The 112,561-nt window shown below is 37.9% G+C and overlaps 2 protein-coding genes and 1 non-coding gene across 4 annotated transcripts; 2 read left to right on the top strand and 1 right to left on the bottom strand.

The window, feature by feature from the left end:
• The first annotated feature begins 13,676 nt into the window (after window positions 1-13,676).
• Tbc1d31 (TBC1 domain family member 31) lies at window positions 13,677-103,033 on the top strand. Of its 2 annotated transcripts, XM_047521935.1 has the most exons (22): window positions 13,678-13,848; window positions 31,105-31,251; window positions 35,875-35,990; window positions 40,151-40,329; window positions 47,772-47,923; window positions 50,397-50,556; window positions 52,131-52,331; window positions 55,888-56,064; window positions 59,434-59,513; window positions 59,611-59,757; window positions 67,829-67,962; window positions 72,490-72,623; window positions 73,985-74,164; window positions 75,816-76,048; window positions 76,325-76,477; window positions 77,446-77,581; window positions 81,473-81,565; window positions 87,917-88,057; window positions 89,242-89,436; window positions 92,135-92,273; window positions 99,771-99,854; window positions 102,344-103,031. In XM_047521935.1, exons 1-22 carry the CDS (start codon window positions 13,772-13,774, stop codon window positions 102,475-102,477), a joined length of 3,192 nt encoding a protein of 1,063 aa, XP_047377891.1. In that variant the 5' UTR covers window positions 13,678-13,771; the 3' UTR covers window positions 102,478-103,031. The 2 variants fall into 2 exon arrangements, with proteins under 2 accessions (XP_047377899.1, XP_047377891.1); XM_047521943.1 differs by lacking the exon at window positions 55,888-56,064 and having other exon boundaries at window positions 13,677-13,848; window positions 102,344-103,033.
• A 3,741-nt stretch (window positions 103,034-106,774) lies between these two features.
• On the bottom strand, window positions 106,775-106,847 carry Trnam-cau (transfer RNA methionine (anticodon CAU)). The gene has a single exon. It is a non-coding gene; the product is annotated as a tRNA-Met (tRNA).
• A 4-nt stretch (window positions 106,848-106,851) lies between these two features.
• On the top strand, window positions 106,852-109,113 carry LOC124978710 (uncharacterized). The gene is made up of 3 exons (XM_047542628.1): window positions 106,852-107,035; window positions 107,181-107,509; window positions 108,913-109,113. The coding sequence occupies exons 1-3, from the start codon at window positions 106,852-106,854 to the stop codon at window positions 109,048-109,050; spliced, it is 651 nt and encodes a 216-aa protein (XP_047398584.1). The 3' UTR covers window positions 109,051-109,113.
• Window positions 109,114-112,561: the final 3,448 nt, after the last annotated feature.

The following is a 112,561-nucleotide window of genomic DNA, read 5'->3' as shown; positions in this document are numbered from 1 at the left end:
TTTCAAGAGATCACAGAGTCAGGTGGGGTAGTGCACACCAGTCATTCCAGAGACTCAGAAGGCTTAGGCAGGAGGATCCCAATTTCCAGGCCAGCCTCATCAAATTAGCAAGACTCTCAGCAAATTAGGGAGACACTGTCACAAAAATAAAAAGAACTGGGGATGTCACTCAGTGGCAAGGCACCCCTGAATTCAATCCCCAGTAACAAAAAAGGGGAGGTGTGGGATTTTAGTGGTAAAGAGCCCATGGGTTTTATTCCCAGTATCACCAATATATCACAGAAAAAGGCTAATATCCCCCAAGTATATAAAGAACATGTGAAAAACAAGTGGGGAAAAGGACAAAAGTCCAATAAAAATGAACAAAATACTGAATAGATAATTCACAAAATAAGATGTTGTTACCCTAACACAAATTAAAATATGTTATACTTTTCTTATAATTAGAGAAATGAGAATTAACATTATACTGGATATTATTTCTCACCTTTCCATTTGGCAAAAGATAACATAACCTCTTTATGGGGAATTTATAACAACAGAACCGAGATATACATTTATACTTTACCCTGAAGATAAACCTGTTAAAAGAATAAAACATTGTGCAAAAAAAAAATAGATACAATATTGTCTAATACTGCATTATTTATTTATTTTTATGGGTTCTTTTTAGATATACAGTAGAGTGTATTTTGACATACATACTCATTCTAATTAGTATAACTTATTCTAATTAGAATGCCACTCTTACATGATATGGAGTTTCACTGGTTTTGTATTCATATATGAACATAGGAAAGTTATGTCCGATTAATTCTACTGTTGTTCCTATTCCCATTCCCTCACCCTTCCCTTAATTCACCTTTGTCTAATCCAATGAACTTCTATTCTTCCCTCCCCCACCCCTGCCCTGTATTGTGTGTTAGCATTCACATATCAGAGAGAACATTTCTGCTTTTGATTTTTAGGGATTGATTCTTTTCACTGAGCACAATTGTCTCCAGTTTCATCCTTTTATAAGCAAATGCTGTAGTTTTATTCTTCTTATGGCTGAATAACATTCCATTGTTACATTTTCTTTATTCATTCATTTGTTGAAGGGCACCTAGGTTGAATCCATACCTTAGCTGCGTGAATTGAGCTGCTATAAACATTGATGTGGCTCCATCACTGTAGTGATTTTAAGTGATTTAAAATCACTGTAGTGATTTTAAAATGCTGATTTTAAGTCCTCTGGGTATAAACCGAGGAGTGGGATAGCTGGGTCAAATGGTGGTTCCATTCCAAGTTTTCTGAGGAATCTCCATACTGCTTTCCAGAGTACTTGCACCAATTTGCAGTTCCACAGTAATGTCTAAGTGAATCTTTTTCCCCACATCCGTGCCAACATTTATTATTACTTGTATTCTTGATAATTACCATTGTGACTGGAGGGAGATGGAATCTCAATGTAGTTTTAATTTGCATTACCCTAATTGCTAGAGATGTTGAACATTTTTTTCATATATTTGTTGATTGATCATATTTCTTCAGTGAAGTGTCTGTTCAGTTCCTTAGCCCATTTATTGATTGGGTTATTTGGTTTTTTTGGTGTTACATTTTTTGAGTTCTTTGTATATCCTGGAGATTAATGCTACTGTTGCATTATTTGTAATTGCAACATATTAGAAAAAACCTAAGTGACCACACCTAGGAGACTGGTTAAATAAACAACAGCAGCTTTCCATACTAGAATAACATGCAGCCATAAACAAAGAATAAGGGACTTCACATACAGAATCCTTGTTTTTTGTTACCTAACAACATCATTCACTTGTTCTCTTATTCGCTTACTGTCTCTCTAAATAGAAAGCAAGCTCATACATGTACAATTTTATTTCATTCACCATTCTAGCCCAGCAACCATGACAATTCTTGTCCACAAGTAGGCTTGCAGTGAGAATTTATTGAACTACTGAAAGAGAATTCCTTTCGTAAAAAGAGAGTAAATGTAATCTTGTATCATGAAGAGTAGAACAGTTTACCCGGAGAAGAGACACACAAGGAACACCTGAAAGCCAGAAGGCTTAAGAGGATGTAGTTTGAGATGTTTTAGTGGAAGTTGGCTGGGCCACCTCTTTGAGCCACGACTGCTGTTGCTGTAGACGCGATGTGCATATGTTTGACTGGCAAGGCATTTGAGCTAGAGATGCTGCACCTGTCATGTTCATCTGAAGCCAATCCAAGCAGTCATCGAGGGAGCCCTGAGATGATTTGATATCTTGTACATTGTCAAAAGCAATAGGGGGAAAATGTGTTGGGAAGAGAGAGAGCACACACTAAAGAGCCAGCATGGTGCACGTGTGTGGATGCATGCAGGGTCCTCATGACAAGCACTGTGACACTTTGGGTCAGCTTGTTCTTGGCTTGTAAGGAGTTGTTCTGTGCATCCTGGGTCACCACATGATTACCAGCACTCTGGTACTGTCTGCAAATATTGTCAAATGTCTTTTATGGGACAAAATCACCCCTGGTTGAGAACCACTGAGTTATGTGTCATCTATGACCACCCATTGCCTGAGCAGCCTCTAATCTCTCTCAGGATTCATGCACTTAGGAAGTTCCTTATCGCGTTCCCTCTGCCCGCAGAGAGAGACACGACAAACGTCTGAAGCTTTGGAAGTTTATTGTGCACAGTCTTCCTTTCTTTCCCTCTTTTCTATCCCCTTCTCTCTTTTCTTTCTCTCGCTCTCTTTCCCTCTGCTTAACTCTCGCCTGCTCCGGTCACTCCGCTTCTCCCGCTCGGCTCACGCCCGCTTCGGCCGCTCCACTTCTCCCGCTCGGCTCTCGCCCTCGCTCGCACTCTTCTTCCTCGCTTCTACTCCTACTCTCAGCTTCTTCTCCTACTCCCCCACCCATCAAGCTTATATACACTTCAACCAATCAGGGGAGAGCACACGAGGTAGACGCGCGGACAGCTGCAGGCATAGAATAGGTACACGAGGGGGGCATGCTCTAATCACATCGTTAACTAGCCAATCATTGGAATTCGCTGGTTGTTTACTGTATAGCTGGCCGCTTTTGGCTCAGCGTCAGGCGCCATCTTGACCGTGCCCAAGGCTGGGGGTCCCAGAAACCCCGACAGTTCCTTCCTTCACCAATGATGGCCTTGACCACATGACTTCTTCAGTCAACATGGCTTTAGCAGGCCTAGCAATGTGAGCATAGGTTTGATAAGCACACACACATTCAGGTATGTCCTATGAAAGCATCTTTTCTTAAAAGCCAGTATCATACAAAGAAGCTCAGGTTAGACTAGTGAATGATGAGAGGCACTGATGGATGAAGAGCCATTTCAGATATCCTCGCTCCAGCTGAGCTTCAGTTAAACACAACCATGGTGACCTTGGCAGTACCATGTGGAGCAGAACTGTTCAGCTGAGCCCAGTCAGCTCACAGAAGTGTGATGTTATGGGCCAGGCTACATGGGCAATGACCAACAGACTCCATTTTACCCTGAGACTCCATGACATGTAGGAAATGCTTCTCCCATGGGAACACCTCACCTCTGTACCCATCAACAGTTGCTTAGCAGAGCATGTTTAGCAAAACAAAATGGCCATTCTTATACAATGTAATTGTTCTCTTTTTAGTTCTCATTTTTCTTGGACAATGTACCCTGTCAGAGAATGACTGTCTGGATATTAGTAACCATTCTTTAACTTGCACTCAACTAGGGTCACTTTGACCCACTTCCCCTTCTGCTTATGTTTTTAGATCTCATGATGTTTGTTTATAGTTTTGAATCATAGCAACAGCCACTTATGATTAATGTACTGACATACTTTACTTATGGTATCAATGGTATACTCTAACCCCTGGAGGGGGGCGAAGGGTATAGATAAATCCGCACCGCCAGCTGGTGAATAAAGATGGGTCCGCTTCTGCTTTAAGATCAACTTGGTGATTTATTGCAATCTCGCCATAACAGTGACAAACAGGAAATCATTGTTTAAGCCAAAAGTTTTGAGGTGGATTACTATGCAGAGGTAGACCACAGAACATTATCAAAATATCAAATGTTTAAGTTGGTGAAAGCAAGTGAGAGGTATAGTGTAGGAGTCAGTTCATGCCAGCTCACAGGAGCTGATTGCTAAATTTTTTTTTTTTTTTTTTTGGTGGTTCTGGGGATTGAACCCAGGGTCTTGTGCATGCAAGGCAAGCACTCTACCAACTGAGCTATATCCCCAGCCCCCAATTGCTAAATTTTCAGGAATTTTCCAAGTCAATTATTAAACACAGTTGTTATTTTAAAATAAATTATATAAACTTACATTAAAAATAAATTACACTTTTAAAAGGTAATAAATGCTTCTTAATTATCATACTGCATTTTATTTTTATCTGTACTCTTGAGATTGTGTCTTGTATCTGTGCAGTTATATGATGAAATTTGGCTGAGAAGGGGCCCATTGGATGCTGATTTCTTGCTGATCATCCTTACATGGTTCTGTGGCCTCTCTCCACACTCTGTCCAGGACGGGCACTCAAGGAAAGATGCTAGGCTGCCCTAGAACACTTTACTGGACAATAAACGCTCACTTCAATCAGTTTCTCTTCCTCCTTTACAGCAAGTAGAGGCCTTTTATTCATGGTTTACTGGCATCATGTCATGCTTGATTGATAGCCTGTCCTCTGAGCCCCCAAATGTTATTAGAAGGCTATGAATCAGGGCCGATTATCAAGGTTGAGAGAGATATTCCAGTGTTCTCTGACTCCATAGCCCTCTGCTCAGGAAGGTCCTTAGGGTAGGCTAGCACCTGCAGAGTATAATACTGCATGTTTAACTTAACCAATAGAACCTTCCCACGCTGGCTATACCAGTGCTTGCAATAACACAATTAGAAATTAATTTATCTGGCACAAAGTTTGCAAATATTTTTTTAAAAGCCAATTGCCAACAACTAGAGTGTCTCTAGACTGACCAGTTTCCTCAGGACAAATTTAGATGTACAGAGTCTGCTAACTCCAGACCCTTTTCCTCTCTGGCCACATGGAAGGGTCAGGTAAATTGAAAAGATTGGAAATTGTAGGTGCAGCCCATTCTGCCATAGAATAGAGAGCTTCCTATGTGGGAATAAGAAACCTCCTTCCTTTGGTCTAGAGAAGGCCTTTTAGAAACACTAGTCTATGTCAGCAGTTTTCTCATTGAACATTGGGCATGAACTTGCTGCCAGTCAAGATCAACATCACATTTTCCTTCGACTCTGATATTGTACTATTTCAGCAGTAGGTGCCAAATTCTTTTGATTATACATGAAACACTGCCCTTGGTTGCTTTCATGTATGTTTTATGAGAACACCTGGACATGAATATTTATTTAAGCAGCTTGGAACACATCCCTTTGATTTTTTTTTTTTCCAGTTCTGACTCATATTCAAGATGGGAGGGGAGATGCCCTATGTCATAGTTCACCCACAGTGGCTTCTGCCTCTTTCCTCCCTCTCACAAGCCAACTAGCTGAGTCATCTAGGAAAGGGAAAACATTGCCTGGGCTTGCATCAGCTGGGAGCATGACACATATTTCTGCAGGACTTCTGCAGCGTCAGCTTTCCTTCACACCATGTTGATGAACCTTTGTCATCCAGCTATTGCCTTTCTGGATTCCAGCAGTAACTGGCTGGGTCAGCTCTTCATTACTTTTTGTCTCCATTAGAACAACAGTTCCTCCCCCGCCCCACCTCCTTTCTATCTCAAGTCTGGAACTAATATTAAATCCTGCTGCAGTTCAAGGGATATATCCAGAAGCAAGGAGTTTCCCTAGAGTCTTTCAGGGTAGGACCCAAAGTCCTGAGAATGGCAGTCTGAGTCATTTTATGTTCTGATGTTTGCCTATCTCTTACTCTTATTCTCTTGCCATTCCCCCCTACAGTAATAATAGTCATTGTTATTGCCATTATTCTTGTTGTCATTGAGGGTTTCTAAGTGCTAAGTGCTTTGTGTGCACTTTGTATAATACCTGTGCCTCCTGCACTTGTAAGGTGGGGAGTAACTCTAGCTTCTAGTTTCCACGTTGCTGCACAACCCCCTGCCTTTCTGCAGATGCTGTTTCCTTCCCTCACTTCTCCTCTGCCTCGCCAACCCCTTTTTCATTCTTCCAGCCTTACTGCGTGCATTGTCATCTCCTGAAGCCTCCTCTCACTCTTTTTTGCCCTCCAATTCCTACTTTAAAAATGTCCTTCCTTGCTCAGCTAACCAGGGTACAGGAAAGGACATCAGGTGAGCTTCTGGAATAAGTAGAACAAGGGACATAAATGCAGCCAGGATGACTACTTACCACGGCTTTTTTCTGCTTTTCCCTGAGCAACAGAAAGCCTCTCTTAAACTGACCCTCACTACAACACTGAAGTTATTATGGGAGCTCCTGGGCCTTGCTAGTAGGGAGGGACTGACACTTGTTTTCTTTGGTCTCACACTTAAAAATCCCAGGGAGGGTTCTGATTGGCTTAGCTGAGTCATGCTCCACCCTGGACCAATCATATGACCAGTGAGGAGTAGGCTAAGCCTCCAGTTCCAGCAAGTATGTGGGAGAAGGCAGTATATTTCTGGGGGATGGGCTGGAGGGTTTGTGCAGGGAGTAGACTGTCATTTATAACCCTCCCACACTCTTTCATGGTCCAACTTGCTTTGTGCTTTGTTATTATTTAAAAATTGAAATCCTTTGTTTACCAAGAAGATTCCTTTTAATATGCAAATAAATTCTTTTTTTTTTCTAGCAGAGGATGAAATAAAATCTTGTTATAAAGGTTCCCAGAGAGTTTTAACCCAGGCTAGTGATAAATTCTTTTCTTTTCTGGTTTGGGCAATGGGTCTTTTGGAAGAATTACAGAACCACACCAACCTGGCCCACAAAAAGGCAGAGAAGCATAGGGAAAGGCAGCCAGCTAGATCTACATTTGAATCTTGGCTTTATAACTGTGTGACCTTGGGCAAGTTAAATCACCCTCCAAGACTCACTTTCTTAATTAGTAAAATGAGGACAATATTATTGTATTATGCAGGATAGGATGTGTAGAGTGCAGAAAAGGTGGGGGGCAATCCCTTTCCTGCTCAAAGCATTGCCAACACCAACAACAAACAATGGGTTAGTCAGAGGCAAGAATAAAAAACATATTAACATGCATATGTATACAGGAGCCATACAAAATACAAAACTCAAAATACAAAACTCCCTTATGTCTTCATAAGGGAGAAATGGGGAGGTGGACATCAACAAGTTCTGGAAAAGAGAGAAGGAACTCCACAACAAAAAATGGTGTCTTGTTTTGCAAGTGAAGTCTCTCAGGTAAACCATGGGAACTGCCCTCCAAAGAACAGATGAAAAGCCTGTTTGAATACAGAAACAATTTTGCAGTGCTGGGGATTTTCATATACCAGGCTAGTGTTTTACATGGTGAAAACTTTTAGTCCCCTCTCTTCCCAGGTGGTTAAAGCTCTCCTGGTTATAGTAGTTAATGAGATTCCTAGGATGGGACTTTAAGAAAATTGTATTTCTTTTGTAATACATTTTCTCAGGTAAGGGCACTTCAGAGAAAACCCCTCCTGTACTTAGAGGAGAAACAAGGGAACATTAGAGAGACCCAGATCCTGAGACTGTTTTTCAACTTCACATGTCAAGTTACACTTAGGGTTATCACTTCCTGAGCCCTGATGTCTACTTTGTCTTGTGGGAATAAGAAACCTCCAAAACTAAGCCTTCCTTTTGTGCAGACAGTTTTCTTCACCTCATCCTTCCAGGTCCACCTTGAATGTCACCCCTCTTGTTCACAGCTGTCTTTTCCCCAGAGAATTTATTACTCCCTTCTCTGAAATATATCCATACCTTAATTATAGCACTGATCACATGACATTACGTTTACACATCTATTTCTCCATATACCTCTTATTTCATCATAAGTTGTGAGTTTTCCAAAGACATAGAACTCATCTTATTTCTTCTCTGTAGTCCTAGTTCCTTGTATAGTATCTGATAAGTAACTGGCTTTCAAAATAATAGATAAATGACCAGCTGATGATTGAATCAAAGATGAATGATAAGAGCAAGACATGGCCTACCTGTGAACGGAAGGTCTAATCCAGTTTCTTTTCCAACTCTGATGGGAAGAAATTTGAAGACATGTCATTTATAAGCCTTAAGTCTTTCAAAAGTAGTTCCAAAACCAGTATTCTAGAGAGTCACTGGGTTCAGTGTCCCCAAATTGTGGTATCAAAAATTGGTTGTATTGGAGGAACACAAGAGTAGAGGTATGAAGAATAAGTGTCAGGGTTTGTTTTTGTTTTTTACAGAAGTCAAAATGACGTGACATGTCGTATGTGTGTTGTAAGAAATCACAGAGGAAATAGGGAAATAACTAAGGAGAGGAGCCTGCCTCCTGAAGTACAGAAATCTCATACAGAATTTCTGAACTTGACATTGATCATATCAAGGGTGATTGTAATGAAGTACATCTGAGTTTTTACATGTGTCAGTAGGAAATGATGTGTGTAAACTTGTGTCTGGTTGTGGTCCCCTGAATGAATACCTGAAAATACAAAATGGTATTTTGTTTATAAGTGCACATAAGAATTTCAAGGAGGGCTGGGGATATAGTTCAGTGGTAGAGTGCTTGCCTTGAAGCACAAGGCCCTGGGTTCAAATCCCCAGCAATGCAAAAAAAAAAACCTTTTTTTTTTCAAGGAATGCACAGATAAACTTGGATACAAAAGGGGATTAAGGAGGAACTTTCCCATTCCTGCTATTTGGGACTCAGGAAGATTTGATGACCTAAGATCATGCAACTATGTAGTGGCTGAGCCAGGATCAGAAACTCAATCTCCTTATTTCTTTCCTCTTTCTCACTGCTTTGCTTGGTATTCTTTTAATTTTAAAAACATAGCCTGAAGTAGTTTAAGTTTAAATCATAGCTCAAGTATTCAAAAAACACGCTTTTAGTGTTTACCGTGTGTCTGGCACTGTGTCAGATGCTTGGAGGCATAAGATAAGCGAAGGCCTCCACTCGACAAATATATTTTGTCCTCTCTTTGTGTCAGGCTCTATGCTACATTCAGGGAGTTCTTTGCTTTTATGGAATCAACAATCGAACGTGAGCAGGTTACATTAATCAATGAACCACACAACTAGTATATGTGACAGGAATAGAAGAGAAGGATTAAATTCCATGAGTCTGTCATCTTTCCAACATTTTAAAGTGGAAAGATACTAGTTTGTGAGTTAACTTCTAGATTCTTTTGTCTGCAACTGCTATTAACGGGTGCGAGGGGACTTAAAGAAAGACAAAGTTGAAACAAATAACAAAGAAGTGAGAGAAAGGAATCCTAGTGCTCCATGGGCTTCAAGGAAGGTTTTAGAAAAGAATAAAAGAGGACAGAAGTCCAGAGGTTAGTGGAGGTACATTTTGGATACTGGGAAATGAGGATGATATAAGAGTTGTCTAATCTGTTCACCAAATATTTCAGATTCTTCCTACTTCCAAACACCTAGTGGTTATTGTTGATTGCAAGATAGTCCCCAGTCACTCCTGCCCAGATCCATGCCCACTGTGGAACTTTTTAACCCTTTCCTGCAATGAGCAGAATATAGTACTCTGCCTCTGGACTCAGTCATGTAGCTTGATTGGCCACTAGAAAGAAGGACTGGTGATAGTGTGCCAGCTCCGAGCCTCTAGGTATTGTGTGTGGTCTGCTCGTCCACACCATTGTCACTGCCATGAAAACACACCATGGCTAGCCTGCATGAGGATGAGAGACTCCGGGGATAGAGCCAAGTTGCCCCAGTTTCCCTCAAAGAAGACAGCTTATAAAGCTGACAGTCAGCGGCCCCCCTAGACATGTAAGTGAGCCCAGCCAAGATCAGCAGGGACACCTGGCTGATCCCAGATGCATGAATAATAAATGTTTATCACTGAATGCCACAGAGGTTTGGTGGGTTTTTTTTTTTTTCATTTTTTTAAGCAGCATTATCATAACTGCACATAACCGATGTAGTGGGATTGCACTTCCTTGCCCTTTGTGTTTAGATGGGGCCATAGTTCTGGTAGTGAGCACAAAAATGATAATGACATTTCTGGGCTGGAGCATTCGATTGCTTTGTGTGAATCTCTCTAAAACCCTTTTATCCCCCTGGCATATAAACAAAAACTCTGAAATAATGGCGACTCCATTAGCCGTGGTCCCTGAGAGACTAAGAAGAGCTCAACACCCAGACAGAAGGGGTTGTTTTAAACTCTTGAGATCTTGGAGTTCTTAGTTATTGTGGCATAACAGTTCAGCCTCCCTAAATGAGGTGGGAAAGGGCTTTCTAAGAAGTTTGCTAAAGGTTATTAATTACTTCCTCTTTGAAGTTTTCAGAGAGATTGCAGTAAATTCTTTAATTGTATTTTAATAGTTTTTGTTAGCGCGTTATTTAATTTGCTTACTAACATACTGACTGGCCTTTGCTTTGGGGGAAGCATAGAACTGGTTGCCAAGGAATTGTGAAAGAGAATAGCTGTCTTTCTTTACTTTCCAAATATCTTGGAACTTTCCCAAACAGAAAGGATGCTTAGATGCTTGGCAATCAAAATGTTCACTAAGCTCCAACAAACGGGAAATACTTCTCTCTCTGAACTATGTATTATCACAGCAAAAAAAAAAGGCATCCTTTCACAGTGAAAGTATGGTTGGTGAGATAGCAAGGAAAAAGGGATTTGCAAAGAAACAACTAAGAATCCCTTCTGTGTACAACTTTCCAACTCTCTATGGAGAATTTGAAATACATCCAAATAAGAAAACAGTGGACGGAATCTTTGTGATCTTAGTCTAGGTAATGATTTCTTAAGTACACCAAAAGCACAATACATAAAAGAAAAGAATAATACTAATGAAGATCCATTGATAAATCTTTTATTTTCCTTTCTTGAACAATCACTGCTAAGAGAATAAAAAAACAAGATTGGAAGAAATACTTATAAAGCATATGTATGATGAAGGGTTTGTTATCTAGGATGTGTGTGTGTGTGTCAAAAGTAAATAATAAGAAAACAAATGTCCTAATTAAAAATTAGCCAAAAGATGGAACAGATATATAAAGGATATATCAAAAGGATATATCAAAAGACAAATAATCACATGAAAAGATGATGAACATCATTTGTCACTTCAGAAATGGAAATTAAAATCAGGGCAGGTACCACTATACTCCTAGAGTGGTCAAATGATAAAGGTTCATCACAGTTATGGAAAACCTGGAACTTTCCTATTCTATAGTTGGGAATATAAAATGGCACAACTACTCTGAAAACATTTGACAGTTTCTTAAAATGTTAAATCTAGGCCTCTGCATGACCCAACTATCCCACTTCTAGAAATTTACCCAAGAGAAATGAAAGCATACATTCATACGAAGATTTAAATAGGAATGTTCATAGCAGCTTTATGTGGAATAGCCCCAAATGGAAACAACTCCAAGGCTCATCAGTAGATGAATGGATAAATAAGTTATGGTATATCAATAATATGAAATATTACTTAGCAATGAAAAGCATGAACTATTGGTATCCCAACAATACAAAAGAATCTCAAAATAATAATCTCAAATTTATTGTGAATGAATGAAGCCAGAAGAAAGAAACACAGAGAGGAAGGGAGGAAGGAGGAAGAGAGAGAGAGAGAGAGAGAGAAGAGATAGTTTATAAACTTATATGTATTTCTAGAAAATATTAACTACTCTAAGGGATGTATAACAGATCAGCAGTTGTTTATGGGGAAGGTGGGGTGGGAATTGAAACAGATTACAAAGATATGTAACCATCTAGGGATGCTTGTCTTGGTTTAGAAAAGGACTGAAGAACAGGACACAGAGATAGCAAACAAGAAGTAGGTTTATCGCAAAAGTGACAGAGATGTAGAGAGAAACTTCTCCAGAGAGAAGGGACCACAGAGCTGGGAGTCTGGTGGGGGAATTTTGGCTTGTTCTTTTTATGGTCTCTGGTCTTTCATCTTTCCTTATCTCCTCCCCATTGTTGATTGGTGCCCCCTCCTTCCATGTATCTATTTCAGTTTTTATAATGGATTCCCTGCTTAGGAGCATGAGTAGGAAGTGTCTGTCTGATGGGGTCCCCTGCTTGTGTCTATGAGCCCTTGGGGTCCAGCAGGAAGTTGATCTCATCAGAAGGCCCTCCCCATGCTCCTTTGTTCTGGCCCTGCCCCTGCCCTCCTCACCTGCCATCTTACCCAGACTGTCTAAGTCCTTCTCTATTTCCCTCAGATATATGAGGAAAATTTCAGGGGTGATGGATATCTTAATTATCTTGCTTTGGTGATGGTTTCAGGGGGAACTTATGTTAAAACTTATAAAATTGCACATTTCAAATATGTGAAATTTATCAAATGTCAGTTATATCTCAGTAAAGGTGAGGATGAGCCATAGTCTGTGTTCTCAGGGAGCAAGCAGTGAGAAGTGCACTAGCCCTGTCCCTTAAAGGCTTCCCTGTGCCATGTTGAAAAACTCTTTTAGTGTTGCTTTCATCGAGACTTTCCTTTTCGTTTCACAGAAGATAAAAGCAGAGGGAGATTTGAGACAGAAGAGAAGATGCATATCCTGGAAGAGAAAGCTATGTGACCATGGAAGAAGAAAATGGAGTGATGTGGTCACAAGCCAACTAAGCCAGTTGCCATGGAAAGCTAAAATAGGCATGGGAGGGAATCTTGCCTAGAGTCTCCGGGAGAGGTTGCTGACCCTTGGATTTTGGGTTTAAGGTCTCCAGAATTCTTTTCTTTCTTTTTTTTTTGGTGCTCAGGATCGAGCCCAGGGCCTTGTGCTTACAAGGCAAGCACTCTACCAACTGAGCTATCTCCCCAGCCCCTCTCCAGAATTCTAAGAGAATAAATTTCTATTCTAAATTTACACCAGTAAGTGTGTGGTAATTCATTAGGACAGCCTCAGAAAAACTTGTACATGACCTAATAACAGCACTGAAAGTGGGGATAAATAGTACTACCTAAATAGTAAGTCTGGTATGGGAATTATTTAAATGAGTCAATATATTGGTAAAATATATAAAAGAATGCCCCACACCTAGTAAGCACTACAAAAGGGCTAAGTACATTTTTACAAAAAGAACTCTGATGTTAACACAACCTGCTGTTGATGACACTGTTTTGCTGTCCTGCCATAGGTGGAGTGGACATCACAAAACAGAAGCCTCTTGTCAGATTACGGGATTGAAAACGTGAGGATGGTGAAAAGGTGATGAATAGACTATTCGTCTATAAGATTCTTTGGAGCCTAAAAGTTCTAGAAAGAAACCCTTCAATCCTCAATGCGTTTATCTCTATACAATCCCTAAATGCAGTTTATAACGGAAAGGAGGCACCTTGCCTCTGTTGGCAGCCTAAAACCCATTCAAGGGTCCAAAAGTACAGAATTCCCACGCTCCTTCTGCAGAAAACTACCATTCCCAGAAGGCATCGGGGTCCGGGGGGGCGGATCTCTGAAGGGGGCGGAGTCTAAGAGGAGGTCGTTGGGCGATTCCATTGTCTGGAGGGGCAGCCTGGGCGGAGTTTGGAAGGAATTCGCCTTCAGATTAGTTGTAAATAGAAAGGGGCGTCCCGCGCGCGGTTGGAACCGTCCACGGGGGACCCGGAACGCCGCGGCGGGCGCTCGAACTTCCCGGGCTGGCAGCGCGGAGCCTGCCGGGAAGGCGCCGGGACAGTTACCCCGCCGACCTGCGGCCGCCGAAAGTGGGCTTGGACATGGAGAGCACCGACTTGGGCAATAAGGAGAGCGGGAAGATATGGCACCGCAAGCCATCCCCAGGCACTCGGGACGGGTAAAGGCCGCGACCGGAGGGCGCGGGCTTGCGGAGGCGGCTGGATGCTGTCGGGGGAGGGTCCGCGTCTGAAGTGGCGTTCGAGGGGCCGCCTTGGGAAGGGATGCGAGTGCCGTGCAGGGCTTCGGGTTCTGGCTCCGACCCTGCCCAGAATCCTGGGTCGGGGGACCTCGGGAGGAGTGGACGGCAGAGACACCCTTTCCCTCTGGGGTGGGACAGGTCCCGGCCACCGTGCTGCTGGAGCAGGAGGTTCTCAGATTTACCTGAGAGAATCTGCGCTCTGGTGAGTGCCAGCGCTCTGCCTGCTGTAATCATCCGTGTCCTGATGGCACTTCTGGCACGTACTACGTGCTCAGTAAGTATTTAAGTGTCGAGCTGGAAAAGAACTCTAGGAGGGACGAGGGAAGGAGCGCAGTACACGTTAGTACAGACTGAAGTTTATCCACCCTCACCATTGCATGCTTTAGACACGCATGCATTCATTAGCTTTTTGTTGAGCACCTAGTATGTGCCAAGCACCCTTCTAAGCGCTGTAGGAGAAGAGTAGAACAGAACACACTAACAGTTCTCTGGAGTTTACACACAGTCGTGTACATGAGGGGCAGAGGATTGCTTCTGTAATGCTGAAGGCCTTGTAGGACAGCCAGCGATGCTTTTCATTCTTTTCCCAGTTTTCTGCGATGTTTGAGGCCCTGGCTCTCTTGTATGACTTCAGTGGAAGTGAGACTGTTTGAGTTCCCATTACCGCATGTCAGAGTGATCTTAGTGCCTCGCGGGCTTTGCTGCAACGAATGGGGTCATGTTTCAGTGCTTCTTATTGTAGTGATTTTTCTGTTGATTTTGGTTGCTCTCAGCAAATCAACAAACGGACCACTTTGTAGGCCCACGGCGCAGTCCTGAAGCAGCTGCGTGTTTGGTTTCCAGTTGCTGTCCATCTTTTTAAATCAATTCTGCTGTCCTCTCAAGGAAAAACCCCTCCACTCCATTGGATAAAAATTTTTTGCCTAAAGTGAAGGGGTTTTTCCTTTCCAAATTTGAAGTTTGTTTAAATACTACCCCTGCCTCTGGTAGTCTATAAATGTTCTAAGAGTTGTAGCCAACCCACCTGTACTTTTTCTTGCTGTTACCAAGTAGAGTTGCATGCAAGATATTGACACGTCTTTGTTTATTTCTTCCATCAAAACATGGCTTGCTTTCCTTTTTTTCTTTGTTCATAAAACCCATTGTTTATGGGGGTCAGAGAGGAAAATAGCACTGACTAAGGAGTTGGGGACATTTAGTTGAAGGAAGTGTTGACTTACCCCTTCTGTGACCTTAGACTAGTTATCACTGTAAGCCCTAATGAGCAGACGTACTAGACACTGTTGTCTTATAAATTTGATGCTCAGTAAATACTTGATGTTCTTATGTTCATGAACTGGGGAACTGTCAGGCAACCTAAGAGCAAATGAAAAACTGCTCAAAAATAAATACTTATGTGTGATTTTTTTTTTCTTTCTTTCTAGGAGTAGAAATTGAACTTAGGGGCATTTAACCATTGAGCTATGTCCCCAGCCCTTTTATTTTTTATTTTGAAACAGTCTTGCTAAGTTGCCCAGACTGGCCTGGAACTTGAGATCCTACTGCCTCAGCCTCCTGAGTAGCTTTTGTGTGTGATTTATATGAAAAATCAGGAACAGACTGCTGTGTTAGTTGTGAATTACATTTAGATGGTAGGATTAATGGTTTTTTTTTCCATATTTTGAACAATGATCATTTAATTTTGTCATCAGAACATATAATGCTATAGAAAAAAGACTGGAGGGAAAAGCTGTCTGCCCTCTCTGAGTTTTGATGGCCAGGAAACATTTCAGTACATTAGTTTTGTGTTTTTAACCCCTTGCGAACACAAAAATAAGCAGTGTAAAAATTCTGCTGTTGAATCTTCAAGGAAGTCTAAAGAAAAGGATGGAAAGGGCTTCCTCCATTGAATTTCAATATGCCTAGTATAAGAAAAAGGTCCAAAAGGGGCCTCTGGGTACATTTGACAGTGGGGAACTCACTTAAAGTTGATGACATTGTGAAAATAATAACAGAGACAGGTCAGGATCAAAAATATCCTGTGCTCCAACCCCTTGAATGCAACTTAGGAGAAAAAAAGATGAAGGCACAGTTTTTGTATATGCTGGATTGTCCAACTCTCTCCTGGGATGAAATTGTTGTGTAAATTAAATGACAGATAATGTTCATAAGAACTGTTTCAGAATATGAATTTAAGAAAGGATTCAAAACTAGAAAAGATAAAAGTTATAGGTATGGAAATATATTTTAGTTCAGAAAATTAGAAGATACAAGAAATGTTTCTGGATGAGAAAGTATCTTGTCTGGTAAAGTAATATTCTTGGGCTAACGTCCAAGATGAAAGAGGACAAAATTAAGGATATAAATTTGTGAATGTTTAAGTAAGTTGCAGAAGGTTTGCAGAAGGTAAATCTTAAAAAGTTTATGTTTGTGATTAAAGTGGCTGTAATTAGCATGGTCACTTAAAGTTATTTGAATTTTAATGTATTGCGATGAAGCAAAGTCTGAAACACTGATCTGCTCTTACCTTTTGAGATAATTTTCATATATTTGCTAGGTTTCATTACTTGGGGAAACTAAGTCTTAAAGGAATTAGGATTTGCACCTCTTTTAAACTCCTAAATGATTACTTTGTAACTGGTTAAACAAACACCTGTTATTTAGGTTGTAGCAATATAGTCCATACCCAAAATATATGTGATGAGATATATGTATGCACCTGAGAACCGTATCTGTCCAAACCTTATCTAAGTGTTATGTGAAAGTTTATAAAATGAAGGTTTATGTAAGTTTACAAGCAAGATAACCAATATATGGTCTCTTTTATATATTGCCTCTGACATAGAAGGGTCACACTCTCATTTGAAGACCTGTCTTACATCTCTTTGCTTTGACTAAGTCAATTTCTGATCATTAACATTGTTTCCTAAATGAGTACAAGATTTAAGGTTATCCTTTCTTTTTCTTTTTTTTTTTTTTTTTTTTTAATTAACCCATGCAGACCTGTGAGTACACTCTGGATTCTAAATTGTACTTTGTTGTTGGATTTTTTTTCCAATTTATTTATTTATTTTTTTCATTATATTTTTTGACAGTGATGAAAACATTTAAAAAAATTTTCATACATGTATTTGGGGGTAATGTCTGTCTCAATCTACTGTGTTTCCTATCCCCACTCACCCCATCCCTCCCCTCACTCCCCTCTGTACAATCCAAAGTTCCTTCATTCTTTCCTACCCACCCCTGACTATGGATCAGTATCCGCTTATCAGAGAAAACATTTGGCCTTTGGTTTTTTGGGATTGGCTTATTTCACTTACTATGATATTCTCCAGTTCCATTCATTTACCTGCAAATGTCATAATTTCATTCTTCTTTAAGGCTGAGTAATATTCCATTGCACATATATACCACAGTTTCTTTATCCATTTGTCAATTGAAGGGCATCTAGGTTGGTTCCACAATCTAGCTATTGTGAATTGAGCTGCTATGAACATTGATGTGACTGCATAACTGTAGTATGCTGATTTTAAGTCCTTTGGGTATAAACTGAGGAGTGGGATAGCTGGGTCAAATGGTGGTTCCATTCCAAGTTTTCTGAGGAATCTCCATACTGCTTTCCAAAGTGGTTGCACTAATCTGCAGTTCCACCAACAATGTAAGAGTGTACCTTTTTCCCCACATCCTCACTAACACTTATTATTGCTTGTATTTTTGATAATTGCCATTCTGATTGGAGTGAGGTGAAATCTTAAATCAATCTTGATTTGCATTTTTCTAATTGAAGAGATGATGAACATTTTTTCATATGTTTGTTGATTGTATATCTTCTGTGAAGTATCTATTCAATTCCTTAGCCAATTTATTGATTGGGTTTTTTTTTTTTGGTTTTTTTTTTTTTTCAAGTTCTTTATATATCTTGGAGATAAGTGCTCTGAGGTGCATGTGGTAAAGATTTTTTTCTCATTCTGTAGGCTCTCTCTTCAAATTATTGTTTCCTTTGCTGAGGAGAAGCGTTTTAGTTTGAATTCATCCCATTTTAATTTTTATTCTTAATTTTACTTCTTGTGCTTTAGAAGTTTTGTTGAGGAAGTTAGCCCTAAGCCAACATGATGAAGATTTTGACTTACTTTTTCTTCTATTAGGCACAGAGTCTATGTTTTAGTGCCTAAGTCTTTGATCCACTTTGAGTTGATTTTTGTGCAGGCTGAGAGGGGTTTAATTTCATTTTGTTACATATGAATTTCCATTTTCCCAACACCATTTGTTGAATAGGCTATCTTTTCTTCAGTTTCTATTTTGGCATCTTTGTCTAGTATGAGATAACTGTATTTGTCTCTATGTCTTCTATTCTGTACCATTGGTTTACATGTCTGCTTTGGTGCCAGTACTATGCTGATTTTGTTACTATGGCTCTGTAGTATAGTTTAAGGTCTGGTAGTGTGATATCTTCTGCTTCACTCTTGCAAAGGATGGCTTTGGCTATTCTGGGTCTCTTATTTTTCCAAATGAATTTCATGATTGACTTTTCTATTTGTATAAAGAATGTCATTGGAATTTTAATAGGAATTGCATTGAATCTGTATAATACTTTTGGTAGTATGGTCATTTTGACAATATTAATTCTACCTATCCAAGAGCATGGGAGATTTTTTCCATCTTCTAAGGTCTTCCTCAGTTTCTTTCTTTAGTGTTCTGTAGTTTTCATTGTAGAGGTATTTCACCTCTTTTGTTAGATTGATTCCCAAGTATTTTATTTTTGTTGAAGCTGTTGTGAATGGGGTAGTTTTCCTAATTTCTTTCACAGTAGATTTGTTGCTTATGTAGAGAAATGCATTTGATTTATGGGTAATTTATATCCTGCTACTTTGCTGAAATTCGTTTATGAGTTCTAGAAGTTTTCTGGTGGAATTTTTTGGATCTTCTAAATATAGAATCATGTCATTAACAAACAGTGATAGTTTGAATTCTTCTTTTATTATTCATATCCCTCTAATTTAGTTTGTTTGTCTGATTGCTCTGGCTAGGGTTTCAAGATGATGTTGAATAGAAGTGGTGAAAGAGGGCATCCCTGTCTTCTTCAAGTTTTTAAGGGGAATGCTTTCAGTTTTTCTCCATTTAGAATGATGTTGGCCATGGGCTTAGCATAGATAGTTTTTACAATGTTAAGTTATGTTTCTACTCTCCCTAGTTTTTCTAGTGTTTTGAACATGAAGAGGTGCTCTATTTTGTCAAATGCTTTCTCTGCATCTATTGAGGTAATCATATGATTCTTGTCTTTAAGTCTGTTGATGTGATGTGTTAATGTTTATTGATTTCCTTATGTTGAACCAATGTTGCATTCCAGGGATGAACCCCACTTGATTGAGGTGTGCTGTCTTTTTAACATATTTTTGTATGTGATTTGCCAGAATTTTATTGAGAATTTTTGTGCCTGTGTTCATGAGGGATATTGGTGTGAAGTTTTTTTTCCTTGATGTGACTTTGTCTGGTTTTGGTATCAGGGTGACACTAGCTTCATAGAATGAGTTTGGAAGGATTCCCTCCATTTCTGTCTCATAGAATAATGTGAGGAGTATTGATGTTAATTCTTCTTTGAAGGTCTTGTAGAACTCAACTGAGAATCCATCTGGTCCTGAACTTTTCTTGGCTAGTAGGCTTCTATTTCATTCCTTGAAATTGATTTGTTTGAATTGTATATGTCCTCCTTTGTAGTTTGAATAGATCATATTTCTCTAGAAATTTGTCCATGTCTTCAAGTTCTTCTATTTTATTTGAGTATAAATTTTCAAAATAGTTTCTATTTATCTTCTGTATTTCAGTAGTATCTGTCATATTTCCTTTTTCATCAAAAATTTTATTAATTTGAGTTTTTTCTCTTTCAGTGTAGCTAAGGTTTTATCAATTTTATTTATTTTTTCAAAGAACCAACTTTTTTGTTTTGTCAATTTTTTGAATTGTTTCTTTTTTTTTATTTTATAATTTATTTACTTTTGCAATACTGGGATTGAACCCAGGGGCACTCTACCACTAAACTACACCCCAAGCCCATTTTATTTTTTTTTATTAAAATATTTTTTTATTTTTTACAGACATATTTTGATTCATTGTACACAAATGGGGTACAACTTTTCATTTCTATGGTTGTACACATTGTAGATTCACACCATTCATGTTATCATACGTATGTATAGGGTAATACTGTCTGTTTCATTCTACTGTTTTTCCATTCCCACCCCCTCCCACCCCTTTTTCCTCTACACCATCCAAAGTTCCTTCATTCTTCTCTTCCCCCCACCACCCACAATGGTTATATATTGTCATGCACTTATCATAGAAAACATTTGGCCTTTGGTTTTTTGGGCTGGCCTATTTCACTTAGCATGATATTTTTCAGCTTCATCCATTTACCAGCAAATGCCATAATTTTACTCTTCTTTATGGCCGAGTAATGTTCCATTGTGTATATATACCACAGTTTCTTTATCCATTTGTCAATTGAAGGGCATCTAGGTTGGTTCCACAATCTAGCTATTGTGAATTGAGCTGCTATGAACATTGATGTAGCTGCATCACTGTAGTATGCTAATTTTAAGACCTTTGGGTATAAACTGAAGAGTGGGATAACTGGTTCAAATGGTGGGTCCATTCCAGGCTTTCTGAGGAATCTCCATACTGCTTTCCAGAGTGACTGTACCAATTTGCAACTCCACCAGGAATGTATAAGTGTGCTTTTTTCCCCACATCCACACCAACACTTATTATTGCTTGTGTTCTTGATAATAACCATTCTAATTGGAGTTAGATGAAATCTTAGATTGGTTTTAACTTGCATTTCTCTAATTAATAGGGATGATGAGCACTTTTTCATATATTTGTTGATCACTTGATATCTTTTGCTGTGAAATATCTGCCCATTTCCTTAGCCCATTTATTGATTGGGTTCTTTGTATTTTGGGTGTAAAGTTTAAGTTCTTTATAAACTTTGGAAATGACTGCTCTATCTGAAGTGTGTGTGGAAAAGATTTTTCTCCCACTCTGTAGGCTCTCTTTTCACATTATTGATTGTTTCCTGTGCTGAGAAAAATCTTTTCAGTTTGAATCTATCCCATTTATTGATTCTTGCTTTTATTTCTTGTGCTTTGGGGGTCTCATTAAGGAAGTCTGGTCCTAAGCCAACATGATGGAGATTTGATCCTACTTTTTTTTCTGTTTGGTGAAGGGTCTCAGGTCTAATTCGTAGACCCTTGATCCATTTTGAGTTGAGTTTTGTACAGGGTGAAAGGGGTTTAGTTTCATTTTACTGCATATGGATTTCCAGTTTTGCCAGCACCATTTGTTGAAGAGGCTATCTTTACTCCATTGTAATTGAGTTTTTGGCACCCTTGTCTAGTATGAGGTTACTGTACTTATGTGGGTATGTCTCCGTGTCTTCTGTCCTGTACCATTGATCTACCTGTCTATTTTGGTGCCAGTACCATGCTGTTTTTGTTACTGTTGCCCTGTAGTAGAGTTTAAGGTCTGGTATTGTGATACCTCCTGCATCACTCTTCCTGCCCAGGATTGCTTTGACTATTCTGGGTCTTTTGTTTTTCCAGATGAATTTCATGATTGCTTTTTCTGTTTCTATGAGCAATGTCTTAGGGATTTTAATTGGAATTTCATTAAATCTGTATAGCGCTTTGGAAGTATGGCCGTTTTGAAAATATTGATTCTGCCTATCCAAGAACATGGGAGATCTTTCCATCTTCTAAGGTCTTCCTTAATTTCTTTCTTCAATGTTTTGTAGTTTTCATTGTAGAGATATTTTACCTCTTTGGTTAGATTGATTCCCAAGTATTTTATTTTATTTTATTTTATTTTATTTTATTTTTTTTGAGGCTATTGCAAATGGAGTTGTTTTCCTCATTTCCCTTTCAGATATTTCATCACTTATGTATAAAAATGCTTTAGATTTATGCGTGTTGGTTTTATAACCTGCTATTTTGCTGAATTCATTTATGAGGTCTAGTTTTCTGGAGGAGTTTTTTGGATCCTCTAAATAGAGAATCATGTCATCAGCAAATAGTGACAGCTCAAGTTCCTCTTTTCCTATTCCTATCCCTTTAATTTCTTTAGTCTGTCTAATTGCTCTGGCTAGTATTTCAAGTATGATGTTGAACAGAAGTGGTGAAAGAGGGCGTCCCTGTCTTGTTCCCATTTTTAAAAGGAATGCTTTCAGTTTTTCTCCATTAAGAATGATGTTGGCCATGGGCTTAGCATAAATAACCTTTATAATGTTCAGGTATGTTCCTACTATCCCTATTTTTTCTAGTGTTTTGAGCACGAAGGGGTGTTGTATTTTGTTGAACGCTTTTTTCTTTGTCAATTGAAATAACCATATGATTCTTATCCTTAAGTCTATTGACATGATGGATTATGTTTACTGATTAATGGATGTTGAACCGACGTTGCATTCCAGGGATGAACCCCACTTGATCGTGGTGCACAATTTTCTTAATATGTTTTTGGATACGGTTTGCCAGTATTTTGTTAAAGATCTTTGCATCTATATTCATCGAGGATATTGGTCTAAACTTTTCTTTCCTTGATGTGTTTTTGCCTGGTTTGGGTATGAGGGTGATATTAGCTTCATAGAATGAGTTTGGTAGGGTTCCCTGCTTTTCTATTTCCTGGAATACTTGGAGAAGTATTGGAATGAGTTCTTTGAAGGTCTTGTAGAACTCTGCTGAGAATACATCTGGTCCTGGGCTTTTCTTGGATGGTAGATTTTTAATGGCTTCTTCTATTTCATTGCTTGATATTGATCTGTTCAAATTGTGTATGTCCTCCTGGTTCAGCTTGGGAGGAGCATATGTCTCTAGAAATTTGTCAATGTCTTTGGTATTTTCTATTTTGTTGAATAAAGATTTCCAAAGTAGCTTCTCATTATGTTATGTATTCCGGTGGTGTCTGTAGTGATATTTCCATTTTCATCATGAATTTTAGTAATTTAAGTTTTCTCTCTCCTCTTTGTTATGTGGCTAAGGGTTTATCAATTTTGTTTACTTTTTCAAAGAACTAACTTTTTGTCAATTTTTTGAATTGTTTCTTTTGTTTCAATTTCATTGATTTCAGCTCTGATTTTAATTATTTCCTATCTTCTACTACTTTTGCTGTTATTCTGTTCTACTTTTTCGAGGACTTTGAACCTTAATGTTAGTTCATTTAGTTGTTGACTTTTTATTCTTTTCTTGAATGCACTCCATGCAATGAATTTTCCTCTTAGTAGAGCTTTAATAGTGTCCCAGAAATTTTGAAATGTTGTATTGTTGTTCTCATTGACCCTAAGAGTTTTTCTTATCTCCTCCCTGATGTTTTCTGTTATCCATGCTTCATTCAATAGCATATTATTTAGTCTCCAGGTGTTGGAATAATTTCTGTTTTTTATTTTGTCATTGATTTCTAATTTCATTCCATTATGATCTGATAGAACATAAGGCAGTATCTATTTTTTTTGCATTTCCTAAGGGCTGCTTTGTGGCATAACATATGGTCTATTTTCGAGAAGGTTCCTTGTTTTGCTGAGAAGAAAGTGTATTTGCTTGTTGATGGATAGAATATTCTATATATGTCTGTTAAGCCTAGGTTATTGATTGTGTTATTGAGTTCTGTGGTTTCTTTGTTTAGTTTTTGTTTGGAAGATCTATCTAGTGGTGACAGCGGTATGTTAAAGTCACCCAGAATTATTGTGTTGTGGTCTATTTGATTCCTGGAATTGAGAAGGATTTGTTTGATGTACATGGATGCACTATTGTTTGGGCATAAATATTTACGATTGTTATGTCTTCCTGATTTATGGTTCCCTTAGGCAGTATGAAATGTCCTTCTTTATTCCTTCTGACTAACTTTGGCTTGAAGTCCACTTTATCTGAAATAAGGATGGAAACCCCCGCTTTTTTACTGAGTCCATGTGTGTGGTAGGTTTTTTCCCATCTTTCACCTTTAGTCTGTGGATGTCTTTTTCTATGAGATGAGTCTCTTGTAGGCAGCTTTTTAATCCATTCTGCCTGTCTATGTCTTTTGATTGATGAGTTTAGGCCATTAACGTTCAGAGATATGATTTGTATTCCCAGTCATTTGGGCTTATTTTTGGTTTTTAACTTGACTTGGTTTCTCCTTTGAATGGTTTTTCCTTTAAGGAGTTCCTCCCTTTACTGACCTACTGTTGTTTTTCATTTCCTCCTCATGGAATATTTTGTTGAGAATATTCTGTAGCACAGGCTATTTGTAAATTCTTTTAACTTTTGTTTGTCATGGAAGGATTTTATTTCATCTTCATATCTGAAATTTAGTTTTGCTGGGTATAGGTTTCTTGATTGGCAACCGTGTTCTTTCAGAGCTTGAAATATGTTGTTCCAGGTTCTTCTAGCTTTTAGAGTCTGGGCTGAGAAATCTACTGATATCCGTATTGGTTTCCCGCTATATGTAATCCAATGCTTTTCTCTCACAGCCTTCAGAATCCTATCTTTATTTTGTATGTTAGGCATTTTCATTATAATGTGCCTTGGTGTGGATCTGTTGTGATTTTGTGCATTCAGTGTTCTGTAGGCCTCTTGTATTTGATTTTCCATTTCATTCTTCAGGTTTGGGAAAATTTCTGCTATTATTTCATTGAATGGGTTGTTCATTCTTTTGGTTTGTATCTCTGTGCCTTCCTCAATCACAATAATTCTTAAATTTGGTCTTTTCATGGTGTTCCTTAATTCTTGGAGGTTCTGTTCATGATTTCTTACCATCTTCTCTGTTTGAGCAACTTTATTTTCAAGATTAAATATTTTGTCTTTGTTGTCTGAGGTTCTGTCTTCCAAGTGGTCTAGTCTGTTGGTGATGCTTTCCATTGAGTTTTTTATTTGGTTTATTGTTTCCTTCATTTCAAGGATTTCCGTGTTTTGGATTTTTTTTTTTAGAATCTCTATCTCTGTTGAAATGATCTTTTGCTTCCTGCAGTTGCTCTTTCAACTGCTTATTGGTATGATCATTCATTGCCTGCATTTGCTCTCTTATCTCATCCTTTGCTTCACAGATCATTTTAATTGTGTATATTCTGAACTCCTTTTCTGACATTTCTTCTACCATATTGTCACTGGATTCTATTAATATAGAATCTAGGTTTGTTTGGATCATTTTCTTCCATTGTTTTTTCATGTTGTTCATGTATCTTCCCCTCTAGAAGTGCAGATCTGGGGTATTGCAGTGTCCCCCCTATTGGCTTATAGTGACCCTATAGGTTTCTAAAACCTTTCTTTAAGGGGGAGATCAAACATCATTGCCCTATGTAATCGTATGATTACACAAATGGTATGCCTTGACTCTATGTACAAATAGAGAAACAACATGTATCCCATTTGTATACAATTAAAAAAAATAAATAAATAAAAAAAAGGGGGGGAGATCAATATTAGCAGTGCCCAGTTCAGACAGTATGCAACCCTAGACCAAATAGCCCCATGAGGACATTAACAATATTGTCATAATAAACAGAATGAGATCAATTATTATCTTCAGTATAACAAATAGATTTGCAATAAGGCCTGCAGTTCCTAATGGAGGACAAAGAGGATGTGGTGGGGTGTAGGATGTAGCTGTTAATGGGATAAGAAAAGAATATATAGAAGTCCTAGATAATAGAAAGCGTGAGAGTGTAATCAAAAGAAGTTGGTTGTTAGCATGTGAAAAGGGAGAAAGAGACTCTGAGGGAACAGGTAAACAAAAGGAAAAGAGCGAGAAAAGCAAAGAAATTAAAACTTAAAATTTTTCAATAAGGAGAAAAAAGAAAATCTACACTATAACAGTCATATAGTAATCAAACATCCCAGTCTTCAGTAGCCTGATGTATGAGAGATACCTTATAATGAGCTTCCCAGTCTCCAGCAGGTGTCTCAGAATGGGATTTGCCCCACCTAAAGATTATCCAAGATGACTGCTTTGGCTTCCAAATGTGTTGGCAAATGGGGAGCTGCAGCTAGGGGTGTGGGCGTGGTCAGTTGGAGGTCCTGGAGGTGGGGTGTGTTTGGTGTGGTTGCGGGATCCTGGAGGTGGGGTGCAATCAGTTGGTCTGGGGGTCCTGGTGTTAGGGTGCAGTCAGTTGGTCTGGGTTCCTGGTGGCGGGGATCAGTCAGTCAGTCGATGTGAGGGCCCCGAAGGCAGGGAGTGATTGGTCGCGCTGAGGGATCCTGGAGACTGGGCTCAGTCATTCATTCTTTAGATTTGGGAAGTTTTCTGATATTATGTTATTAAAAAGATTGTGCATTCCTTTGGTTTGTATCTCCATGCCTTCTTCAATTTCGACAACTCTTAAATTTGATCTTTTCGTGCTATCCCATATTTCTTGGAAGTTCTGTTCATGGTTTCTTACCTTCTTCTCTGTGCAGTCAACTTTATTTTCAAGAGTATATATTTTGTCTTCATTGTCTGAGGTTCTGTCTTCCAAGTGGTCTAGTCTGTTGGTGATACTTTCCACTGAATTTTTAATTTGATTTATTATTTTCATTTCCAGGATTTCTGCTTGATTCCTTTTTATAATCTCTGCCTCTTTATTCAAGTCATCTTTCACTTCCTGTATTTTCTCTCCATAGCATCCTTTATTTCAAAGATTAATTTAAAAAAATATTTTTAATTATACCATAACACCTTTATTTTATTTATTTATTTTTATGTGGTGCTGAAAATTGAACCCAGTGCCTCACATATGCTAGGCAAGTGCTCTGCCACTGAGGTATAGCTCCAGCCCTCAAGAATCAATCTAACTATGTATTTTCTAAACTCCATCTCTGACATTTCTTCTACTGTGTTGTCTATGGATTCTATTGTTGGAACATCTTGGTTTGTTTGAGGCACTTTGTTCCCTTGGTTTTTCATGTTGTTTGTATGTCTTCTTATCTAGCAGTAAGGAGCTGAGGCAGTACAGATTCTACCTTGTAATCTTTTAGGGTCCCTAAAGACTTCCAGTACCTCACCTTTAAGGGGAAGACCAGTATTAACAGCACCTAATGCAAAGAGTATACCACCTTAAACCAAATGACTCCTATTAAGGCATTTACAGTTTTGTCACAATAGACAGAAATAAAGTGTGCAATTATTGTCTACAATATGAACAGTAAGTTTGCTAAAAGGGTTTACGATTTCAAATGATGGACAATGAGGGAACAGAAGTAGCATAAGATGTGATGTTTATGAGGGAGAGGGAGAGAAGATAAGATGTAAAAGTTTATATTAAGAGCAAGGAAGGAATTAATAGAGGTTGGCTGTTAGTATGAGAGAAGTGAGAAAGAGAATCTAGGGAGACAGGTAAGAGAAAAAAATACATGCAGATTTTTTTTAAAAAGTAAAAATATGGGAATATACAGCAAAACTGTCACATACTATTCAGACATCCCATTCCTCTATAAACTGAAACATGATAAATAGTTGGATTCAAAGACAGTAGAGGTCTGAGACAGAGGGCAAAAAAAGGAAAAAAAAAAAAAAAGGAGGTAAGTCTCAATGGAAAATTGAATGATTGCTTCTGTTGACTTTCAGAAATTTTCTCAGCTTCCCTTCTCCACTGATAGGTGGGGTTGTCTAATGTTTGATGTTAGTTCCAGTCCAGTGGGTGCCAGACTGGATCAGTGTGTGAGCCAATAGCAAGATGCTTCACACCCTCTTACAGTCTTCCCACCCGTTGTTGCTGGCCCCTTCCATCCCTGCACACCTGAGGACTCAGAGCTAGAGAGAGCCCAGTTTTCTGCAGTTTCTTCAACCTGTGCTCTTCCCCGGGGAACTGCCCTCTAATCTCTGGCTTTCCATAGACTTGCCAGACCCAGACTGTCCCATGCAAACTCAGCTGCAATCTGATGAACCTGAGCCTCAGCTTTCCCAGACCATGCCTTGCTGCAGTCCCAAATCTCAATGCCCTTTCAATTTGCAGAGACCACCAGGCATGCATTCACACAAAGGAGCTATCCTGCAAATAGGCAGCCAGATGGCAGCCACTACCACATCAAGACCTCAGGTGCAACTAGACCTGCAGGTACCCCAATGTATCTCCAGGCCCAGGCCTGAGTCCCCAGACTGAGGTGGCCATGCCCGAAGATGGCATGGCCACGGTAGCAAACCTTGCAGGTCCTGACCGTTGTCCCAAAATGGCAGCAGTCACATATAACCAAACCTGCAGGTACTGTCACAATGGACTTCCAGGCAATAGCAGGCAGCAGGCAATCCACTGGCAGTCTACAGGCAGTCTCAGGTCAGTTGGTGGACCTCAGGTGGTGGGTAATGAGTAGGTGAAAGACAGGCTATGGGCAGGCAAGAGGCAGGCAAACGGGCAAATGGCGGATGATAGGCAGCAGTCAGTGAGTGATCCTTACTCAAAAAGCAAGTGATATGCTGGCAGACAAGGGTGATCACGGTGGCAGGGGATTGGTGGGCAGCAACGACTGCCTCACAGAGAAACAGAATTTCCTCGTTTTGAATTCTGAGTTATGGAGTGACAAGAAATGCAACTTCCCTTTAGTTTGCCTAAATTGTACTTTAGATGTTAAACTTAGTTAAATGTAAAGCTTGGCACTTTGCAAAGTTGGTGTTCTCCAAACTAAAATTATCTGCAGCAAAAGTCTCAGATTTGTATAGAAATAACAAAGTTGTTTGGTATTTCTTCATGTCATTTGATGTTTTATAGCTGGATAAAGTAATCTGTTGTCAATAAGTTTTATGTACAACTTTATGTTGCTCTTCACACTGAAACAGGAATTTAAATATTTTTTAGAAAGTAATAAGGAGAGCCTGATCTGTTTAAAGGTGACATTGTAAAACATGGAAGCATTCTTTCACTTTTTCCACAAAACAAAAGTTAAACTCTCTTTTAGCCTGTCTTTGATTCATGTTTCAGGTGTAATGTTGTATTGTGTTATTTGTGAAGCGCCCCTCCTTACCTGAGATAAGGCTCTGCCTCCCACCTTACTCCATTTTAGAATGGCTCCAAAATAGGCTAGTCTTCAGCTCATTTAAAGTTGTGTTCAAAAGATTGTTGTTTTTTTTTTTTCTGTAAAGATTACCGTGATTTCAAATGGGATATAATCCATAACTAAGTAAAGGTTCAAGATTATGAAAGTCATTTTTTTTGGTTCATAGCTAGTCCAAAAAAAAAAAAAAATTCTGTTGTCTCTAATGTGTCTTAAGAGCTGTTTATTTAAATAAACATGAAGAAAATGTTTAATCCACATAATTCAATTTAGTGTGCTTTAATGAGGTTTTAATGGAGATAGATATTTCTAATTAAAATTCAAAAATTCAGGACTGGGATTGTGTCTCAGTGGTAGAGCACTTGCCTAGCATGTGTGAAGCACTGGGTTTGATTCTCAGCACCACATATAAATAAATGAATAAAATAAAGGTCTAGCAACATCTAAAAATTTTTTCTTTTAAAATTCAAAAATTCATAATAATCAATTAAGATAAAATTACATGATTAAAAATTATTGTCGCAATAAAGAATGACATTGTTCTGTTCTTCAAGACCAGAATTTGCACACATATATTGTCTTGAGTTATTTAATGATAGAAGTTTTATAAATGGTTTTCTTTTAGCAGGTATATTACATAGGATACTCATCTCAAAAAATAGTAACTCTAGACAAATATGGCTGTACATTCTTAATAAAGTTTGTCCATGAAAGTAGCATGTGATCACTAACCAATATGTATAAAATGTAGAAAAGTAAAAAGAAGGGGGAAATCACTTATGTTCCTATAACCTGCAGATGACTTCTATTAGTTGGAAGTTGGTGTGTTCATCCTTTTTCCCTATGTAAAGGGTTTTCTTTTTCTTTTATTCCATTTTTTTCTTTTAATTGTGCATGTGTGTTTACATGTATGTACATATCAGCTGTTTAAAATCTAAGGTTAGAATGTTTTCCATATAACATTTTAAGCATTTTGTATATTTCTATAGGATACTATTAAAAATAAACTTAATCTTTGGGTTAGAAGTGTGATTAATGTGGGTTTTAAAAGAATGACTGAAGGGCTGGGGTTGTGGCTTAGTGATAGAGCACTCACCTATCATGTCTGAGCCACTGGGTTTGATTCTCAGCACCACATATAAATAAAAATAAATGTCCATCAACAACTAAAATAATATTTTAAGAAAATGAAAGATTGACTTAAGGCTTCATTCATTTAGCAGTCATTCTCCCCAAACCCCCACTCAGTGCCACTGAGCTATGCCCCCAGTTGCCTTAGCAGACATATTGGGTGCCTGTTGTGTACTCAGGGCCGGGTGCTGGGACAGAGTAATGAACATACAGTGATTCCTATCCTTATAGAACACACCTGTTAAGGTATTATGGTAGATCTTTGGAAGTGAAAATAGAACTCATGTACACATAATTCACTTTGGACCATTTGCTATTACAAAGCCAAAAATATTATATCCTGTTGTCATATAATCATAAGTTATAAATACTGTTTATATGTATTGTTTTAATGCCTGTCTTAACTGCTAAACTGAGTTCCATGTAACAAGGGTCATATCTAGCAAAAAATTCTTAATTCCTGGCTTATTCAATGTCTATATAGTAAGTTTTAAAGTGTTTGATGAATAAATAAATAGTAGCTACTTTGATAATGAATAATTTTCTGGACTGTTTTCAGAAATCCTTGTAAGAAGCCAGGTGGCGCACACGTATAATCCCAGCAATTTGGGAGGCTGAAGCAGAAGGATTACAAGTTCAAAGTCAACCTAAGCGTCTCAGCAAGACCCTAAGTAACTCAGTGAGATCCCATCTCAAAATAAAAAGGGCTAGGGACGTAACTTAGTGGTTAAGCAACTCTGGGGTCAATCCCTGGTACCAAAAAAAAAAAAAAAAAAAAATCTTGTAAAATGGTTCTAGGGGAGAGAAAGAACAGCAACAGGAGACAGAAGAATAGGTTGGCAAAAAACCTTCAAAATTAGTAAAATACACTATAAAAACTGTTTTCATATATCAGATAGTACTTGATGTAGAATTTATTTATTTAAGTTTTTAGTTGTCGATGGACCTTTATTTATTTACTTACATATGGTGCTGAGAATTGAACCCAGGGCCTCACACATGCTAGGCAAGTGCTCTACCACTGAACCATAGCCCCAGCCCCTTGATGTAGAATTTAATATTTTGTTTAATTTTGTTTTGACAGAATTATAGTCAACATCATTCATAACACTTCTGATTATCATCCAAAAGTTTTAAGATTTTTGAATGTGGCTTTTGACGGCTCAGGTGATTGCTTGATTGCTGGGGACCATCAAGGAAATATCTATGTTTTTGACTTGCATGGAAACAGGTAATCAAATTCTTTTGACATTTACCTTATTTAACAAGTTATTCACTCACTATTTTAGTAACTTCCATTCATTATTGGTTCAGAAAGCTTTATTCTACTACATTTTAGGTACCTTACTTGTAAGTATTGAGAAGAGAAAGTAGGAAAGGATAGATACCATTCATTTTTTTTAGAAAATTACAGCTTTGGTTTTAATAGTATCTCTAGTAACTTTTTCTTTCTTAAATTTAAAATTTCATTATTGCCAATTTGTTTTTCAGTTAATTTCTGGTACTTTGGTAGGCAATTTAGAAAGAACATGACTTCCTTTGTACATTATTATTATTATGAACTAGATCTGAGAATTTTAAAGCATTAAAAATCTGCACTCTTTTTCTTCTTCATTTTATCTTCTCTTGTAGAACAGTTTAGTCCCGAAGCAGGTATAATTGATCAAGGTGGGTTTCCATGCTGGGGTAGGTGGTGGAGAGCTACAGTCAGAATCAGAGGCAGTCTGTGTGTGGGGTGACAGTGATAGCAAGTTAGTTGAATATGTAGGAATTTGATCAGTATGTAAATATATTGGGGACATGACAGCCAGCTTTCTCTCTATTGGAAGAGGGACTTATAAATATGGAAAGGGAGAAAACTAGGATGAACCTTGTGGTATGAGATTGGAGTTGGATACATCAGTGTGAACTCCTGGTTTGAATATATAAATATAGAGAGATAGATATAGCTATGTATTTGTATGTATGTGATAGAAATAAGTAGAGATGTGTGTGAGCATGAGAGAATTTTATGTACACATATTCCCGAACTTTGTCCAATCTGAGGTCCTGTGAACAACAACACACTGATAGCAATGTACGTAACTTGTGCCTATTTCTTGTTTTTTTATTTTATTTTATTTTATTTTTTTCTGGTACCAGGGATTGAACCCAGAGGCACTTTACCACTGAACCACATCCACAGCCCTTTTTATTTTTTATTTTGAGACAGGGTCTCACTGTGTTGCTTAGGGCCTCCCTGAGTTGCCTAGACTGGCCTCAAACTTGTGATCCTCCTGCCTCAGCCTCCCAAATCACTGGGATTACACTGCACCTGACCTATTTCTTGTTTTCTAAACACCATTCTTTATTAAAAGGAATCAGAGCCTTGAAGAAATGTACAGTTTCAGAACAGGGGCAGGGCAGGGATATAGTACAGGATGAGCCTATAACATTCATTGCCAGAAAGAAGAAATATTTCAAAGAATGATGGGAATGTGTCAGAAGGACATAGATGCCAGCTTGAAGGAGCTCCCTCTGGAAAGGATAGATAACATTCAAATTGGACATAATTTGATCATCAAAATAATAGTAAAAAAAGATAAAATGAATAAATTATGTTAATAATTGATTATAATTCATAATAAAGATAAAAATCCACAAATTCCTGATGTAGTCAACAGTTTAATGAAGAATTAGATATTACATAGTCATAAAGTACCTCCCCCCCAATTATTATTAATTACGAAGAAAAAATAGTAATTTTACAATAAGGAGGTATAGCAGATACTACCTTAATCAAACAATTGAAGTTGCCAGACACAGTGGCCCATAGCTGAAATATCAACAACTCAGGAGGCTGAAGGAGGAGGATCACAAGTTCAAGGCCAGCCTCAGCAACTTAGTGAGACCCTGTCTCAAAATAAAAATGGCAAGGGATGTAGCTCAGTGTTAGATTACCCTTGGGTTTAATCCCTGAAGGAAAACAACAAATGATGAAACTTAAGATAACCAATAGGGACATGAGTCAAAATTTGTGTGCCACCTGATAAGATGTAGTAAAAAGAACACATCATTTCTTTGATAGTCCTGTCAAAAGATAAACTGATCTAATTGATGAAATCATCATACTAAATTACAGACATTCAACAGCAAAACTGTCCTGTAACCTTCACAAGTGTCATAGTCATGCACTTGTGAAGAATCCCCAGATGGACTGAATAGACATGACAGTCATTAATCTGGACTGATGATTTTACTATAAAGAACATTGTGGGACAACTGGCAAAATTTGGGTGGGGTCTGAGGATCAGATGGTGGAAATATGTAAGTGTAATATTTTGATGGTTGTATTGTGGTTATGTAGAATTTTCTTTTTCGTAGGAAACATGATCTTGGCAACTTATTCTCAAATAGTTCAGGAAAAAAAGAGGTCATATATGATTTTTTTTTCCTGTGGTTTATTAGGTAGAAATCTGTTAATCATATTTTTGTTCTTTAAAAAAATGTAATAATTCCAATTTTCCCACCCTTGATTCTTGCCTAACCTGCACTGCCAATTCCCAGTCTAAAGTCAATACAGTTATCTCTTCTTTGCTCCTGCTGCTGAATAAAACAAAACTAGTTGTTGAATGATAATAATAAATTTCAACTTCAGTGATTCTCAGCACTTCATTTGCTTATTTATTTTTCCCATTCTCCACTGAGTATTGCCAAATTTTGACCAATTTCTTTGCCTCCTTCTGTTGGACACCACCTTTCCTCCTAATTATGAGAATGTAGGTGCCTTCAAGCTTACCTTACTTCTCCCCCATTGCAGCCTCAAAAACGTCTGTAAATTCATCTGTGCATATCTCTTTGTTGCCTCGTTCAAAATTTCTTCCAGTGCTAATCCCTATCTTACACAGACTCTCCTGGAACTTTGACCCAAGAGTGTTCCTCTCTTATTTTGTCCATTGTCCCTTTTTGCTTTCTGTTGTATAAGAAAAAAAATAATTTTCCTTTACCCTCCTAAGTGTGTAACTGGGTCTCCTATAGCAAAAGACAAATAAGCAAGGGGAAAATGAACAAGTTATTAATGTGTTTCAGTGTATCACTTGGGAGTACTCAGAAATGAGTGGCTTTAAAGCTAGTTTATATGACATCTTGTAACAATGAAGAATAAATATTTAGAGATGTGACAATACAAAAGAAAAGACCTTGATTCTCTAAGGGCAGTGAATTGTGGGAAGGCAGATATGTGGGAACCTAATGACCAAGTCGTTTGTTATGTAGATTCCTCAGATACCATTTTCAGGATGATGAGTTTTTAACTCTCTCTGGTAATTAGCCTTGGTCTTACTGGTTTCTTCCTCCCTAGCAAGGGGAGGACTGGCACCCTAATAAATTTATGCAAATTTATGTAGACTTTTAGTCAATAGAGGGAGGGCAGAGAAATTTTCTTGTATCTGCTACTTAACTTTTCATCTCAAACTAATTCTTATGCCAAAGCAGCACATTTTGGAGTGGCATATCTGCCACTCTCCACTGTGAACACTGAAGCAAACTGAGCAGTTAAGTGATAGAGCCAAGACTTGAAATCAGACATTATTATGAAACCCATGGGGTCCGCTCAGAGTCTTCCTAATTGCCCAATCCAAGGGTCTCTTTTCATGTCTCATTCTACCAAAGGACTAAATACTCATGTCTTACCCTCTCCCTGAAATTTTTTTTCCTTTGACTTCAGGATGCAGCTCTGCTGATTTTTCTGCCTATCTGATCATTTTATCCCTTGTTTTGTCGTCTCTTCCCCCAGTGTCTACCCCTGTACTATACTACCCAGGCATCTGTCCGTGGCTTCCTTCCTTCCATATTCCATGTGCTGTCTTTGGTAATCTGGTCACCACCAAGCCTCAGACTTCAATTGCCATGTAAACACTGTTGACTCAGATCTATTAGAAATCTATTAAGCTCATCAATAACTACTAGCTAGCTATATGTGGCTCTCGAGCCTTTGAAAGAGGTCTGATCCAAATTGAGATATGGGACAGATGTAAAACTAAAATACTGAATTTTGAAGACTTAGAATGAATGTAAAATTTGATTAATTACTGAAATGTTAGTATTTAGACACAAACTGAATTAATAACATGTTAAGATCAATTTTACCTGATTATTACTTTTTTAATGTGACTCCTTAAAAATTTTTAATTACCCATGTGGCCCACATATTTGGACCACATGACTCTAAATATTTTACAAGAGCCTTAAACTCAACCTGTTAAAATGCGACAGTATTTCCTACCCTCAAGCTTTTGCCTAAGCTCTAAAATTTAGGTTTTTTTGTAAACTAAACTAGCTATGTGCCAAGTGCTGTACTAAGCATACAACGTGTACTTTTTATTTAATTATCACAACATCCCTATGAAAGATTCCTATTCTTACCTTCATTTTACACCTGAGAATTTCCTCCCCTTTGCCCATATTTAATGCATACCAAGTCTTTGTGCTTACCTTCTGAACTCTCTGCTTGTCCTTTCCATTATGTACCCAGGTCTCTGGTTGAGTTCTTTCTCAAAGCTTTCTTAATGAACTCCTTTTCTTCCTTACCCCTCTCTCCATCCATTTGCCATTGCTGCCAGGAACATCTTCCTAAAAGACATGCTTGATCCTGATCCTGCTTTGCTAAAAACTTAATGGTGGCTTCCCATTTTGTGTAAGTAAAATTCAGACTCTTTAATACAACACTAACACCTTTCATAATCTACTTTTTTAAGTCTGCCAAAATGGCTCATTTTTCTGGGCCACGTTTTCCTCATATCTAAAGACTTCTCCAGCATAAAACTTGTGGATTATTTGTAGAATTTCTGATTCTAACTCAGTGATCTCTTCATAGGTTTAATCTTATTCAGCGAACAGCACAAGCTTGCACGGCTCTGGCCTTTAATCTTCATAGGAAGTCTGAATTCCTTGTGGCATTAGCTGATTATTCTGTTAAATGCTTTGATACAGGTAAGAAGTCCTCCTCTTTGAGCTTTGAATCAGAGCCAAACATAGACTGAAGAACTGCAAGGCATTAACCCATACAAATGCAGACACAGTGGCAAGCCATGGGGTGGGGGTTGGGGACAGTCCCAGGACCATCTTGACTTCAGAGCAGCTGCTTCCTGGCTGCTTCCCAGCTCAGGTTCCCCAACTACCCTCAGGTTCAGTGATTTATTGGAACAACTCACAGAACTTAGAAAAGCACTGTATTTGTGATTATAGTCTTAACAGAGCCAAAGGATACAAATTAGAGCCAGCCAAAGGAAGAGGTACATAGGGTTTAATCTGGGAAGTTTCTAAAAGGGGAGCTTCCTTTGTCCTCAGGGATAGTTCCCTCCCAGCACTGAAGTGTAGCAATCAGCACCAATATTGCTGACCCAGGAAGTTCACCAAGCTGGGTGTCAGTTTTTATCACTATAAAGGCATGACTGAAATATTGCCCATGTGGTAGAATAAATTTCTAGTCCTCCTGCCCTCACAAGAGGTTAGACTGATAGACCTTCTAATGATGTGATTGGTCTTTCTGCATGGCCAGGCCCCACTGAGTTATCTCCTTAACATAAACCATTTCTACATGGTCTGAGGGACCACCATGTGGGAGATTATTTCCTAGGAGCCTAGACAAAAACCAGACCTCTCTTTGGAAGACAAACTCCAGACTCTATAGGTATATGGTTAAAAAAATAATAATAATTATATACACACACACACACACACACATACACACATGTATAAATATGTTATATATAATAATTTATACCACATTATATATTATACATATATTCCCATATAAAATATATATATTACATATACTTATTCATATTATATATAAATAAATACCTGTATATGTATATGTATGTATATAATATGAAAAAAGCATGCCCACTGTAGAAACTTTGGAACATTACAGAAAAGTGTGAGGAAAAAATAAAAATTATAATTTTATTGCTCATATGTATATGTAATATGTATATGTATATATAACATATATACATATTGGGGGGGTTACTGGAGATTGAATTCAAAAGTGCTTTACCACTAATCTACATCTCCTGCCTTTTAATTTTTTTTTTTTTAAATTTTAAGACAGAGTCTCACTAAGTTGCGTAGGACCTCTCTTAAGTTGCTGAGACTGGCCTTGAACTTGCAAATCCTCTTGCCTTAGCATCCCGAGCTGCTGGGATTTTGTGTCACTGTGCCCATCTATACCACATTATTATTTTTTTTTAATTGAGAGTGTAAAGTACTGTAGAATAAACCTCTTACTCTTAAAAAAATGTTTTTTTTTTCTTATTGAAGCAGTTGATGGTGTTATAATAGGAAGCTATATAAATTTAAAAAATATTATAGAGGGAAAAGAAGGGTGGGAGGGGTGGGGGGGAAGGAAAAAATAACAGAATGAATCAAACATCATTACCCTATGTAAATGTATGATTACGCAAATGGTATGCTGTTACTCCATGTACAGACAGAAAATGTATCCCATTTGTTTACAATAAAAGTAAATTTTTTAAAAAATTAAAGAGTTAACATACCATATGTGCACTCTTCCTTTTCTTCTTTTGATCTACATAAAGCACATTCTCTTAGACAGCAATTCCCAAACCCAGCTGGTATCAGAATCACCTGCGAGCTTTTTAAAAATGTAAATTCCCAAGCTCCATCCCAGATACACCAAACTGGGTAGAATGGGACACTTGAGACCAAAGAATAGGTGCGTGCAATAAAATAATTACTTAGCCGATCATGACATGTTAGGTTCTTAGACTGGCATTTGGGAATCCCTGCACTCAGAAGTTCTCAGAACATTAAGTAAAGACATATCAGTCATTTTGGAATGCTATTTTACAATAGACTTTCAAAAAGCAAGCATAGTAAGTGAAATAAACCAAACCCAAAAAACCAAAGGCTGAATGTTTTCTCTGATAAGTGGATGCTGATACCTAACGGGGGCCAGGGGCAGGGAGAGGGTATGGGGAAAAAAAAATAATGACAATGTACAAGTATTCCTGTTCTTTGATTTTATACATATTTCCTGATTTTAATCATCATAATCCACTGAGATGGATGTTGCTGTTATTCATTATCACCATTTTGCAGATGAGGAAACTGAAGCAGAGAGTAACTTAACCAAGGTCCTACAGTCTTTAAGCCGCGAAGCCAGAATTACAACTCAAGAGTCTCTGTTCTCTATCACTGTTCTACACTCTTCACAAAGAATAAAAACCAGTCATCCTTTAATAATGCCCAGGGATACAGTGTTTTTATGATGAGGTTCTTTCTAGTCTTTTCTGTGTATATTCTCTTTATATATAAACAAATATATAACTAACCTTATCTTTGTTATTTTGTGTAATCATATTTATATATCCTTAAAAATTCAAATAGTCTATTTTAGACTGGTAAGTAACATTCCCTGTATGATGTTTATAGTACCATAATTACTCATTCTATTACCTGTTGTTGGACTTCTAAACTGTTTTCTGTTTTTGTATTACAAATGTAACTATGACAAAAATTCTAAAAAAATTGATACTTTATACTCACCTGATTGCTTTCCTTAGATTCCACTATTTTCTTATCCTAGTTCCAAGATTTATACTCTTTTGTCTCATTGAATTGTCCCCCTTCCATGAAGCCCACCTCCTGAACTCCCTGAACTACCTCCTTTATTCTTTCCCTTCTCTGCCAAACCCTCTTCTTCACAGCATTCATTGATGAATTCTGACTCTTGCATCTCCCATATACTACAGAGACTTCTGTCTCCCAAGTCGTCAATTACTCCTGATTGTTTAGATCTTCTACCTGTCATCCTGCTTCTCAGTAGCATTTAACAGTGGGATTACTTTTAAGAGTCTAGTTTTCACACTGTGGACTCTATTGATTCTCCTCCTGTCTTTCTGACTGCTTCTTAATAACCTCTCCTGGATTCTTTTAGTGGGTCCTAGACTTTTTGGATTTTTGGTCAAATTCAAAAAGTAGAAGAACCTACTTAATGTATCAATTTTTAATTTTGTTAACATTTGACAAAACATAATTTCATTTAATAAAACAAGGGACATTAAAAATAATACTTTAACATTAGCTTTATAAAAAAAACTTACAGTATTATCCTTTTTCTCATTTTACTAAAGTTCAGTGAAAATTAGTCATCAATATCAGACTTCACACTGGTGTTTGGAAGCCTTGACTGTTTCCCTAAGAAATTTGTTCCTGTATCTTCAGTTTCAATCCATTTTGAATGTTTCCAGGTTGATATCTTGTTTTCTGACTATTCTTGTTTCCATCTTTATGGAGGAAGGATTCTGGTCATAAAAATAAAGTGTTCCCACTGTAGAAAACTTGAAAACATTACAGAAAAGTGTGGCGATAAAATAAAAATTGCTATGATTTTACTATTCAGTGATAATTATCATGGATAGTTTTTGGTGTTTTCCCTACCAGGCTGTTTCTCTGCTTACACAAATACACACACATCAAAGTCAATTTTTAAAATCAAGTTTATCTCTTTCCCACACTTCTAAATCTCTTCCTCCTCATGTGTTTCTTACATGATTTAATAGTATCACTAGCCATTTATATAACTAGAACCACTGGATTCTTAATTCCTCCTTTAGCTCAATACATTGATTTGATCACTAAGTCCTTTGGTATTTCTCCTTCATAGCTTTTGAATTTCTTTTTTCCATTATCTCTTTCTTACTTTATCTCATCTCCTGCCTGGATTATCATAGCAAAATATAAAAGAGTCTTATTCAGTCTCTTCCCCTCTTCCAATATATACACAATATGCTCAAAGTATATTTTGTAAAACATGGACCAGATGTGCTACTCTTCTACATAAAACTATTACCCACAAGAGAATTCCCAAACTCAGTGTCACATTTGAAGCTATTCTCAACCCCTTTGTAGGCCTCATCCTTTGATACCTCCGTGATACACGTTACTAACGTGTTCCATGGTACACTTTGTCAGCTAGCCACTGGCTTCCATTTTTGTAGATGTTGGTAGAGGTACATTATGTAATGTAGTTATCAGTTAAATCGGTTCCTGTATAGTGTTTATGTATAGTATTTTATATAGATGAACAGTATTTCATTTGTGTGTCCATTTTATTTTTACCGTAGTCACCAAGGAGCTTGTTAGCTGGATGAGAGGTCACGAATCATCAATATTTTCAATCTCTGTGCATGCATCAGGGAGATATGCCATCACCACTTCTTCTGATACAGCACAACTGTGGGACTTGGATACCTTTCAGAGAAAAAGAAAACTGAATATTCGCCAGTCTGTGGGTATACAGAAGGTGAGTGAGTGATGGGACAACTTGGCATGTTGTGCTTCTCAGACTGTTTCCTTTTTTAAAATTTTATTATAATCACAGCTGTGAAAACCTGACTCTCACAGTATGATAGTTTTAGTTTCTAGCCCCACCCCCATAATTTTGTCATGAGCAATTTCAAACATATAGCAAATTTGTACTGTATCATGGATTTATCCATCTTTTCGTCCCTGTGTTCCTTAATTCTTGGTGTGTTTTAAATTGCAGACATGAGTGTCCTTAAGCCTACATTTAATTGACTATGGTTCAGTATTTACTGATGTAAAGTTTATATTGAAATACATAGGTCTTAAGTATTCATTTGTTAAGTTCTGCAAGTGCATGTACCTGTATAACCTGTGCAAACCTATCATTACCATCATCCCAGAAATTTCCATTTTACCCTTCCTGGGTAAGCACTACTATGATGTTTTTCCACTGTAAGTGGTTTTGCCTTTTCTAAAATTTCATACAAATTGGATTACTCAGTAACAGATTATGTCAGGCTTTTTTCATTCAGCTTAATGTTTTTGAGATTGCATCTATATCTTATGTATCAATAACGTTTTCCTTTTTATTACTGATTAGTATTTCATTGTGTAAATATACCACCTTTTAAAAAAATTATCAATTTCTTCACTGGGCATGGTGACATGCCTGTAATCCCAGTGACTGGGGACATTGGGGCAGAAGGACCACAAGTTCAAGTCCAGACTCAGCACTTAACAAGACCCTGTCTCAAAATAAAAACTATATATATGTGCTGGTGGTGTGGCTTAGTGGTAGAGCACTTGCCTATAAGTAAATAATGAATAAAATAAAGGTCCATTGACAACTAAAAAAATATTTTAAAAAAAACTATATATATGAAAAAATAAATAAAAAGTGCTTAGGATATAACTCAGTGATAGTGTACCCTTGTGTTCAGCCCCAAGTACTACACACACAGACACACACACACTTAAATCCTTTTGCTTTTAAGGTTTAATTTTTTTTCTTTTTGATTAGCTAAGTACTGTTTTCAGGAGTATCTAGGTCTCCCATGTGACCTTTGCTTGAGGTTATAGCGTATTTGCAGTGTTGCTTTTAATTTCTTTGTTATTAGCAGGAACAGCTAGTAATGCATGTCAAACCAAAAATTTGTTTTGTAGTCCCCCTGGAAATCCCAAAGTTCTTTGATGTGCCTTTAATAATTAAAAAGAGATAAAGTCGTATCTAGCTTATTCAATAGGGTTTTGGACTAAATGTCTTAGTAGGTCTTTTCTTCTTTAATTGCTTTAGCACTTAAATTGAATTTTAAATTCCAAAGAAAAGAGCTTTGGGAATTGGAACCCACAATGGAAATAAAGTTATAAAACAACAACACAAAACCATCTGTTCCTTTTACCATGAAATTAAAAATTACACACACTGAATAGTTGCTAATGCCAATAGTTTTGCTTGGTCATTTAGACATTTTAGTTTAAAAGATATGATTCCAAATGTTAGTGGTATAAGAATAAAATTAAATGTAGAAAACATATATATAATGTATGTATGGTATATGCATGTAAGTGTACTATTTTAAGAATAGAACACCATAGTCTATAAGTTACCAGCAAACTCTTTCTTAAAGGACTAGATTGTAAATTTTTTTGTCTTTGCAGGCCAAGAGTGAAATTATGTAACTCCTTAAAAATGTAAAGCTTTCTTAGCTCCTGGGCTATAAAAAAATTGGAGGTGGGCTAGACAGCCCATTGGCTTACACTATTGAAAATAGGAAATAAATGTATCCTAATCTTTTTTTTTTTTTTTTTTTTTTTTTTTTTTTTGGTACTGGGGATCGAACTCAGGGCCTTGTGCTTGTGAGGCAAGCACTCTACCAGCTGAGCTATCTCCCCAGCCCCATGTATCCTAATCTTAAAGTAAAATTTAAGTCTTTTAAAATTTTTATTAATCCTATATTATTATTCTAGGTTCTAATTTCTAAATTTTAAATAGAACTTTTAAATATTTATTTTGCTGATGCATGAGATCCTTGAAGCAACTTTCTTTCTTATGAAGTTCATTTTATGATGTCACTTTTAGTCTAAAAATGTCGCACTTTTTTTTCTCTATGACATTAACTTTTTGGAGAGATAGGCCAGTTCTTATGGAAAATGCCCCACATTCTGTATTTGTCTTATTGTTTCATCGTTATTGTTTAACTTGTTTTTCTCTCCTCTGCATTTCTCAGTTAAATCTAAAGACTTGGATACAAGTCAAAATTAGTAAATTACGATTTTTTTGTTGAAGCTTAAAAGTAGGATACTCAGTTCTTCAACAAATTTCCAACAAATTATTTACCCATGCAAAGCACTTAGCGTAGCACTGGTTGCCCAGAAGTCTTTAACTGAGTGGCAAAATATGTTTTGACCTTGGTTAATATGGCAGCAAAAACTTTAACTGAATTGACATGAGGTTGAAATAAGATATTTGAGTGTAAGCTGTTTGCATAGGTCATACAATGCTGTGGAATATGTATCATATTGCAGTACTTTTCCTAAGTTGAAAATAATTCTGAATACATCTGGCCCCAAAGATTTCAGACAGAGAACTATAGATCTTTGTTTCAAAGTGTTTTTATTTATTTATTTGCTACTGGGGATTGAATCTAGGGTCACTTTACCACTGAGCTTCATCCCCAGTCCTTTTTTTTTTTTTAAATTTTGAAATAGGGTCTCACTAAATTAATAAGGGTCTCACTAAGTTGCCTAGGCTGACCTTAAACTTGAGATCCTCCTGCCTCAGTCTACCAAATCACTGGGATTATAGGTGTGAGCCATTGTGTCTGACTTTCAAAGTAATTTTAAAAGGACTCTAACTCCTTTCCACTGATTTTTTTTTTTTTTTTTTTTTTGGATATAGTAGTAGCAGGAAGACTAATAGCAGTAGATGCTACTTTCTTACCTACAATGTAACTGGCACTTTATCTAGTTTTTAATCCTAAAAGGTAGATATTGCTTTTATAAGAGGATAAATTGAAGTTCAGAAACATTAAGTAACTTTTCTTGTGTTGCATTGATTGCAAAGGAGTTGCAGTTTGAATCCAAACCTGTCTTACTGCAAAGCATTCCTTATTGCTTCTCAGGTAAATCAGTTACACCTCTTCAAATTAGCCAATTGTGATTCTTTTTTTTGTTGTTGTTTGTTTTTTGTTTTAATTGTGATTCTTTTGTTGAAGCTTAAAAGTAGGATATTCAGTTTTTCAGTTAGGGATTCGGGATAAATCCTGGGTTTGTGATTCGTGTGGTTCAATATGTAGTTGAAACAGTTTTTAATTTTATATATTTATTTATTTATTTATTAGGTACTAGAGATTGAACCCAAGGGCACATACCCACTGAACCATATCCCCAGCCCTTTTTAAAATTTTTTTATTTTGAGATAGAGTCTCACTAGGTTGCTTGGAGCCTCACTTAGTTGCTGAGGCTGATTTTGAACTTGCAGTCTCCTGCCTCAGCCTCCCAAGCTGCTGGGATTACAGGCATGTGCCACTGCACTCAGCCAGGAAGAGCTTTATTTTGGATATCAAGACATGTTTAATAGTGTTATCAAGCTTAATTCTGTCTCCTTACAATGAAAACTTAGCTAAATCTCTGCAAAATTATGCATTTGACCTTAACTTGCTAATGTAACTAACCTAAAGTCTTCAAACTTTGAGAAGAGCTTATATACCTCTCAAAACTGAATTGAAAAGTTCCAATTTGGATATAGTTTGAGTTTGTCCCTCAAAGGTGGAAGTGTTGGAGAGCCTTAATGTAGTTCTTGGGGAACTCTCCTAAAGGAGAAAGGGAGAGATAGATTTCGAAAAGAGTAAGCCTGGCCCCTGAATTCCTCTGGCTTCCTACCTTGCCTTGTGATTTCTCCCTCTCTCTTACATTCCCATGATGATACTATGTATATTGTAGCCAGAAAGCACTTATCAGAGCTGAGCTCTTAGACCTCCACAACTGTGAACTAAATAAACCTCTTTTCTTTATAGATTACCTAATCTCAGGTATTTTATTATGATAATAGAAAAAAAGACTAACAAAGAAAGTTTAGGATTTTCACATTCTACAAGGAAAACTGCAACCTCGGGGATCATACAAATGCTTGCAAGAGCAGACACCTGAAGAAGACTACACCATCAACCTCTAATTCCTTCCCCTCGCTTTTTTTACCCCAGTACTGGGAGTTGAACCCAAGGCCTTGAATTGAAAGGAAAGCACTATATCCCAACCCTTTTTGTTGTTGTTGTTGTTTTGTTTTTCACATAAGAGATTTTATTAAGCAGACCGGCAGAGTGTCTGCCTTCAGGGTGAGAGAGAGAGAGAGAGAGAGAAGGAGGAGGAGGAGGAGGAGAAAGAGCCCCAACCCTTTTTATTTCGCTTTTTGAGACAGGGTCTCACAAAATTGCCCAGACCCACCTCCAACTTGGAAGTCTCCTGCCTCAGCCTCCCAAGTAGCTGGGATTGCAGGCATGAGTCACCATGCCTGGCTCCCATTATTTCGGAGTATAATATTGTATAGTAAGTTGAATGGTGGCCTCTCAAATATGCCCAAATCCTAAGTCTTGGAGGTTGTGAACGTGACCTTATTCAAATGAACAATGTTTGTAGATAACTAAATTAGTAATCTCCAGAGGAGATGGTCCTGGATTTAGGGTGGGCCCTAAATACCATCACAGTGTCCTTTCAGAGAGAGACAGAGAGAGATTTAACAGAGGCACAGAGAAGAAAACTTGTGAGGGCAGAGACAGAGATTGGATTTCTATGGCCGAACCAGGGAATGCCTGTCACCACCCAAAGCTGGAAGAGGCAGGGAATTCTCCCTGGAAGTCTTGAGAGGGAGCATGGCCTATTTACACTGTGATTTTGAACTTCTGACCTCCAGAACTGTGAGAGAATAAATCCTTATTGCTTTGAACCATCAAAAAAAAAAAAAAAAAAAAAAAAAAAAAAAAAACTGCAACCTCATCCTTGAATTCAACACCCCCCAATATATATTGCTAATGTTTTTGATGTTTTTCCTAAGTTTTTTATGGCATCAAGAGATGACACTATCTAAATAATAGTGACATATGATTCATTAGGAACAATTTTGTAATCATTAAAATCTGGCAATTAAAATCACAAATCTAGTAATGAATAATCATGCAGGCAATAATCTATCACAGCTCTTCCCCTAAAATAGCAATTGATGCTCATTAACTTTTAAGCTTTTACTTTTCCCAGTTGGAATAAACTTTATTGCTTTTCTAGAAAAATGACTGCTAATTATAAGAATTTTCTTAAGTCATTTTTCGACATCAATTTTGAAAGTGTCTTAATGCATTCATTATAGATTATAATGTATTGATTGTAAATATCTTCTATAAGACCTTCACATTATAAATCTTCCTAACATAATGACTCTCTTAGCAGGTTTATCAGCAGTTGTCTTTGGCAAGTATGCCAAACACAAAAGTGAAGAGGTGGATCAGGTTCTTGTGTGATCTACCAGCATTTTATATAGTTCAGGTTTTAGCATTTTTTATCATGTCTGATTGACATTAATCCAGACTAGATGGTTTTAATTAACCAGTATGTTTCATAGTGTGTTGTATATGTGTATATATTGTGCAGATGTATTCATAAAACTGAGTTTGAAGCCATTGAAGCTCTGGTGAGAAAATGTTTGTCAATTTCAATTAAATTTTTGTACTATCCAAAGGAAGTTTTTATTGGTGCTTATATAAAATGAAAATTAAGAGTAAAATGACATTTTCAACTCTCCTGTCAATGAATTTCACTCTCAGTGCTTTAAATGAATTGAATCTCTAATAAAATATGATCATGTGTGCCTTTTCAACTTTTTACTCTTAGAGATAATGCTTATATTTATCTTAAAATGATTTGACAATTATTCCCAAAGGACACTCTCTCTCTCTCTCTCTCTCTCTCTATCTCTATCTCTATCTCTATCTCTCTATCTCTCTATCTCTCTATCTCTCTCTCTCTCCCTGGCAGAGGTAGGGGTACCAGAGATTGAAATCAGGGGTACTCAACCATTGAGCCACAGCCTCAGCCCTATTTTGTATTTTATTTAGAGACAGCGCCTCACTGTTGCTAAGGGTAGCTGTGAACTCGTGATCCTCCTGCATCAGCCACCCTCGCTGCTGGGATTACAAGTGTGCGCCTCTGCATCTGGCTTCTGTAGCCCTTTTTATTTTTTATTTTGAAACGGGATCTCGCTAAGTTGTTTAGGGTCTCGCTAAATTGCTGAGATTGGCCTTGAACTTGGGATCCTTCTGCCTTAGGCTTCTGAGTCACTGAGATTACAGTTGTGTACCACTGCACTGGGCTGCCTAAAGGACTAACTCTAGGAAGTAAATTAACTACTTGAGAGATGTATTTTAAGACTGCTGAGGCAGGTTGTGTAATGTCTTTAGCTAGTGTCCACTCCCTACAGCAGTGTGTGACAGTGCCCTCTCCCTGCACTTCCACCAGCAGTTAGTATTTTTAACATTTATCAGCATTTAGTATTTAATATATCATTTTTATTAATATGCAGTTAACTATTGCTGAATGACAAGGACATGTTCTGAGAAATGTGTTGTTCAGTGATTTCATTATTGTGTATTGTGTGAACATCGTAGGGTATATTTAACATAAACCCAGATGGCATAGATCACTCACCCTAGGTGACCTCTTGATGTGTTCAGGAGATGGGGTAAGCATGTCATGTGTGAGGCTGCCACCAGGGCAACAGGACATACTTTTTTTTTTTTTTTTAATGAGTAGGAGGAGTGTAAAGTAATGATAAAAAATATATAGTACAATAAAAACATAATGCAGGAACGTAGTCATTTATTATTATCAGGTAACCTGACAGAGCATTTGGTGTGTTTACACCAGCATCACTACAAACACTTGAGTAAGGAGTTGTGCTGCAACTATAACCACTGTCATGTCACTAGGTGATAGTAATTTTTCAGCTCTATTGTAATCTAGGAGACCATAGTTGTTGACTGAAAAGAAAAATAATAAAACATTATGTGGCAGATGACTATAAAGTGTCAGGGTGTATGTGTAGTTTGCTTATGTATATATGTGTATATCTGGTTTTTGAACAGATTTGATGCTCAGAATATTATCTCATTTTAATTTGAGTCTTTTAATAAAAGATTAAAATTTTTTAAATTTTTCTTAGAATTTTGTGAATTGCCTAGTCATTATAATCACATAATTTATTTGAAAGGGTTTACCATTTCTTTTTAGTTTATTATAGTTCATGAACTATCAGTGTTATCCTACCATGTACTATAAATATATTTTCTCTTTAAGAAAAGGTAATTTTTAAAAAAGAAAAATTGACTGCTTATATAATTTTAAGAGGACTATCTGAACCTTATATAAAAGATAACCTTTTCTATTGCTCTTTAGGTTTTCTTTCTTCCTTTAAGTAATACCATCCTCAGCTGTTTTAAAGATAATTCCATCTTTGCCTGGGAATGTGATACTCTGTTTTGCAAATATCAATTGCCAGCTCCACCTGAAAGCTCAAGTATTTTGTACAAAGTGTTTGCTGTGACCAGGTAATGTGCATTTTACGACACTGGGAATTTTTAATAAATTTAATTTCAGCTAAAAATTACAAATTTTCATTCGTTACCTTCTTGAGGAACAGTTTTCTTAAAATTTAAATGTGGCCTGCAGACTTTTTTTGTACAGTACTTTGCAAAATTTCAAATATGCACAAAAATAAAAAAGTGTGTGAACCCTTAAGTACTCTAAAAAGCAACAATAATTATCAACTAATGGCTTACTCCTGTTTTTTATCTGTACCTATTTCTCCTACCGTATTATTTTGGACAAAGATTAAGAATATCATTTCATCCATAAATATTTCAATGCATATCTCTAAAAGGGCTGTTGAGAATACAACCATAGAGTCATTATCACACATTTTAAAAATTAAAAATTTCTTACTATTGCTATATAGTCATTGTTAAAATTTCCCTGATTTGTCTAATAACTACTTTTTCATGACTGAATTATTTGAATCAGGAGTGGAATAGGTTCACACATTGTATTTGGTTGATATATATTTGTTAACTGATCATCTCTCTTGCAGTTACATTATGTTTTTTGGATTTTGCTTTTCGTGTTTATGTTGTATTGCTAATATGTTCCTATCATGTATATATTTCCTGTACACTGATTATACTTGTATGTCCTAAAAACTGGAGACTTGATCTGAGCAAGAAGCTAGAAGATATTACAAGTGGTTTGTGTGTACTTTCAACAGAAGCAATCTAGAACGTGTTCTCTTCTGATTTTAATGGCTATTGATAATCATTACCTATATCCAGTATTGCACAGGTGTTTAGCATAATGGTGCTATTCCAACTTTCCTTCTTATTAACTAGTTCTAATCCTGTCATTTCTTCACTTATTAATTAGAACCCTTGTTTAGAAACAAGCTTCCACTCGTCAGTTCTAATTACTTTGATATACAGTTTGTAAAGGAAAAACAGGATAAATGCTTGATTTCCTCCTCTTTCTTTTCATACAGTTTTCTCTGTGATGAATTGATTTATTGGCATTTTTCAAAGGTGGTCACTGAAGCTTTTTATCTTTAATCTTTGTAAACTCATAGATTTAACATAGTTGGCAAATTTTAACATGATGCAGTTTTAAGGGTTTGTTTGTTTATTTGTTTTTGTGTTTGGAGATTGAACCCAGGGGCACTTTACCATTAGGCTACATCCTGTCCTTATTTTTTATTTTGAGACAGGTCTCTTGCTAAGTTGCTGAGGCTGGCCTTAAACTTGTGATCCTCCTGCCTTAGCCTCCAGAATCTCTGGGATTACAGGCACATGCTGCTATGCCCAGCTTGCCATTAATAGCCTCAGTGGTTCTTTGGTTCTTTCATTTTTGACCAATGGGATCCTTTTCAAGTTTGTTCTTGAATCCCTTTGATAACACCCTGGTTGTCCATAATAAGCTTTTATGCTTTCTGATAGGTCTAGATGTTCCATGTCTATCTTGTATATTTCCTGTCCCAAGCCTGAAATCAGCTATTTCTCTAAAGAATGTGAGTCCAGTTTTTTGGAAGATGGATGTTTTGAGCCCCTGATCTTGTTGTGATTTGGTTGATCAATATTTCTAGGCCTTTCCAATGGAAGAGCTGGGAAATTGGTGTCAATTCCTCTTTTCTCTCACTCTTCTTCTAGGTCATCAGTAAATCCCATCAACTCTACCAAACTTCATATTGAATTGGTCAAACTTCTTGTCTGTTGTCATGATCTTAACCTAGTCCAAGCAACTTCAGTCTCTTCTCAGATACTATAGTAGCCTCCTTAGTTGGTCTACTTAGTTTCATTTCCATTTTCTAACATCAGTCTCTGCATAAGCAGAGTTATCTTAAATCACTGTCAGGTCCTGCTGTCACTTTCCTATTTAGCTCTTTTCAAAAAGCCTTATTTCCTTCTCTGTGCCTGGTTGCTAGAGTGATAGCTGCCTTATAGTAGGCACTTGATAAGTCCTTCTGGAATAAATAAGCAACAGCCTTACAAGCCAATACAACTTATTCTTTGTGTACCTTATAAAAATAGCTTTGTTTGAGTAGGAAAAGTTTGGCCTTTTGTGTTCGTATATAGCAATGCACTATCAATTCTGTATAACTGTATGTAAAATATAAAAGTTGTATAGTTATATAGTGATGAGATTATGCTATAAAATGTAAATATTACTCAGAAAACCCCTGATCAAGTTATCACACAAGTGTTTGTTAATGATGCCTTAACATAAAATGTGGAGGAAAAAAAATGTATGCACACATACACACCTGTGAATGTGAACTGTCCTGGCCACATGTGATTATTTGAATTAATAAAAATAAAATTTAGCACTGGTCACAATTTAAGTACTCAGTAATCATGTAACTAATGGTCACCATATTGGACAACATAGATAGAGAACATTTCTGTCATCACAGAAAGTTCTGTGATCACCTGCTATCAACAGGTCAGCTGGTCTTACCTTTTTATCTTTTTGCTAATATAGAGATGGTCGAATCCTGGCTGCTGGAGGCAAATCAAATCACCTTCATTTGTGGTGCTTGGAAGCTACACAGCTCTTCAGAATTATTCAGATGCCTACCAAAGTTCGAGCCATTCGACATCTGGAATTTCTTCCTGATAGTTTTGATGCTGGTTCTAATCAGGTTAGTAACAGAATTGTAGGATGTTGTACATTTGAGAAAGATCACATCAATTTCTAAACTATTTTAGCTCTTACTTATTTAACTTATACTCTGACAGCTTATGACTCTGAAATTGTAAGTGTATTATTTTTGTGAAAAATCTAGAATTGAAAAAATTCCAAATTCTTATGTTCATTTTGTTCCTGACAAATAATTGCCTTAACTTTCTTATTTTAAATTGACCATCATAGATTTCACACTTCAACAAATTACATTCATCATGTATTGTGCATATATGTTTATATACATAATGTGTGCATATATGTATCATACCTATTGTACTACATTTTTTGAATAGGTAATGTATTCACATGTTTATAAATATAAAACTTATAAAAATGCAGGTAGTCGTAAGTGCCCCAGCCCTTTCTCCCATGCATCTGGTTATTCTCTCCCTCCCCTATAAGCACTGTTTTTATATGTAGCATCACATTTTCCTCTCTTTTTTACATAACCTTTTATACTTCACTTAATTTGGAGATTATTCTCTATTAGTATAGAACTTCTTTTTTATAACTGAATAGTGTTTCATAGTTTTTTTTTTTTTAAATCAGTTCTATTATTGGACACTTAATTTATTTTTAATCCTTTCCTGTTATAAATAATATAGCACCGAACAAACTTGAGCAGAAGCCATTCAACATATCTTATTGTTAGGATAAAATTCCAGAATTGAAGTAGTGGTGTAAAGGTTATGTGCATCTATAATTTGGATAGGATCTTACCAAAAGGTTTGCATCAACTGCAGATGAGGGAGTTTGTTCTGTACCAGCTGACCAACAGAAAAATACATTTTTGAGACTGTCACCTCCAAACTGCCTTTTGTATAACAAACAACATCTGCATTTGAGGAATCAGTTGGTGTTACCATTTACAGCTATTCACTCTGAGAAAAAGCCTATGCCTAAGGCCCAGACAGTAGAAAGCATTTGCTTGAACTTTTTTATTATGTGCTTTTAATGCTTCAAATTAAAATTAACTTTTTTCTCTTAAAAGACTAGCTTCCCTCTTACTCATCTACTACCCTTGAAACTTACAGTCTTTCTCTGCTCCCCAAATATTAGTTACAATTGCTGAAGAAAGGCAGACAGTGGGGAACCTCACCAGGAGATTTGGGTTTATGTGTGGGCAGAGGGGAATGGCAGGTAAACCCTGTATCTTCTTTGCTCCTGACAGCCAGTGGAGGTAAAGGTTTGGAACTGTTCAGTCATGTATTCCCTCTATATGTTGTCAGTGGACATGACCTACCTATGGGGAGGGAAGATTCTTGTGTCCCCTTCCATAGTCTCCCAGGATGTATTCCTCACTGATTCTGACTAGAGCCAGATGTGGGTTTGAACAGGGCAGATCAACATGAGCCATAATTAATACTTTTAAAATGTATTATGGCTCACTAAGAATAGATCTTCACTTGTCCCCCTGCCAAAAATTATATTCATATATAAATATAGATGTAGTAGAGTATATGTATATGTAATTTGACTTTTGGACCTTGAGAATGTTTTTAATAACTTCTTGTTTCGTTCTCCCCTTAGGTTCTTGGAGTGCTAAGTCAAGATGGTATTATGAGGTTTATTAATATACAGACTTGTAAACTTCTCTTTGAAATTGGGAGCCTGGATGAAGGAATTAGCACATCAGTAATTAGCCCACATGGACGATACATTGCATCTGTTATGGAGAATGGAAGTCTGAACATATATTCAGTTCAGGCTTTAACACAAGACATAAATAAGGTGTGATATCAAGTAAACATCATCAATTTTTAGAAACATTTCAATATTATATCATCAAGAATAAAATACCCATGCTCCTCTTTTCTGACTTGGAACTTACCAACTATTTTTTTGAATGTATTTTGTTGCTCTTACTCCCAAAGCCACATTTCCAATTGTGATTTCTCACCTATGTTCCTTGCTTAAATAGCTGTCTTTCTAACTGATGCCTCTGTTTGGTGTCCCTGTCTCATTCAAGATGTCATTCATGATCTCCTTCCCAGAAGAGGTGTTTAGTCTTAGTTTCTTTATTTCTGTCTCACTTTTTCTTCCCGTGTTGTGGCTAGAAAACTTGAAGCTCTGTGACTGTTTCTTTATTTCCTAAATCTTGTTAATACTAAGTCATATAATTTCTTAAATTTGAAATATCTTTGTGCTGCTTCTCTGTCGCCATAATAGCTGTCTTTGTTTAATCCTCATTAACTACCCATGAATAGCAGTAATTTAAACAAATACCCTAAACTCAGAGCTCTCAGTGTTACCCCTGTCCATCAGTCTATCTTCAGTACTAAATTTTTCTAAAGTACTTTCATCATTGTTTCTTAAATAGTAATACTTTAGTGGCTTCCTTCTTTTGCATTCAGTCCAGACTCTTCTACTTGGCTTTCAATGTCCTCTCTAATCCTGTCTACCTAACTTATTTCCCCATACTTACAACTTTCTTATTGTCAGTATTCAGTAATTAACCCACATGAACGATACATGCACCTATTATGGAAAATGAAGACTGAACGTATATTCATATATATTCATGGTCCCTTATTGGAACTGTTTTTATTTCTACATCTGTTACCTGCATCATTCATTGCATCTAAAATGCACTCCCAGCCTTTATCTGTGGTTCTCTAAAAGCCCTCCAGCAAGTAAGGTTGTCTGTATGCAGACCTCCTAGTCATCCTAGAGAAGTTCATGCCCCAGCCTAGTCACACAGCTAGTCACTAGTGGAGCAGGTGTCTGGTTCGTAATACAGTGATCTTTTTTGCATTTATCTTTTTTTAAAATTATTCAAGTAATAAGTATCATATTGAAGGAAAAAAATCAAAAGCTACAGATAAAAAAATAGATGCATAAAAATTACTTAGTATCTCACCATTCTCAGATGATTTTAATGTTTGCATTCCAGTCTTTGGTATTTTTTGTATAAATATATGCAGTCACTCCTTATTATTTGTGGATTATATATTTGAGAATTTGCCTATTTGGTAAAATTTATTGGTAATGCCAAAATCATTTCTTGCAGTGCTTTTATTGTCATTTGTGGACACGTAGTGAAATTTTTGAGTTGCTTGGTCAGTGCTAAAGTGGAAAAAGGCAGCACTTTGCTTTCTTGTTTCGGCTCTTGTACTCTAATCTTGTCTCTTTTTCATGATCATTTTAATGTCATGTTTTCTGCATTTGGGGGCTTTTTGTTGTGATTTCGCCATTTAAAATGAAGCCCAGACATAGTGATGTGGTGTTGTCTGTGGTATTTCTGAGCACAAGAAGACTGTGTTTCACCTTAAGTGAAAATACGTATGTTAGAAAAACTCACGTAAGCATGAACTACATTGCTTTTGACTTTGAGTTCATTGATAATGAATCAACAATATATATTGAATGGAGTTCTTTCTTTAAACAGAAACACAATAAAACAAGGTTTTGTATTGATCATTGATGAAAATGTGACCAGAGGCTCCCAGGAATATAACTCATTTCCCCTAGAATCAGAGCTTCAATATTCACTCATTCAGGGTTTGAGGTAAATTTATAGAGCTGCAGGTAACAGGAACCAACTAAGCATGTGTATGTGGGTGTCTGTATGCCATGCCCCTCTCTGACGTGGGATCATTCTCCGTTGTTCTTATTTAGATTATTATGTTCATATATAACATATAGCAGTATTTTATATATTATATTTATTGTATATAAACAAATTTTTAAAAATTATGTATTGTTATCTATCCTTAATGAGAGAGTTTTCAGTCTCATTAGTCAGTTTTTAAATATTAGCTAAACCATAAAAAGAGGCAGGGATGTATCTTGAGGACAGCTGTTAGGAGTGAGTCATAGAGTTCCTCCATGCTCTTATTCATTGCACAAAGTGAGATACATTGAACAGAAAAGCCAGCTTAAAGTAGAATACACTCTAGGTTTTGGCACATCCCCTGCACCACCGTTGTGTTTATGGCTCTTCAGCTGCATATCCTTTAAAAACCTGAACCCACCCATGTCCCATTCCTTCCACACTTTATTTCCTTGTCATGAGAGAATTTCTGATACTGTGATAATAAAGTAAATGGATTCTTATGTGTTGAAATTTTAACAGTACAAAGGTATGTCGAATCAGGCCTCATCCCAGCCCTGACTCTTGGCGATTGTAACTCAGGTGGAGGTTGAAGTACAACTAGGGGGGATTACATTAGAATAAAATGTTTAATAAAAATTTAGGAGAATGGGTTGAAGTCAGAACAAATAAACCAAAGATATTAAAGATGAACTTGATATTTAAGTCAGACCATTTTTAGTTTTATCCTATAGATGAAGAATTAAAAAACTAAATCATAGAATATAAATGGTCATTGTGCTTTAATTGTATTTAGAATGTAGAAAGTCTCAATGACCTTGTCTGCTTATTTCTTTTGAATAAGGAAGATCTTCTGATTTCAACTACAGTATTATGTATGGAGAATAGATTATAGTGAGTTATTTTACCTTGCATACATGGAAGTTGTTGGTTTTTTCCCATTTGATATACCCCATAAAAATGAGGGCTTGGGTTCTAAGTCATGCCATCTGAACTGCCTCATAAGTAGTTGATACAGTAAGGAACTAACAGCCCTCACTGTGCAGATGATAGCCTTTAGCCTGGACAGAGAGGCCGGTGTCCTACACTGCCAGAGGAAAGGCATTTGGCAGTTTTCTCTCCCTTGGATTTAACTTGAGCCTGAAGACTTGTTAGGGTACTTCTCAGTGTTCTGATGACCATGTGGGCAGCTGTACCTTCTCTATTGTTGAGTGTCACCATAATACTAACCTTGTCATGCAAGCGTGAAAATGGTTTGCACTGTAAGGTTTTAGACCTGCTTTCAGGGAATAATTGAATTCTACCTATTGCTGTTATTAATCATGTATCTTTATTCTTCAAAGAAATCTACTTTGATTTATTAGTCAATAATCAGAGTTGGGTACAGTGGCGTACTCCTGTAATCCTGTGACTTGAGAAACTTAGGCAGGAGGATCACAAGTTCAAGGCCAGTCTCAGCAACTTAGCAAGGCCATCAGCAATTTAGTGAGACGCTGTCTCAAAATTTAAAAGAATTTAAAAGGGCAGGAGATGAGTATCACTAGTTCAGTGTTGCTGGGTTCAATCCCTGGTATCAAAAAAAAAAAAAAAAAAGGAAAAGGAAAAGAAATCATTCTTAGACATTTTACTTAGACTTTTTACCTAAGGTATAATTCTACATAATTTCAGAAATCACATATTAAGGCCTATTTTCCAAGAATATCCACTGGATTTTTTTTTTTTTTTTCCTTTCAGCCACCACCTCCTTTAGTGAAAGTAATTGAAGATTTGCCTAAGAATAAGCTGAGTTCTAGTGGTCTTAAGATGATGGTTGCTTCAGGAAGAGTACAGAGGCCAGCAAAATCCAGAGAGAGCAAAATTCAGACTAGAATATTAAAACAAGACCTTACCAGTAATTTTGAAAATAAAGAGGTAAGAATATTTTATAATTAAACTCTGATTTGTCATGACTCTACTGTAGACAAATCTCATGATTTGTAGACCCTTGTCACTCCCTCTCCTGGAACCTAAAGGAATATTAGATGAAGAAAAGAACATTGTAACTGAAATCAGTGTGCTTTTATGCCTTTATATTTTTACATAAATGTAGCACATGTTTATGTGCTTTAAAAAGACAGTACAAATATGGTAGCCACTAACATGTGACTGATGAAGACTTCGAGGTGTAGCTAATCTGAATCAAGATGTGCTATAAGTGTAGAACACTTGCACAGTAAGAAAGAGTAAAAAGAATCAACTAAGTAATGTAAATATCTTATTAGTTCATTATTTTGGTACTGATTATATGTTGAAATGATCTATTATGTTGGGCTAACTAGTATTATTAAGCTGAATTTTCCCTGTTAACTTTTTGAATGTGGTTTCTAGAAAATTTTTAATTTTGTAGCCCATGTTGTACTTCTTTTAGACAACAGTGGTACAAAAAATAATAAAGGGGAAAAAATTAAAGCATACCTTTCTTTCTCCTTACTCATTGCCCCATTCATCTTTGAACCCCCATAGGTAACTAAGATACTAATAGTAGACTTACCTTTGAGGGTAGTAATTTCAGTGAGTTTTCGTCTTTAAATAATACTTTGGATGTTTTTCTAACTTTCTCCTAAGCACTTATATTATTTTGGAATAGAAAGAGAATATAAATATGAATAGAGAAGTTACATTATTTCAAAGTAATTTTTAAACTTTTTATTGATGATAAATAAATATGCACACTTGCAAAGTACATGAGTATACCAAACACACCAATGCTACCATCACTCATGTCAAAAAAAAAAAAAAAAAAAAGGAAATTTACCAGTACCTTGCCAACTGGTTGAAGGAAATTTACATACCCACCAGCAGAGAGTTCAAGAGTTCTGGTTGCTCCACATTCTCACCAACATTTGGTGTTTTTCACATTAGTTTAAATAACTTTTTATCTTGAAGCATTTTTAAATTATGAAACTTACACATACAGAAGAATGTGTAAAGCATATTACAACTTAGTAAAAAATAGTAAAAAGATCATATATGTACCCTGTGTTGAGTGGCTCTAGTACTGTCTTCAGATTTGATGCTTAGTTAGGATTCAGCATGTAGATACATGCATAGTTTATATTACAGTGGAAAGATACAAAGCAAAATTAGCCAAAGGTGAGGTCTAGAGGAAAGTAGGCACATGCTTCCCTGAGTCCTCTTCCCCTGGGGTCACAGGGCATACTTGATTCCTCCAGCGGTGAATTCTGATAGTATATATGAAGTATTGTCTGCCAAAGAAATCTTTAGAGACTCAGTGCCCAAAGCTTTTACTGGTGGCTGGTTACATAGGCACCTGCTTAACATGTTTTAAATTCCAGACTCTGAGAGACAAGGAACACTCAAGTGTTCCACATAAGCCACATTGTACAATTTAGGCACATTGAGCCACTCTTATTGGTTCTGGGAATGATAGGAACTCTTCCAAACTCTAGCTTCTAGACACCAACATGAGTCAAACTTACTATCAAGCCTTCTGAGGGTAATAGGCCCAGACATGCTATATTTACTTTTTTCTGCACATATGCATTTCTACATTAAGATATAAAGCATTCCCATAGCTTTGGAGCCTTCTGAATGCTATCTCCAATCACGCTTTTCTCTCCACCCTCTAGATGTAACTGTTTTTCTCTCTTGTGTGTTAATTATGTCATTGATTTTCTTTATATTTTTATAATCTCTCTTCATGTAACCCTAGCAAATTGTTGTTTAGTTTTTAAAAATTGAATAACCAGCACAAACCTAAAGCTGTGTGAAGATTGGGTGGTATTGCTCCTATTCAGTGATTGCTTTACAAGATCAACTGAGTGCTACCTGAAACTTGACCTGGAAGTCTCACATAATGTATCTGTGTTGGGTGTCTCTAATACCTTCTTCAGATTTGGTGCTCTGTTAGATTCGGCATTCCAGGAGTTTACAAGAGCCTTTTCTGGGAAAACTAATGAATATGGTCATGAGTGACTTATGGAAATAAAAGGTTTATCACAATCAGAGTTTCTGGCAGTCCTCTAGTGGGTAAATGTGGATCTCCTACCAAATGATGTCAGGGAGTGGGCTGCTTCTGAGGAACCCAGAACCAACTCTGAGGAAGAAGTTTAGTGAAACACTGCTGTGGGAAGAAACATGCCTTCAACTAGGTGTGGCACCAGGACATGGAAAGGCAAATGAGAACTTCATCAGCTGATGGTCAAGACAAGAACAGATAAAATTCAGTCCAAACTCCCCAGAGTGTTCTATCCTTTGTTTAACAGCAGCTTCAGTGGTGGCCAGTGTCTTGTTGGTAGCAGTCAGCATTTCTCTTCCTGGATCATACTGCTCCTGACTAGACTAGTTGCCCTCTGTGTCTGGTGCATGATTCTTGAAGGAGAATCTTCTTTGAGCATCATCTGGGCTTTCCCTTCACCATTTTCTTGAATATTTAGTTTCTTGTGGCAAAAAGAGCACTGAACTAAAACAGAATCTGGTGTCAGGTTTGAGCCAGGACTTAGCAGATTCCTGACCATGAGCAAGTCACTGAACTCTGATCTTTTCATTTTCTTGAATAAAGGAAAATAACATCCTTTATATAGTTGTTAACATCAAATGAGATAGTTTATGAAAATAGCTTTGTAATTCTAAAGGCCATAAAATATTATTTTTCTATTAAAATTTGACTTGAAAGTTTTAGATGTAAGGGGCTGTCAGAAGAAACACTCACTTAGGATGAAAGGGTGAACTAGGGAGCTGGGGATTTTGCTTAGTTGGTAGAGTGCACAAGGCCTTGGGTTCAATCCCCAGCACAGAAGGAAAAAAAAAAAAAAAAAAAAAGGTGGGTGAACTAGGTAAGATTTTCCACTAGACTTTTATGCGAGGAGTTGTTGTGAATTTTAAGAACAAGAGCAGGATGGTGAAGGAAGAAAGTAGATGACAACCTCTGGCTCCAGTCAGGCTTCTCAAGCTAAAAATAATTTTTACCTTTTAAAATGGCTACATTTTAAATAACTGTGTAAATATCTACACAATATTTTTTTTTTATCTTTTTCCCTTGACTCACAAAACCTGAAGTATTTACTAATAAATCTCTCTTGAGAAAAGAATGCATAATTAACTATTTGCTGTGTATCTGCCTATGCTTGAAGGAAGGAGAGACAGACTGTGTGATACAGAATCTGGTGATGTGAATAATATTTCTTACTGTGTGTTGTGTTCTAAAATTGGAAAGCCACTGGACTTCATGACCATGTTTTCAGTTCCATGATTATGTCTCTTATTTTTTTCTCCTTTTAGAATGAATTGTCAGATGGATTAAACAAAAAGCGTTTACAAATCTTATTAAAAGGCTATGGTGAATATCCAACAAAATACAGGTAAATTTTAAAATCTTTTAATGTTAAATCATTTTTTAAATTTTTCAAATTTCAAAATTTTCAAAAACTTTTATTCAAAATTATATTTTAATTTCAGAATGTTCATTTGGCGCTCTCTACTACAACTGCCTGAAAATCATACCGCATTTAGTAGCCTAATAGATAAAGGTACTCATGTGGCATTTCTTAACCTTCAGAAGAAATACCCCATCAAAAGTAGGAAACTACTCAGAGTATTACAGAGGTATGTTCAGCATATTGCAGAAATACATATATGAAAACCTGTAACTCAAAACTGCAATGTTTTAAAATCCTCCCTTTGTAAAATATTGTTCGGTCAGCTTTGATTAGCCTGTTACATCCTAGTTTGTTTAAAAAATAAAACTGATATATATTACATATGAAAATTAGTTTGCACTGTGTTCTAGATAATAGAAATCTTTCAGATTATCTGCAAGAACTAAGCTGCATAGTAGAAAAGCTTTGAATTTGAAGGCAAAACACTGAGTTTTAAGTCCTCGTTCCACCTCTTGACAACTGTGATGTAGGATATACTGTTTTACTTCTCACCCTTCAGTTATCTGGAAATGGGGCTAACAATACCAGCATCATAAGACTATCAGAGTAATTAGATGAAATTCTCTTTTAGAATGCTTATGCTAGTATACAGTTTGTAGTAAGCACTTGATAAATATCAATAATAGAACGTAACCTTTTAAAATACTTCTCGGTTTAAGCACTACTGAATATATATTTAACTTATTTTACAGATAAACGAAGGCATAGAGAAGTTAGGTAATATGATCCAGTTGTATAAGAGTAGAGTCCAAGATTTACTAAATTAGACTTTTGTTATAAAAAGTTGTAGACATAAGTAAGCATAGGATAATATAATGAATATTCTCAGTGAGGCCTGTCACTCAGCTCACTTAAGTATCCCATTGTCTTTCCCATTACTCTCATTGTCTTAGGAAATTTTCTATGGTAAACTCATTCAAATCAGAGTCCAAACAATGTGCACATATTACATTTTGTTGATATTCCTTATAAGCGTTTTTTTAATCTATAGATTCTGATTCCCTCTTATTTTCTCGACAGTTTATTCGTTGAAGAAATCAAGAGTTAGCCCACAGATTTTTCCATATTTTGGAGTTTACTGGTTTGTTCCCATGGTATTTACCATGTTCCTCTTTCTCTTGAATTTACTTTAAAGTGGTCATCAAGCTAGGGTTCTGATCTAGTACAAGATTTTTACTTTCTCTCTTTTGGTGTTTGTTTCTTTGTTTTGCAAAAAAACTTTGTAGGTGGCCTTATATATGTCTGTTAGGAGGTTTACTGATTGTCTCTCTTTCGGAGAGGTTAATGGTCATTAATGATCGTGGCATAGGCCCATTACTTCCCCAGGGATCAACAAAACACTGACAAAATCTAGTTCTGTCATTTCTTCTTTTCTTTTTGAAGAAAAATTTCCACTATTTGGCTATTGAATGATAGAATCTACATAGGAAAGGTAGGTTAAATGTGTAGTACTTTTTTTTTTTTTTTAATTTGCCAGTTTTCCAAATACTAAATTGATTATTGTAAAGCCCCTCCCCAAAGTGATAAATGTACTATTATAAATTCAGATTTAAATATATTGGCCTTTTCAGTGAATATAGCCAGGAATGAATTCATAGTGATACTTTTCAATTCAAAGCTAGGATTATAAAATTTTTATATAGTTTCTTTGATTTTATATTTGTATCTTTTTCTATGATGCTAAAAAATCTTGTATCCTGGGCTGGGTGCAGTGGCACACACCTGTAATCCCAGTATTTTGGGAGGCTGAGACAGGAGGATTGTGAGTTCAAAGCCAACCTCAGCAAAAAGTGAGGCACTAAGCAATTCAGTGAGACCCTGTCTCTAAATAAAATCCAAAATAGGGCTGGGAATGTGGCTCAGTGGTCAAGTACCCCTGAGTTCAATCCCTGGTACCAAAAAAATAAATAAAAAATAAAAATCTTGTGTCCTAACAGCATTGACAATAATTGCTAATTTTCTTTACACATATACACACAATGGTTTGTAAACTGTGCTATATCTATATAATATTAAAAGCTATATATATATGTGTATATATATATACATGTTTATATATATAAATTATAAAATAATGTGATATCTCCCATTATGATCACTAAAAACAGTTTAAAATATTTTTGAAGTTTTTTTATCCTTAAATATTAAATATCTTATTATATCCCACAAGGCATATGTAATCAAATTATTATTTAAAATGACTTGAAATAATTCCTGTGGTAATACCACTAATTCACTGTACAGTGAGGTTAGTTTGTTTTATTTGTTTTCAGGTTTTTTAAATTTTTTAAATATAAATATAATTTAACACTTTCATAAAACATTTACATGTTTCTAAATCAGATCTACAAAACAAGGTATATTCGACACAGTTTGCCTTCACCTTTACCCAGTGACCTCTCTTATAAGTAATCCTTTTAATAAATGTTATTCTATGTATATATGCAAATGTATTTGTACTCTAACTTCTTAGGTAAGTGGTTACATACTATTACACATTTCTGTACCTTGCTTTTTAAATTCAGCACCATGTTTTGGGTACCATTTCCAAACAGCATATAGAAATATTCCTCCTTTCTTTTTACAACTGCATTGTACTCCATTGTACAAATGTAGCATAATTACTTGACCTGTCCCCTGTTAAGGAATGTTTGAATTGTTTCTGGTGTTTTGCTCTTACATGCATGCTGCATTAATTAGTTTCATCTGTAAGTCTTTATTTATCTTTGGGATAGATTCATAAATTTTGGATTATGGGTCAAAGAGTAAATATATAATACACTGCCCTTTTGAGTTAGAGAAAATAGCAGATCACTTTAAGACCTGACTTAAAAGAGACAGGACTTTATCTTTCCCATTTGGTCTTGCTTTCCTGATGTGCATACGCCATGATGATGCACATCAGATGATGTCATAGTTCAGACATTTGTCAAAATGTCAGTGTGCCTTGTCACTGTTTTGGGGGCTTATATATTCTGTGTTTGGTTAGAAAGCCTTGTCTATCATCAAATGCAGAAGGAAGGAAAAAGATGAGAGTGTATAATTTAAAAAATGAATATTTTTATGCGTTTCTCAGAAATAACTTCCCTGAGTTCAAAGAAAAAGAACAACATTTTCTTTCTGTTAACATCTTCATTATAGGGAATCAAGAATTGGTTTTATCAAATAAATAAAAGTAAATGAAGTAACCATTTAATTTCTTAAATACCGACTTGACAAAGGTAGCTGCTTTCTTTCTTTCTTTCTTTCTTTCTTTTCTTTTTTTTTTTTTTTTGATTCTTTGTACACAAATGGGGTACAACTTTTTATTTCTCTGGTTGTACATGATGTAAAGGCACACCATTCATGTAATCATGCCTGTACATAGGGTAACAATACTGTCTCAGTCCATTATATTTCCTTCCCCCACCCCTGCCAATCTCCTCATTTCCCTCTACACAATCCAATGTTCCATAATAGCTATACATACACATTTAACAAAAATGTGATCATACGTTGTATGCTGCTTTCTTACTTTTTTTCCTTTATAAATTTTATGGTTCTCTTTTTCTGGGTTCATTTGGGTCTACCTCTTTTTAAAAATGCACATGAATGCATGTTTCAGAGTTTTATTTAAATTTCTATCTTGTTAATTAAAATTTAGATTATTTTACATTTGTGCAATAAAAAACATTCTTATCCGTATCTTTGTGTAACTAGGAATAGACTTCTAGAATCAGAACTACTGTTTAAGTCAGAGAGAGAGACTGAGACTCTTCACAGAATAAAAATTGGGAATTCATTGAATATGTAATTCTTAAATATAAACAAGTAACATCCTTAGGAGAAAGCTGTTCTTAGGGTGATTTCCAACTCTTAGTAATGAGGGTGTCTGAAAACTGTAGATCCCATTGCCAGTTCTTAATCATGATGTTAATATTTTTCCTCCTGGAGTTGTCCTGGGTATCAAATAATAAAGGTTGTCTGAAATATGTTATAAACTTTATTAACTATACAAGTTTTCTATCGCTGGCGTAACAAATAATCACACAGTGGCTTAATACAATACAGGTTTTCTTTTTCTTTTTTTTTTTTTTTTTTGGTCAATGGACCTTTATTTTATTTGTTTCTGAGAATCAAACCCAGTGCCTCACGTGTTAGGCAAGTGCTCTGCCACCGAACTACAACCCCAGCCCCAACAGATTTATTCTTACAGTACTGTAGCTGGGAATCCAGCGTGGATCTCACTAGGCTAAAATCAGTGTTGGCCAGACCACCTTCCTTCTAAAGGCTCTGCATGGAGTCCTTTCCCTGCCTTTCCAGCTCTGAAGGATTCTCACGGCTTGATTCACGGGCCCCCATCCTCTGTCTTCGAAATCAGCAGTGCTGGGTCCCATTGCGACTCTCAGACCAGACCCAGGAAAGGTTCTCTGTCTTTAAGGACTATGTGATTGGGCCCAAATGATCCAGAATAATCTCCCACTCCCACCCCCAAGGTGCTTAATTTAATCATATCTGTAAAGCCCCAGGTTGTGGGGATTAGGACATGGACATCTTATGGGAAGGGTATGTTATTCTGCTTGCCACATTAACTGAAGTATACTTCTTAGAACATAATTTACGTTTACATAATATTGAGATGGAATTAGCGTAAGAAGTAGTAAAAGCTACTATAAAACTGCAATAATTGAAACCGGTGCTGATATACAAATAGATAGGCAGAGAGTCTAGTTATAGTCCAAATTACTTTCAAAATGAATTTATTGATAAAGGTGACATTTCAGGGTAGTGGAGAATAAACAGGATATTTAGTAAATGGATTAGATTACCTGGAAAGCTATTTGAAAAAGATGAAAGCATACCTCATATCTTACAACAGGGTAAATTCCATATGGATTAAAGAGTCAATAAATACTTTTTAAAAGAAAGGAAGAAAAAGGAAACCAGTAAAGTATTAGTAATGTGGAATTAGCAATTCTGAAACTACTTCATATGTACCTTATAGGTACACTAGAGTTCACAAACAAGTATATATGGTGAGAGCCAGGTTTCTTTTTTTTTTTTTTATTGTTTGTTCTATTTAGTTACATGACAGCAGAATGCATTTTGATTCATTGTACACAAATGGAATATAACTTTTCACTTCTCTGGTTGTATACAATGTGTAGTCACACCATTTGTGTAATCATACATGTACACAGGTTATGATGTCTGTCTCATTCCACCATCTTTTCCTTCCCCCACTCCCTCCCCTCCCCTCATTTTCCTTTACATAATACAACATTCCTCCTTTCTTCCTTACCCCCTGCCCCACCCTGTTGTGTATCAGTATCTACTTATCAGAGAAAACTTTCGGCCTTTTTCTAGGATTGGCTTATCTCACTTAGCATGATCTGCAACTCCATCCATTTGTCTGCAAATGCCATAATTTTATTCTTCTTTATGGCTGAGTAATATTCCATTGTGTATATGTACTACAGTCTCTTTATCCTTTCATCCATTGAAGGGCATCTAGGTTGGTTCCATAATCTAGCTGTTGTGAATTGAGCTGCTATAAATATTGATGTGGCTGTGTTGCTGTAGTATGCTGATTTTAAGTTCTTTGGGTAGAAACTGAGGAGTGGGATAGCTGGATCAAATGGTTTGTACCTTTTTCCCCACATACTCACGAACACTTATTATTGCTTGTATGCTTGATAATTACCACTCTGAATGGAATGAGATGAAATCTTAGAGCAGTTTGATTTGCATTTCTCTACTTGCAAGAAATGATGAACATTTTTCCTATGTTTGTTGATCAATTGTTACTTCTTCCATGAAGTGTCTGTTCAGTTCCTTAACCCATTTATTGAATGGGTTATTTGGTTTTTTGGTGCTAAGTTTTCGAGTTCTTTATATATCCTGGAGATTAGCGCTCTATCTGAGGTACATGTGGTAAAGATTTTTTCCCATTCCGTATGGAGAGCCATGTTTCTTACTTTCAGAGAAAGAAATTAAAAATAAGCAAAAAAGGAAGGCTGGAATGAATCTTGCGGTAGCAGATTGGAATTGCTGGTATTGGTTTTTAACATGTTTGCACAAAAATAGGTACAGAAAGAAATATATATGCATATTATGCAAAAGTGTTAGTCTACATACATATATTTCTAGCTCTGTCTGCTGACAAGACCCAGAAGCAATGACACCCAGTGCCAAATCTTGGTTTCTGATCCTATCATTGGAATTGAACTCCTTGAATAGTTGATTGTAGCACTAGGGCAGAGAAAATACATCTTAGCATGTCAAAGTGAGTAAGTGCTCAAAAACAGATAGGCATGTCAGAGGGCACCAAACTCAACCTAAAAAAGAGTTTCTAGTTGCCAAACCTGGAATGATTTAAGTAACAAAATAAGTACCCAGTAGCAATCACTTATAACTCATGAGTTCGTACTGATATAAATAATTGAATAATTGGGAAGAAGGGACCGCTCTAGTAAATGTAAAAGGAAGTAGAGAAATAGAAAGTCACCATTAGATAACTACAGTGATAATTACTACTAACCAGATCCACCGATTGCTACTAAAATTAGTAGGTAAAAGTAACAGGAGTTATAGGATATTTGCATAATCTTAAAGTATTTCCATAAGATAATTAAAGTGGGAAATAGTAATATTATAGTAGAGAAGCTCAGTGGTTACCACTTTAACCAAGTAATCAAATTTAAAATCATTACTAGTAATATGTATTGGTATGATGCATATCACTTTTGTGATTTTCTTGCCAAAAATATAGAACTTCAGTCTAATCATGAGACAGTATCTCAAACCCAAATCTCAAACCAAATCAAAATGGTATTGTCATGAAAAATAAAGAGAGACTGGAGTATTCCTCTACTGGAAGAAACTAGAGAGACATTTAATGTTGAATCTTAGATTGGTGAAATGAAAAAGAAACCTTAGTGGAAAAATGTAAAACCAGGGTACACTCCGTAATAACATTGTATCAATGTTAATTTCTTAATATCGATAATGTACCATATGGAAGATGTTTATGTTAGGGGAATTAGGTACAAGATATATGCAAAGAAAGCTACTGTTTTTGTGATTTTTAAAGTATGAAATTATTTCAAAGCAAAAAGTTTAAAAGAAACCTTAAAGGTATCAGAAATAAATATCAGAGAATTACAATCCAGAGAATAATAAGCTTGACTTATCGAGAAGAGATTGAGATGAATACAAATCTCAACATGTGAAAAAATTTTCTAACCAAAGACACATGTGAAATGGAGAAAATACAGGTAAAACATGACAAATGAAAGGCTTGTTTCTTTAATATATGAAATGTTCACATAAATATGAAAAGGACTGATCAATGAAAAAGAATTTAACATACATATCACAGCAGTAGATAAAGTTCTTAAACATGAAAAGATTCTGCTAATCTCCCTCATAATCAAATAAAATGTCATTTCTCACTTGGAAAGAAATGGTTGATAACAAATTCTGCTGACAAGTGTGAGAGAGCTGGCATCCTTTTCACTAATGCTGGGAATGTAATTCCTTTGTGGATGATAATTGGTTACTGGACATTGAACTCGGGAGCACTTTACCACCGAGCTACACACTCAGACCTTTTTATTTATTTATTTATTTTTTATTTTTAGGATCTCACTAAGTTGGTGAGGCTGGCCTCCAATTTGTAATCCTCCTGCCTCAGCTCCCAAGTCACTGGGATTACGGCCATGCGCCACTGTGCCTGGCCTGGCTATTGAAATTACAAATACACATATCCTTTGACTCATCAATTCCACTTCTGGGAATTTATCTAAATTTGTATTACCACATGAAGAATGATGTACATACACTGATACTCAGCACAGCATTGTTTATAAAAGATGGGAAGGATCTTAAAGGCCCAAGAATGGGGGTTATGTTAAAAAAGAAAAAAAGTGTGCCTGTGCAACAACACCTGTCATTCACCTGTAAAATATTACGAGACTGTTGCTGTACATATACTGACATTAACTATTTCCAACAGATTATTAGCTGCAAAATGCAAGGTACAGAACAATGTTTATAATATACTGTGATTTATGCTTTTAAAAAGAGGATTTATAATTAAATTGCTTTAAAGGAAGTAAATCTAGTTGACAGGTAAGAGGGACAGTTTTCACCAAATATACCTTCTGTATTGAAATTTTTATCATATGAGTGTATTGTTTATTCACATAAATTTTAATGACATTATTGTTTTCTGGTCTTTCTTATTTTATTCACAGAACCCTATCTGCTTTAGCTCACTGGTCTGCCATCTTTAGCGACACACCCTATCTTCCACTTTTGGCATTTCCATTTGTAAAATTATTCCAGAACAACCAGCTTATCTGTTTTGAAGTTGTTGCTACTCTCATAAGTAAGTAGATAATGATTATAGAATGAACCAAGAATGGATTTTTATATATTTTCCTGTTGTTTTGGCACCTTTGTGACATCTAGCAATCCTAGATTTCTCTACTTTTAAGTGAGGAAAGTGTGAAACAACCAGGTTTTGCACAAAGTGGACATTTAAAACATATGTAAACTTTTATTTACAAGAAAATTTGGATAGATAAATTTTAGAAGATATTTTTCACACTGGATTTGGTTATGAAGAAAGAAGCAGATCCCTCACTTACTGAAAGCATTTACTCTTCATCGGATTATTGTGAGTTTGTAAAGCACTGTGCACATAGTGCCTATTTATCTTTGTCATCTGTGGCTAACATTTATTTTGAACACTTTCTGTGTACCAGGCACTGATATATAGAACAAAGATGTCTTATCTTTGTTCATGCATTTAATCCTCACAATAATCCTGAGAGATAGATATTACCTCCTTTTTACAGATGAGGGTCCAAAACACAGAGTACTTAAGTTATCCAAGGTTAGGTTGGTGACAGAAAGCATCTGAACCAGGCAGACATATTCCATAGTCTGCTCCAGTTAAGGTCACTCCACCACCATCATCTATGCCAGCAAATGGGTCATTATTTTCATATTAGTAAAATCAGGTTTGTTAAACTGAATCCAAATTCAGATGGATTTAACAAAAATATCAAGTGTTTTAAAGCACTTAGTGTGTTTTTCTTATACAAAGGAGATACGCACTTAAGTATAATAATTAAAAATTCCAAAAAACAAAATTAAGATCCAGGCATTTGTATTATGACATTGTAATTCCTTCCATGCTTTTTAATTACATTGTACTTATTTTGATCATATTTTTATTGATCATTGGAGAAAGTGTGCAGAAGAAAATTCATTAATTTTTTTCCTCTCCAGAAATAATCTTTGATAACATACTGATGAATTTCTTGTGGGCATTTCCTTCCAAATTTCTAAATATGCTTGGGAAACATTATTTATTGGCTACATAACATAATATTTCAACTTATAGGTATACCATAACTTACTTACCTTTCTAGTTTTTCTACACTTTTAAGCAGTTTGTTATTTAATCATTCTTTTATTTAATATTGTATATATTTCCCTGGTTTTTATAAATTTCTTAAGTGTTTTTATTCACTATAATATTCCATAGTATACATGTACTAGCAAAATCTATCCAAAAAAAGAAACAAAATTTAGGTAAGTATACAAGACTGCACATTCATTTCTAGTAAACCTTGTTAAATAGCTAACTTTCATGAGTGTGCTATGCAATAGCATAAATTGCCACACTTGTGTCTTTCCATAATGTCAGGTTTTGTTTTGTTTTGTTTTGTTTTGTTTTGTTTTTGGTGCCAAGGATTGCACCCAGGAGCACTTTACCACTGAGACACATCCCTAGCCCTTTTTATTTTTTTATTTTGAGACAGGGCCCCACTAAGTTGCTGAGGCTGGCCTTGAATTTGCTATCTTCCTTCCTCAGCCTCCTAGTCACTGGGATTACAAAAGGCACACACTATAGTGCCTGGCCATAGTGTCAGTATTTATTGGGTGGCTATAATAGATTCTCAAGGTACATCAGTTTATTTGCTTTATTTCACCAAGTCCTACTGGTTTCACTTGGTAATTGCAAAGTTTTTATTCCTTTCCATCGAAATGACTAATGTGTATGGCACTGAAATCGCATGTCACACTTCACACAGTTGGGTATCTGCTGGTTACAAAAAAAGCTGAATGGTAAAGGCTTTTAAAGAGGCAGTGCAAAGAGAATACAAATGCAGAGAGTCACTGAATGTGGTCAGGTTTTTGGCTAAGTAGATGTCAGAGTTGAAGAACCCTGACTGAGGAGGACTTCAAGTGGGCAGCATCCACAGCAGGAGGATCTGAGTCAGGAAAGTTGGGAGTTTGTCACCTGGTTACTCCTGGTCAGGGCCACGAGGAGTATACCTGAGTGGTCTGTGTCAAAGAGACAAACCAATGTGCCATGTTGCATTCTGAAGAACCTCACTTTATATGTGTCTGCGTGTCTGGCTTAGTGCAGTAATACTAGGTATGTCTGATAAGTCCAGATATGTCTAGTTATGCCCAATAACTGGCAGTCATTTAATTGTACAAATTATTTTGACAAGTTATTTTTCAACTTTGTCATCCTGAGTTACTCCAGTTGGGGTATGCTCTTCTTGTCTTGACTTACTCCATCCTGGGTGTTCTGTGCACTAACACATGATTGTATGCTAAGGAAACTGATTTTTCTCTTCTAAATAATCGTACCTGAAATTTAAATTAGGAGATAATTGTTCCCTCCGTGGTGATCAACACAAGCGGCTATTAGTTTCTATCAAGGGACTCAAATTAGTTTTATTCAGAAAGCATTTACTGAGCTTCAACTTAATGTCAGCATTTTGGGGACACACCATCGTGGCCCTGGAACTTAGAGTCCAGGTGGTGCCTAGAAGATAATTTGATGGTAAATGGTCACTTTCCTGTATTATTTGGAATACGCAGACTCTCCAGACCATTACCATTTCTCTTTACTCTGCTGTCAGTCAGTGTCTCTGCATCCTCCACCCGTACTTTGTTGTGGTGGCACCAAAGTGGAATTTAAATACTTAAGGCGAATGGTTAATGCAGATAGAATTTTCTTTTTGTTTGAAAACAGTAGTCTATTAATTTTAAAGAGGAACCAGAGCTCTGTGTGTGTGTGTGTGTGTGTGTGTGTGTGTGTGTGTGTGCAGGTGTGGCATATGGTAGCATGGTAGTGTCTGAGACATAAGAGGTACTTAGTAAATGCTGCTGAACCCAATTTTCCTTTTGAAATTAATTTATTTTAAAGCAGCAATTTAGAGAAATTAAAATGTTTCTTTTCAAACAGTCTTTGGAAGATCTTATGTAGACTTAATTACTAACTCACATTTAAATGATCAATAATACAATGAAATCCAAAATTGGACAGCGTCTGCAAACCACATGTAATACAATAGTCTGTTAATAAAGACTTCTTTTACTAATTTGAAATAGGAGAGCTTAATATCAAAGGATGAAACCAAAACTCAGTACAGGTTGAGCACTCCTAATCTAAAAATTCTAAATTCAAAATCTGAAATTTGGGGGCTAGGGTTGTGGCTCAGTGGTAGAGTGCTTACCCTAGCATATGTGAAGCACTGAACCCAAGCCTCAGTACTGCATAAAAATAAATAAAGAAAATAAAAGTATTGTGTGCATCTACAACTAAAAAAAATATTTTTTTTTAAATCTGAAGTTTTGAGTGCAAACGTGACACTTTCAGATTTTCAGATTTTGAAGCAAAATTTTGGGATTAAGGATGCTCACCTGGTAAAGTTTTGCAAATATTCCAAAATAAAAAACTCTGAAATCTGAAACACTTCCCAGACATTTCAGATAAGGGAAACTCAACCTGAATTTAAAATTAAAAAGCAGAATTTAATAAATAAAGGACAGTTGCTGTATTAAGCAAAACAAACCAATGATCTTTTGAGAAGATCTTTTTTTGCTGGCTACACTGATTACATGGGGCAGTGAGTTTAAGCAGCCTTAGAAACCTTTTCAGTGGAATGCAGCTTAATTTGGATTAGCTGACTTTCAGAAAGTACTGCTGGTGGGTTTGAAAGTCAGGTTTACTGAAACAAAATGCCATTGATTAATTAAATTTAAAATAGGGTCTGTGGTTACTTGTTACTGTGGTTATAGAACAATCAGTCTTTTCCTAAGAATTGGGACTTTTTAGTTGTCATAACATTATAATGGATACAGGCTACAGTATATACACATCTGTTTTTAAGTATGTGTGAATATGTAAGAATGTAATTGTGAGCATTTCTCTTAAGCTTTTCTAACTTTTTTTTTTTTTTTTTTTTTTTTTTTTTCATACTGAGGATTCAACCCAGAGGCACTGTACCACAGGGCACATTCCCAGCCTTTTTTATTTTTTGTTTAGAGACATTAATTTGCTGAGGCTGGCCTCAAACTTGCAGTCCTCCTTCCAAGGAACTGGGATTACAGGCATATACTATCACACCTGGAAAGCTTTTCTAACTTTGATTATATGTGAATTTTAATAGATTTAAGGAGATTGGCATGTTAACATTGATCACATTTAATGAACACCTGCATAGGAACCTTTTTTAAAAGGAATCCTTTTGTTAATCAGGAGGCTGACAAAACAGGAGGTCCCAGGGACCAGAATGTCTTGTAACTAAGATCAGAAATACCTTGGACAGTTTTCTGTTGTTGTTTTGTTTTGTTTGTTTTTTTGTGTGTGTATGTGTTTTAATTGACACATTTTCATTTACTATTATGAAAGTGTAAAATTTCTGCACACCTAAGATACTATTTTAATATAGTATTGCTTATTCTAAGAAATGTGAAGGGTTATGTTTTATTCATGGATATATTGAGGACAGAAAGAGTGGACATATTTAAGTGTTACAAAGTCCTTTGATAATATAGAAGAGTATTTAAAGATGAATTTTCCTTTTTCTTTTTTCCTTTGTAGTCAATTGGTGTCAACACTGGTTTGAATACTTTCCTAATCCTCCTATCAATATTCTTAGTACAATAGAAAACATTTTAGCATTTCATGACAAGGAACTGCTACAACACTTCATAGATCATGATATAACATCTCAGGTAAGAAGTATAAGGGTTTTAGAATAACATAACTTATTTGAGGAGTTAACATTGATTCTGTTATAAATGAAACAGTATTTTTGTGAAGGCATATAATAAAAAGCATAGTAAGCCAGGTGCAGAGGTATATACCGGTATTCCCAGCCAGTCAGGGCTGGTCTAAGACCCTGTCTCAAAGTTAAAAATTAAAAGGGCTGGGGATGTAGCTCAATGGTAGAGCACCTCTGGGTTCAATCTCCAGTACTGCAAAAAATAAAACTGCAGTTTTAACAATATACCATTCTTTATAATTAAACTGCCTTCCTTAAAGTCTATAAAGAGTTGGTAACACATGTGCATGATCTGACTTCATCTGTTCCTGTATCATCTGCCTTCTGCAGTGGTGTTCACAAGATCAAATGAATGGCTGCCCAGAATGAAAATGTTCAGGCTACTCAGATATTACCATGTAGCAGAATATATGGATAGATCTTTAAAAACATTAAAATTCTAAAAATATTCAGTGGGAAATGACTAGTAATATAGACTTTCAAGTGTTAGAATATTTTAACTATAATTGCAAATACTGTGGTATTTAAGCAACTGAGAGAACAGCAAAATTGACTACAATTTGTATTTCTTGAACTCAGAATATTTTCTTGATTTTTTTCTGGATTGATGCAGTGCTGCTTTGTTCTTTCCGTAATTATAAATGAAACACGTTTTTCAGTGTTTCTAAACTTAAAATCTGCTTGGTTTGAAATCACGTTGTTGGAACACTGTTTTATTTTTGACTTGTATCTTAAGCACACTGTTGATCCAGTGTTTCATTGAGGAAGCTTTCATTCAACCTGATTCTGTAATGAGCACAGCACCTAATGTTTTGACTTGCTCTGATGTGAGGACCTATACTCAAGGTGGATTTTGTTTTGGAGGAGTACCCCAGTAGATTGGCAATGTTTGTTGACTTGAGGTCTGATTTTTATTTTATTTAAATTTTTTTTTCCTTTCCCTTAATAGTCTTAAGACTTCTAATGTTGAAAACTTGCACAAATTTGTGTGGAACAAAACCTAGAGAAATGAAAACTGTAGATTGAATAGAATCTATCCTAGTGGGATAGAAGAGAGAAAATTTTGGTGCCATAATTTCTCTCTTCATTGGTGTTGGACTTAAATCAGTCGAAATGTATTTCTGATCACAATTTAAGCTTCAATAAAAGTTTGCTTACTAAAAAAAAAAAAAAAGAGTTCTTTAAGGTAGTTCTTTTCATAATTATGTATTTAACAATGATTTTCACAGTTTGAATGTAAGAAAATATTATCAATGATTTTGTTTTGATTTTTCCTTAGAAAACTAATAAGTTTTTCCATATTTATTTTAGCTGTATGCTTGGCCTCTTCTTGAAACTGTGTTCTCAGAAGTACTGACGAGAGAGGAGTGGCTCAAATTGTTTGACAATGTCTTTTCCAACCATCCCTCCTTCCTGCTGATGACTGTGGTAGCCTACAACGTTTGCTCTAGAGCGCCTTTGCTCAACTGTACTCTTAAGGATGATTTTGAGGTAAGTAACTGTTCTTAACAGGTTCTCAAATTTCAGTTATCTCAATTGAAAAATATAATAATTGGGCACCTACTCTGTGTTAGGCAATGGTGCTTGGTGATAGGAATATAAAAGATAACAAGTTGGACTGCATCCCTGACCTCATGTAGTTTGTAGGTAATTAAACAATGACAGCAGGCTCTTGATCTAAAATCATGGTGTCAGAAGAGAATCATGACAATGCTGGGGTTTTGTGTTTACATGTATTTTTCTTTAATTAAAAAAAAATTAGCACTGGTGATTGAGTTTGTGGGTAGGCAAGTGCTAAAGCACATCCCCTGGTTTTGTAAATTTTTGCCTTTCTAAAGGATGTTGACCATTTCAGTAGTCAGTTATTCTGTATATGATCTTATTGGTGACCCATCTGGCTCTTGTTGGTTGGGATGCTTATTATATGTGCAAAATGGTGACTGAGAGTTCCAGGGCTTGGTAGGAAAGTGACTGAAAGAAAGCATAGGAGTGGTTTTTTTTTTTTTTTTTTTTAATAGTTTAATGTATTTTAATAGTAAACTTAATAGCACAGATGACATTCAACATCAAAAATGTTCTTACATATAGGACAACTTAGAAAAATATAGTGAATAGATGGAATCTACCACATGATAAAAATGCTGTTAACACCATTTAGTTGTTGTCAATAAGAAATTGATTAAAAAAAGTTGAATGTGGGTATTGTCTGGAATGGAGGTAGTTTTAAAAAGAGTCTCTTTTGGTGGATTGGATGAATTAGTTTGGATTTTTGTATGTATATGTAACTCATTTTGTGATTCCTATCAAATTAAAATTTACTTTTACTTTTTGGTTACATAGACCATACATATATATTATAGAATTTGGATCTGCTAGAACAGGATAAAGGAAAACTATTTCAGATTTCTTTAAACTATACAGCTAATTTATTTTCTCATTTATTTATTTTGGATTTTGGATTGAATCTCTAAAAAATCTAAGCAGTGGAAATGGTCTCATTGTTGAAACATTCTTTTTTGTTGTTGTTGTTGAAGCATTCTTTTTCTACTATAATGGAAGCCTTCATTGTCAGTTAAAATATAAACTGATTTCAAAGTTTCATAATATAGTTATGGCATCTTAATACTTTTTTTTTTTTGAAGCAAAACTCTTTATTTTTTTTTTTTAAACTGGGGATTGAACTCAGGGGCACTCAACCACTCAGCCATATCCCCAGCCCAATTTTGTATTTTATTTAGTTACAGGGTCTCACTGAGTTGCTTAGTGCCTCCCTGTTGCTGAAACTGGCTTTGAACTTGAGATTCTCCTGCCTCAGCCTCCCAAGCCACCGGGGTTATAGGTGTGCGCCACCATGCCCGGCACCTTTATTTTTATTTTATTAATATGGTACTGAGGATCAAACCCAGGGTTTCACATGTGCTAGGCAAGTGTTCTACCACTGAGCTAAGCCCCAGCCCTCTTATTACATTTTGAAAATACAAAACTGAATCCTTATTTTAAAACTTGGATTAAGAAAACCTTCAGTGAATTTACAAATAAAAGGTCTAAATTCACATTTATATTTCTGAGCTCTTGGTTTTAATTCTGCCTCACAATTGCTTTGTTAGGTAAATCCTGATTTAAACATCAAGTTTTCTTACAGTATTTTTTTCACCATCGGAATAACTTGGATATAAATGTTGTGATTAGAGAAGTTTATCATCTCATGGAGACCACGCCTGCTAACATTCACCCAGACAGTATGCTGAATGTTTTTGTTGCACTGACAAAAGGACAATATCCAATATTTAATCAATATCCAAAGTTTATTGTGGACTATCAGACACAGGAACGAGAAAGAATAAGGAATGATGAATTGGATTACTTGAGAGAGAGGTAATCATGAAATACTTGTCCTTTGATAGAAATGAAATCCACTATAATTGTAAACCAGAAAGTTTTTAGTGAAAAATCTATTAAATTGTTAAGTATTTTTTCAAAATCAAAGTTTGAAGTTGGAGATATCTTTAAATATATTGAATCGTTAATCTGGAAGTAAAGTCAGTTACTGCATATTAGTCAAGTATACATTTTGTGTTTTGATTGTCTTTGGACTAAATTACTAAACTTTCTTATTTGCATTTTCATAATAATAAATATTATCTACTTCAGGCAGACAGTTGAAGATATGCATGCTGAAGTAGACCAGCAAAGAATCAAAGATGAAGCCTGGTACCAAAAACAAGAACTGCTTCGTAAAGCTGAAGAAACAAGAAGAGAAATACTCTTACGAGAGGAGGAAAAGATGCTGCAGCAAAGACAGAGGTACGTTACCTCTGAAAAAAATCTGAGCCACATGAGTTAGTTGAATAACTTCTTCCATTTCTCATATAGGAACAATGCTATATGTAGTTACCAGCTTAATATCCATTAAGCAAATATGTAAGTTAATAAAAAGAATATATACCACTTTTCAAAAAATTGGTATATAATTCTAAAGCTATGCTGAATATGATATAACTTTGCATGATTATTCAGAATTACTGTGAAATCTAATGTACCTTGAAGGATATTACCTAGAAACATTATAGTAGGCAGAAATGCTTTGTAATAGAATGCTAGGTAAAGCACATTTGGTGGAGTGTAATTTTTTAAATTGTGTTGTAAACATAAGTATGTGACCTGACAATTGAAACATACAGTAGTTTCAATCAGATTATGCATCTAATGCATTGGAGAAAAGGGGAAGAAGTAATAAATGCTTTTTCAGAAGTATGTTAACAAGGTTTAAATATTTAATAACAATTATGGGATAAGCATTTAGACTAAGCCTATTTGGAAACTCGTTTCTGTGTTTATTGATTTTTATTTGGGGTAAAACTTTATGAAATAAAATTCTAGGTTAAAAGGAATTACAGAACTGAACTATTAGCATTCTATTAAAATCCTAAAAGAATAAGCATAGCTCATGTTTGGTAACACTGAAGGATTTTTGGCATTTTTCCTTCATATAAAGGTTGTCAGCTTATGTTGGAATGATCTGACTGGCAGACCTGTTAGCAACGTGAGTATGAGAAGGATAGCCCATGGCATGTGAGCTGCTTGTCCTCTCCATGCAGACATGTGGACTTGTGTAGCTGGGCATCCTTCACATACATGTTAGAAACACAGCTGTGTTACAGTGGCACCAGTTAAATGGGCTGGGGGCATCAAAATAAGTAGCAGCTTGTTATTATTGTGAAAAATTAAGTCTATATTAGGAAATGATCCTTTTGATGTATTTTGTATTTAAGACTAGCTGCTGTGAGAAGAGAGCTGAAGATAAAGGAATTACACTTACAAGATGCTGCTCGAAGGCGTTTTCTGAAGCTTCAGCAAGATCAACGGGAAATGGAATTGCGAAGACTGGATGATGAAATTGAGAGAAAGGTTTGTTAGTCTTAGTACTCATACTTCATAACCCTTTCAGTCTCACTTAAATGTAGTGTACACCTTCAAATTAAATCACACTCCTGTAGGCCACAAAGAATTCTGACTGGCCCCTTTAATTTTATTTAATTTAACCCTCATCTATTCTTATTCTCTGTTATATTTCATTAATGACTAAATATTTTAGAAATATCAGGAGAATTAGTCAAATCAACTAGTGTCCTTGCTGACTGTTTCTCCAAAAATAAAAATGTATCAGTATCAGTTAATCATTAAGTTAATTGTAAATTGGGGAAAGATTCTTTTTAATGTAAATATTTATGCATCATCAATATAGAATTTCTGATATAAAATATATAGAGTTAAAAATGGACCTTTTCCATGCTTCATCTTCTCATCTTCAGAGATAAACTGTTTAAAAATAAATTGATTGCACAGCTTTTTGGATCTGTTTCTATACATGAGAAGTAATTGCATGTATATTTTTCTATATTTATATAAAAAAAATTAAAATGGGATTATTTTCCCTACAACTTGTTTTTATACCATGCCTTTAAAAATGATATATATTGAATATCTTTTCCTGTGGCTATATGTGTATCTTTTTCTGTTTTTGTGATTGCTTACTATTTCTTTGATGAATATACCATAGTTTCTTTAATCCTTTGCTATGGGGCATTTAAGTTATTTGCAATGTTTGTTTTACAAAACTGTGCTACATTGTACATTTTACACATAAAAGCAGCTTACGCTATTTTAATCTTAAGTTTGAAATTTCCATGCCCTAGAGAAGTTAGTTTTGGAGTACATCAGTCTTAATATTTGCCAGCCTAATAGGTGACAAGTAGTTTATATTAATTTGCCTTTTTTTGTCATTAAGGTTGAGTATCTATTTATCTTCCATTTGTAGAATAACTATATATTGCATCTTCATATCATTTGTCCTTTCTTTTCTATCAATTTGTCTTTTATTTATTTATGTATTTACTGGGCCTCTGTGTCCTTTGGGGCATCATTATACAATAGAAATATGTTGTAAGCCACGTACCAAATTAAGTTTTCTAGGGTTGTATTTCTAGTAAGAAGAAAAAAATGAAATTAATTTTCATTATTTTAATTATTCAATTCAGTATATTTGCAAATCAACAGTTCAGTATTTAATTGGTATAAAAACATTTTTAGTGGACTTTTTTTTATCTTTTCTTTTTAACTAAGGCTTTGAAATCCAATATTCATTTTACACATAACAACACACCACAATTTGGACTAGTCACATTTGTTTGCATATTGTCTGTGGATGCATTCGTACTATAATGGCAGAGGCCAGTAGTTGTGACAGACACCTAATGGTCCACGAAGCCTAAAGGATTTACTGTCTGGCCCTTCACAAAAAGTTTGCCAATTCCTAGTGTGTCTGAAAATTGAGTATAAGGAATGAGTTAGGTAGTAAGCTTTCTTCTTTGCAAAAGGCGCATCCCTTGTCCCAGAACTGTCAAATGTTAGTCGTCATTTGCCAGTGGTTAGTACATATTAAAATCCCTCCTATACTTGATCTTCTCTCTTGCTCTGTCTGTTCCTAAGCCAGTACCATGCTGTTTCAATGTGTAATATTTGTGATATTTTACTACCAAAGCCTGATTACCACTCATCAGTCTTCCTTTTCAGAGTTTCTTCAGTATTTGCAGATGTTTAGCACTCCAAACAGACTGAGAATTTTATCACTCTCTGAATCCTCACCTCCGCACATCCTATTGAAATTTTTATTAGTATTACACTGAATTTAATTTAGGGAGTTTCAGACCTAGTTTTTATAAAATACTAAATATTTTAAGTCTTTGAAAGTATTTTTAATTCATCTGTATTAGAAATCTATTTTCTGTTTTTTAGAGCATAATACTTTTTGTTTTGTTTAAAGCTGATTAATTTTTTTTTTCCAAACCAGAGATTGAACCCAGGTTGCTTAACCACTTAGCCATATCCCTTGCCCTTTTTATTTTTTATTTTGAGACAGGGTCTCACTAAATTGCTTAGGGCCACACTAAATTGCTCAGTCTGGCTTCAAACTTGGGATTCTCCTTGTGATCCTCCCAAGCTTCTGGGATTATAGGCATGCACCATGGCATCCAGCTAAAATGAATTAACTTTTAATTGACTTTTTTATGTTCTCATCTAGTAGTTCAAATTAATATTTCATTATTCTCAAAGAGTATAAGTTTTTCCCCAAAAGTAGGACAGGCTTAGAACTTTCATATCTTTATTTCCAGTTCTGGAGGCAAGGCAAGGCATTTTTTGGTCAGAGTATCTTAACGTCCTTTCAGCAGCATGATCCGGCCTCCACCTGCCCTTCCAGCCCCCTGCTCTTCCAGCTGCCTGTTCTAACATGCTTTCACCCTTCCCAACTGAAAACGCTCCTCTCTGACTCCAGTAGGAAAAACTGCTTGAGTCCAAAATGACATGTATATGTGACTTCAGACATCTGTTAGCAGCAAATTGATCTGTTTTTGCTCTGGCACATAGCTGTTATGTCACTGAAAATTCATAAGCAGTGAGCTTCTGTAGCTGAAATTCTTAAAAGGCATCATATGCTATGCCTAACAGCTCCTCTACTGCTCTTGCTTCATAGACTCAAGCCTCCCACCAGCTGCTTCTCCAGTTACCTCCTAAGGTGAACTAGCCTTTGTTTCTCTTACCCCTGGAATGTGTGTTTTTGCAGATTCCACTATCTTCTCATTTTTATTGCTTCTCCTGTTATGGGCATTTGATAGCATGACTTTTAATCAACAGTATGTAATACTTGGTAGTTGAAGGTGGAAATTCAATCATATGTTTGTTGAATAAATGAATGGTTATAATTTGTTTGTTGTTTTATTTTAAATACATAAAGTATATTTTATTCTCACTGATAAAAATAATTGGGGCTTTAGGCAGCCAAATATTTAAGATGAGTTCTAAGATTCTCTCAGAGTGTCCAGTCTGAACTCTCGATTATATAGGAGGAAAAGCTTTAAAAAACCAGATGTTAGAGAATGGTAAATTCTAAATTAGCTAGGTTTGTCTGATCAAAACACAGATAGGTTGAACAGTTCATAGTAAATTTCAACCTGGAGTTATTAGTTGTCAAATTGAATTATAAAAAGTATAAGTCAAAAAGAACATTAAATAAACATTATATTTCATAAGATTAAACATTCTGTAATTCTTTTTTTTTTTTAAGTTGTAGATGGACACAATACCTTTATTTTACTTAGTTTTATGTGGTGCCGAAGATGGAACCCAGTGCCTCGTACATGCCAGGCAAACACTGAACCACTGAGCCACAACCTCAGCCCCATATTCTGTATTTCTGTAAACACCAAATTTAACTCACTCAAGTTTTTCTAGCTCAGTATTGGTTACTGTAGTATGGTAAGAACTGCTGTCTGTTCTTCCACTCTGTGTAAATGAGTCTATGGCAATTTTGTGATTTTTTTTTTTTAATTAAGTTTAACTAACTTGGAGATTAGTCCTAGACTACACATATTAATATATTGTCAGTTACTCTAGTTTCTGAAACCAATTCCTGATTTTTTTAAAAAATTTTTTGGTACCAGGGATTGAACTCAGGGGGACTTGACCACTGAGCCACATCCCCAGCCCTATTTTGTATTTTATTTAGAGACAGGGTCTCACTGAGTTGCTTAGTGCCTCACTTTTGCTGAGGCTGGCTTTGAACTCGAGGTTCTCCTGCCTCGGCCTCCCAAGCCTCTGGATTACAGGTGTGCACCACCATGCCCAGCAATTCCTGATATTTTAAATACTGTTATTGAGTTGTTGAGATTATAAGATTACTAAATTCCTTCGAAATTATTTTGTGAATTATTTTTGATACTTGTGTTTGTTGTTTGACCATAGGTACAAATGAGAGATCAAGAAATTGCTTCCACAGCCAAAGACCTAGAAATGAGACAGCTGGAACTTGAATCACAAAAAAGACTTTATGAGAAGGTATAAATAAATTATTTCCAATGTAAAAAAAGCAGAGTTTGTACAAACCCTTTTTCAGCTATATTTATTCGTGGTTTCTTAATGTTCATTTTGAAGCAGCGTATAGTGTCATCCAGGATTGTAAAGTAGCCAGAATGTCTGAATGTACAGTTTGTTGTAATTCTTTAATTCATGTTTCTGTAGCAGTTTAGCCTCATGTCTGAAGCACCAGATGTAAGTCCCAGACTTTGCCTCAGGATCTTTTACCAGTTTACCAAATTTTCCTACATTTGTGTAACTGTGAAATTATCCCAATACAAGTTGATCATTCTTAATCTGAAAACTCAAAATCTGAAGTGCTCTGACAGCCAAAACATTTTAAGTGCTCATAAAATTTTAAAGTTTGGAGCACTTTGGATTTTAGGCTTTCAGATTAAGGATGTTCAACCAGTAAAGTTTATGCAGTATTCCAAACTCCAAAAAACTCCAAAATCTGAAGCACTTCTGGCTTTGAGCATTTGGAATAAGAAATGGTCACCCTGAACCTTTCAAGGATGTTGTGAGGTAACGTGGCAAGAACTGTAAAGTACTTTAAATTTGAATCTTCTGGAATTAGATCAGCAAATACCTGCTTAGTACATACAATTCAGTTTTTATACCACTGGGGAAAGCTGTGTTAACATATTTTTTTATTAAAAACTTTTTGTTATTTATTTAGTGTTGAAACCATAAGTTTTTACTTCCTTCAGCCCCTTAAAGTCAAAGTTAGACTTTGAGTTTGAAATTAACTACAGGTTCGTAACAGGTAACATACACAAGATTGTTGTCAACATTAATATTTAAAACATACCATCCATTCATATCTGTAATACTTTTTAAGTTTTTCTATAACTGAACAAGGAATTTCCAGTTTGGCTAATTTCCTATGATTTTAAATTAGATGTAATTAATTTTGGACTAAGCTAGAGTTTACTTTTTGCTATCTTTCCTCTAGGAATAAGGGAATGTAATTTCAGAATAACAAATTTTGCAAGAAAAATCCTAAAACTTTCAAGATATTTTTGTCTGAGCTGGGTGTGGTGCCACACACCTGTAATCCCAGAGGGCTCTGGAGGATAAGGTAGGAGGATTGTGAGTTTAAAGCCAGCCTTAGTAATTTAGTGAGGCCCTAAACAACTCAGCAAGACCCTGTCTCTAAATAAAATGTTAAAAAGGGCTGGAGATGTGGCTCAGTGGTAAAGTGCCCCTGGGTTTAATTCCTGGTACAAAAAAAAAAAAGAAATTTTTCTCTCAGATTTCAAATATTAATATTTTGGTAAATTTTCTTTTTTCTTTCCATCAGTACCCACATACACGTTTTCTTTTCTACACTATTTATGAGTAAGTTGTAGACATGACACTCCTTTACCCCCCTAAGCACTTGGAATCCTCTTACATAGTTGCAGTACATTTATCAAAATCAGGAAATCAACATAATATTATCTGATACATAAAGACCTTATTCAGATTTGATCGATTGTCCCAAAACCATCCGTTAGAGCAAAAGAAAAATATAAGATCCATTTTTCCAGGTGTCTCGTGTCTTTACTCCTTTTAAACTCTTTCTGAATTTTCCTTTGTGTGTCAGGACACTTAACGGTTTTTGAAGCATATACACTATATATGTTGTAGAATGTCCCTCAGTATTTTCCCATTGTGTCTTCATGGAAAGATTCTAGTAATGCACTCTTTTTTGGGGGTTGCGGGGGTAACCAGGGTTTGAACTCGGGCACTAGACCACTGAGCCACATCCCCAGCCCTATTTTATATTTTATTTAGAGACAGGGTCTCACTGAGTTGGTTAGTGCCTCACTTTTGCTGGGACAGGCTTTGCTTGACTGCCTCAGCCTCCCAAGCCTCGACTACAGGTGTGCACCACCATGCCCAGCAATTCCTGATGTTTTAAACACTGTTATTGAGTTGCTGAGATTGTAAGATTATAGTAATGCACTTTTGGCAGGAATGCCATGTGATGCTGAGTTGCTTTCTGAGTATCAGATTAGGAGACAAACGTTTATTAATCCCGTTTTACTATCTTTTGAAGGAAATGTTTATTTAAGCAAATCTTCAGGGTTATAGAAGAATTAAATTAAAACTAGTATGTAAAAATCCTAAAATTTACCCTCTGTTAGATACAAATCTGCTGCTCCCACTTTTTTTTTAAGTGACTTTAGTGATTAATATTATACTTCCAAATTTCTCTCTTACATTATGTCAATTAAATGCCTATTTCCAAAGACTTTGGGCAGGGGAGGTGACTGAGCATTGAACCCAGAGATGCTTTACTACTGAGCCACATCCCCAAATCTTTTTATTTTTTGTTTTGAGACAGCATCTCACTAAGTTACTCAGGACCTCACCAAGTTGCTGTCCTTGAATTTACAGTCTTCCTGCCTCCAGCCTCCCGAGTTGCTAGGATTATAGGCTGGGATTATAGACGTGCTCCACTGCCTGGCTTCTAAAGATACTTTGTTCCAGAAGGCAGAAAATATCATGATTACTTCAATGGGAAATACAAGGTCAACATTCTGTATACATCTAATTTGATTTGTGGTTTTGTTTTGGTTTGGTTTGGGTTGGGTTTTGGCAGTGCTGGTTATGGAGCCCAGAACATTGTATGTGCTGGGCAAGTTCTCTACCACTGAGCTACACCCCTGGTCCTGATTAAAATAATAATAATAATAATAATAATAATAATAATAATAATAATAGCAACAACTAAGCATAAAAGGGGCTGGGCTATATAGCTTTGTAGTACACCTTTTGCCTAGCATGTGTGAGGCACTGGGTTCGATACTTGTACCACATAAAAATAAGCAAACATCTATAAATACAAAAATTTAAAAAACTGAGCATAAAGACCAGCAAGTAAATTCTGACTGTGATCCAGATCCCTTCCCTTCATCTTCCAGGACCTCGTTTTAATGAAGTGGTTTTTGTCCTTCTATCTTTCACATGTAACAATCTTCTCGGAATACTAACAGTCTTGCAAAGATCGTTATGAGAATTGTAAATGAGCTACTATGTGTATGTGTGTTCCAGGCTCCCCAAGACCATCCTCAGGTTCACTGATTCGTTAGGACTCACAGAATTCAGGAAAAGCTCTGACACCTAGGTTTTATTGCAGTAGAAGGATACAAAGTAAAACCAACAAAGGTAAAAGGCAGGTAGGTGGAGTCCAGGAAAGAGCAGGCAGAGCTGGCAGCTGGCTTCGCCTTGCAGTTGTGCAGACAGCACTGAATTCTCCTGGCATGGATATGTAACAGTTGTACAGAGAAGAGCCTTCCGGGAGGCTCATGCAAACCTTGTCTCAGGTTTCACTGGGGGTCACCTAAGCAAGGAGTTCCGGTGGCCCCTCCAGAAGTCAGGCTGATACAGCCCGGCCCATGGCTCCCACCAAATCACGTTGTTCGAGTAAACCACGTGGCATGGCCAAATCCCCAGTAATACAAAGACAGCAGGCAGAGTGATCCAAGGACTGAGAGCTTATCTTCAGGAGCTGGTCAAGAGCTAGTCTTTTCTTTGAAATGTGCAGGGTTTGAATAACTCGGACATGCTGAGTTAACCCTTTCCTGCTCAATGTCTGATACATTCTACATGCTGTGGAGGCAATAGTTTCCCTCTTCCTCCTTGGCCTAAAAAACACTGTAATTTAAAAAAAAAAAAAAAAAAAAAAAGAATTGACAACTGCCTTCACCCAGTATGCTTCTTCGCACCACCAGCCTGTCTTCCTTCCTCTTTACTATTATAGATTTTTATTCTTTTCTCGTAGTTCTTTTTTGGTACTAGAGACTGAATCCAGGGGCACTGTACCACTGAGCCACATCCCCAGCCCTTTTATTTTTTATTTTGAGACAGGGTCCCACTAAGTTGCTTAGGGCCTCCCTTAGTCTCTGAGGCTGTCCTCACACTTGCGATCCTCCTGTCTTTGTCTCCCCAACCACTGGGATTACGGGGCGCGCCACCATGCCTGGTCTTTTCTCCTGTTTCTTACTCTTTACACACACATGATTTTACCTCTTTATGGAGTTGCTAAAATTTCACATCTGCTTTTCTTTTTCACTAAATAAAATTCTTTTTCCAATAGTTACATATTCCTCATTGTTGTCATTTGTAGTGGCTATCTATGAGCTATAATTAATTGAAACCTTTTGTTTTTGTTGTTAGATGTTTAAATGGTTTACAGTTTTGGGCAGTAAATAGCTATGCACATGTATCTTTTCTGTATATAATTTTTAAATATTTTTATTTTAACGTAATTATAAAGGTAATTAAACTGCCTGTGAATAATTAGAAAAGTAGGGGGGAAAAAAATCTCTCGGTCAACAAATAACAACAGCTGCTAGGCATGGTGGCTTATACTTGTAATCCCAGCTACTCAGGGGACCATGGCAGGATTACAAGTTCAATTGAAATTTTAGTGAGACCCTGTCTCATAATAAAATAAAAAGGACTCAGGGTATAGTTTAGGGGTAAAGCACTTGCCTAGGGTGCATAAAGCCTTGAGTTCAGTCCCCAAGGCAGGAAACTTCTAATATCATTAATAGTGATAAATGAGATTATTTGGACATGTATTTGGTTATTTTGCTTTTATAACATATCTTTGTGAAGGCCATTTGTTACCCTTCATCCCCCAGCCACCATACCCGTTAGCATTTACCCCATTCCCCAGCCTCTGCAAACACTGGTCTACTTTCTGTCTTTGGATTTGCCGATTTTGGACATTTCACATAGGTAGAATTATACAGTGTGTGGTCTTTTGTGATTGACTTCTTTCACTTAGCATGTTTTCAAAGTTCATCCATGTCATAGTATGAATCAGTACTTTATTCCTTTTTTTGGCTAAATAATAGTCCATTATACAAGTAGACCATATTTGATTTATCTGTTTGCCAGCTGATGGACTTTTGAGATGTTTTCATGATTTTGCTCTGATAAATAATGCTGCTGTGAACATTTGTGGACAACTTTTTGTGGGGCATGTGTATAGTTCTCTCAGAAAAATACCTAAGAGTAGAGAGTTCACATTTCTCTATTCTCATTTGTAGTTATTATTTTCTTTTTTATTAGAGCAATAGTAGTGGGTATGAGGTGGTATCTTTGTAGTTTTTATTTCATTTTCCTAATGACTAATGATGTTAAGCATCTTGTCATATATTTTTGGTCTTTTTTATATTTTCTTTGGAGATAGTGTAGTTAATTTTGCATTATGCTTAAGTTGGACTTTGTTGTTTTTTTTTTTTTAATAACCACACGATTGTTGTTAAAAACCATACATTTTAAATATAAAGTGACAATTATGGAAATGAGATTGTCCCTGACTCAGAGTTTGTTTGTTTGTTTTTGCTTAGTGGTTTTTTTGAACTAATTCTGTGATGTCTTCTCCTTGCTATGTGAAGCCCCTGAAGTCTCTCCTCAGCTTAGTGACTAGCTAATGATTGGACAGGTTTCCTTATTAGGGGTTTTGACCCAGAGAACCTCTAGTCGCTCCTGACAGGTGCTGTGTGCAAACTGAGGCACACCTTCAACACTCAGTAAGGCAGTTTGCAGGCCTGGCTTAGAGTTCACTCCCTGATTGCACCGAACTTCAGACTCCCTCTGGTCTGAGCACACAGCCTGGATACATGCATAGCCTTACATGTGCAGGTGGCCTGCTAAAGTCCCAGGGATGTATGGGAGTTTTTCAAGGCCTGCTGCGGACATCTGAGTCCCTGGTTTTTCTTGTTAAGCTTTTTGAGCCTATCATGTGCTCTAACCATGATCCACTGCCTCCACAGCCAGGATGTTCAACATCTAATTGTTTTCTACAAATGTCCCTGGGGAATAGGCTGGTCACACTACGTGAGTTCTGAGTGAGGTGGTATGAAGACAGCATGTGAGTGGAATCTTGCAGGGAACCCCCAGGTAGGTTGATGGTTCTCAGGGAATGACTTGAAGGGGCTCCAGCCTCATCTTACCTGCTCTATTGGTTGGTTTTCAAGGCTAATGTGAGCTTGGGAGACAGGTGGGAATCAGAATAACACAAGGTAAAATAGCAAAGAGCTTGCTATTCTTAATGAAGTTCAACCATTTTAATGAATAAGTGTTCCACATATTGCTATAAGCCTTCAGTTAATTTCCAGAATTTTGAAGTTGATTCTGACACTTTTTGCTTTTATGAAGGAATTTTCAAAGTTCTTTGTCCTGTGGTTTTCACTGATGTCATTACTATTTGCTTTATACTTTGAAAATTAAATGGTTATAATTTTTATTTGTGTGCATATTAGTATTTTATAAAAAGAAAAGCCATTTGTGTTTTAGCATTATTATATAAATCAACAATTTTTTTAACAGAATCTTACTAGAAATCAAGAAGTTATTGCAAAAGAAATTCAAGAAGATGCAGATGCCTATAGGCGAAAAGTGGATCTTGAAGAACATATGTTTCACAAGCTGATAGAAACTGACCAAACTCAGAGCAGAAAGACTCAGAAGGTAAACATATGGCAATGTTAGTGTACACATAGGAGGTAATTTTCCTTCCATCATTCTTTTAAGATAAAAAATTTAGAATAAACTTGTGAAGTTGAGATAATTCATTGCTTTGCTTCGTTCATACCATTTCCTAGAGTCTCACAGTGCTAATATTTATTTACAGGATGCTTGCTTCATTGATAGTCATATATGAGTCTCTTTCAGACACTTTGTGAGTACTATTTCAAAGGAAATAGAAACTTTACAAATCATGCTGTCTGGTTGTGTTATGTCTCAAAAATTCTCCCTTAGTGTTCGAGGTCCTGGCCTGGTATGGAAGCCAGCACTTCCAGAGTATATTTGCAGGATCCTAATAACTATTATTCAGTAAAGTGGCAAATGGCCAAGTATTGGAAATGCTATACTAAAGTAAGGGTGTTTTTTTTTTTTTTTTTTTTTTTTTTTTTTGGGTGCTGGGGATTGAACCCAGGGCCTTGTGCTTGCACCGCAAGCACTCTACCAACTGAGCTATCTCCCCAGCCCCAGGGGTTTTTTTTAAGGCCAAATTCGAGGGTACTGTACATTCTGAATCATTCAGAAAATTTTCCAAACTTATTTTATAAAATTTCTTATGGAGTATCCTTTCAGAAATGCTGATTTAAATGAAAAAGAACTTGAGGCATTCAAAAAAGAATTTTCTTTATTATACCTTTAACAAAATGTTAAATGGGTAGGGGGGGGGAGTGTCCCTCTTCCCAGAACCAGGAATGGCCTAGGACTAATGCAAGAGAGACCTTTTGTTCTGCAATAGTCCCTTAACTGATTCACCCAAATTATCCCATAACTTTTTTTCTTGTTAGACTTTTGAGAGTCTGTAAAAATTGGCTCTTTTTACTCTTTTTTCATAGTGTTGAAAACATAAATGTTATTAAATCCTGCCCATCCCCTTGCCTGGAAGCTCTCCCCACTTGCTATACATTACAGTCACTTAAAGAGTTTTTTAAAATACCAGTATCCAGCTGCCCCAGAGATGAATTTCACTGGTTTGTGGTGGGGCCTGGAAGTCAGTCTGTTTTAACACTCCCAGGTGATTGTGATGTGCAACCAAGGTTGTAAACAGCTGTCCCAGACACTTGGATACATTGAATGGATATATCATAATTTTAAGTCTGACATAGTTTCTGAAATTTTACAACTTTTCTTAGATAATTGAAGAAAATTTGGCAAAAGCTGAACAAGCATGCTTAAATACTGACTGGAAAATTCAAACTTTACATAGACAAAAATGTAATGATCTACAACGAAATGAAGGTTACCAAGAAGTAGCCAGCCTCCTTCGGAAAAACAGAAGGAAAGAAATAGAGATATTAAATGCAATGTTGGAGGAGGAAGCTAAGAAGGTAAGAATACCTTTATGATTTTTCATTACATGAAGCATTTAAATATTGAAATAGTATATAATCAGATGACAAAAGCATCAAACCAAGTAATTTGGGAGGGGAATAATCTAATTTTAATGGTTATTTCTCAGAGACATTGTCTAATATTGATGCTACCTAAAAATTATTAAGCATCTTTCTCATTTATTTTAGTGTGTTTCAACTTGTCAGCTCCTAGATTTGTTCTGGCTGATGGGGTAGTATTACTACTTTAATTTACCTACTTTTCACTTTTGTTGTTGTTGTTGTTGTTGTTTGTTTGAGAATTTTGGGTTTTGGAGTTTTGGTTTTTGGTTTTTGGTACTGAAGATTGAACCCAGGAACATTCTACCTCTGAGCTATATATTTAGTCCTTTTTAAATTTTTTAAATTTTGGGACAGTGTCTTACTGAGTTACTGAGGCTGGCCTCAAATTTGCAGTCCTCCTACAATAGCCTCTCAAGTAGTTGGGATTATAGGCATGCCACCATCATGCCCAACTTTACCTAATTCTTTATACTTACAAAAGATTTTGAACAGATGGAAAATGTTTGGAGCTTCTAGCAACAAAACTCAAAATAGTGACTATAAACAAGATAGAAATGCTTTTCTTTTTCACAAGTTTGGAGGTAAACAATTTCAAACTACTATGGCTTCAAGGTTATCATGTTCCTTCAACTTTTCTGCACTGCTTCCTGGTATATGGCTTTCATTCTCAATGACTTTGTCATTCAAGATGACTGCTGGAGTTCCAGCCATCACATACATATGCCAGACAGCAGAAAGAAAGTAGAGCAAAAGTACAGGATCTTCTACCTCCCACCCGAGTCAACTCTCATGGTCCCTGTTTTAGTCAACTCTTTTGCTGTTGTGACTGAAAGACCCAACCAGAACAGTTGTAGAGGACGAAAAGTTTATTTGAGGGCTCACAGTTTCAGAGGTCTTAGTCTGTAGAAGGCCAACTCCATTCCTCGGAGCTCAAGATGAGGCAGAACATCATGGTGGAAGAGTGTGGCAGAGGGAAGCAGCTCACATGGTGATCAGGAAGCAGAGAGACTCCACTTATCAGATACGGATGTATACCCCAAAGTCACACTCCAATTCCCACCTCCTCCAGTCACACCCTGCCCACCTTCAGTTACCATTCAGTTAATCCCAATCAGGGGATTAATTCACTGATTGGGTTAAGACCCTTACAACCCAATCATTTTTCCTCTGAACTTTATTGCACTGTCTCACGCATGAGCTTTTGGAGAATACCTCACATCCAAACCATAACAGCCCCATGTCATATTTCTAACCAATTTGGTCGCAAAAGATGCTGAGAAATGTAGTTTTTAACAGGGAGCATTATGAACCCAAATAAAATTAAGATTTTATTCCAAAAGAAGAATAAATATGGATTTTGAAGAGGCAACTAAGAGTATACATCACACAGATGTATCTTTCGGTGAATTCTCCCAACAACTTTGAGTCCCTGCGCTCTATAAACACTATCACAGACACCATGGACTTTCCTAAGGGTACTGCAGAGGGGAGAGATCAGGATCTAGATGACTGGCTTTAGTTCCTTCCTCTTTCTGCGGCTGCCTCGTAATGTCTGTTCTGAAAACTTCTCACCCTGTACTTCACACAAGGCACTATTCCAGAGTCATTGTCCTACCACCCCCCAATGGCAGGGGACAGGAAAGGAGGTATTGGGGAAGAGTACTGTCCAGGACACCGAGGCCGTTGTCTCAGGAATACTGTGGTGGAAGCCCGCCGCCTCCATAAGGATTGCTGACACTAGGGCTGGACTGTAAAATTTGGTGCTACTGTACTTGGGGTAAAATAGTACTTTTGAGAGCAGATGGCATCATTGTAAGGAATTTTCACGTTCTGCAGAAATCATTTGTGTCTGGATCCTGGGCTGTAAAGCCAACTTGACTTATGTAGCCTCAGGGAATCCCCAGACTCAGGGCCCTCATCAGGAACCCAAATGGATGGTCTCTGGTCGTTCCTGGCCCTTGTGTTTTGTATTCTTTAAAGTTTTTATTTAGTACTTTGGTGTTCTCTTCATAAACATTATGAGTGTTTCCATATAAAAGCTGGCGCATTTCTAGAACATTAGCAAATCTTAGAAATGTATTTAAACCTATTATTTTAGTTACCCTCTGAGCTGATTTTAAGATGATCATTTTCTCATTTTCTGGGGAACAAAGCAGGGAACTAATAGAAATTACTTGACTTTCCTGTGGTCAAGTTATGTGCCAGAGGTGGGCAAAGAATTAATTCTCTGAATTTTGTAGACCTTTTTACTAATGCATAGCGTTAAAATTAAACCAAATTAATCACTATTAATACAAAACTAGCTTAGTCTCCTAAGTTAGGCTCTCTCAGTTTCCTACATGGAAATAAATGGTTGGTTCTACAATGGTTGGGATCTGGCTGGGGGCTCGGTGGCCCTCAGAGGTGCTGAGTACTACTCTGTACTAATTAGCAGTACTACATAGAACGTGCCTTTGCTCCCAGGTTCTTCCATAGCTGTGGGTCACCACGCGCACCCCAGTTCCCATAATACCAAACAGATAGTGCATGGCCTGCGACTGCGAAGGAAGGAGGAGGGGAGGAAAAGACAAGGGACAAGCTCACAGTACCACAGTTTTTATGTGATCTTTTTTCCCCACTTGCTTTTATGTAGTGCAAGGAAGCTGAAGAAAAAGAGTTTCATTTGAGATGGCAAAAGAAAGCTTCTGCCCTTTCAGATGAATCTAGAAAGTGGTTTTTAAAGCAGGAGATGAGTGCTGCCTTAGAACATGCTGAAAATCCACTTAATAAAGGTGAGTGTCCATGAGTGTCTCTTTATACTTCACATGTTCCTCTTAATGTGGTCTGTTCTCATGAATAAGTTCTAGAGGTATATTTTGGCACTTTTATTCAAATTATGCACTGCTAAAAGGTAATCACTAGTTACTTTTTCTTTTTTGGCGGGAGGAGGGGAGGAGGGCCGAGGAGGTGGCTGTGTTAAAAAACAAAGCTCCAATCAAAAACAGTGTTTCACCCTGTGGGACTGTTGCATTCCATAGATCCATGGCCCCTTGACATCCTCTTAATTTTCTAGATTGTGATTTGCTTCCAAAGTGCTATTTCTAGGGCTGGGGAGATAGCTCAGTCAGTGGAGTGCTTGCCTTGCAAGCACAAGGCCCTGGGTTTGATCCCCAGCATCGCAAAAAAAAAAAAAAAAAAGTGCTATTTCTAGTTCATTTTAGTAAAAATATGTGCCTTGCCAATAGCTGTTCCTCAGAATAATAGTATATTAATGTATATCATAGGAATCTTCTTATAGGATCTAATCAAACATTAGGCTTTGGTACAAGGTTTACAAAATCAACTGAAAAAATTAAAATTATAACTTACATATATTATAATTTAAAATTCTAAAATAGAGTGCAGATATGGGAAACTTTTACTATGTTTGTATTGTTTTAGTCTTTTATAATGTATGTACATTATTTTAAAATCACAGCTTCACTGATGTGTGATTCACATACCATTCAATTTACCTGTTTTATAGTGTACAGTGTTGTTGTATTGCTGTATGTTAAGAAATCTATTCAGAGCTGTGTGACTGTCACCACAAGCCAAGTTTAGAACTTTATTTGACACCTCAAAGTAAACTCTGTACTAATTAGCAGTTACTCCCCTTTTCCACTCACTCCCCACCAGCTACTGGTGACTACTAATCTGCTTGCTGTCTCTAGAGTTTTCTCTTCAGGAGATTTTGTGTAAATGGAGTACTACAATGTATGGTCTTTTGTGTCTAACTTCTTTTACTTGGCATAATGTTTTGAGCTTCAACCACAAATCCAAAAAGAAAAATCTAGGTTAGATGTTTTGTCACTTAATCATTCCTACTTTTGCAACCCCTCATTTCCTCTCATACTTGAGATTTAGTAGTTGGGAGAAGTGGGGGGTAGAATGTGACTTTGCACAAATTTATTATTTAAAACTGGCTTACGAAAGATACTGTCTCCTGGAGCTGTCTTTTCTCCCTAACCCTCTCATACATAGCCCTGTTGTAGAAAGGAAAAAAAAATTTTTTAATCTTTTCAAGAACCTACATATTTAGAAATAGAAAAAAAATGTGGGAAATTGCAGAAAGCTCCCATCATTATTCTTCTAACACATGTCCCCTCTGCCTCCATAATGGGTCCCCTCTATGCTACCTAAAGTTTAACCCTCCTAAATTTTACCAATGAGAGAATTTGTTAATGAACATCCAGTTTCTACAAGGTAAACCTCTAAGGAGCTTTCAGTCATTTCTTTAATCAGGGTATATAATTTAGTCATAATTATGTGACCCGAAAAGCAGAAGATAATTGGCTACAATTAGAAAGGTGGGGCTTTTAAAAAATATTTTTCAGTTGTCTATGGGGCTTTAATTAATTTATTTTTTATTCATATGCGGTGCTGAGAATCAAACCCAGTGCCTCACACATGCCAGGCGAGTACTCTTTCACTGAGCTACAACCCCAGCCCCTAAGAAGGCATTTTGATTGGAGGAGCTCAGAGTTGGTTTTTCACTCAGGACCTAGAAGACAGGTACCAGGAAGTAGCAAACAGGTCAGAATGTGCCAGTGACAGATTTACTTAACATTTTTGCCTAATATTGAAACTATTAGCAATGTCAGGAAGTTCTTACTATCTTTCAGAAGACAGAACTTTCTGGTTCTTGCCTTGCCATCCCTAAGAGCCCAGGTCTAGAAACTTAAGACTATGTTTTAAAATGGCAAAGCACTTGAACAGACATATCTCTAGAGAAGATACAAAAATGGCCAACATGCACATGAAATAAATGTTCACCTCATTAATCATTAGGTAAAGGGAAGTGAAATCAAAACCACAATGAGATACCACTCCACACACTCTAGGGTGGCTGTGATCAAGAAGACAAACAGTAAAGGGTCAGTGGGGATCAGAGGGGTGGGAACATTGCTGGTGGGGATGTAAATGGTGGCATCACTTTGGAAGTTAGTTTGGCAGTTCCTCAGAAGGTTAACCCAGTGGTCCACCCCCTAGGTATGTCCTTCTGAGAATCCAAAGCATATGTTTGTGTAAAAACTTATACATGAATGTTCATGGCATCATTATTTATAATAGTCAGAATAGAAACAACCCAGATGTCCTTCAAATGAGGAATGGATAAACAATGCGATCTATCCATGTAACAGAACCTCTCTCGTTTATAAGGAATATGTGCTGATCCATGCTACAAAATGGATGACCCTCAGGGCTAGGGAGGGGCTCACAGGGAAATGCCTGCCTGTCTCGAGCAAGACTCTGGGTCCAGTTCCCAATACCACCACCACCAAAAAAAGACGAACCATGAACCCCATGCCAGACTAAAGAAACCAGACGTGATCCTCTTCATGTAAATGTCCACGTTGGCAAATCTGTGGACATCAGAGTAGTTTGTGGTTGCCTGGAAGTGGCAAGGATATGGGGATTCTTTTGGGGTGATGAAAATAGTCTAAAATTAGTGGTGACAGTTGTGTAACTGAATATATTAATAACTGAATTGTACACTAGGAAAGTATACAGTTTGTGGTCTGTGAATTATTTATCAATGAAATATTACTTAAAAAAAGAAGGCATCAGTAAATCCTGTTGCTGATTAAGGTCACTGGACCAGGGTTCAAAATTACTGGACCTTGAAGAAAGGGGAGGGCTTAGAGAAGCAGGATGACACTTGAGACAGGAGGAGTGCTGATCGACTGCAGGAGCCCTCCACCGCAGGACAGCCCACTCTGTGGGGTGGACACGAGGGTTTCAGGACACTCAGCTCCTGTCACTGAGCTGTATGCCGTATCTAACCACTCCCATTTGGATTTACTCTGAAATACTTACTGCTCTTCAGTTTTCTATTTGCAAAATGAGAAGATTACAGACTTGGTGATCTTTAATTTTGTTACAATTTTAACATTATGTTATACTGTTTCTAACCACTATGGTTTCTGGACCTCTTTGGGAAACATCTCCCGAAACACGCACATACACACACGCAAACAAAATTTTTCTTATGTTTGTGTGGATTGGTCAACCAAAAACCTCCATGAACTCTGATTATTCATAATGGAACTTGTTAATTGTGATTAAACAATGGTAGGAAGTTGCCTGTGTTAGTGATATAAGTTGGGCCAGCTGGAGCAGAGAACTTGTGTACAGGGTAGCCCTAGCTATCTTGGAAAATAAGGACTCTAATGCCAGCTGGAGGGGCTGATCCTTCTGTTGTGATAAGCCTGCCCCCTAGGCAAGGGTTGAAGGAATTTAGTTGTACCTTTTTATTCCTTTTGAATTTTGCAGTACATATAATACCAATTCATTAAATAAATAATAATTCAAAGTAATAAAGAAAGTAGCAGGATATAAGATCAATGCTTATAAATCTAATATATTTTTATACATAAGTGATGAATCTTCAGAAAGAGAAGTTAGGAAAACTACCCATTCACAATATCCTCGAAAAAAAATACTTGGGAATCAATCTAACAAAAGAGGTGAAAGACCTCTACAATGAGAACTACAGAACACTAAAGAAAGAAATTAAAACCTTAGAAGATAGAAAGATCTCCCATGTTCTTGGATAGGAAGAATTAATATTGTCAAAATGGACATACTACCAAAAGTGCTATACAGATTCAATGCAATTCCAATTAAAATTCCAATGACGTACCTCACAGAAATAGAGCAAGCAATCATGAAATTCATCTGGAAGAATAAGAGCTAAAGCAATCCTCAGCAGAAAGAGTGAAGCAGGGGGTATCGCAATACCAGATCTTCAACTATACTACAAAGCAATAGTAACAAAAACGGCATGGTATTGGTACCAAAACAGGTAGATCAATGGTACAGAATAGAGGACACAGACACAAACCCAAATAAATACAGTTTTCTCATACTAGACAAAGGTGCCAAAAATATGCAATTTAGAAAAGATAGCCTCTTCAACAAATGGTGCTGGGAAAACTGGAAATCCATACGCAGCAGAATGAAACTAAACCCCTATCTCTCACCCTGCACAAAAATCAACTCAAAATGGATCAAGGACCTTGGAATCCGACCAGAGACCCCACATCTTATAGAAGAAAAAGGACGTCCAAATCTTCAACATGTTGGCTTAGGATCAGACTTCCTTAACAGGACTCCCATAACACAAGAAATAAAAGCAAGAATCAATAACTGGGATAGATTCAAACTAAAAAGCTTTCTCTCAGCAAAGGAAAGGAAACTATCAACAATGTGAAGAGAGAGCCTACAGAGTGGGAGAAAATCTTTGCCACTTATACTTCAGATAGAGCACTAATTTCCAGAATATATAAAGAACTCAAAAAACTCTACACCAAGAATACAAATAACCCAATCAACAAATGGGCTAAGGAAATGAACAGACATTTCACAGAAGAAGATCTACAAGCAATCAACAGATATATGAAAAAATGTTCAACATCTCTAGTAATAAGAGAAATGCAAATCAAAACTACCCTAAGATTCCATCTCACCCCAATTAGAATGGCGATTATCAAGAATATAAGCAACAATAGGTGTTAGAGAGGATGGGGGGAAAAAGGTACACTCAAACACTGCTGATGGGGTTGCAAATTAGTGCAGCCACTCTGGAAAGCAGTGTGGAGATTCCTTAGAAAACTTGGAATGGAACCACCATTTGACCCAGCTATCCCACTCCTTGGCCTATACCCAAAGGACTTAAAATCAGCATACTACAGAGATACAGCCACATCAATGTTCATAGCTGCTCAGTTCACAATAGCCAGATTGTGGAACCATCCTAGATGCCCTTCAGTTGATGAATGGATAAAGAAACTGTGGTATATATATATATACAATGGAATATTACTGAGCCATAAAGAATAATAAAATTATGGCATTTGCAGGCAAATGGATGAAATTGGAGAATATCATGCTAAGTGAGATAAACCAGTCTCAAAAAACCAAAGGATGAATGATCTCGCTGATAAGCGGATGATGACACATAATGGGGGGTAGGAGGGGGGCAAGAATGGAGGAAGGAGGGACTGTATAGAGGGAAAAGAAGGGTGGGAGGGGTGGGGGGAAGGAAAAAAAAAAAAACAATGAATCAAACACCATTACCCTATGTAAATGTATGATTACACATATGGTATGCCTCTACTTCATGTACAGAGAAACAAGATGTATCCCATTTGTTTACAATAAAAATAAATTTAAAAAAAAAGATCCAGAGAATGTGGGGGAATCCGTAGTCAAAATGGTAGGGGACTTTGTGTTCACATGATACATACAAAACTCGTAAACACTGAAAAAGACAAATTACCCAATTAAAAGAATGAGCCAAGAACTCTCATTACTTGTTGATGGGAATACAACATGGCACAGCCATGTCAGGAGACAATTTGACATTTTCTCACAAAACTAAACATAATGTATAATCAGCAATTTGGTTTCACTCAAATGAGTTTAAAGTTCATGTCCACATGAAAACCTATACAATGGATGTTGTATTTTGTCAAATGTTTTTTCTGCATCTGTTGAGAGAATCATGTGATTTTCGTCTTTACCATTGATGTGATGAATCACACTTGTTGATTTCCATATGTTGAACCAACCTTGCACTGAGATAAATCCCACTTGATCATGGTGCACTATCTTTTTAATATGGTTTTGTATGTGATTTGCCAGAATTTTATTAAACATTTTTGCATCTATGTTCCAAAAAAAAAAAAAGCCAGAAAACAAAAAAACAAAGTAATAAAGAGGCCAGCACAGTGATGCATGCCTGTAATCTACGTCACTCAGGAGGCTGAGGCAGGAAGATTGCCAAGTTCAAGACCAGCCTTGGCAATTTAGACACTGACTCAAATAAAAAAAGTATTTTTTTTTTTTTTTTAATTTTAAAATCTGGGAATGCAGCTCAGTCCTTGCCTAGCATGTGTAAGGCCCTGGGTTCAATCCCCAGCACCTCAAATCAATAATAATAAATAAGGTCATAAAGAATTGCCTTTACAATATATACATTAAATGAAGAAAAACAAAGGAGTTGCAATACAAAAAATATAGAAGCTTTCACTTTTTGCATTATTTTTTATGTTCAAATTTGTTACAATTAGCATTCATTATTCTTTATAAATTAAAGATTTTTTTTTTTAATTCACATGTCCAGGACCTCACATGGCAATTTAATTTGGTAGTGTTTGAAACATTGCTGTAGGCAAAAGGGAGCCATCGTTGTTTGAACTGAGATAATATCCACAGACAGCCCTTGGGGAAGGTGAATTAAGCAGCAGTGGCCAGTGTTTTGAAGGACAGATGAAAGCGGCCAGAACTGGCAGATCTGGACTCAGGAAGGGGGAAGGGCCGGCCTTCAACCCTCGCCTGTGCCGGAGGCTGGGAGCTTGCGGTTTTCTGCAGGCGTTTTATTTAGAAGCGTCCCCTGCACATGTACCCTAGTGGAATCTTCGTCTTCCCTGGGTAAGTTCCGCGCCCTGGAGCGGCGCGGACCTGTGCATGACCTCCGCCGGGCAGCGCCCCTTCACACGCTCCTGATCGTCCACCGTCCGGGTCACACTAGTCAGATCTATCTTAATGACTCGTGAGCCAAAACTCTGAGTTAAAACCATTAGCTAAAGCTCTCTGGAGCAGGTAGAACTGCAGCAGGTGTCACAGCAAGTCAATGAGACCCCGAGGTGGGCGTGGCCGGAGGAGAAAGGAAGAGCCCGCGGTAGGGTTGTTGGCTGGACCTTTCTCAGAGAAGACCTCGGTGTCACTGAGGCGACGCTGTAGGAGTTGGGACAGTGAAACTTCAGCTGAGACTTGAGTCTGCTTTGCACGAGGAGAGCACTTGATAAATAGCGGGGGCCGCCCTTGGCCCCAGAGCGGCTGCGCCTGCTCTCACAAGGCCGGGCTGCTGAGGCCTGCTGTGCGTGGCTGTGAGGAGGCCCTGCCTGGCCCACGCGTGGCGAGCAGCTCCCAGCAGCCCTGGCAGAGGCTTGCTACCGCGTTTCACATGCCCTTCCAGCAAACATTTGGGATCCCTACCTAACATCTATATTTCTGGGCTATATGTTGGCTTTTCATTTTAGTTACCGGTGTTTTTAAAAGATGTCATGAAAACTTGAGCTGGGCTTTTCATTCTCACTACACTTTACTTGCCTTCTATGGTGGTAGCATTTTTTTAGAAGAGAAATGACAGGGTTTGACCATCGTGACAGTTTTGATTTACCAGGGCACTGGCTTGGCAGTTCTGCTCCCTCCTAAACATCCTCTCTACCTCGCGTTTGCAGCACAAGTGCTCCAGTTGCAAAATGAACCGGTCGCCTCAAGCTCACAATTAAACGACACTTCTGAAATGGATTCCTCAACACAGCGTGAGTTGATAAGCAAGAAAGATTTCTTCTTCTATTTTTTATGTAACAATATTTAAGCAGATTGTGGTTGAAATGGTATTTATAGAGTGTCGGTGCCATTTTCCTGGGGCCCGGACAGTAGGAACCTAAAATGGAGTTAGCAAGAATCCTGCAGGTTTCCAGCTGGAGGAAAAACTAGATACAGACCCACCAGATAAAGAAAGTCTGCTGAGTGCTTTCATGCCACTCCCTTTGTTTACATTAGCACTGTTGTCCCAAAACCGAGGTGGAGGTCCTAACAGAAGCCCCTAAATTAATAACATGAGGTGTGAAACTGCTTTCTCTTCCTTACAAAAAGAAAACGTCAGGGCCATTTTTCAGCACTCACATCTGTGAACTTTCTTAAGTCTTCTCTGACGTCCACTGGGACCCAGGCGAGCTGGCTGCAGGCACTCAGGCGGGCTGCTGCCAGAGAAAGGCTTCGTGCTGGCTGGTGGGTGACTTTAGATCCTTCGGCTTGATGCGTTGGGGGTTGTGTTTATGTTTGGAAGGGAAGGGTGGCATCTTACAGAAATGTAGTCACACTAACCCATAAAAGATTTAACAAGTATGTTATTGTGAAAAGAGAGAGGGGACAAGAAACCATAATGTTAGGCTTTCTTTCAACTGACCTTCATTAGATGAGGCAGAATTTAAGGAGGTCTTTGAATTCTTTTAGAAGAACAAACTTTAATGCAGGGTTCCTGAAAGATGAGCTTTGTAAGAAATATTTCTTTTTTAAAAAACTATAATAATATTTTAATAAACTGTCAAAAAAGACGAGACAAACATATGCATTTATGGAATTGCATGTCAGTGAGGCCAGTCCCTGCAGAGGGGATTCCCAGCATGGCCTCATTCCCCTGTGAGGACATAGAGGTATCTCCACGTCCAGCATGGTCAGCCCTCCACTCTTTGTTGCTTTCCTTCTGCTGTGAATGTGTACATCTAGTTGGCGCCTTCTTAGAGCAGGTATTTACTTTCCTCATCCACCACCCATTGGAGGAGGGCTGGGACCATGAAGAGGATTGATTTGACCCATTCTTTGGGGAGGGTTTCCTGCTGGCCCTCTTCCATCATTGTATCTGGAATCAGCCTCTTCTTTTTCACATCTTGCTGAAGCAGTTTTGAAGAACAAAATCACAAATTCAGCTATTCCCCCAAAGAAATCTGTTATCCCATGCCTATAATCCCTTCTGAGGCAGCAGGATCGTAAGTTCAAAGCCACCTCAGTAAATTAGTGAGGCCCTAAGCAACTCAGCGATACCCTGTCTCTAAATAAAATATAAAAATGAACTGGGGATGTGACTCAGTGGTTAAGCACCTCTGGGTTCAATCCCTGGTACCAAAAGAAAAGAAAACTGTTATAAAAGCTATCTCCCTGAGGACTGCTCCAGCTGTCCCAACATGTGTCCATTTGAGTGTAAACCATCTCGCCTTGGTTCTTGACCTCCCAGTGACTTACAAAAATATTTCTAATAAAAAGCCATAAGATTTCAGTATTATATAAAATATTCTTTGTAACTCATAGTTATATGTGCACCTACAAATTCTGTGCCAGGATATGAATTAGACTAAATATCATTTGTGAATCAAATGAAATACAGAGATTCTCGACTGTTCTGTATTCTGACACCTCAGAATTTACTTTTTCCTCCTCACCATACTTTGCAGGCCGGCTTCACGCCCCTTGGCTGATATTATCCTCCTCCTTCAGCCTGCAGAGCAGCTGAGAGTGTAGGCCCATGCCATATCACCCAACTAGAACTTAAACTTTTAACCAGATAATTCTGAATTTCCAAATGGAGTGAAAGAATTGGCTCAGTCTAGGTCGTTTGGAAGCAAAACAAAAAAAGGCATGAAAGTTCTTTGGGAGAAGAAAATAGTTTTTCAGGAATTAAAGCTGACTGATTATGAAACTAAATTTCAGGAAGTGTATTTTAAGTTGTGGATTTTCTTCCCAAATTCCAATATTTACTAGCCCTTCAGTTCATATGAAATGGCCATTAATCTTGATTAAAATAGAACAGTCTTCTGATTTTAGTTGCTATTAAGAACATTTGATTTATGTATTTTATTGTTGGGAAAGCAGTCATGGAACACATTTCACAATGATTGGGAATGACTTTTCTCGTTACCATTAAGCATCATAGTAAGGAAGCTCACTGTTTTGAAGAACACAAATTCTTAGTCAAACTTGGTTCCTAATTTATAAATTTTACAAATGTTAAATCACTTAAAATATAAGTTCTCTGATAGCATTTCTTCAGTTCTATAAATAAATATTTGACTTGTAAATGGAACTACATTGGGCCAGATAATTCGTTCAGCTTTTTGTTCCAGAAACCTGGTTTTTAGAATGTTTGTTTTATTACTGATTTTTGCAACACATTTACCTCCAAAACAAATGCAATATTATTGCTAATGTCAGAAAATTCAACTGCTAATAATAATAAATTTTGTTTTCGAAGTTTCTTTAAATAGAAAAACAGCAGAATGGGACAGCACGGAGCAGAATCTCATCAAGAAAGTAAGAAATCTCCGCCAGAGGCTCACCGAGCAAGCTCGTGACAGATGCCAGACCCCTCACCTCTTAGCTACGTAAAAGGCCTTCACCTCGAGATAGTCAAAGGGAGATACCTATTTGCAATCAATGACACTGATTTTTATATTGTTTATTTTAAATTCCTATGGAGACCATCCTTCTGTATAGAAAAAAATATGTCCATAAAAATTATGTTTTCTATTTAATTCTTATAAATGGCTTCTTGAACTTTTCACAATAAAAAGATTTTTGGAAACTCTTAAAGCTGTGTTAGACTTTCAGGTTGCAAAGAGCAGCTTCAGCAACTTTAGCAATGAAGGTTTACTTTAAAGATAAATGGAGAAATAAAGACCAAGAAACCATCTATCTCAGCAGCAGCTGGAGGCTCCATCAGCATGGACTCGGCGGAATGACAGCCCTCCTGCCCCTGTGTTCCCCACAACAGAATCCCCTCTGCCAGTGGCCCCACCGCAGCCACAGCCACAGCGTCTCAGGCCCTGCGTCTCTGGCCTCTGCCTGCTGCTCCGAGCAGTGCTGCCTGCTCTACCTCCCCACCCCTCTCGGCTCCACAGCAGGGCTGCCCATGATTTCACGAACATTACTCTCCCCCGTTTTTAAAGAGAGGAGAAATAGCTCCTGGCCTTCGTGTGGGGATTATATGGATGCAGCGTGTAAAGTTCTTGGCCCAGTGTTCAGCATACACTCTGTGGGCAACACAGTGGTCTTTTTTTTTTTTCCTGGGGTCACAAAGCATAATCTCACAGTGAACCAAATCCTTTTAGTCAGCAGAATTCTCTCATCAAAGTACTAAAATAATGTCCTGTCACTGTGCAAGGCATTGGCTTCCCAAGAGTAGTTTCCTCAACCAAATTCTCTGTACATTTTCAGTGATTATAACATATGCCTTCATGGGTTAGGCTGGTGTGTGTTTTGCAACAGGAGTCACAGGGTAGGAAATACATAGGGTGTGACGGGAACCTCAAGTCAGCTAGAAATTACTTGCTCACCTAAAAGCATTCAGAGCCTAAAAATGTGATTCTGCCTGCAGGAATCAGCTGTGTACTGCCAATTTTTACCTCTCTAAGGTTCTCTTTCTAGAATTTATACTACTCAGATTGGTTTTGCAATACATGCCCCTCCTTTATAATGTATTACGATAGTTTATCTTGAAAAGTTGACTTTAAAAAATGAGTTCTGATTACTCAACCAAATGAAGTTCTTTTTAATCACATTCTTCCAGTTTTCTCTGTGCCTACATTTCTCCCAGCAGCAATCTTGATAAAGTCACTGCCTTAGCAGATTTCAGATACTTGGCTGAGTATCTTTAGTCATATGTGCTTGGTTGGCACTTCTAAGACTACCATGTTTGATGAAATACATAAAATATGTTCCTGATTATCTCTTCTTGACATCACATCCTCAGTCTTACCCCAGTTTCTTTAAAATGTGAATTCTCTGGGATTGAATAAAGATTGAGTCTGACTCACTGGGTACATTCAAAAAGTTTCTCTGGTACTCCCTTGAATTTGTGAAAGAAGAGCAATACCTAAATGCCTTTTCATGCTTATGACCTTCATAAGGTTTCCATCTGTGCAAACTAGGCCATCTTAGGTAGGTGTTGGGCTTCAGTTAAATCTCTCCACATCTGTCTGCACTTGAGGGTTTTTTTTTGTTGTTTTTTGTTTTTAGCGAATTAAATGGCATTGAATAGGTTATGAACTTGAGTTGAGGCCTTTTCATACTTACTTATATTCACAGGATTTTCCTCCAGTATGAATTCTCTGATGTTGAGCAAGATTTGAGTGTTTCCATGGTGGTATGTGTTGACCACAACGGAACTGTGTATAAGGCTTGGTTTATGAATACAGGTGAACTCATCAGAGATTCTGAATTTGATGTTTAATCTCATCGTGTCAGTCTAGGTTCAGTCAGGAGACAAACCAGGCAATAAGGGAGGTATTACCTAAAGTTCTAGTGATGGGAAACAAGCATGAAGATGTGGAGAGAACTCTAAAGCTTGCCACAGGTGGAGGGAGAGCACTCAAGGAGGGATGGCCTTGGAAAGGAACCTCCTGCTCCAAGGCTCAGGGTCAGACATGTCTAAGAAGGATGCTGGAACGTTTCAAAAGGTTGTCCAGGCTAGTCCACATCCACAGGCGGCAGGGTTGTCCAGAGCTAGTCCACATCCACAGGCGGCAGGAAGCAACTCTCCAGGGTGCACATCAGCCAAAATTGATGGGCAAAAATGCACAGGGTATCAGGAGCCCTCCTCAGGGTGGAGTGTGGCCTGGTGTGTTCACTGTCCACATCAGAAGGACTGCAGGAAACAGTCCTCAGCCACAGGCAATCCAAGGCTGGAGGGCAGGTGCTCAGAGTGCATCAGAATGCTGTGCTCACCTAAGACCTGGAATATGCCAGTGTCATCAACATGCCGTGAAGAGGTCATCGAGCTGGGGCAGTCAAGAGCAGTGAAGTGAAGGAGCAGACTGCACTTCCCTGGAGCACGTGACTGCAGCAGAACTCCCTGGATCTCCCACCCATGCAGGAGCAAGTCAGCAGAGCAGCACAGTGCAATTAGGATGAGACTGCAGTTCCTGCAGTGTCCCTCCAGCACCCCCTAGTGACACCTAACTGCGTGCACACTGAAAAGACCAAGTGCAGAAGAGTCCAGGCCACTACTGCAGAGCAGGAACTGAAGCAGGCCAGTGGATACCCTTGTGTAACTGGAAGCGGCTCTACAGTTTTCTTGGTTAGTTGACAAATGTGGACCCAGTATTGGCCCTTATTTGATAAGGATAAGATGACAATTTCAATGATATGAGGTCGATTAATGTATTCAAAGCTTAGATAGAATTTATCACACATATGGACCTCCACACCTTCCAACTATATACTGTGGTCCTAAAAGACCCTTCTTTAAGGCAGTGAGTGAAGGAAGCATCTGCAAACAAGAAAGCTCCATGGTGGCTCTCCTCCGCAGACAATACGTGAGGGTGAGAGGATAAACACATGGCAGTGTTTAATTGCCAAAGACAACCATCTACAGCAAAAGGCAACATGGAAGTAGCAGCATTAAGGGGTCATGTGTAATAGGGAAAACACCAGACCTGAGGGCCCAAAGCCCGACCGCTTACTGCCGTGGAGTCATGCCTGCCACCTAGTTTCCAGACCTACACTCATTCCTAGATCCAAAAAGCCTCCTGGTTGAAAGAAAGTCCAGGTCCCCTTGAGAAAAGACCTTCCTGCATGCGATGAGTGTTCTTTCAGCCTTCCTGAGGGGACCTGTGGCCCTTTACTTGAATGATTATGTATTAAAGAAAACACCCAGACCTTAGAGAATTTCTAGACTCTGAACTGATGCTCATTACTGTGGCCCACCAGGAGAATTCAGGGTTAATGGGGTCAGGTCATCAAGGAGTGTTGGGCAAAATTTGAATTACCCCAGGTGAACAGGGCCCCAGAACTAACCTGTGCTATTTCCCGAGTATCTGAATGACTGGAATGAACGTACACAGGTAAATGCAGAATCTTCACCGTGGCGTAGGGTCCGCTGAGTGAGGGCTATTATCCTAGAAAGAGCCAAGGGAAAGCTCCTGGAAGGACCTCCATGCCAGGACAGTAAACCGGAAGTACTGTCGCAATTGTCCCTGGGAATTGCAGAGGCTGGAAGATGAAGAAGTAGTTAACAGTTGTCACGTCTCATTTAATTTTTAATTTGACCTGTGCTGAAGGGAGATGATCTTTGAGGATGAATGAACTACTGCAAACTCAACAGGTGAGGACAGGAACCGCAGTAGCTCTCGAATGCAGCAGGGTCTCTGCAGACCCGGGCCTGTTGCCCCCCAGCAGCTGCCTCCGTGACTCCTGGGGACCCCTCTCCCGTCCCATCACAGCCGGTCACTTCCCAGTCCACAGCCCCAACTCCCCGCCATGGTTTTCGATGTCCTCTGCTGTCCAGCCTCTTCACGTGGTGCCCTCGCTCCCCGCCGCACCGTGTCCCAGTCACTACCTCTGGGCCTCCGTCCCAGGGCCTCCGCTGTGCCGTGCTCCCAGTGCCCTTCTGCGTTCGGCCTGCGGGGCTCCCGGCCCAGCCCAGAACTGTCCTCGTGTCCCGCGACAGCCAAAGCCCAACGGCAGCGGCTAGGGAACCCGGCGGAGCGGAGAGGCTGGGGTGCGGCCCCAGTCCCTGCCACGTGCTCCTTCTTGGGCAGCCGGGGCCGCAGCGTTCCCCCTGTCTCGGGCGACCTGGCAAGTTCTCTCGCTCCGTCCCTGCTTATTGTCAGCCTCAGACTTGGACAAAGCAAATAAAACCCGGTTTTCCCGCAAGGATAAAGACAAACTAAGAACAAAAGTATTGTGCCCCGTGTGAGGATCGAACTCACGACCTTCAGATTATGAGACTGACGCGCTACCTACTGCGCTAACGAGGCACCTATGCACCGACCCCGGCTACTGGCTAATGAGGTTGATGACGCGCTCACTGCGCATGCCCAGAACATACGGTTTGTGGTCTCACTTCAGTCTGAGATTATTGAACCCCCAGTCCCCGCGTCCTTTGAAACCTGCCCACCTGCCCACCTGCCCAGCGTCCTTCTCCGTCTGTCCTGCTGTTTGCCAGGCAATAAACACTGCAGCTTGCTGCTAAAGCTGCACTAGTTAGAACAAGGGAGTGGGGGATTCTTCCTGCGGCTGTGAACTCTTTATGTTTGCACAGTGCTAACAAAGCGTTGGCGCACTCACGATCGTTTGAAACATTTATTAAGCACCTGCTGTGTTCCTGGCCCTGTACCGGGCGCTGCGTTCACGGGGACACTCCACCTGGAGGAACAGGGCTGCGGGAACGGAGTGGCGAGGATCCGCGAACGCAGAGGCTCAGACGCGCGCCACGCGGGTCCCAGGGCCCGCGGGCCGGTGCCCAGGTTTCCCCGCCACGCAGGGGTCGCGGGCGAGGCCCGCCTTGGAGCTGCCGGAGAGCCTCAGCCTCGGGGCGCCTCCGCCTCCTGCCCCTCCGCCGCCAGCTCCGCTTCCTTGGATCGGCTCTCCGATGCTTCGTGGCTCCGGGGACTTGGCGTCGCGCTCACAGTGGGAACAGGTGCAGGTCTTCGCTCTTCGCGTTACGAACACTCGACGGTTAAAAAGAAAAGCAGGGCTTCCGCCGCCCTCGGATGGCCGTGGGTGGCCGCGTCTTTAAAACGGAAACTGGTGGCGTCTGGCCACGGAAGGCGTGCAGCTCTCGGGGAAGCGGAGAGCCCGGGCCTGAATCGGTCCGGAGACGGGACCGTCCGCGGGACCGTCCGAGGGACCGGCCGAGGCCCCGTCCGAGGGACGGACGGCCGAAGAGCGGCGGGGGGCTCGGGCCGGCGAGTGGGGTCTGGACGGGGCCTGGGGGAGCAGCGCACGCTCACTCTGCAGGGGTCGATTCTCCCGTTTATCTGACATTTTTCTTCAGCAAATGCTTAAACCAAAGGTCTCAAGTCGCCCAGAATCGAAGGGCGTTGCTAACGCGCACGTGGCGCTGTGCGTCAGTGCCGGGGTCCGGGTCTCTCGGCCGCGGGGACTGGGATTGCGGGGGAAGGGGTCTCGCCCTATGGAGGGCGCTCCGGGGCACCGCCAGGGGCGCGGCAGACCGGGGGGACGGGACGGGAGCCCCAGGCCAGCGAGCGGGCGGCCCTGCAGCCCCGGGAGGCGGCGGGACGGTCGGGTGGGGCAGCGGGACATCCAGTGCCGGGGGCAGTCCCTGTTCCCGAGGGAGCCCCACGACCTACGCCAGCCTCGGGAAGCTCCCACCTCCCCTGGGGAGTCGCTGGGGATAGGGTCTCTGAGCCGCCCTGAGCCCTGGGGCGTTACCCGGTGTTCCCCAGACCTTGACATGTGGATTGAATCTCAGCTGCCCGGTCACCGCAGGGACAGACAGACCCACTCGAGGGTCCCGCAGTCCCGCAACTGAGAAGTTCTCCAATATACTAACACGCCACGTCCACAGGTTAAAAAAAAAAAAAAAAAAAGGAAACAGCCCAAGTTCATCAACATTAAGGGCGAGACATCAACAGGCCACAGGAATGAGGACCTGTCCAGGCTGTAAACAAAAGCAAGAAACACTCTTGTTAGGGGAAACAAGGGAAGAAATCAATCGCAGAACTGAGTACTGGCGAGCCACCATTTCAGTAAAGGGGCAGGGATATTTAAAGGTGCTGCACACTAACTCTCTGAATGACACACACACACACACACACAGACCAATGATTAATACATAGAGGGGTGGAAACTGCACAATGGAGGACAGAGGTGAGATGAAGACTTTTAAAGTATATTTTTTGAACAATTTTAGATTCATAGAGAAAATGCAAAAAATAAGACTTTGCATAAAGCCCACTCCCAGTTTCCCCTATTATTAGCACCTTGCTTTGGGGTATGTTTATTACAGTTACTGAACCAGTGTAGATACATCCCGATTCAAATATCATCTGTTTTCACCAAGTGTCCTTTCTCTTCCAGGATCATCGAAGAGACCATGTCACATTTAAGGTCGTGTCTCTGGCTCCTCTCGGCTGTGTGTTTCTCAGACTTTGCCTAGTTTTGAAGAGCACTGGTCAGGATTTCGTGGAATGTTCCTCAATGTTGGAGCCTGCCTAACCGTTTTACTAGAATGCATACTTTTTATTGTATGCCTTTGAATAGTTTTTTTAAATATCTGAACTATGTTAATCTGTTGCCTGTTTAAATTCATTAAGAGTCTGCAGAAACTAGGAAGAAGGAAAGAGAGAAGGAAGGAAAGAAAGGTGGGAAGAGGAGAAAGGGAGGTGAAAAGGAGGAGGAGAGGGAGGAGAGGAGTGCGAAGAGAAGAACCGGGAAAGAGAAAGCGGGAGGTTCTTGCCAAGGGCTGGGCTGGCCCTGCCTGGGGCGCTCACCCTGCGGCTCGGAAATCTGGTCGAGGCCAGAGGCCGCCAGGGGGCGCTGTGCCGAGGGGTAAAGATAAAAATGACATTCAAAACGTAATGTGAAATGAACTCCAGCCAAGGCTACTGCTCTTTCCCCAGCTACCCTTTCACCCCTGACGTCTTCCACCCAGCAGGATCTCACTACGTGCCTGTGAACACCTCCAGCATTGCAAATAAAGCAATAGGCAGAATGCTGGCTTGGAAGTTGAGAAAGCCTGCGGGCTTGGGTTTTTGACCTGGCCGCTCAGATCGGACTCCCGACACTGGGCAAGAGCACGGGCGAGGTACCAGACCAGCCCAAAGCAGGGGCAGCCAGCAAGCACCATTTAGACCGGTTCGCGGGCGTCAGACAGACAGTGGAGGGGCGGGCGGATGTTCTGCTAAAAAGATTTCTAACTTTTAAATACAAAAGTCTCTAATTATCAAAGACTTTTTTGAACCTTTGAATATAATGAAACACACACTCGGGCTTCCTTCCCGCCTTGAGGAAGCCCAGGCTCCTGCAGAACGCCGACGGGTGCACGTGGCACCGCGCGGGTGCTCTGGAGGGATCCGCGGGCTGCGTTATCCAGAGTCGGGACTAAAGGGTGGGCAGTGCACATCCCCATCGGGGTCGAAGGCGAAGGGGTGGGACTGCGCAGAAAGGCTTCTGCAGGCGGCGACCCCAGATCTGAGTAGTAGTGAGTAACTGATGGCCAAGGACTCTCGGGCCGACCAAAGAGTTTCAGGCTGTGCCCCCGGGGAGCTCCCTGAACAGGCCCTTCCCACCCCCAGCCTTCCCGCCTCCGGGCCTTTGCACTGGTTGCTTTCCTGGCCTGGGCCTGACGTGCCCTTTCCACCCTCGGGCCGCCTTGTTGTGACCCGGGATCGCTTTCTTGCGCTAGATCCACCAAGTCAAAGGTCAGCTCCCCTGTGAAACCTGATCCGCATTTCCTGCCTCCTCCGGCTTTCTCCAAATCAGGCCACCTCTGGGGCTGGCTCCTCCAACCCTTCCTCTAGAGGCTGTAAGGGGTAAGACTCGCAACACCCTGGACCCCTCTCTTACAGATGCGCAAATTCAAAGACGTTAGGCAAATGCCCAAAGTACCGCCCCTAGCAGTTTTTCCTCAAGTGTATTTCTTAATGTGCAAAACATCATGCACCTCCTCCCATAATGTTATCTAAACTTTCTCGTTGCAGGTTCAAGCAGCTGCAAAAGATGTAACCTCGGTGTATTTTTAAAGTGCTGATTTAAAGAATGAGTATGCGTTCTAAAGTGTACTGAATGAATCTAAATACCTCCCCATGGATGTCACATAAACCAGAACCTCTGTTGAATATACACAAATAAGCTCCTCTTTAACATTTGGAAATTTTACATTTAATTTCCCTCTTGAACTCACATTTCCATTGTATTCCTCCCTCCAGAATTTTTTCCTCATTTAATACATATTTTATGTTCAAATGCATTTATTAGTCCCTTAGTGTGCCCCTCAGCAATACAAATATGTTCATACATTGACAATTTTTTCTTGGGACCATAAGGCCCTGAGTGTTAAAGTTTTCTTCTTAATTAACATAGCATTACTTTTATAAGTACTCAATCATAAATCATAAATATATATATATTTTTTTAAATAGATATTACATGGAAAAATATAAATTGATCAAAAATGAATATCCATAAAGCCAGACTCAGTGGCACAGCCTGTAATCCCAGGGGCAGGGGAGGCTTGGGAGGCTGAGGCAGGAGGAAGGCAAGTTGGAAGCCAGCCTCAGCAACATAGGAGGGCATTACCCTGTCTCAAAATAAAAATGGGCTGGGGATGTGGCTGGGTAGTTAAACCACCTTGGATTCAACCCGTGATAACAAAAAAATAAAAATAAAAAGCCATGATATAAATACAACTTTTAAAAAAATATATATTTTTAATTGTCAATAGATCTTTTCTTTTATTTATATGCTGTGCTGAGGATCAAACCCAGGGACTCACACATGCCAGGCAAGCACTCTACCACTGAGCCACAACTCCAGCACCCTGAATATAACATTTTATCCTACTTACTTCAGCTATTACTTTTTGGGAGGGGTTTCAGTATTAAATCTATTCCTGTTTTTCATATTTATAGAATGCATATGCTGAGAATTTTGTTCCTATGAAGAAGTGAAAAAGGATAGAGAGACTTTTGTTATAGCGCTAAAGCTCTGTCGCTTAAATACATTTCAAGTCATATCCTGAGAATCACTAATCAAAAACCATTCTCATCAGTCCAGCAGCTTGTTGGCCCTCTTTCAGCTTAGAATTCACTGGAGCTGTTCACTTTCTCAACTTCCAAACCACATTCTGCCTTTTGCTTTTATTCATAGTGCGGGAGGTTTTTCAGAGTCTGCGAGATCCTGCAAGATGGAAGACGTCAGGGGTGAAAGGGCAGATGGGGGAAGAGCAGTAGCCTGGCCCCACCAACTCTGACCAGTTCACCAATTTCAGGAACATTCTCCCTGGGAGAGCTTCGTGTACCCCACAGGGGTACATATACAGGTGACATTTGATGGGGTTTGGATTTGATCTGACTGCAGTAGGAGCTGTTGTAAGCCATTTCAGAGTGTGTGTGTGTGTGTGTGTCTGTGTGTCTGTGTGTGGGCGGGCTCAGGGCTGGCTGGACAGGGTAACTGAATGGAAACGTGTTGAGTGATTGTTCTTTGTGTTGGTTGGGCCCAGGTAGGGAGACTGCCTGGGAAATGCTGACCACAATCCTGGCACCAGCACCAAGTGATGAAAACGTGTCCTGGGAAGTGGTTGCAGACACAAAGAGGAGGCACCATGTGGGGGACACATCTGCAGGGTCAGCCAGGTCTGGGGTCTTGCTAACTGTCAGCAGAAGCTGGAGTTGCTCTGGACTGGGATGAGCAATGTCCAGAAACATCCTGGTGCCACCATCAGGGAGGACAACAGGAAAGAGGGAACCTGATAAATACTGGTTTGCATACTTTCTATGATACAAATAATATGTTTTCAAAGGCTACGGGTTGCCTTTCTGACATCCCAATTTTACCTTTAAGAATACTATAGAATACTATATTCTGAAAATGGACGACTGGACTCTACACTGGTAACCTCTAAGTTACTTTCGATCTTTGGATTTACCTGTTCTACATATTTCTCATATGTTGAATCCTGCAATCTTTGTCCTTTTGTGTTTAACTTAACTTCACCTAGCATCTTTTT

This window comes from Sciurus carolinensis, chromosome 1, assembly GCF_902686445.1.
Source record: "Sciurus carolinensis chromosome 1, mSciCar1.2, whole genome shotgun sequence".
NCBI lineage: Eukaryota > Metazoa > Chordata > Mammalia > Rodentia > Sciuridae > Sciurus > Sciurus carolinensis.
This window is presented reverse-complemented; position numbering and strand designations above follow the sequence as displayed.

Coding starts and splice junctions, on each gene's coding strand:
- LOC124978710 (XM_047542628.1), top strand. CDS start 106,852: ATGCACCGACCCCGGCTACTGGCTAATGAGGTTGATGACGCGCTCACT. Junction 107,036..107,180: donor TCTGTCCTGCTGTTTGCCAG/GCAATAAACACT, acceptor ACATTTATTAAG/CACCTGCTGTGTTCCTGGCC. Junction 107,510..108,912: donor CGCGCTCACAGTGGGAACAG/GTGCAGGTCTTC, acceptor TTTCTCTTCCAG/GATCATCGAAGAGACCATGT.
- Tbc1d31 (XM_047521935.1), top strand. CDS start 13,772: ATGGAGAGCACCGACTTGGGCAATAAGGAGAGCGGGAAGATATGGCAC. Junction 31,252..35,874: donor TTTGACTTGCATGGAAACAG/GTAATCAAATTC, acceptor ATCTCTTCATAG/GTTTAATCTTATTCAGCGAA. Junction 47,924..50,396: donor AAAGTGTTTGCTGTGACCAG/GTAATGTGCATT, acceptor TTGCTAATATAG/AGATGGTCGAATCCTGGCTG.